Source organism: Monodelphis domestica, chromosome 1 (genome assembly GCF_027887165.1).
Source record: "Monodelphis domestica isolate mMonDom1 chromosome 1, mMonDom1.pri, whole genome shotgun sequence".
Taxonomy (NCBI): domain Eukaryota; kingdom Metazoa; phylum Chordata; class Mammalia; order Didelphimorphia; family Didelphidae; genus Monodelphis; species Monodelphis domestica.
In genome coordinates, this window is record NC_077227.1 from 586,132,869 (window position 1) to 586,276,640 (window position 143,772).

The 143,772-nt window shown below is 40.2% G+C and overlaps 5 protein-coding genes and 1 long non-coding RNA gene across 23 annotated transcripts in view; 3 read left to right on the forward strand and 3 right to left on the reverse strand.

Moving 5' to 3' along the window:
• The first annotated feature begins 2,937 nt into the window (after positions 1-2,937).
• On the forward strand, positions 2,938-22,602 carry GINS4 (GINS complex subunit 4). 3 transcript variants are annotated; one of them, XM_007476391.3, is made up of 8 exons: positions 2,941-3,069; positions 5,436-5,541; positions 9,768-9,854; positions 10,408-10,521; positions 11,152-11,249; positions 14,249-14,337; positions 20,532-20,622; positions 20,726-22,602. In XM_007476391.3, exons 2-8 carry the CDS (start codon positions 5,446-5,448, stop codon positions 20,820-20,822), a joined length of 672 nt encoding a protein of 223 aa, XP_007476453.1. In that variant the 5' UTR covers positions 2,941-3,069; positions 5,436-5,445; the 3' UTR covers positions 20,823-22,602. The 3 variants fall into 3 exon arrangements, with proteins under 3 accessions (XP_007476455.1, XP_007476453.1, XP_007476454.1); XM_007476392.2 differs by lacking the exon at positions 2,941-3,069 and adding an exon at positions 3,076-3,447; XM_007476393.3 differs by lacking the exon at positions 10,408-10,521 and having other exon boundaries at positions 2,938-3,069.
• LOC103105267 (uncharacterized) lies at positions 11,244-44,678 on the reverse strand. 2 transcript variants are annotated; one of them, XR_008915559.1, is made up of 4 exons: positions 44,542-44,633; positions 40,358-40,398; positions 18,498-18,850; positions 11,244-13,058 (listed from the first exon to the last, which is right to left on the reverse strand). It is a non-coding gene; the product is annotated as an uncharacterized LOC103105267 (long non-coding RNA). The 2 variants fall into 2 exon arrangements; XR_001628749.2 differs by lacking the exon at positions 40,358-40,398 and having other exon boundaries at positions 44,542-44,678.
• On the forward strand, positions 37,008-39,887 carry LOC130456539 (protein phosphatase 1 regulatory subunit 3C-like). Its single transcript, XM_056813575.1, has 2 exons — positions 37,008-37,777; positions 38,080-39,887. The coding sequence occupies exons 1-2, from the start codon at positions 37,693-37,695 to the stop codon at positions 38,823-38,825; spliced, it is 831 nt and encodes a 276-aa protein (XP_056669553.1). The 5' UTR covers positions 37,008-37,692; the 3' UTR covers positions 38,826-39,887.
• GPAT4 (glycerol-3-phosphate acyltransferase 4) lies at positions 44,673-86,547 on the forward strand. 4 transcript variants are annotated; one of them, XM_001381877.5, is made up of 13 exons: positions 44,673-44,810; positions 65,769-66,760; positions 74,144-74,210; positions 74,384-74,681; positions 75,426-75,500; positions 76,410-76,499; positions 77,181-77,274; positions 77,913-78,028; positions 78,688-78,743; positions 80,143-80,228; positions 82,276-82,404; positions 82,498-82,577; positions 85,494-86,547. In XM_001381877.5, exons 2-13 carry the CDS (start codon positions 66,596-66,598, stop codon positions 85,600-85,602), a joined length of 1,365 nt encoding a protein of 454 aa, XP_001381914.1. In that variant the 5' UTR covers positions 44,673-44,810; positions 65,769-66,595; the 3' UTR covers positions 85,603-86,547. The 4 variants fall into 4 exon arrangements, with proteins under 4 accessions (XP_001381914.1, XP_007476452.1, XP_056669552.1 ...); XM_056813573.1 differs by lacking the exon at positions 44,673-44,810 and adding an exon at positions 44,858-44,876; XM_007476390.3 differs by lacking the exon at positions 76,410-76,499.
• Positions 86,548-122,946: 36,399 nt separating this feature from the next.
• NKX6-3 (NK6 homeobox 3) lies at positions 122,947-130,282 on the reverse strand. The gene is made up of 3 exons (XM_001381879.5): positions 129,482-130,282; positions 127,433-127,602; positions 122,947-124,777 (listed from the first exon to the last, which is right to left on the reverse strand). Exons 1-3 carry the CDS (start codon positions 129,858-129,860, stop codon positions 124,538-124,540), a joined length of 789 nt encoding a protein of 262 aa, XP_001381916.2. The 5' UTR covers positions 129,861-130,282; the 3' UTR covers positions 122,947-124,537.
• Positions 130,283-133,003: 2,721 nt separating this feature from the next.
• ANK1 (ankyrin 1) overlaps positions 133,004-143,772 on the reverse strand; it is a 349,200-nt gene continuing 338,431 nt past the window's right edge. For all 12 annotated transcript variants that reach the window (XM_056813585.1, XM_056813579.1, XM_056813576.1 and 9 more), the window contains one exon: positions 133,004-136,441. Coding sequence is in view for 3 of the 12 variants with exons in the window: in XM_056813579.1 (XP_056669557.1) it covers positions 136,415-136,441 (27 nt within the window). In the remaining 9 variants the exon portion in view is untranslated. The remainder of the gene's footprint in view (positions 136,442-143,772) is intronic.

Below are 143,772 nucleotides of genomic sequence, written 5' to 3' on the forward strand. Positions count from 1 at the left end.
GCAGAGCTACTGGAGTGGTTTGCCATTCCTTCCAGCTCATTTTACAGATAAGGAAACTGAAGCAAACGAAGCTAGGTAACTTGCCCAGGGTCACACAGCTAGTAAGTGTCTGGGGCCAGATTTGAACTCAAGAAGACAAAGCTTTCTGATTCCAGGCCTAGCACTCTATCCATTGTGCCACTTAACTGCCAATCACAGACTAACCTCCCTCCTAGAGTGGAACCATTTGCTCCCCACTACTCTGAAGAAGAAATCCACACATGAGAAAGGTCAAGATTGGTAACTGCTCTAAATGGCATGAGAGATTTGGGGAAAAGTCAGAAGCCTACCTCAGAGGCTTAGTTACTTTGAGAAAAGAAAGTCACTTTTCCTCTTGGGCAGTGACGGCAAACCTTTTAGAGACCTTATGCAGTGATGCCCCCATCCAGACTGTGTGCCATGCCTCCCCTCCCCCGCTCCCCACTGCCTTACCCCAGATAGGGGAGGGAGAAAGAGAGGGCAGTGGCCTGAGTGCTCCACTCAGTGGAGGGTGTAAGCTCAGAGGGGCAGGAAGGCACAGTGGAGGAGGGATGCATGCCTACAAAGAGACTCTGTGTGCCATCTTTGGCACCCATGCCATAGGTTTGCCATCACAGCTCTAGGGCTTCAGTTGTTTCATTATACAAATGAGAAGAAGAAGAAGAATATTTACATGCCCATTTCACAATCTTATGAAAAAAGTTCTTGTCAAATCTTAAAGAATTATAGAAACAAGAGTTATAGTCCCCAACAAAATAGAAAACACTACTAATGCAGAACAGTCACTACTTTTATGTCTGTGAATATATTAATGAAGTTAGCTGGGTGAGGGATTTTTTTTTAATTGATCTTTGAAGTCTTGAAACTCCACTAAAGTACAGCTCTGAAAGGTCCTATTGAAATATAAAAGACAAAGCAGGTGGTAATGGACCATATCATCTAAATACCAGGCTATCTAGGATAAGAGAAAGGGAATAAACTTTTACCTATGTACCAGGCACTGTGCTAAGCACCCTGTAGGGTAGGTGGTATTATCCCCATTTTATAATTGAGAAAATTGAAGCAAATAGGTTAAGTGACTTGTCTCCAGTGTCAAGCAGCTGGGAAGTGTCTGAGGTCACATTTGAACTCAGATCTTCCTGTCTCCAGATCCAGTATTCAATACACTACCTAGCTACATTGCTAGTTAATAAAAGGCTCATCATCAGAATAGTCCTTTCCTAGATCCTTTCCCTCATGCTCCCTTCTGTACAGCTTTCCTCGCTTCATTTCTCCAGTGTCCCTCCCCTAGTTTTTCTTACCCTTCCATTATGCCCTTTGGAAGACCGGTTTTATTATTAAGAAAAAGCCCTTCCTAGTTAGCACTGCCCCTTTCCAAATATATATATATAGTAGTAGTCTCTCAGTAACTGAGGATGACTATTGTCTTTGTGTGTTTTTGTGCACAAAGACACTTGTGCATGAAGGAGATTTAAGTTGAAAAGTCAATGCACAGAGACGGTCCCACTCTCGGCGTTGGAAGCCTGGGTCCAGTGGCACGAAAAGTTGTTACACCTGGAGACTTCCTCAGCTGCATTGGATGGCCGTGTTGTCTTTTGTGCTCCAACATGCCCTGAGCACTCCACAGTGCTTTGCTGCATCGCCATCTCAGCCGTTGAACCGTCTTATTGGTTTCTTCCGCCTGTTCTGCCGAAGCAGTCTTCACATGCTGGGTGAGCAAAGCCCTGGTTCACCAGGGGTCGAGGACCCGATGGCTACCCTCACAAGGTTTAGCCAGCTTGTCTCTCTCTCTCTCTCTATATATATATACATATACATATATATACACATATATATGTCTGTATGCATGTGTGTGCATATGCATACATATATAAATACATACACATATTAATATATTTATACATCTAGTTTTTAATCATAATTGCAATATGGCATCATGGCTGCCAGTCAGTGCCAGGATAAGTTTACTAGTCTTGGTTTCTTTTTAACAATATTACTTAAAATTTTAATCTTTGTGAACATTGATTGAGATGGACACTGGTGCAATAGTCTGGCCATTGATTCCAAAATATTTTGTTGCAAAGATGTTATGCATTTGTGATATGTCTCAAGGGAATAGGTTTTGAACAATGTGGTATATTAATTTTTCCCTTTAGTTGTAATAAAAGTTAATGATATCGAATTAAGCAACAACAAATAAGCGTTCCCTCCTCCCCTCTGTGTATGCTCCTTGAAGGCAGTAATTGTTTCTTTTTTGTCTTCCAATCCCTAGCTCGCCTGGCACAAAGTAGGGTTTAATGTTTGTTGAATTCTACTGGATTGCATTGCATTGTATTGCCGAAGCTTGCCAGAGAGGTTAGCTCTTTGACGGTCTCCGGTTATAGTCTTGAGCAGAGGCCCCTGCGGGGCATCCCTCTTCCCTAACCCTCATTCCCGACTCCCCCCCACCCTCCCCACTGAGAACTAGGACCCTGGGTAACTTCTACACACTGTCCATCCCAAGAGGTTGGCTTGCAGATTGTTAAATACGGACTGCGAATTTAAAAAAAAAAAGGATGGGAGGAGGTTTGTAAATCTCAATTAAAATGCTATGAAAGTGACAAGAAGCCGTTTTTCTGAAGGAAAATGACCTGCAATAAAACGGTATATCACTACGAATTCCAAAGGATTCCTGGGCTAACAGGACACGTTTCCATGGACAAAGCCAGGACTTCTCCTTTCCGCTTGCGGTGCCGGGGCGCCCCCTCCAGGCCAGACGAGGCTGTGCCACCCCAGACCCCACCTCCGATGCGCGCCCCTTGCAGGCTAAAGGGATGAAGGAGCGTGGTGGGCGAGGCTAACGTCAATTATCGGTGCCGAGCGCGCTCGAACGAGCCCGTAAAAGCTCCCTCCCTCCCAGAGCCGAAGAACGCCGAGTGGGGCGGCCCGAAGGCTGCGTTCGAACTGTGACTGGCCTACGCTCTGCTTTCACGTTGGCGTAATGACGTAAGCGTCTGGGAGGGAAAGTTCGGAGGAAAAGGCGGGAACCGGAGCTGTCGGAAGAAAAAGCAGGTAATGGAAGAACTTCTGCGCCCTTTTCCCTTCCTTCTGCTCCCCTCAATCCCAGATGGACTCCCATGCCCACCACTTCTTTGTTCTCTATCTTGGCCCCGGTATCTGAACCCAACCCTGGAATGAAACCCAGAGCTGGGATGGGGCGGGGTCCAGCCGGGTAAAGAGAGAACTGATCAGGGATTCTCCCCCCACCCCGAAATCAGCGGCTTGTTTCACCCCAGGCCGACCCCTGAGGTTAGGGAACCTAATCCAGGTGCTTCTGCGCTGCGATGCCCACCGGAAAGTAGCAGCTGACCCTTTCAGAGCACTTTCAAACTTTGCAAAGCGTTTTACCTGTAGGGTCTCTTGGAACCTCCCTGCGCGCGACCCCGTGAGGTAGGTGACACGCAGCTCCATTTTTCTGATGTAGATCCAGGCTTGGAAAGGTGAAGTGGAAGTGTCGTTCCGATGATGGGCACTACTAATGAGGGTCCGAGCTGGATTTACGAGTCAGAGGCCGCACTTACACACAGCTTCAAAGGCCCCAAACTCTGAACCGGTGCTTGCCACCCACCAATGCACTAATCTTGCCAATATGAATCAGGAAAGAGACCGTCTGGGGCGCGGGGGTGGGGGTGGGGAGAGGGGGGAAGCAGGAACCGGGAGTGAGCTGGGGTTCCTGGATTCCTAGGTCCGTGGATACATTTCAGGGTTTGAAATCTGACACCTTTAAGTTGGACGGGCAAAAATTATCTCCTTATTTCCATAGAGTTGATTTCATTGTAACCCTTAGGCAATTTATTTTAGACATTTAAAAACATAATTTTGAAAAGGGACCCATAGACTTCACCAGATTTGCCAGAGGAGTTGGAAACTCAAAAAAGGTGGAAAAGCTCAGGCAGTCTAGTGGAAGGAGCAGGGCAGATACCTTGAATGTGGATTAAAGGGCCTAACACTGCCTATGTCCCCTGTATCCTTCTAGTGGGAAGGATATATAGAGTCAGAAGATCAAAGTTCCACCCTATACTACCACCGCCAGGGCCACCACTTTGCTGTTCAACTTAATAGCTCTGTGTTCTTAAGGAAGTAGATTGAACTCCCCGAGTCTGAATTTCCATTTACAAGAGGCTTTATGATACTGGAACTACTTGCTTCATATTTATTATGAAGATCAAGTGAAATTGTTTATGTAAAAAATTCTGTCAATACAAAAGATCAAAATATCAGCTGAGTGATACACTGGGAATGGTGCTGGATACCTTTAGAGAAATGCAAATTAAAGGAGCTGAGACAAAGCTACTTTTAAAAAAATAGAAAGTAAACCTGTTGTAGTTCTGAGTTGTTTGGGAAGCACTTTGGAATCTCTCCCCATAAATTACCAAACTCTACATATACCCAGGCAGCTAAGATGGAACAGCATTGGACTTGGAATCAGGAAGAAGTGAGCTCAGTTCAACCTCAGACTCTTAGTAACTGTATGACCTAGGGTAAATTACTTAGCGAATGTTGGCCTCAGTTAGCACTTACCTTCCCAGGGTTATTGTGAGATTCAAATGAAATAATAATTATGAAGGGCCTGACACGCAGTAAGTGCTATGTAAATGTTAGCTATCATTTCTCTTTGATCAAGTAATACTACTAGGTCTATACCCCAAATTTGTTTATGGATAAACAAATTATGATATATAAGTGTAATGCAATATTACCTGACAGAATAATGAAATCGTTTCAGAGGAAAATGGGAAGACCTCTCAGCTCTGATCTATAGTGAAATGAGCAGCACTAGGAAAGCTATTTTATATAATAGCAACAATTACTATAAAGAAAAACGACTTTGAAAGACTTTAGAATGCTGATATACCATTAATCTAGTGGACTGAAAATGAAAAAATACCACTCATCTCATGCCAGACAGGTGTTAGACTTAAAATGCAGAATGAAACCCATATTTGGGCTGGAGTAATGTGATTTGTTGTACTGGACTGTACATATTTACTGAGAGGTTTTTTTAATTACTCAGAGCTCCTGTAGTGGTAGGGAAAGATAAAAAATGATTATTAGGAGGAAGAAGCCAGCTCAGGACCTGAGTTGAATTTTTTCTATTAGTTACTATCTGTGTGACCTTAGGAAAGTTTTGCCTCTAAACTGCAGTGTGCTTGTCCATAAAGTGAGGGGACTGGATGAAAGTATCTCTGAAGTCTTTTTTAATCTCCAGGCTTAGTCATGCTAGTCATTTCACCTCCATGAAGTTTGATTTCTTCATCTGGGATAAAACCTCAAGGAACTGTGTAGAAAGTGCTTTATAAACTATAAACTGATAAATATATGATCCATTGTTCTTATTATGACATGGTGACAGGCACACTGTGTTCTTTGGGTTTCAGAGTTCAGAAAATGACAGAGGAAACTGATTTCACCCAGCAAGACTCTGATGGAGGTAGTGAGGAAGTAGTACTAACTCCTGCAGAGCTCATTGGAAAATTGGAGCAGGTAAGCATCCCAAAGAGAACCCTGCACTTGAGCTTATTTGTGGAAAAGATAACAGAAACAGAATCAAGGCTAATTTCCAGAGAACAGGGAACAATCTAACTCCCTTGTATAAGAGGAAGCAATAAACACCTAGGAATACTTTTATCTAACAAAATCTTTCAGTTGTCCACTGAAGAAGTTTTACCTTCCCACCCACCCCCACCCCTCCCCTTTGATGGTAATAGCAAAGAATGCCTTTGGATATAGTTGATGAAACAGTTAAAGGAAGCATATTTGTGCTAAGTGCAGAGACACTGTCATAGAGTCCTTACAAGCCTTCACACCTTAGCTTTTAATGGTCTGGTTTGCAGGTTTGTGGGCCAAATTTATTCAGCTCACCTGAGTTCTTTGGTTTGGTTTTGTTTTAACCCTTACTTTCTGTCTTTTTATCAATGCCAAGATAAGGCAGCAAGGGCCTTACCATCCAAGTTAAGTGACTTGCCCAGGGTCGCATAGTTAGGAAGTTACTGAGATCATATTTGAATACAGGATCTCCAATTCTAGGCCTTGAGCTCCCTCTGCTCTGCCCCTTCTCCAGAGTTTTTTCACAAAAACTTTTACCTCATTCTCTAGCATACATAAACTAATAGACCCAGAAGGTCTGATTATTTTGTTACTGTTTATCTGATTGTCATCAAGTATCAAACTACCAGGCTTGTATTAATTAGTAATTGTAAAGAACTTAATCTGTATCTCTTTTAACATTTATTATGGCTCCCTGAAGAGAAATAGGCATAGGAAAACAATGCTGAAATGTTTTTTGTTTTTTTCTTTAAGAAAAATTGGTAGTTATCCTCTTTGTCTCCTTTGTTCCCTTTCATGTTTTTTGGTAAGTTTTTTTCCCTGCTCTTTGTCTTGAAACTATTCTATATCTCTTCCCCTTTTAAAAAATTCCATCCTTCTACCTTCTTTATCACACATCCCTTTCCTGAACTCGCTTTCCCTCTTCACTAATCTTTTTCTCAGAGTTAACCTAATCATAATTAACATCACTGCTTCTATATTTTTATCTTTTATGATAACATTTGATTCTTAGTTTTACTTTTATCTTTGGTTCTATCCTCTCTCCTAAGTTCTATATCTGTATTTTCATCTATTTAGTGAGCACTGGATCCTTAAAGTCAGTATGTCCAATTAGTCTTGTCGTCTTCCCCCCACATGTAAAATGTACAGTTTCTACTATCCTCCTGAGTTCTATTAATATCACTACCTGTCATCTGAAATTTTTGATACCTTTTCATTTAACATCTACATTAAATTAGCCAGGGGGACCTGTTATTCCACCTGTAAAATGTCTAGCATCTTGCTGTTATCGTCCTTCAGATCCTCATTCCATCTTGTATTTCAAAGCAATAAGGTACAATGAAAAGAGCACTTGCACTAGAATCAGGGGACAGAGTTCAGATCACTTTTTTTTTTTTAAACCTTACCTTCTGCCTTGGAATCAATACTGTGAATTGGTTCCAAGGCAGAAGAGTGGTAAGGGCTAGGAAATGCAGGTTAAATGACTTGCCCAGGGTCACACAGCTGGGAAGTGTCTGAGGCCAGAAGATTTGAACCTAGGACCTCCTGTCTCTAGGCCTGGCTCTCAATCCACTGAGCTACTCAACTGCCTCAGCAGATCACCTCTTACATCTACTGAATACTTGTGACCTTGGACAAGTCACTCAATCTTGTGTATAAGTAGTAGACTGGATTGCCTCCAAGACAACTTCCATTTATAGATCTATGATCCTGTGAACTCATATCCTCATTTCTAGTCCTTTCTTCTACTCCATAATCTTAATTTGTGCAAAGTGGGGGAAAATAATATTGAACTGTGGTATCTTTTATGAAATAGTTTTTCTCCTTTGGCACCCCGCCCTACTCCCAAAGCTGAGGCTACTATCAGTTTCTCCCCTGAGCTGTAGATTGGGTTCTCCCTTCTTTTGTTTAGATTTCAAAAGGATGAAAAGATTAAGGGCAGGGAAAATCCTGACCCACTGGAGAGATTAGAAGCCTGCAAGCTGTAGCAGCCATGTTGGACTCCACTTAGCTGAATGTGTTGGCTCCTTCAGGGTTAAAGCAAAGACATTCCCCTCTTGTTATAAAGTAATGAGGGAGGAGTTGGGGGCTCTAAGTCCACCTCCTTGATGGTATTAGTTAATCAGATGTCTTGGGATGTGGAGAGGATGTTGAGTGGTGAAGGCACCAAGAAATATAGAGAGAGGACTTGGGCCTCTTTTTCTCTCTTGGATGCTCACTAGAATTGTGAAGGGAGTCACAACAACAGTTAGGTGGTCAGTAAATCATTTTAAAATTGAGAAATATTGCCTCCTTCGAATTTAGATATAATTTAAATATCGTAATGATATTTAATCACATTCCCTTGACCTAAAACCACCCGTGACTTTCCATTGCCTACAGAATTCCTTAGCTTGGTATTCTGTCCTTTCTATAATCTGACTCCTTTCCAATCTGTCTTATCATTATTTACCATCACAGTCAGTCTTTACCACCCATGATACTTTATCACCTCTATGCCTATTTCTTAAGCCCTATTTCTTAAGATTAATAATATCCTTCTGTTTCCCTTACCCCATTTCTCTAGTTGAAATCCTTCAATCCTATGCCATCTCTTCTTTATACTTTCTCTAATCCCTAACCCCAACCACCTAACAGATGTGGTCCTCTTATAATATTTTATACTCATCATATAATTGCATATTACATTGGAAGAGACTTGTGTTTTATTTGGCTTTGTTTCTCCCTACATGTCTAGCATATTGTCTTGATATTCAGATCTCTGATTTTATCAGTGTGAATACTACCTCCAGTAAATCAGATTGTAACTTTTACCCTCTTGAATTGTGCAAAATATTAGTTCATTGTTGCCTTGTAACAAGCCTCACTCACCCACACATTGGGCCCATCATTAAAATCTATGAAGCTTGGTCTAAGACTTTCCAGAACTTGTGCTTAATAGCATAGTTTTCTGGTATCTAGAGTCATTTCTAGACATGATGAAGCAAAAAAGGGGGATTTTAGTTGGGGTTGCAAATAGTAAAGCCTTTGGTAAATGTTTGTTGAATTGAGTAGAGAGGAGAAAAAACTAGAACCAAGTTTTCAAATTTAACAAAAAGCACTTTTATGTTATCTTTGAATGTATCTTCCTAGACTATAAGCAATATTTGTTCAAATTTCATCTTTTTCTTTAACTTGACAAATCTGTAGTGCTAATATAGACTACCATAAGCAATTAATAATTTGGCAAATGTTTATATCATTCATGATGTTTGTTAATGATATTGATTGGAAGACTAAGAATTCAATTAGGAAAAAGGGAAGAAATTGAGTCTATTCTTCATATAGCCCATAAATAAAATTTTAATCATTACTTGTAGAAAAATCTATAGTCATCATCAACTGTGGATGATCAAGTATGTAAATGTAGACCAACAAGACCAATAGACCTTAACCAAGAATTAAGACATCTTGTCTTAATGAATGAGCATAATTAGGAGATGAAGACCAATTTCCACTGTGGTCCCTGTCACATTCTTAGACCTTTAACAAATTATTTATCCTTTCATTATATTTTCTTACTAGTAAAACAATGGTAATAATAGTCATTTCCTATTTATATCATCAGGATATTTAGGAAGATAAATGAAATGGTGTTTCTAAAATTCTTTGTTCTCTATGAATGAAAAGATATGTAAATGTACAAACTGTTATTTTATCTATTATTACAAGAGTAGTGCCACTGCCCTTTGATGGGAAATGCCCGTTTATGGGGGAAATGTCACTGATGCATAAATACCTGGAGACAGAAGTTGTGTTGCTACTACTATTGAATATCAAGTAGGCATTACTGTCAGAGTAAAAAGTATCACTCTGATGTATTTTTTGAAGTAAGTTGTCCCTTTTTGTGTGTGTTCAGAATATAAGGTCTGTGAACACTGCTTTCCAGCCAAAACCAGGAAAAAAAACAGAAAAATCCGTCTAAGCATTCTTTAAACATAGCTTTGGCTTCATAATATAGCCAATACCTTCAATTGCTAAGAAATAATCGTTTTCTTACATAAGAACTCTATGGTTTTCATGGTATAGGGGCTGACACAGTCTATGTTGCTTTTACACCTCTGAATGTCACAGTGGATTTCTCATATGAATGCTCATATTATGTATTATGCTTTCTTCCACAGGCCTGGCTAAATGAAAAATTTTCCCCTGAGCTACTGGAGAATAAGTGTGAAATTGTGGAGTGTGTCATAGAGCAGCTGGACCATATGGTAAGGCTTACACTTTCAGTATGTAAAAATGGAAAGGGAGCAAGATAGATTTCCTTAGTTTAGGTGACCTGGACTGTGGGGTTGCTTTCAGAATATCATTAGCAAAAGGGCAGAACACTAGCTATATCCAAACTAATGTTTCGGTCCTTCCTGAATTTCCTGTGTCATCATCTTTAAGATTGTTTAGGAATTACAGTGGCTAACCATTGTTAATGATTAGAAGTGTGACTCATTTCTTTCTGATGATGTTTGGGTTTCAGATTTTTTTTTTAAACCTTTACCTTCTGTCATAGTATCAAATCTCAGACAGAAGAGTAGCAAGGACTAGGCAATCAAGGTTAAGTGACTTGCCCAGGGTCACATAGCTAAGAACTATGGTCAGATTTGAACAAATAAATTTAATCTCAAAAGAAATGCTAACTTTGGGGTATTTGCGGTTTTCTGATTCTCTGCCTGAAGAAAGCTTCCTATGTGTTAGGATGCTAGGGTAGGCAAAAATTTTCTTTACATATAGTAGTCAGAATGTTTTAATTAAGTATTTGTTCTTCAATAGGAAAAGAATCTCAGGAGAGCAAAGAAGGGTGATTTGAAGGTTAGTGTCCACCATATGGAGGTAGAAAGAATCCGCTACGTCCTCAGCAGCTACTTGAGATGTCGACTGATGAAGGTTAGACATTAAGATGTCTTCATTAGGGCAATTTTGTTTATAGAAAAGGTCCCTAAGAAGAGCTTTGTAATCTGTGAAAGTCCTCAGAAGCAAAAAAATGCTAATGGAAAAAATCAGGTTCTCTAGGAAGTAAGGAATCATATGCAAGGATTATTATGAAGAAAATGGAATATAAGGTGATAGTTATTTGCAATAAAGGAAGGAGGAATTGGTTGAACATAAATAGTAATACTGAGCAGAGAAAAAAAGGGTTTGAAATATTGAATGGGATTTACTATTAAATAGAGATAAAATAAACCTTGAGAGAAATATACTTTTTGACTAGAGAACCAGACATTCAGATAGAGAAATATCTGATACTATAGTTACTTTTCTAAACCCTTTGGTCCTTTATATTGATGCCAATAAAAATAAATAAAACACCATGAGAAGATTGTGATATTAGCAGTTATCCCTCTTGGTCACCAAAAAAAGATTTTAGTTGTTATAAGCATGTATATAGTTTATTGAAGATTAATGTTGGGCATTTTATTACCAGCAAATATGATAAATGTAGGTGTATCTATCTTTAGGAAAAGGTGATTTGATAATGGAAGCTTGGTGAATAATCGTTTTTCTTTTCCATGGCAGATTGAGAAGTTTTTCCCACATGTCCTTGAAAAGGAAAAGACACGTTCTAAAGGAGAACCTTCCATTCTCTCCCCAGAAGAGTTTGCCTTTGCCAAAGAGTGAGTGACCAGTAAGTCATATTGTCTCAAAGTTGCAAGGAATTATGGAAGTCATCTAGTCCACCTAGTATAGATCCTGACAAAAACATAACAGACAGATGTTCTTCCAGATTCCACTTGAAGATAGATGCTCATTAATAGGAAAAAACATAGTTATCAAGCTACTAGTAGACTCATTACTTTCCCAAATCAACCCATTCTATTTTTGGAAGTTTTTTCTTGTTAAATTGAAATCTGTCGCCCTTTAACTTTTACCCATTTGGTTCTAGTCATTCACTCTGTAAATTGAGCAAAACAATTCCTCTTTCACATGACAACTTTTCAGATATTTGAATATAATCATTGTGTCCCCATCTAAGTCATTTCTTCTCCAGGTTAAGAATCTTCATGCTTCAGATGATGCTTGAATAGTATGAGTTGAGTCAAAAACTCAGAGTTCTCATATTATCCTACTTCTCTTCCCTATTTTCTACTTCTTCAGTAGAGCTATTATCTTACAATACTCTATTGGTATAAAATCTCAAGGTTACCACTATAGCCAAAGAGATTAAGATTCATTTCTTTTCCCTTTGACAACTCTTCAAGTAATTGAAGACAGTTCTTAACCTAAGGCTTCTCCAGGCTAACAGTACTCACTTAAAGAACTAACAGCAGAATTTAGCTTTGTAGAAGAAGCTGATGGTTCGTAGACAAAGTACCAGATCAGATCTGGTCTCAGATACTTTAGTAGCTGTGTGACTCTGGAAAAGTCACTTAACTTTTGTTAGTCTGTCTCCTCATCTGTTAAGTGGGGATAATAATAGTACCTTTATCCTATGTTTGTGAGGATCAGATGAGATACTATTTGTAAAAAGCATTTAGCAGGGACAGTTGGGTGGTTCAGTGGATAGAATATCATACTGTGTTTAGAGACAAGGTCCTGGGTTCAAATGTGGCCTCAGACACCACCTAGCTATGTGACCCTGGGCAAGTCACTTAACCCCAATTGCTCAGCCCTTATTATTCTTCTGCATTGGAAGCTATATTTCGTATTAGGATTAGATACTTTGTATCAAGAATTAGGACAGAAAGTAAGGGGTTTTTAAACATTAAAAGTTTTACAAGCATTTAGCACAGGGCCTGATACATAGTAGGATTTATAGAAATGTATATTCCCTTCTCCCTGCCTTATTTAAAAACTGAATCCTAAAGGCTTTACCCAACACTTTTCTATCACTGTTACTACAGAAACAGGAAGTTGCACAGGATGGAGTATCATTTTGTATTAGTGATGTTTCATGAGTTGCTGTGGCTAAAGAATTTATTGCCCCATGTCCCTGCTAGTGATGAGCCTTCACATACGTAGCTAATCTTGTCCTTGGGCAGTAAACATAATTGTATTGCCAGTTCTTCACATGAAACGTTTTCATTTGAGCAGAACCTGTCAAAGCTTTATTGAGAACTCAGTGGCCCGATACCTTTTTTTTTTTTTTTGAGACTGTCTCTTCCGAGCTTCACAGTCCCATTATTGGTTTGGCATGGACCTTCTTTGTTTCCACCTTGAGTTGGTTTTCCCCTCCTTAGGCAGTCTGGATGTCTCTTGCTCCCAGGAGCTCCCATATTGGTGCCAGATTTAGTACAGACCCCCAACTGGCTCAGTCCTATTGCAGTTCAAAACACCCAAGTTCAGGTAGTCCATCAGGAGCAGGAATTACACTCATGCACCATGTCAAATTCTTAAACACATCATGAAGGATTGGGGTAGTATTTTGTGCTCTGTCCCTTCTAAAATTTGGTGCCCAGGATTATGCACTGTATTCCAAATGTGATCTGAAAAAACAAGATTAAGCCAAGTTATCACCTCCCTTGTTCTAGAAACCTGAATAATTCGTATATCTCATGAACTTTACTCCTCACAACCTTGTGAAATAATTACTTTCATTAAAGTCCCTAAAATCAAGCAAGTCATCCTTTCAGGCCTACATTTGAACTCAAGACAGAAGATCTTGCATATATTAAGTGAGTTCTCTGTGGTAGACACTGTAATGAGTCTTAGAGGCAAAGATATGCAAAAACACATTCTCTGTCCTCAGGGAATTCACATTTTAATGGTGGCAACATGCTGAGATATGTGTGTGTGTGTGTGTGTGTGTATTTAAAGGGTAACTATTGTGTAACTAGCACTGATTTGTAGTGATTAGAATTTGCTAAATCCTCATAATACATTTCTTTAATGCTAGATTTAATAGAAAATTAATTCCAGCTCATAATTCTGTAGCTTAAAATAGTCATTTTCCGTTGTTTATAATACCTCCTATTCTCTATATTTTCTTATAAGTGACAAGAGTTTAGCAATTCTCTATAAATTATTTTTATATCCTAGGACCATGTTGGCAAACCTATGGCATGTATGCCAGAGGGAGTTGTTCCCCTCCCTCTCTCCATTCACCTGAGGACATTTCTCACATTACTCACCCCTCTATCCAGCAGCCGAATGGGAGGTTTCCTCCATCTGTCTGGGGTAAGAGGGTGGCTTACATGCCAGATGAGGGTGTAGTTTGGGCACTCAGTCTCTAAAAGGTTCACCATCACTGTTCTAGGTTATATTCCAGTTTAGCTTGGCCACATGATTTGAATTTATTAAAGGTAGGTGCTCTTATCATCTGTCTTAAGTTTCATTATTAACCTTTTTTTATTCTGTCCCTCCTGTTCTGAGGATCTTTCTCCTTATTACCAAAAATAAGCAAAATAGGTATTCAGTTCTGCCATATTTATCATCATACCAACCCTTAGAAGAAATAATCCATTTCCTTTCATTCTTGTTCAATTATATTCTGTCTCACTTACCTGCCCTTTCAACTGTGAGGCTAAATGTGTCAGAAGATAACCTGGATTATAAGTCAAGGTTTTGTGAAACTCTGAAAACCTATTAAGTACCAGGAAATACATTGCTTATGCATTTAGTAAATACTAGTTCTTTCCTACTACCTACATAATGAATCAGAATTTGTATATTTCAGATACATGGCTAACATAGAAACCTATCTGAAAACTGTGGCCTTAAGGCACATGCCTCCTAACCTGCAAAAGGTGGATCTTCTAAGGTCAGGTAAGTAAAACCTCGCTTTCTAAAAATAAATAGTGAAATAGTTGCTTCTCAACATCTTACAGTTTGTTTTTTTAACATCAGAAAAAATTCAAAAAAAATCAAGGAAATTATTAGAAACTTGTCAATAAAATTAAAATGAAATGGAGGAAGTGACAAAAATATATATAAAATGCTCTGATTAACAAAACAAGAAGTAGAGAATTTAAATAACCTAATTACAGAAAAAGAAACTGAGTAAGTCACAAATAAACTCCTAAATAAGAAGTCCTCTCCCCATTCCCTCCTGTTTCCCTGTTAAGTTTAATATATTCATACATCAAACTAACTATGTGTTCTCCCTTCTTTGGCAATTTCTGATGGAACTGTGGTTCAGGTGGTGCCTCCTTCCCCATCCTTCATTGTTTGTATAGTCTACTTGTACACCCTGTTTATGAGATAATAAACTTACCCACCCTTCCCCCATTCAGTTCCTTTCTTTCCTCCATTTCTTTTCTCTTTTTAAGATCAAAACATTTAAAAAAAAATATTCCTGAGTCTTTTGTCTTACCTCCTTTTATGTATCCTGATAACATTAGGGTTTTGAAGAAACCATCTCCCCATATTAAAATGAAAATATCAGTATCTGACATATATTTACCCTTTACTGTATCTTTTAACCCCTTTTACTTTAGAATTTCTAATCAGCTCTGGTCTTTTTCATGAGGAATTCCTGAAAATACTCTTATTTCATTAAAGATCTTTTTTTTTCCTACTTTTTCTGGGAAAGTTATTCTTGCTTTAAAGGTCTTTTCTCTTGCCTTTCAAAATGTCATATTCTGAGTTCTCCTTTCCTTTATAGTGGTGACTCTCATATCTTGTATGATTGTCACTTTGGCTTCTCTGTCCTTGAACTCTTTCTGGCTACTTTAAACTGAGAAGCTGAATTTTGTTTATGATATTCCTGGGAATATTCATTTTTGAGATCCTTTTAGGAGGTGACTAATGTATACTTTTTTAGTTTCACTTAGCTTTCTGTTTCTAATAGATTATAATGGACGCTGATTTATTGAAATATTATATCCAGAATCTTTTTTTTTTCTCATAGTTTTTAGGGAGTACATCTTGATCCATTTTCTAAGTCAATTTAGTATACAGGGTAGGGGAAGGAACAGACATTTATTAAGCAATGAAGATGTACCAAGCACTATGTTAAACATCTTACAAATATTTGATGCTCAAAATAACCTTGAGAAGTAGGTGCTATTATTATCCTCATTATACAGTTGAAGAAACTGAGGAAGACAGATTAAGCAACTAAATGTCTAAGGCTACTTTTAAGCTATAGTCTTCCTACTTATAGGTCATGTAAAGATTAAAATTTATGAATATGGGGAGACTGAGGCAGGTAGAAATTAGTTTCTCTCTGCAAGGAGTATTATATTTTTTTTAGAGGTTTATTAAAGGTTAAAGATTAAAGAAAATACAGTATAAGAAAAAACACGTGCCTAGGCCAGATAACCTCACATCACAGAAGAGATGCATCTGCTCCAAATGGAAGTCCAAAAGAGAGAGAGCCCAAAAACCTTTGCCACCAGCTTAAATCCTTCCTCGATCTCGGCCCACCCCAGAATTCCCGTGAAGATTACAAAGCATTTTGGGGAAGTGGAGCAAAGGCTTGTGGGGATTGTAGTCCTGTATTTGAGTCTGTTTTTTACATTCCTCCGTTTGATTGTTTGCAAAAAAATTAATTTTTTTCCAAAGGATCATGAAAGCATAATCAATTTAAAGATTACAATAATTTGAGGATAAGAGAAAGAAAAGAATAAAACCAATAATTACTGGACGCATTGACAGACAGCCAGTTAGGGGGCAGTCCCCTTTGGCATGAAAGTATGCATGCAAATAAATGTTCATTAACCACACCCAAAGTTCATTTTTGTGCAGCTTGTGGTCTGGAGGCTTCTTCATGATGGCTTCTCCAACAGTTCAGTTTCTGGATTCAGGGAAGTAGCATCTTTTTTACCTAAAATTCTTCTCAAAAGGAATTTAAACTTTGCAATTTAAATAATAATATTTTTTTTACATTCCCCCCGTTAAGAGGGTGATTAAAAAACCGGGATCACTTAGGGATGCATGGCTGAGGTATATGAATCAATTGGCAAGAGATATTAAAAGACATCAGGAAAATCGAAAAAAGAAAAAAAAATTTCTGGATGAAAATATAGACTATCAAAGTCTTATGTGTAAAAATTCCAAGTAAAAGAAAAATAAATCTATAACAGGTCCTTGAATCAGGGCCCAATTAAAATGATCTAAGCAATGATGCATTTACCCCGTCAGTAGCCAGGACTACAGAAAGGTACCACACTATGAGAGGCAGAAAAGAAAGGGACCAGAGTATATAAGCCAAGGTTCCGGGAGCCAAGTTTGAGGTACTTGGTAGAATGTGGAACAAGGAAGACCTGCTTTTAACACATGTTAAACCGCAGGCAACCTCAAACCCCAAACATGTTCAAGTCCTCTTTGTCTAGGCTCAAAGTGACATCAATTTCACCAGGATTGGTTGGTCTCTTTGACCTTATGCTCTGTTGGCACTGTGCAGTGGCTCTTTTGTGTATATCTTGTTCTGGAATCAGACAGAATCATTAAGCAAAGTCCCATAAGTTATTACATAATTAGTGGCATCGTTTTTATAGTCACAAGCTTTTTGAGCATGCTCTGACAAATGTATTTCAAACTTGTAGTACTAAAAAATCAAAACCTTAATACTGGTGACATGTGCTTTAAATATAAAAAGGAGAGAAAAATAAAAAAAACTGAAAAAGTATATTGCACATGCAAGAAAAATATAATAATAAAAGAGCTTTAAAAAATTCAAAAATATAGCTTATAATCATTGACACTGTCAGCTAAGAAAATATAAAATGCAAGGCTTTCTCACAAAAAATGAGATCCATTTCCTCTTAATATCTGGCCATGATCACTGTGAGTAGAAGGCAAATGAATTGAACAAGCTTAACAATTTTTCATTTTTAAAAATACAGTAGTACAAATATATAGTTATCAAAATCCCCAAAATTCTCAATAGCCCAATTAATTGCAATAGCAAACAAACACACTTTTATATTTCACATAAGTTGCTGTATGACATTTTTAAAACCTATGAATTTATGGACATTTGTCACAATTTTTACAAACATAGCAATCTTTCAACCTTGGTATTTAAACATATTTTTTTAAACAAAGTAAAACTCATCTTGGGTTAAGAACATAATCAAGAAATCTAGATATCATTCTGGTGCAAGTAAAGTAGTGAGCTGAAGAGTATAAATAAAGGGGTGCTCCTTTTTTGGAGGCTTTTAGGGATACAAATGCCCTGAGATTAACTGCCCAACTTCCATTCACATATTTAGAAATGCGGGAAGGTTGAGGGTTATAAAACGTATTTCACTTCAGCTACTATTGGCCTTACCTCGTGGTAGGGGCAGGCAAAAATAACCAGATTGTTAAAAAAAAAAAATTAAAAAATCATATTTAAAATACCCTTAAAATCAAATCATTTGAGGTATTTAGCACATTAAATTTTTCAAGGTTCAATCAACCTTCAGTTCAAGCAGAATAATATTGAATCCAGTAATATATGAACTTAAAATCACAAAGTTAAACCATAACAAAAAATGCAATAGAATACAGAGATTTTTATAAACCATTGGAGTCTGAAATGCTTTAGAATATATAACCTTTAGTCTTTAAAGTTCCTTAGGTGTGTTTATCCATTTAAATGTCTATTGTCCGAAGGCAGAGTGGTAAGGGCTAGGCAATGGGTTTCAAGGGACCCATCCAGGGCCCCATAGCTGGGAAGTATCTGAGGCCAGATTTTAACCCAGGACCATGCTCTCAGTGCCCTGAGCCACCCATTTGCAAATTCAAAGTTGAATCTTTGGGCTGAATCTTTCTTCTGGCACGCAGGTGAAATCAATGAAATTACCAGAACAGTCAAAAGGTATCCTTTTAAACAGCCCATTGCTTAAAAGTCTGTTTGAAAAGTCTGTTTCTTCTCCTTTCCCTTTTTCTCTCTCCCCTGCTCTGATACCTCCTCCTGCCCCAGTCCATGTGGAGCCCAGGCCACCCACGTGGAGTCAATACACCCCCCCCACCACCACCCCCATTTTGTTACCCACCAAGGCTCTGGGTTTGTTGGGCAGGCAGGTCACCAGATGCAATCTTGGTTGAATCAGGTGGGCCAGGTGAACAAGAGAAAAACCGCTGGGTTGAGCAGGGCAGGGGCCAGAGCCGGAGTGCAGACAAACAGGGCCAGGAGCTCGGGCACCAGGTGAGAGGCCAGGAGCAGAAGCAGGAGAAGCAGGCAGGCAGAACTTAGCAGCCAGGGGCCAGGTGGGCGGCAAATGCAACAGGTCTGGATGGGGACTGAACCGCCCGCAGGCAAAATGGCTGGAACTGAACAAGCAGCAGCTTTGCAAGGGTAAAAAACAAAAACTTGGCCAGAGAGATGTGGCTCAAATTAAAAGCTGACCTAAAGATCAGAAAGAAATCAGAAGATTGAGAGTTTTTTTTTTCCCATTAAGTCACCAAACTGTAAAGATTAAAATTTATGAATATGGGGAGACTGAGGCAGGTAGAAATTAGTTTCTCTCTGCAAGGAGTATTATATATATTTTTAGAGGTTTATTAAAGGTTAAAGATTAAAGAAAATACAGTATAAGAAAAAACACGTGCCTAGGCCAGATAACCTCACATCACAGAAGAGATGCATCTGCTCCAAATGGAAGTCCAAAAGAGAGAGAGCCCCAAAAACCTTTGCCACCAGCTTAAATCCTTCCTCGATCTTGGCCCACCCAGAATTCCCGTGAGATTACAAAGCATTTTGGGGAAGTGGAGCAAAGGCTTGTGGGGATTGTAGTTCTGTATTCGAGTCTATTTTTTACATTCAGGTGCTTTAGCTACTACACTATTTTGCTGCGCAGCTCCCCATCTCCTAGCTGGAAGGCTCCACAGGTTCAAAGGGACAGTTTTATGTCCCCATTTGACTCTTTGCCTCATTATTTAGTAGATGCATGCCAGCCTGAATCTATGGGCTAAGTCATTATCCTTGCCCCAGGTTACAGTGTCAAGAGCTGTAGGTCCAACCTAGGTATTTATTATCTTTTAAAAAACCCTCAGTAATCCTAATTTTTCCCACTTTCCCAAATAGCATCTCATTAAGATTTGAATAGGCAGACAGGATTGGAATGGAACAGAGTGGGCATTCTAGGCAGAGGAATGATGCAGAGGCAAGAATGCATATGACATAGAGGAGGGGCTTTTTCTAGGCTCCATTTGCATTATTCCTCTGGGTCTTTAGGCTTGATTGGTAATTCTCATGGTTAATTATGAGACATGGTAATTCTCACCTCATCTGTTTAGTCATGTTTTTAAAAGTATGAACAATTCTATACTTTTTTTTTGCATAATTCTCAATTTTTGAAGTCATTGGACTGATTCACAATTGTATTAGCTCTTTTCTCAAATCTGTCAAAATTGATTCTTTTTGTATTTTGCCATATGTGAAGTGCTATCTCATAAGTGTTTTAATTTGCATTTCTATGATTATTAGTGATATTGAGCATAATTCTGGGCTAGTCCTGATTCAGGCTCTTTAATGTTCTGGTTTAAATGAATATATTTAACTTAATCTACTCTTAAAAGAATCTCCATTGTTTCATGGAGATTTTTCATCACCAAATTTTTGCAAAGTTGCTTCTTATATATATTTTCTTGAATTCTTTGTTTAGCCCTCTTATCTATGCCAGATCATGCTTTATATTTTTTTGTGATTCTAAACCATTTTAAAGATTCTTTTGTAATGTCCATCCTCTCTTTTAGAGGTATAGTTCTTAGAGTCTTACTTCCTTCTGGATAATTTTCCTACTTATATCTTATACCATTTTATTTGTTTTGCTTATCCATTACTTTAATTTTTCAATTATTTTTCTTGTAAATTATATCCTGTGAGAGTATCTTTTGCTTTCTCTAATTTGGCATTGTTTTAAGGGTAGTCCATGGGACCTAGAACCTCTACCCAGTACATCTTTAGTGCTTAGTAAATACTTGTTGAATGTGTGTGTGTGAGTTGTACATGGAACATAGGAAGGCTATTTTTTCATGTTGCTTCCCCTTTTCACTTCACCATTAATAATTCATTATTTTTCTGGCAGTTCCCAAACCTGATTTAGATTCATATGTGTTTCTGAGGGTGAAGGAAAGACAAGAAAACATTTTGGTAGAGCCAGAGACAGATGAACAAAGGTAGGTGACTTAGTTATCAAAGTAGCAAAAAGTAGTCTTCTTAAGAAAAATAGCCATGCTATCTTCTTCCTTCAAAATTGCATTGTTTTTTTTTTCCTCTCAGAGAATATGTGATTGACTTGGAAGAGGGCTCTCAGCACTTGATCAGATACAAAACCATTGCACCTCTAGTGGCCTCTGGAGCTGTACAACTGATTTAAACTGAAAAGAACTGGTGGAAAAGCTATGGGGTCATTGAAGAGACAGCTGGAATATCTTGGAGAACTCTCATCTGTCTTTGCCAGTGATAGTTATGGCACATTTGTGCAGATATCTCAAACTCTTCTCACTAGGACTGCTGGACTAGATGGGATTTAAAAGGAAGGCAAAAATTCAAAAATTGTACATCTCATCTTCTGCAATCTTATGCATTTGTCAGCAGGTGGAGCCATCACTCTCTTCATTCTGAATTTGAGACAACAGTTCTTTCCTGTGGACTCTTAGGAACTGTTGACCAAATGTGTATAATTACACCTGTACAAAGGAACTCTTACCTATAGTTAGGGAGAATAAGTATATTAGGGGACTAGTAGGATTTTTTTCCCCTTGTCTTACTTTCTGGCCTAGAATGAGATGACTTGATGCATGCAGGCAATGAGGTGCTAATTTTAGAATAGATGAGCATTATGGGACCAAGTCCTTTCTTCTGTTAAGCTACTTTTATAATCTACAATAATGTAATCACAATCAAAAATATTTCCAACATGCTCAACTAAGAGCCTTAGCAAAACTAATAAGAGTATGAGATGCTAAATTTCTATAAAATAAGTCTCTAGGAAATCCTTAGCTCTGATTCTTCAAAGGCATATTTATTTTGTTGTATGACTATACCCCTCAGTCTTGAGCAACTTTGGCTGTGCTCTAATTTAGAGAGACTGGCTACCTTCTTATCGATGCTTCGCTGTCATGGTGATATCCATTTACTTATGTCATCAACTAGCAGCTTTTTAAGCCAGTTCTGCTCTGTCATTTATTCCTTTGGGAAATAGCTCAAGATGAACCTAATGTTGGTTGGGAAGGCATGGAGAGTGCCTCATCATCTACTCCACATAAATATACATTCCTGACATTTAAAAAAGATATTTATTAACTAACGCCTGAAGTTCTTATAGAAGTTATATTTTCCAAAGTGCTATGACCTTTATTTTGTTTTTCATAACCACCTTCTGTGACAGCTTGGACAGGCATCCCCATTATTAGAGATGAGTTAACAAAACAGAGAGGTTGGCGTGGTGTTACAGCTAGCTGGTAATAGACTTGAGTCTGTAACCTATGGCTCTTAACTCTTACTGGTTGTAGGCCCTGCTAACTAGCCAAGTCTGGACTTTTCCATTTAAATGTCACCATTTTCTATCACTTTCATGCCAGACTGCACGTAGCTGTGTTTTCGGCTAAAGCTAGTTTTATGATTGCTACATTTCCTGGACTAGTTTTGAAGATGATGATTTAGAAGCATAAATTAAAAATAAAAAGGAACTGCATTTCAAAATGAAGATGGCTTGGAAATGATGTGGCATAGCTTAGCTGATGCTGAAATGAGAGATTTTTTCAGTCACTGAGTTATTGCCCTTGAGGGTGTGGTAAATTCATTGCATCATTTTTTCTGAACAGTTGTTGACCATAAATTTCTTCCTGGAAAGAGGGTATATGATATGATTCAGAACCGGAAACCTTGGCTATCTTATGTACACAGTATGTCACAAGAAGGGGAGGGGTTTTCCTTTCCATCCTTCTGAAGTGTTTTCAACGAGGTCATTTTGTTCATTTCCTATGTATTGCGTATAACTTTGTAGTAGAATTCAGACTGCTTTTTACCTACCACTGTTGGCTGCCAACCATAACAATAATGAATCTTTGTACAATTCTGTGATATATGAAAATGTAATAATGACATCATGAGGAATATTTTGAAAAAGAACTATACCAAGACTTTCATATTCACATGAGTGTTCTTCCGCATTGTTACCATGAAGGGCTTTCTATTTTAATGTTGCTGTCATTGGTCAAAACATTTTTGGAACATCATTACCAGTTTGTAGACTACAGTTAGCATCCCATTTATAGCCATTTCACTTAGGCTTTAGAGCTAAAAGGAACCTTTATGATCCTCTAGTTGAATTCATTTTACTGAGTCCAAATAAATTAAATGACTTGGTCAAAGTAATGGTAGTTGAAGTAGCAGAGCCAGAACTGAAACTCAAGTTTTCAGACTTCAAATCCAGTGTTCTTTATAATATGCACACTTCATCATATAATTTACGAGAAATCTGTATTTTCCCACTAAATTATCTCCACCTAGCATTTCCCTTTACAAAGTTATCAGTGATCTCTTAATTGCCAAATCTATTGACTTTTTTCAATCTTCATTCTTGACCTCTTGACAACATTTGACACTCATTCACTTTCTAGATAATTCTGTGAGTTTTTGTGCCAGTGCTTTCTGGTTCTCCCCTCTGTCTAACCACTCTTCAGTTTCCTCTGTTGGATCTTTAATGCCATGCCCACTATCCATAGGTGTCTCCAAAGCTTCTGTCCTGGGTCCTTATGAACTTTAATGAGAAAAAAAATTACCTTTATTTTCACCTGTCTCTAACTGAAATTTAGTATTTCCTTCATTTATTTAAAACTATTCTAGGAAATGGTCCATGACATGCAAAAATGGCAAGAACCTAGCTTTATAGAATCTCACTGTGATCTCATCAGTTCCCATGGGCTCAATTATCATTTCTGTACAGATGATTGGCAGCTCTATATAGCTATGATCTTTGCTAAGCAATAGTCAAGTATCTCTGAATGCCTCTTGGATATGTTGAACTGGATATCTCATATACACTTTAGAAATGTCCAAAGCAGAACTTCTCTTTTCCTCCAAAGCCTCCCCCCACTTCTGAACTTCCCTATTGCTGTCAAAAGCATCACCTTCCACTGACCCAGGCCCATGACCTCAGGGTTATCCTTGACTCCTCACTGACTCCACTTATCCAATCCATTGCCAAATCCTAAGAGTTTCTACTTTTACAATATCTTACATTCATCCCCCTTTGTTCCACAAAGCCATCATGCTAGTCCAGGCTTTCATCACATCAGGCCTGGACTAAGTCTAGGGCTGGCCATGCCACTTACCCTGCTCCTTGATTTCCAATGGCCCCCTATTGCCACCCAGGATCAAATTTAAAGTCCCCTGGCATTGAGAGTTCCTCATAATCTACTCTTTCCTACCTTTCCATTCTTTGTACAATTTATTCCACAACACCTTTCATTTTGTTACACTGATTTACTCAGAATTCCTCAAAGTGACAATCCTCTCCATTCTCTGTACCTTAGCACTGACAGTTCCTGGCACTTGGAAAGTGCTACTTCCTCACCTCCGTCTCTTAGTTTCCCTGGTTTCCTTTAAGAAAAATCTGAACCTTTTCTCCTTTACCCTGAAGATATTACTGTCTTCCCCTTCATCTACCCTACATAGATTGTGTTAAGTATCATTTACATGCTGTTTCCCCCATTGGAATGTATGCCCCTCAAAGACAGATGTGTTATTTTTGCCTTTTTATGCCTAGTAGTAGTAGTAGTAGTAGTAGTAGTAGTAGTAGTAGTAGTAGTAGTAGTCTCTCGGTAACCAAGAATGACGATTGTCTTTGTGCGTTTTCATCTATGGATAGATGAGTGTGCACAAAGACACTTGTGCATGAAGCAAATTTAAGTGGAAGTCAATGCACAAAGACAGTCCCACTCTCTCGGCGTTGGAAGTCTGGGTCCATTGGCACGAAAAATCGTTACACCTGGAGACTTCCTCAGCTGCATTGGATGGCCGTGTTGTCTTTTGTGCTCCAACATGCCCTGAGCACTCCACAGTGCTTTGCTGCGTCGCCATCTCAGCTGTTAAACCTTCTTATTGGTTTCTTCCGCCTGTTCCGCCGAAGCAGTCTTCACATGCTGGGTGAGCAAAGCCTTAGTTCACCAGGGGTCGATGTCCCGATGGCTACCTTCACAAGGTTTAGCCGGCTTGTTGAAGCCGTTGCCCAGGGTGTGGCCACTGCCGCGTGCTAGCAGCTACTGGGAGCCACAAGTGAGAGCTGGGTGTCAGGTGAGGGTCAGAGGCTGGAGAGCTGCCCTAGGAGGGCACGACAAGCCCTCCATACCAGAGATACTACCCCTCCCTGAGCACCCCATACTAGTGACACAATAAATGCTTTGTTTTAGTAATCAGTCAAAAACTATGTAGCTTTAGTTGAAACCAAGCTAACTGACTTAGTCACTGAGAAGATAAGATTTTACTGTCCCTGAAGTTATTCAGTAGAGAACTGAAGCCATTGTCAAGAGTTCCAAAAATGTCATCATTCACAGAATCACAAAAGCTAAAAGGTCATGCAAGTTGACCCCAAAGCTGGGTAGGAATTCTTATTCCAACATTCGCCACGACAGTAGTGAACCACCATGAAGGAGTGTCCTCCATGTGGATATACAGCCTCTCCTTGAAGATGTCCAGTGACTGCCTTGCAAAACTGGCTGTTCCACTCTCAGTTACGTTGGTTAGCAAAACATTTCTTATTGAGCTGAAATCTGCTTCTGCAAAAGCCATCATTTGTCCCTACCATTGTACTGTCTAATGCCTCAGAGAACACAGATGTCCATTTGTCTTGCGTATGGCAAGCTTTTCAGTATTTGAGGATACCTCTCATTGCTACCTTCCTTGTCCAGTTGAGGCAAACACTTGGTAAACCAACACCATCTCTCACCATTTGAGACCTATGTCTTTAGATGTTCCCCCAGAGAGTAATGGGAGAAGGTTTTCTTAGATCTGCCATATCTTTTGCAGAAGAATGAAATCTGAAGCTCTCCTATATTCTGTTAAATAAAAGTGATCTGGAGGCTCAATCACCACCCAATTTAGAAGCATTAGTTAGAATTAGCAAAGCCTGGATGGCTATGACAGTTGCCACTTTCTAGATATTGCCTAATGAGAAAAACACCAGCTTTGTGGTGGGTATGGAAGCTAAGATAAAATGGGCTTCCTACCCTGGTTTAAAAACCCTTGTGGCTCCCCTTCCTTGGCCATATCTTGCTGGCTCTGCCACCTGGACACCCACCTTAACGGGGAAACCTTCCGGTGCTCACGTAATCGTGACTCCTCTGCCCACCACCAGGGTGTAAAAGATCCAAACTCCCAAAATAATTATGTCACATCCTAGCTTACATCCTACTGGGGGAAACCTAAGACACATGTTTTATTCTTCAAGAGATTAGAAGGTATGGGCTTCCCAGCAATGTCTGCCATGGGAACTAAGGACAAGCTTTACTCACTGAAGAAAAGCTTCTTGGTTATAAGGTGCCTAGCAAAAACCTGTCCCACAATCAGGGTAGCTAGATGGCATGGTGGATAGAGCACCAGGCCAGGAGTTAAGAGGACCTGGGTTCAAATCTGGACTCAGACACTTGCCAGCTATATGACTCTGGGTAAGTCACTTAACCCCATTTGACTAGCCCTTCCCCTTCTGCCCTTCTAAAGGGTTGTTACTAAGACAAAATAAGTAATCTTTCAGTCAATAAATATTAAGTACCCACTATATGTTAGGCATATAAAAAATGGCAAAATGATTTTTTAAAATGGTGTCCTTGTTCCAGGGGCTCAAAGTCTGACGAGATAGAGACAACATACAAACAACTAGGTGTGTAAAACAAACCATATACAAGATAAATTGGAGATAATCAATTAAGAGAAGGCATCAACATATATTGCAGAAGGTGGCCTATTAGCTGAAATGAGAACAATCGAATTGAAAGAGACCTTAGAGATACAATCCTTTCCTGAATCATAAAGATTCACAAAGACCACACAAATAGTGGCACGGTTCTGCCCTAGACCAGAAGTCCTGATTCATACTCCATTTCTATTTCCATTATACCACAGTACTCTTCAACAATAGCCAATTGTTTTAGTGCATGCCCTTTGTAGTAGGACTTAGATACAAGTTGTATTGTGTCCTATAGTATCCTATATCCTTCAATACATTATTCTTAGGTGTAGATTTAATCATAATAATAAAAAATAAGACATCTCTTACTTAATATGAGAAAAGAGTACATGTAACTATGGTATTATTCATTAATTTTGACAAATCGTGGACTAACAAAGTTCTCACAGATTGGAACAGGGCAGATCTGCCCATCTTTTAGAAATGATATATGATCACTCTTGACCTTTGAAAATATAGACAAGTCATTTTAACATCAGATACTGGAAAGTTATCAGGGGAAAAAATCATCAATCAATTTGCAATTACCTCAAAGAGCTAAAGGTAGTGGGTAGTAATCACCATGTCTTTGAGTTGAGCAAATTGTTCCAGACCAATTTAACTTCTGTGATGACATTTTAGGAAACATCTATTACTTTTCTTCTAAGTGGCCTATTTTAATTTCACTAAAGCTTTTTATTCTGTCCCACATTCACATAGACAACCATGTAGTTTTGTCATTATTAATGTTGGTTATATACACATAAAAAAAGACCTGAAAATAATTGCTAACCACAAATTGAATGGCGATTGCTAGTATATTTTATTTTTTAAAAAAGATGGTAGCATAATATATTAAAAATAAGCATAGCATCCAGGGGTCAGAAATGATCTTCCTTCTGTGTAATATAAACCTTTACTAGAATATTCTGTCAAGTTTGGGTTATCATGTTTGAAAAAGTAGAAACTAGCCTAAGCTAGATGGCACAGTGGATAGAGAGCGAGACCTGGAGTTGGGAGGACCTGACTTTAAATCTGACCTTAGATACTTCTAGCTGTGTGACCCTGGGCAAGTCACTTAATTCCTATTGCCTAGCCCCATGTTGGTAAACCTATGGCATGCATACCAGAGTGTGCCAGAGGGGCTGCTCCCTTCCCCCTCTCACACGTGCCTTAAGATATTTTTCATATCACTTGCACCTCTGCCCAACAGCCCAATGGCAGCACTTCCTCTCTCCCCTGTCTGGGGTAAGGTGAGAGAGAGACTCACATGTGGGGTGAGGGGCTCATATGTGGTGTAAGGGTGCAGTTTGGGCCCTCAATCTCTAAAAGGTTCACCATCACTGGGCTTCTATTTTAAGATAGACCATAAGGGTTTAAAAAAAAGAGAGAGAGAGAGAGAGAGGAGAAAAAGCTCCCTCAAACTGAAGATAGTTCAGAGAATGGTCACAAAGGTCACATAGAGTAGGGAGGCATTTATATGTCTTTTGAATGAATGACTAAAAGGATGAAAAATAGATCCTATTCTATCATTAAAGTAGGTTAACCTCGGATCATGGATTTATAGTTGAAAAGACTCTTACAGATCTTCTAATCCAACCCTCTTACTTTGTAGAAAAGGAACTGAGTTCCAGAAATTAACTGACTTGCCCAGGGCAGTAAAGAGAAGGCTGAGGGAAGATGATCACTAACCTCATATGTAAAATTGTCAAAATGTGATTTGTTCTCTCTGTGCACTTAGTAATGAATGGACAAATAGCTACATCTTTAATACTGTATTTAATTGTGGGCACCACATTCTAGAAATGACTTTGAAAAACTAGAGTGCATCCAGTATGACCATAGAATTTAGTGCCAGATGCCTTCTCTATACAGATAGGGACTGGAGACCATGCTATACAAGGACAAATTGAGGAATTAAAGCTATTTAACCAAGAAAAGAGAAGACAGAGGGGAGAAATGATGTTGCATTCAAGTATTTTTGAAGGACTATCATGAAAAACAAATTAGAACTGTTCTGCATGTCCCATATAGTAGAACTACAAAAAAATGGGGAAAAGTTGCAGGGAAAAAGATTTTGTTTCTTTGGGTGAAAAAGCTTCCTACTGAGTGGATCTGTTTAAAAGGAATGAGCTAGCTGTGTGACCCTGGACAACACTTACAGTGTTTAACCTCAAATGCCTAGCTTTACCACTCTTCTTCCTTGGAATCAATGGTTAGTGTCAATTCTAAGACAGAAAGTAAGCTGTTGTTTGTTTGTTTGTTTGTTTGTTTGTTTTTAATAAAAAAAATAAAAGAAATGAGCTGCTTTTCACCATCACTAGACATATTCAAGTATGAGATAATTATACTTGTCTGAGATGACATAGAGGCAGATTCCTATTCAGATACTGGTTGGACTAGGTGACCTCTGAAATCCCTTCCAAATTTTATTCAAATCAAGAAAGCAAAAAGAAGAATTATCTTAACTATCAATGTAATGGGAAAATGGAAAGGACTCTTGAGGAAAAATTATTAAGAGTCTCCATTTCTAATGCTCTTCAAAAAAAATGACAGGTAGTTATCTTTCCTGGATGGCTTTCCATCACACTCCAGTCAAATGTTATTATTTGATCTTTAATGCAAAAAAAATCACTTTCCTGAAGGCAAGGGGCTGGATCATAACTTTATAATTCTTTGACATGCTGACATTTGGGGGGATTAGATGGATGGGTTGTAGCAGAGTCTCCTTGCACAGACAGGCACTGTCTTACAAATGCCTCTTCTAAGATAGAAAATAGAAATTTGTCATGACCTTTGGGTCTCCATATTGTATTTCATATAAAATGTGAGGTTCAATTGCCTTTATACCATATTTTATAACACATTCTAAATGTATACATGACCTTAATATTAAAGATCATACTATAAAACATTTAGAAGAAAATAGCATATATACTTCTCACAGCTATATGTGGGAGATGTATTCTTAACCAAATAAAAGGTAGAAGAAATTACAAGAGATAAAATAAATTTTATTACATGAAACTGAAAAGCCTCTGAACAAACAAAATTAATGTACCTAGATAAGAAGAGATGCAGTTGAATAGGAAAAAAAAATCTATAAAATTTCTCCAATAAAGTTTTAGTGTTTAAGATATATAAATAATTAATATGTGTTTATATATAATATATAGTGGAAAATTAACATTGAATTGACATTTTTATATTAAATCTTCCTTAAATCTTGGGTTTTGAAGGTTAGCCAGCCTCCAAGCTAAAGTGATATGCTCTCAGGCCTCTAGGCATCTCCCTGGGCTAGCTTTTATTGGAGGCAGGGTAAAGATCTGCTTCTTATTTATCTCGAAACAAAAACTATTGGGTGATGAATTCAGAAAGCTCTAATGTTTTGGACTGCAGTGACCCAGCAAGGATGAAGGAGCTTTTTGGCAACCTTAACACTGGCCTCTCCCTGTGATGAAGTAATGAGAGAGAGGAGTTAGGATCTCTAAGTCTATCTCCTCAGGGGCTATTTACCAATCAAAGATATCTTGGGATGTTGAAGGGAGAGACTGAGTGGTGTGGCCACAGGGGCATATATAGCTTCCTGGTCTCTCTTTTGGCTTCTTGGGGGTCTTTTGCCATGCTCAGTCTTTTTTGCTGCACTCTCTTTTGTCCCTCTCTTTGGTCCCTGCTCACTCTCATGACCTGTTAGAATTGGATTATATTGAGCAGTCTATTAACAAATTAACTTAATTTTTTAAAAACCCTTACCTTATCTTAGAATCAATACTGTGTATTGACTCCAAGGTAGAAGAGTGATAAGGGCTAGGCAATGGGGGTTAAGTGACTTGCCCAGGGTCACACAGCTAGGAAGTGTCTGAGGTCAGATTTGAACCTAGGACCTCCCATCTCTAGGCTTGGCTCTCAATCCACTGAGATACCCAGATGCCTTTAAATTAACTTAAAATTATGAAATATTACCTCTCAAGAATTTCAATTGTTACAATATAAACATAAATAATAAAAGCAATTCCTCAATAGATAAGTGGTCAAAGGTTATGGGACAATTAGGTAGTGCAGTGGATAGAGTGCCTGGGGTCAGGAAGACTTATCTTAATGAGTTCAAATCTGACCCCAGACAAGACTAACTGTGTGAACCTGGGCAAGTCACTGAACACTGTTTACTTCAGTTTCCTAATCTATAAAATAAGCTGGAAAAAGAAATGACAAACCAATCTAGTATATCTACCAAGAAAATCCCAAGAGGGGTTATAAAAGATACAACTGAAGAAATTACTATACAACAAAGGTTGTAAACAAACAATTCTCTAAAGAAGAATTGCAAACTATTAACAACCATTTGAAAGAATGCTCCAAATCACTAGTAATTAGGGAAATGAACATTAGAAAATTCAAATTGAGAACTCTGAGGTTTTACTTCGTATTTTACAAATTGGCAAAGATGACAAAAAATGGGAATAATCTATTTTGGAGGCTTTGTGTAAAGATTGGTACACTAATCCATTGTTGGTGGAACTATGAATCAGTGCAACCATTTTGAAAAGCAATTTGGAATTATGCAAATAAAGTAACTAAAATGTCTAAATCATTTGATTTTGTTGCTACGTTTGTACCCCAAGGAGGCCAATGATAAAAGAAAGTCTCTATATACACCAAAATATTTATAGCCTCACTTTTTGTAATAGCAAAGACTTAGAAACAATGCTGATGCCTGTCAACTAGGGAATGATTAAATAAATCATATTATATCAATGTAATGGAATATTACTGTGAACATTATAAATATGATGACTATAGAGATGCATGGATAGAACTGTATGAACTTAGCCAAGAAGATTTACATAATGACTATAACAACATAAGTAGAAAAAAAACACAGAAGCAAAATTAAAAGTAAATGTTGGGAAGATAATGACTTTTAAAGACACCAAGATATAATAAAACAAAATCAAAAGAATGAAAAAATAGAAGAGAATGTGAAATATATCATTACAAAAACAACTGACCTGGAATACAGGAGAGACAATATAGGAATTGTTGGACTACCTGAAAATTATGATTAAAAAAAAGTTTAGACATTATACTTTAAGAAATTATTAATGAGAATTGCCCTGAAGTTCTAGAACTAGAGGATAAAATAGAAATGGAAAGAATCCACTGATTACCATCTTAAAGAGATCCCAAGATGAAAACTCATAAGAATTGTATAGCTAAGTTTTGAAGCTCCCAAGTAAAGAAGAAAATACTATAAGCAGCTAGAAACAATTTGAATTTAAATGAGCTACAGTCAGGATCACACTTCTACATTAAGCAACTTCTACATTAAGAGGCTTGTCACAAGGCCATGGAACAGGAAATTTTGAAAAGCATAGGAGCTAAGTTTACAACCAAAATAGCCTACCCAGCAAAGCTGAGTCTAAGTCCTGCAAGGAAAAAAAAATCAATATTTAATGAATTAAAGAACTTTCAGATATTCTTGAGGAAAAAAAAAACAGAATTGAATAGAAAATTTGAAGATGGGAGATCCTGAATTCAAAGTTGGTCTCAGATCCTTCCTATCTGTATGACCCTGGACAAATCACTTAACCCCAATTTCCTAGCCCTTACCACTCTTCTGCCTTGGAACTAATACTTAGTATTGATTCCAAGATTGAAGGTAGGAGTTTTAAAAAAAGAGAAAAAGAACATTAACATAAAAGATCAATTATTAGGGACCTAATAAAGTCAAACTGTTTACTTCTTATATGGGAAAACATATGTAACCCTTAAAAATGATACCTTTAAGGCAATTTGGAACTATTTCCAAAGGGCATTAAAAGACTGCCTACCCTTTGATCCAGCCATAGCACTGCTGGGCTTGTACCCCAAAGAAATAATATGGAAAAAGACTTGTACAAAAATATTTATAGCCACACTCTTTGTGGTGGAAAAAAAATAGAAAATGAGGGGATGCCCTTTGATTGGGGAATGGCTGAACAAATTTTGGTATCTGTTGGTGATGGAATACTATTGTGCTACAAGGAATAATGGACTGGAGGGATTTCATGTGAACTGGAATGACCTCCAGGAAATGATGCAGAGTGAAAGGAGCAGAACCAGGAGAACATTATACACAGAGACAGATACACTGTGGATCAATTGAATGTAATGGACTTCTCTACTAGCAGCAACGCAATGATCCAAGACAATTCTGAGGGACTTATGAGAAAGAATGCTATCTATATCCAGAGAAAGAACTGTGGGAATAGAAGAAAAACAACTGCTTGATCACGTGGTTCAATGGGGATATGATTGGGAATGTAGACTCTAAATGATCACCCTAGTGCAAATACTCATAATATGGAAATAGGTCTTGATCAATGACACATATATAACTCAGTGGAATTGCTCATTGGCTACAGGAGGGGGGAGAAAAAGGGAGGGAAAGAACATAATTTATATAACTATGGAAAACTATTCTAAATCAATTAATTAAATAAATAGACTTATAAATAAAAAGAAAAATGATGCCTTTACTTGGGTAGTTCAAAAGAGCATATCTAGACAGAAAGCTAAGAATTGAGTTGAATACAATGGAATAAGACTAACAAAATTGGAAGAAAAAAACAAAACTGGATAAGGAAAAAGTAAAATAGAACAATTATACAAAAAAGGCATGAATGGAAGAACTATAACAGTAAAGCAGATGATGGAGTGGAGGGCTGGTAGTGTTAGAATTTCATTCTCAGATCTGAGTAAAAGGAAATAATGTATATGTAGAAGAGTAAAGGTCTTCTTAACTTACAATGAAATAAGAGTGGGACAAAATAAGGAAGGGTTTCTTAGAGGAATAGATCAATATTATAGGAATAGATCAAGAAAAAAGAGAACAAGGGGTTAAAATAAGAGAGGGACTCTTAGAAGGGTGGTGATATTAAGAACTAGGAGCATAAAGGGAGGGGAGAAGAGAGAGACTATTAGATGGGCAAACTGATTTAGAACTAAAAGGGTAAGTGGAGAGAATAAGGGAGAATGAAAAGGGAGAGGGTAAAAAGAGAGGGAGAGAAGGATAAAGAGTGAAGATATAAGGTAGAGGGAAACATACAACTAGTAATTATAACTTTGAATGTGAATGAGATGAATTCATCCATAAAATGAAAACAGCAGAATAGATCAAAAAATAAAACTGGACAATATGTTGCTTATAAGAAACACATTTAAAAATAAGAGACACGCAGAGTAAAAATTAAGGGAGAAAGTAGAATCTATTATACTTCAGATGTTGCAAAAAAGCATGGAAAGCAATTATGATCTCAAAGTTAAAACTAAAATAGATTTAATTAAAAGAAATTACATTATGTTAAAAGGTAACATAGATAATGAAGTAACATCAGTACTAAACCTATACAAACCAAATGTTAGAGCATCCAGATTTTTTTTAAGTTAAATGAATTTCGGGTGATAAAAGCAAAACTATAATAGTGGAAGACAGCCTTCCTCTCTCAGAACTAGATCAATCTAACCAAAAAATAAATACTAAGCCAAGGAGATAAATAGAATCCTAGATAACCTAGATATGATAGGTATCTTGTAAGAACTGAATAGGAATAGAAAAGAATATATCTATTCTCAGTGTTACATGGCACATTTACAAAAATGTGTCATATATATTCAGGAATAAAACTTTATAGTTAAATGCAGACAAGCAGAAATATTAAATATATACTTTTCAGCTCATAATACAATCAGCATTATATTTAATATATAGGGTGATGGAAACACAAATTGAAAATTAATCAGAGACTAAATAATCTAATCTTAAAAAAAACAAACCCTTATCTTCCATCTTAGAATTGAGTAGGGTGGAGATTTCCAAGACCTGGTTCTGTCATTCCAAGTATCTCCATTGTATCAATTCTAAAATCAATCATGACTCAAAGAAATTCCTGTTCTATGCTTAAGCATAGGTCAAAGCCCTTTCCATTGTTCAGCAAAAGGTTTCTGTCCTAAAGTAATCTTAAGAAGGGAGGAGGAGGAACCTCCCATGCCAATGGGGTTCACATTCCAATAGAGTTCCCACTCTCAATAGGAAATTTTCCAAGTATGAAATATCCCAATGGTGAAATTTCCAACATTTATAAGTCTAAGAAATTTTAAGGTTTACAGAATCAATACTGTGTATTGGTTCTAAGACAGAAGAGCAGTAAGAGCCAAGTAGTTGTGGTTAAATGACTTGCCCAGAATCACACAGCCAGGAAGTATCTGAAGCCAGATTGAACCCAGGACCTTCAGTCTCTGTGCCTGGCTCTCAAACCACTGAGCCCCCCTAGCTGTCCCCTAAGAAACATAATATTAAGGAACGAATGAGTTAAAGAACTAGCCATAAAAACAATAAATAACTTTACTTACTGTGACAAGGAAATCACTTTAAAAGACTGATATATATTAATTTAAGGTCATATTTTCAAATAATTAAATCTTTGATCCTTTGCTACAGCCCTTTCTAAATCCTGTTAGCCTGAGTAGGGTAGAGATTGAAATAATTAAATTTTGATCTAGGCTGCAGCCCTTACTCAATCCTGTTAGGACTGAATAGGGTGGAGATTGATTCCAAGTATCTCCATTGTATCAATTCTAAAATCAATCATGACTCAAAGAAATTCCTGTTCTATGCTTAAGCATAGGTCAAAGTCCTTTCCATTGTTCAGCAAAAGGTTTCTGTCCTAAAGTAATCTTAAGAAGGTAGGAGGGGGAAACTCTCATGCCAATGGGGTTCACATTCCAATAGCCAAGACCCACTATCAATAGGGAATTTTTCAAGTATGAAATTTCCCAATGGTGAAATTTCCAACATTTATAAGTCCAAGAAATTTTGAGGTTTACAATACATCAGTAAAATAAAGAACAGATTAACAAACTGGATATGCAATTAAAAAACTAGAAAAAGAACAAATTTAAAATCCCCAATTAAACATTAAATTAGAAATCCTAAAAATTAAAGATGAGATTAATACATTTGAATGTAAGAACATTATCAAATTAATAAATCAGTGTAGAGGTTAGTTTTATGAAAAAATGAATAAAATAGATAAACCATTAGTTAATATAGTTTAAAAGAGAGAAAAGAAAACCAAATCACTAGCATCAAATAAGGGTAAATATACCACTAATGAAGATGAAAGCAAAACAATTATTAGGAATTATTTTACTCAATGATATGCCAACAAATTTAACAATTTAAGTGAAGTAGTAGAATACTTACAAAAATATAAACTGCTTAGACTAACAGAAGATGAAATAGAATGTCTAAATAGACCTATATTAGAAAAAGAAATTGAACAAGCCATAAATGATCTTCCTAAGGAAAAAACAAAACATCAGGACCAGATAAGATTTACAAGTGAATTCTACCAAACATTTAAAGATCAACTAAATCTAATATTAAACAAATTATTTGGAGTATTAGGAAAAGCAGTTTTTCCAAACTCCTTTTATGAAACAAGTATGGTACTGATACCTAAACCAGGAAGAGCAAAAATAGAAGAAAGAAAAGTATAGGCTAATTTCATTAATAAATATGGATGCAAAAATCCTAAATAAAATAGTAGTCAGAAGAAATGAATGCCTTGCCTTTTGTGAGGGCAAGGTGGAGTTGGTGAGAGGCAAGAGCTTCAGTTCTGACAGTCCTTGTGTTTGAGGTAACTTTTGATCACTTTTTAATTTCTGAAGGACAATGAATACATATAGCAAATAGCAAAAAAGTCTATTTATTCAAATTGTAACAAAATAGAAATCAGAAAAAAATATACATAGGAAAATCTATACCAGACAATAGAGAATGAAGGAGTTCTCCCATTGGGGAATAAGATAACTCACTTCAGTTAAAACAGAGCATCCTGGGTCTCAGCCAAAGAGAAATTCCCCAAAGTTTAGAGTTGCAAGCTGGGAATAGAAACATGTTGGAAACTGCCCTCTCCTCTCCTGTCTTCCTAAGGAGCCTTTTCTTTGAGCCTATGAAATGGAGTTAGACTTCCATCTTTTATCTACCCCAAAGTCAACTGGATGCTAGTCTTGAAGACAAATCACTTGAAGAGTCCCCAAAGGGGGGGCTGGCTGAATTATGGAACATTTGACTTTCACAGACTCCAACCCTACCCCTTACAAAAGGCAGAGCATTCTTCATCAGGTTACATTCAGGTTAAGTGACTTGTCCAGGATTATACAGCTAAGAAGTGTCTGAGATCAAATGTACATTCAGGTCTTTCTGACTCCTATCCCAGCTCTACACTATCTAAAAGAAACTATGTTGAGCAATGTGAGCTACTGGAAAGATTTATTTTATTTTTTTATATTTGAAAGAAATTGGCTCCTAAAATCAACTAATTTCCTAGCTTAGCAGTTCCATGATCACCAAGTAACCTTATGCTCTCACAGTCATATAGATTTCCAGCTTCTTTGATGCTGGACAAGCAGATGCTCTGGTTAGAGAACTTTCGTATTTAGAAAATAAACAGATAACACCAACCACCCTGCTACCCTTTTAATAAATTAATAAATCAGCATTCTTGTTGGTTTGATTATTGTGAATCAATTATGGGTTCTGATCTCCATTGAGCAAAGAGATTAAATCAAGGTCTAAACCCTTTAAGACATTCCATTGTATCAGAAAAAGCACTGGAGTGTGTGGATCAGAAGACTGAAGTTCTAATTCCATTCATGGCATATAACTCTGTGATCTTAGGCAAGTCACTGTGCCTGAATGGAGCTCAATTTTCTCTTCAATAATTAAAGTTCGGTTAAGAGTTCCTTTCAGTTTTTACATGCAGTGAACTCTAAACTTTATGAATTCATATCAAACAGCAACTTTGAAGTTCATTCTAAACTGACACATCACAATATACAATGGTCCTGACTTGTAGAAATAACCAAAAGCCAGAACTCGTTAAATAAAGCATCTTACATTTTTTGTGACACTTTTAAGTAACCATCTTCGTTGTTCTTGCCTTATAGTCCTCGGACTCTTGCTCATTAGACGCCCTGGGGCAGTCAGAATACCAGAAGGATCTGGAAAAGAAAACCTTAAGGGGAAATAACCAGCAGACAAACCTGGAAACTAGACTGCAGGGTCAAAGTTAGAGACAGCCTAGGGCTATCAGTAGCCCCGGAGTACGGAGAAGAAACTAGATTCACTTTTCTCTTTTAAGTGATTGGCTAATTACAACAGTGGAGGTTTTTGATTGGCTGACTCTAAAATAGAGTCGTTACTGACTGGATCACGATTACTAAACTCTGGGGACAAGCAGGTCCCAGAGGTTTTATGCCTAGGTATTTGGCCAGGGCTCTCCTTTTTCCTAAGAGGGCATCGATCTTCTTGATTATCCCTGAATCTGCGACTGTGCTAAGTGAGTCCTTGCTGCACTGTTTTCCCTCCTCAGGCTTGCGTAAGAGCTCCAAGTTTGTTTTTTGAGAGTCCATATCCCTAGGTCTCATTCGCGCCTTCTGTCTCGGTTTTTGTTTTTTTTTCCTTTTTTTTTCTCTGAGCTTCTTTCCGCAGGTCCCACCCCAAAGGATGGGAAGATTTGGGTGCAATTTCTCGGAGGGATAGGGAAGGAGAGACTGATCATAAAGTTGAGGGCATCAACCCCTTTACCCCATATCCACAGCTCCTCTAACTTCTTGCCTTCCCACCCCACCTTCCTTTCAGTCTTTTACAGGTTTCTGTCCCCTGGATCTTCTTCCCTTCCAGCGATGCCGAGGATAGATCTCACCAGGCGTCTCTCCGTGGGTCACAATTCACTCCTACACCGGTTCCTGAGGTCCTCTGGAGGGGAACCTCGACCTCAGCTACCCCTTCGCCCCTGCTTGGTTCGGCAGCCCGAGCGCCAGCTCCCGAAGAAACGGGTGGTATTCGCTGACACGAAGGGGCTGGCCCTGATCACCATCCACAACTTTTCATGCGGTACTATAACTCCTAAGGAGGAACTGCCGTTCCGGAACAGAATTCTACAGCTGGCTCCAGCCTGTGTCCCGCCGGGGTCCAGCTATGCCCTTGCTTTCTCTCAGCCCTTAGATGACTACGGCCGTTTCTGCAGATGCCTGCAGGCTCAGAAAGTGTGTCTGGAGCAGTGTGCAGTACAGGGGCGCTTCTTACAAGGTACAATTGGAGTGCACAATTTTGGATATGAGAAGGTTGTGCAAATGCGCATCACTTTCAATGCCTGGACTTCTTACCTCGACGTGCCCTGTGTTTATGTGCCTCAAATTTTCAGAGGTGAAATAGATATCTTCAGTTTCCAGGTGGCATTGCCCCAGGGTCCTCCAGGCCCAGCTGGCACCATCCAGTTCTGCTTCTCTTTTCAGTGTGTTCAGCAGATTTATTGGGACAATAACCAGGGTTATAACTACCACTTGCAGCCCTCTGACTCCCTACTTGTCTGTCATGTTGAGTGAGTGTAGTTCTGAGTCTGCCATTTGAGCCTCCACAAATGGGCCACCTATTTTCTTTGCAGCCCATCTAAGAGTTTTTCCCCTGACTTGAAAAACCTGTACTCCTCCAGGGTTTGAAGGTTTTCCAGTTGTTTCAACCTTTTCTGCTGCTAGTTACAATAAGATCCATAAACACCTGAACTAAGTTATTAGGACATAAAATTCAAGTGCTTTTCAGTCTTCTCCCAGGAAAGTGGAATCACCTTCTGCCTTTTGTAGGGGGGTATGGTTATTGTTTCAAGAGAAGATGCTTTCTTTAGGAAGACACTGGGAGTACTACCCTTTTGCAGAATTCTAGGGTTGCCTTTAAAGTGAGATGGAAACTTTCACTGTTTTAATTACCTACATAACTCTAGTAGAGGCACTTAGGTTGCTCAGTGGATGGAACATTAGATTTGGAGTCAGGAAGGCCTGTGTTCAAATCCTGCCTTAGCCACTTACTAGCTATGTGACTGGGCAAGCCATGTAACCTCTGTTTGTCTTAATCCACTGTAGAAGAAAATGGTAAACTACTCCACTATCTTTGCCAAGAAAACCCCATAGATGCTACTCTGGGTTATAATCTATAGGGCCAAGAAAGTCAGATGCCAGTGAACAACAATGTACTCTGTTAAAAGGCACCTACATGGAGAAGGGTGCTCTCTAGTGTTCATATTAGTGATATGGAAAGGCAAAGCATGCTGAGTGTCCTCTATTCATTGTGCTATTACATTTATGGTAATTTGAGATATTCTTGCCTCTAAATATTCCTTAATGGAAGTTTTTTTAAAATTCAGCTGTTGTGAAAGGGTAATTCAAATCTGCCTCTTACCTTCAATTTCTATTTTATTTTTATTAAAATCTTATTTAAAATGGGATAATATTTATTTTAATGGTTTATTCTATATTTTAACATAATTTATCTATATCTGTAATTCATGGAATATTGTAATATTCTAGCAAAATATCTTGGGCTATTTGAACTCTGGAAAAACCTTCCCAAGTTTAGCTGATGATGTAAGAACTTTAATAAAAGTTATTTTCTTATACCTTGTCTGATTACTTGACTTTTCCAACAATTGCTTGTAGAATTTAAATGCTTCATGAATACAGTTATTTGCTGTTTCTGAGAGTGGAAGTTATAATAATGAGCAAGCTGCTATGGTTTTAGTTCTCTGACTAAAATGCCCCATCAGTTTAGCTTCCAGTGTGCAACAAGCAACATGTCCTATCATTATTAGCAAAGCAAAGACAGAAATCAGCTGAACATAAATGGTCTCAGGAGCAGTGTAAAACACAAGCCATTCTGATATGAATTATTCCTAGGAAAATGATTCTTACTCTTCATTTCCCCAACTCTACCTATACCTTTTCAATTCTGACTCTGCTGAGAGAAACTGGGGCAAATTTTCTGGGGTCCAACTATAAGTCTGAAGTAATATTTCATTGTTAGTAATGGAAATAGGGGCAGTGGATAGAGTGCCAAGCCTGGAGTTGGGAGGGCCTTAGATACTTACTAGATTTGTGATCCTGGGCCAAGTCAATTAACCCTGTTTGCCTTTAAGAGAAAAAAAATAATAAATTTGGAAACAAGTAGGTGGCTCAGTGGATGGGGATCCAGGCCTAGAGATGGGAGGTCCTGGGTTCAAATATGAATATTTCCTAGCTGTGTGGTCCTAGTTAAGTCACTTAACCTCAATTTGTCTAAAAAATTTTTTCAGTCTTCAAATATCTTCATTGGATGCCCATCCATTGCCTTCAATAACTATTTCAAATCATTAAACATTTACTTTAGCGAAAATACTGCCTGTTATTTTCTAGTACAAAAAAAAATACACCCTAAAAATGTTTTCAAGAATGTAGAGAAAGCCCTTACTAATCATCTGCCTTGGAACTAATACTTAATATCACTTCTGAGACAGAAGGTAAGATTGCTTTTTTTGTTGTTGGTTTTTTTTAAAGTAATAGAAATAAAACTAACCATTCTATCATAAACTGGTAGCAGATTTTGACAGTAAATTTGTATGACTCTCCATATTTCCTCAAAGTACTTCTTCAATAGGAATTATATCTCTTCTGGCTAAAGTACTAGACTGTCCATAAATTAGTTACTCATATATTGAAACCAGTGTGTACATAGAAAAAAAGATGTTCTTTTTTTCCTATTGGTTTTATTTTTAAAATTAAATATTCTTTTTTCAGTTAACAAGTATTTTTTTCTTTTTCACCTCCTTTCCACTGGGGGGGGGGAAGGGGGCTTTAAACAAGTATGCATTGTTAAGCAAAACAAATATCCCAATTGGTCATATCCAAAAATATGTCTTATTATGCAATTTTAGTCTATCACCTCTCCCTGCCAGAAGGTACATTTGAAATTTTTAGAGAAGACAATAGAATGTATCTTGTTCTGCCTTAGAAAAAATTCTTGCACAATATATTAAAGAAAATTTCACATTTATCACCCTCATTTCTGTGCATTACCTACAAAAAAAAATCATCAGGAAGATACTGAAAGGCCCAGTAGATGGCAGAGGTGAGAAAAGCTCAGCAGGGTTAATGGCAGAAATTTGATTGTGATACCAGAGGCAAGGAGTAAGGTCCAACAGAAAAGAACAATGTAATTACAAATTACATTATTTGTACAAATATACAAAAATAGAAATGTAATTACAATGTAATCCCAAAATATATGGGCATTTCTGTAGTGTCAGAAGTATAAATTGTCCTTCTATGAATGGCACCAACATTGGAGGCTGTTTTATATAATTCCCACATATACATTCTAATAACAGGTGTCTCTTGGATATATAATACTTTCCTCATGTTTCTGGAAGCATTTTTTTAAACCCTTACCTTCAGTCTTAGAATTAGAATTAATACTAAGTATTGGTTCCAAGGCAGAAGAGTGGTAAGAGCTAGGCAATGGAGTATGGTGACTTGCCCAGGGTCACACAGCTTGAACTATCTAAGGTCATATTTGAACCCAGGCCCTCCCATCTCTAGGTTGACTCTTAATCCCCAGAGCCACCTGGCTGTCCCTCCTGAAGTACTCAAGTAAGGTTAGCTATTTGTTGAATATCGCTACACTTTGGGATGATGGGGGGAAATTATTACAGTTTTTAAACAAGGGAATTCTTCTTTAAGAATATTTAGGAAATATTTAGGAAAAGATGATTCTTTAAAGAAGATTAAACTGAGATCAGTTTAAGGGAAGAGATTTGAGGCAAAGAGGCTAGCTATCAAGCTGTTATGGTAGTAATAATAGTCTAAACATGATATCAGTATGAGCTAAAATGATGACACCTGAAAAAGGAAGTTGTAAAAGGAACTTGAAAGAGTTTGATGATGATATTGAGAGGAAAAGAGAAGTAAAAAATGATTAAGATTCAGAGGCAAGTTTTTTTGAAGGAAGTGTTGGTCAAAGAAATAAAGAAGTTGGGAAGATCCAATTATGTGTGATTGGGGAAAGGTGAATTTTAAGTGTAAGACATGGTGAGTTTAAGGTGAAAATGGGTTATTCCAAGTAGGTAATAAAAATCTATTTGACCATATCACTTCCTTGTTTGAAAACCTTCAGTTGTTCATCAGTACCTCTAAAATGGGGTTCTTCGTTTTTCTGTGTCACAGATCCCTTTTGGCAATCTGATGAAAACTACATGACACCTCAGAATGTTCTTAAATAACACAAAGTCCATAAGGTGTCATAGGAAACCAAATATACTGAAATACAGTGTATGTATACATACTCTTGCTCTAACACAAAATAAAAACTCCTTGGCCTAGAAACTAAGGCCTTCATAAATCTGACTCCATCTTCCTTTTCCTGCCTCAACATTATTTCTCTTAATAAAAGTCCTTTGCTGTATAGCCTAGAGCCATGATGAAAGGTGTGGTAATTTTTCCCAGCACTGAAATTTAGAGCACAATAATATTCAGAATCCCTTCAATTTGAAGTGGAAAGAGACCTAATCTGAAGTTAAGCCCAAATCTGAAGAATTTCCTCTACAGTACCAAAAAGTCATTCATTCTTTACTTGAAGACATTCAGTGAATTTACTACTTCTTTTTTTTTATTAGTCAGTTAAAGAGCATTTGTTACTATATTCAAGCAGGTATTAAGCCCTGGGTGTACAAAGAAGAAAAAAACAGCAGTCCTTGCCCTCAAGAAACTTACAGTCTAATGTAGGAGACAAATATATACAAATGAGTTATTTTGCTCAGGTTAGTAGGAAATAAAGAAGGAAGGCACTAGAATTAAGGGGAATTGGGAAAGACTTTCTGAAAAAAGTACAATTTTAGCTGGAGCCTGAAGGAAGTTCAGGAAGCTAGCAGGTTGAGATGAAGAGGGAGATCATTCTCTATGTGATAGACAGTGATAATACTTATCTGAGAGCTGAGAGATTGTCTTTCTACATGAACAGCCAGGATGTCACTTGATAGAAGAGTATATAAGAGGATGGGGTGGGGGTGGGAAGACAGATGGTGTAAGAGGACTAGAAAGGTAGAAGGGGTGAGGTCACGAAGGACTTTGAATGACAAAGAATTTTATATTTCATCCCAAAAGTGATAGTCACTAGAGTTTACTGAATAGGGGTGAAAGCCACACTTGAGATTTGGGAAAATCATTTTGGTAGCTGAATAAAGGATGGCCTGGAGGGGGAAGAAACTTGTGCAGGCTGACCAACCAGTAGGCTAATGCTATAGTTCAGACCTAAGAAAGTTCAATCTCTGAGCCAGAGTGGTGATAATATAAGAGGAGACATAGGAGTTTATTGAGACCTGTTGCAAATGTGAAATCTACAGCCCTTGGCAACAGATTGGATATGGAGATAGTGAGTTGATACCTGGGATGCCTGTGGGAGGACTGAGAGGAAAGCAGAACTCTGGACAGTAAAAGTTTGAAAAGGAGGTGAATTTGATTGGAAAGATGAGTTCAGTTTGGACCTGCTGAGTTTTAAGATGTCTGGACATCCACAGGCAGTGAATGATGTGACGACCATGAAAGTCAGCGGAGAGGTTAGGGCTGGATAAATGGACCGAGTCATCAGTAATAGAGATAACTGAATCTATGGAAGCTGACTAGGTTGCCAAGTTTTGAAACAGTATCAATGGAAGTGGCCTGGGGAAGACTATTCATTTTCTCTATATATAGCAGGATAAGTAGAGAATGATTAAGAGGGCTTGGGGAAGGCTTCCTGTAGAAGGCAGGATTTGGATTGAGACTATTTTCTAGAGAAAACTGCAGTCCGAGAAGCCAAGGTGACTCAGGTCCGGCTTCCTCATATGGCCCAGGGTCTGTCTCCTTATGAGCTGGGAAGGGCATGACTTAGGGGAAGAGTGATGGCAGAAAGGGAGAGACCCAAACTAATGAGAAGGGGGTTGGGGAGACCAGTGCTCTCCCAATCCCCCACCCCAAAAAGCCCCTCCCCTAATCCTCGGGGTTGGGTGCTGTGTGGAATGGAATTAAACAGGACTGAAAGAGCGGACGGTGGTGCCAGCCTCAGCAACGACTCCAACTGCTCCCAGAGATGAGGCCAGGGCAGCCAGATCCTGCCAGGGGAGGCCCATCCTCGCGCCCAACCTTCCAACCGTCGCTGCAGCCCTGGGCTTTGACAGGAGCCATCGCGTGCCTCTCCGTTAACCAATCGATCACCGCTCTTTAACCGGTAGTTATCCGGCTAGGAGGCGACTCCGACTGTTACCTCACGTTCCTGGAAGACTGCTTGAAAGGCGCGCCCGTCCGCCAGCAACGTTGGTGGCGTGGGTACCGCCTTCCTTCACTCAGCGCGCGCCCCAAGCTGTAAAGAAAAGGGCTCGGGGGGCGGGGCGTTACGTCAAAGTCGCGTAGACAAAGGGCGGGCAGGCGCTTGCGCACTCGCCCGCCACCTCGTCTCCAGCCGGCGGTGGGGGAGGGACTGTGAACGGAGGGATCCTGAGGACCAAAACCCAGACCCCCTGTGCCACACAGCTGGTGAGTACCACCTGGTCTGACTCTTTCCTCCTAATATCGGTAGCCGCCAAAGGAACGGAGAGCGAGGTTAGGAAGAGGGAGGGTCACGGGTCTGGTGTGGGTTAAGACCCTGAGCTGGGTTCTCGGGGGCCTCCCCAGCCGGCCGGGGAGCTCGGGAGACACCATCATGTTTACCCTGGGGTTCCCGGCATGGAACATTCCGACCACCCCTTCTCTTCTTGGAATGCAACATTCCTCTCCCCTTGCCGGAGCTGTTCGAGCTGCCCGAGCTAGGGCTCCTCCATCCACGATGGGGAGGCGTGCTCTTCCAAGGCGTCCAATGGGGAAAGGATTTCCCTTCCCCCCCGCCCACCTCTCTCTTCCCACCCTTCCTCCTCGCGATGGACTCTCCTGCTGTCTCCTCCCCATCTCTCGGAAATCCTATGCTGTATTGTTCCATTCTACGTGTCCTCGCCCTTCCTCCCCGCCTATATTTTCTTTATATTCTCCGGTTGTTCTCTGAGAGGGGGAGGAGAAAAGGAAAGGAAAGAAAGTGTTCCTTCCCCTCATTTTCTTTGCTCTAGACCCTCGAAACACTATTCCCCGATTTCCACTTTGGCATCTTCCCGACCAGTCCAAGACTGCAAATCCTCCGGCCTGGGGGTCTTCTTTGAGTGTGTCCTCAAATTTTATGGCCTACAGGGTTTCTGCTCTTGGAGATAGATTTTTGCTGTTTGCAAAGAGTACAGTTTTGCCATTTGGTGGTTATAGAGGTCATATACAGTTTGGGAACTTACTATCAGATGCCTCACACTGCTTAATTTCTTTGTCTTATATGTCTTGCATTTGGCTGTATGTCATAGAGTTCCTTTTCCAGACTTGGCATAGTCATGTTTCAACTGAAGCGGTTTTTTTAAACTGATCGTTTAGACCAATTAAACATATATATGTATATGTGTGTATACACAGACATATATACACATACATACTTCTATGTGCTGGATATCTTATAGTTGATTGCATATCCTAAAGTTCCTTTTCCTGGCTCATAGTTATGTTTCACTTAAAGAATAGTGTACATCTATGGTATATGTATGTGTCTATCTAGATATATAGATATTCAAATATTTCCATATATTCTCTATGCTGCCTGTCTTATAGTTGACTGAATATCATTTAGTTCCTTTTTCTTATTTGGCACAGCATGTGTTTTCCTTCACTGTTAAATTTGCCAAATTTTGGAAATCCTAAGAGTAGATACTTTTGCTTAATCAGTTTCATAAGGCATATGAAGCCCTGTTTAATCTGCCAATATAAACTTAGTAACAGTGAGTCTTGTTATAGTACTAGTCCAGTGTTTTCATCTGGACAATGACCTATTTCTGATTTTCCAATTCAAGGTGAGCCCTTTCTTGTGAAAAGTGTTATGGTGAGAAGGAGAGAGAGAAAACCTAATCCTATCCTTGTATAAAGCTATGATGTAACTTTATCTGACTTGAATACAATTAACAGATATGATCCTTTTAACCTTAGGTCATGGAATTGGAGAAACCCAGAGGGAAACAGCCAAATCAGTGATGGAGGGCAAACTAAAAAGATAAGGGAGGCTTTTCATTCTGGAAAGACATGTATAGAGAGAGGATCAGAGTCTAAAATTATGGAAGGTGTGTAGAATAGCCTTTTATCTCTGGAGGCTAGCCTTGAAGTCTTTAACCTTCCACATACTAGCTTTGTGACTCTGGGGGAGTCATTTAATCTCTCAGTGCCCCAGACAACTCACTTAGGAGTATACGTTGGAAAGAAGGTGCCCACCTACACAGCAGAATTTCCTCACTCAAAATCCTATGTTTATGAAATAAAAAATTTGGTTTAAAAAAAGCAAACAACTTAAGGAAGTATATACATAAGATAAAATTCGTCAAAAATCCCATAATGCTAGAACTAGAGGGTATTCCTGAACATTTTGAAGAATAGTATCTAGAAAGAAAAATGTCTAGCATAAATAAGTATGCCTTATATTGCTGATAATAAAGATCTAGAACTCATGGAGAATTGTCTGGGGTAACTGGTTATTCAGTCATATGATTAGTATCAATCAGCAAATATTTATTAATTATCCACTATTTTATGGGGGAAACACAGGTAGATACAATCTACAAGGTTGATAATAGCAGGGAGCCTGGGGAAGAGCTAGCCACTTTGGGGATCAGGAAAGGATTTATATAGGAGTTGTGAGCTGATTTTAGAAAGAAATCAGGGATTCTAAGAAGCAAAGGTGAGGAGGGAGTGCATTCAGTGAACCTATGGAAAAGCCCAGCAACATGAGGTGAAATGGCATGTGTAAGGCACACAGCAGGGGGGCCAGTTTGCCTGGAACACACACAAAGGTGGGAAGAGTGTGTGATGAGTCTGGAAAGGTAGGCTGGAGCCAGCTAGTGAACATTCTTTAAATACCAAACAGGAGTTTGTATTTGATTGAAGGGGCAATAAGGAACCTTTGGAGTTTCTTGAGTGGAAGAGTGACAGGATAAGAGGCTTGAGGTTTAGGAATGTCTCTGGCAAGTATGGGGTGTGGATTAGAGAAGGGAGAGATTTAGAGCAGGAAGTCCAATTGGAAAGCTATTGTTAGAGCTCTGTAGAGGTGAGGAAGATCTGTGATAAATGAGGGTGGTCATATGAGTGGAGAGAAGAGGATGGATACTGGACATGTGGAAGTAGAGTTGCAAAGACTTGGCAGCTGATTGGACATATGATGTCAAGGGGATTGAGAAGTCAAGAATAACTTCAGGGTTGTAGATTACAAACCTGCATGAGTAAGGATGGTGCTACCCTTGATTGTCAATCAAAAGCATTTATTAAACACTTACTATATGCTGGATCACTGTGCCAAGAACTGAGAATACAAAGAAAGGCAAAAAAAAATAGTCCTTACCATCAAGGAGTATACATTCTTATTTGAAGGGATGAGGGGTCGGAGTAGAGGGGACAAGGATGGCAACATGTAAATAATTAGCTACATTCAAGATAAGTACAGAGTAGATAGATTTTTGAGTAATAATGTGGAGGGAAAGTACCAGAAGCTGGGAAAGAAGGTACAGGAAAGGCCTCCTTCAGAAGGTGGGATTTGAGCTAACTCTGGAATGAAGCCTGGGAAACTGAAGAAGTAGAGGTGAGGGGGCAGAGCCTTCCATGTAAGAGAGACAATGCTATGTATGAGAAACTGCTGCAAATAGGCCAATGTAGGAAGGGGCCAAGTAATGATAAATTTAAAGTACTAGAGGATTTTGTATTTGATTCTGGAGAGAGTAAAGGGAGCCACTGGCTCAGGGGCCATTGAAACCTGTGCTTTAGAAAAATTACCTTGGCTACTGAATTGATTGATTATGTAAACCTCAAAATTTCTTAGACTTATAAATGTTGAAAATTTCACCATTGGGAAATTTCATACTTGAAAAATTTCCTATTGATAGTGGGTCTTGACTATTGGAATGTGAATCCCATTGGCATGGGGGGTTCCTTCTCCTTCCCTTCTTAAGATTACTTTAGGACAGAAACCCTTTGCTGAACAATGGAAAGGACTTTGACCTATGCTTAAGCATAGAACAGGAATTTCTTTGAGTCATGATTGATTTTAGAATTGATACAATGGAGATACTTGGAATCAATCTCCACCCTATTCAGTCCTAACAGGATTGAGTAAGGGCTGCAGCCTAGATCAAAATTTAATTATTCCAATCTCTACCCTACTCAGGTTAACAGGATTTAGAAAGGGCTGTAGCAAAGGGTTTCTGTCCTAAAGTAATCTTAAGAAGGGAAGGAGAAGGAACCCCCCCATGCCAATGGGATTCACATTCCAATAGTCAAGACCCACTATCAATAGGAAATTTTTCAAGTATGAAATTTCCCAATGGTGAAATTTCCAACATTTATAAGTCTAAGAAATTTTGAGGTTTACAATTAGAATGAGAATAGATTAGGAGTAGAAGACTTAGCTATTTCAGTACTTCAGACAAGGGACGATGAGGGCCTGAATTAGAGCCATGACTGAATAGAGAGGAGATGTATAAGAGAAAGGCTATGGAAGGAGATACAACATTTAGCAATGGACTATGTAGAATGAGGAAATGAGCAATTAAGAATTACACTGAAGTTATAGGTCTACATGACCTGGAGGATGTCAGTGCCTTAAATAGTAATATGGAATTTCAGAAGAGATAATTTGGAGAAAAAATGAATGAGTTCCATTTTAGACATGTTGAGTTTGAGAAGTCCAAGAGGTAATTAATTGATGATACTTCTTGTAAGTCAGCAGAGACTAGGGCTCATCTGTCATTTGCATTAGAAATCATTGAATCTTTGGAAGTAGTCAAGATCACCAAATGATAGTATAGAACAAAAAAAAGAGAGAGAATTTAGTGCAAAACCTCGAAGGACACACACAGTTAGAGGGCAGTTACATGGATCAAAAACCATCAAGAGTAAGAAAGATTGAGTCAGATGGGTAGAACAAGAACCAGGAGAAGAAAGTATTCTAAAAGAGAAGGCAGTTGACAATGTCATGTTACAGAGGGATCAAGAAGGATGAAGACTGAGCAAAGGCCATTTCATTTGGCAATTTAGAGGTTATATGCTAACTTTCAAGAGAACAATTTCAGTTAAATGACAATAAAGTTGGACTCCTGATTGCATAGGGTTTAGAAAAGAATGAGAGGAAGATAAGTGAAGGCCCAGTATGTAGATGGCTTTCTCAAGGACTTTTAGCTGAAAAGGGGAAGAGAAATGTAGAATAGTAGCTAGTGGGGAGGTGAAATCAAGGGAGGGTTTTTTATGAATGGAGGAGACATGGGTATGTTTTTCAGACGCTGGGGAAGGATCCTGTAGTTAAAGAGATTTGGATAATAGTGGGAATAATTTACTAGAAAAAATCAGGAGGAGATAAGATCAGGGGTGCATTTAGGTAACTTGACTTTGGCAAATAGAAAGTTTACCTTTCCAGCTGCAACTGGAATGAATGAAGAGATGGTGGAAGAAGATGTCTGAATTAGAGGAAATGAACTGGAGGAGAGAAGGGAAAGCTCTTCGTGAATAATCTAATTTGTGGTGATGTTCTAGGTCCTCAGATTGAAGGAATTAGGAAAGGATACTATAGGAAGTTTGAAGAAACACAAGACTTAAATAGTCTCTTTGGGAGGGTAATATAGGGAATTCTTTAGGAGTAGATTATTTGACAGAAATAGGGAAATCTAGAAGGGGGCAAAGTTCTTCTTCAGACATGTTGAATTTGAGATGACCTTGGAAAAGCCAGCTGGAAATGTCTAAAAGTTTTTGGCGATTTGAGACAGAAAAAAGAGACAAACACTGGATATATTAATTCAGTAAACATTCAGGGCATGCTGTGTCCAATACAGTATCATAAGCACTGGGGATACAAATAAGAAAGACAAGCTCTGCCCTTAAGGAGTTTACAATTTAAGGAGAGAATGTAGAGAGAGAAAAGGGTCTAGGACAGAGTTTGGGTATATAGCAGCAAGTTAAGAAGTAGAAAGTTAAGGAGGAGGACATGGATGATATCTCTTGTAAAGGAGGAACAGACAGGTGGGAGGAGAAGAAGTAAGGGAGAACTTGTGTTTTGAAGAAAAGACATTAATAAAACTATATACTATATATAATATAGTGGTAGTCTTTCGGTGACCGATATAATATAACAATAATATAAATACTAAATAATAATTCTTATTAATGCTAATTAATACTAGTAACTTTATTTAGGCACTAATCTGCCAGAAAGTTTAATTTAATATTAATCTTTTAATATTAATCTATTGAAACTATTTCTAGTTTAGAGATGTCCACACTGGCATAGCCTTCCTGGCCTCTATGCCTTCCAGCTTCACTTTTTGCCTCAAGACAATTTCAAATAACATTTATAGGAATCTTGAACAAAGAAAAGGTACTTAAAAATATAGTCTGAGTTAACATTCCAAGATTGGGGGATAAGAAAATTACTCTTACTTTGCTCCTAAACTGGCCACTCCTCTGAAGGAATCCATAGAGTCCTTCCTGAAGATAACTATATTAGGAATCTAAATTGAATTAAACATTTTGTGGGAGTACCTCTAGTTGAGTAGAAGGATATTTCTTGACATAGACCCTGGTCCGTCCATTTCAGAGGATATTGTAAATCCACCTAGTGAAAGGCCTTTTTGTTCTCAACCTTTCACCCACCTTTCCTAGGTGCTAACCAGAAGTCTAGAAAAAGCTTTAAAGGAAAATATTATTTTTTAATATTTTTAAAGAAACTAAAAAGGAAAGTTTTGAGAAATGTTTCCACTTGTGTCATTGGATATTTCATAATCAAAATTTGAATACAGATTTTCTTGATTCTCACCCAAGCACATTTTCTACTAAGATCAAAATTATAAATTGGATGAAGAGGTTACATTAATGATTATTGGATGGTTACAGTAATGTTTATTAGAGACTTAGTATATAAAGGGCCAACTTTGGAAATCAGGAAGACTTACGTTGAAGTCCTGCTTTGCTTTGCCATATTCTTGCTGTGTAACATAGGCTCAATTAACTTTGTAGTTCCCCCAGGGTAGTTCTCCAAGACTATACAAATAAATGTGATCTTTGTCAATGGAGGCAGTTCCATTAGGATTATTCCCTTCTTTGATTAAATCATAAGTGCTAACCAAAAAGGAATTATTGATCATAGGATTATAGGTTTAGAATTGGAAAGGACCTTAAAAGCCATTAAGTAACAACTCTCATTTCACAGAGGAAAAAACTGAAACAGACATTTAAGTGACCTGCCTAGAATCACATAGTTAATAAGAATTTAAGTTGAGATTTGAACTCAGGAGATTCCTGATTCCCAAATCCAATGCCCTACTCATCACACCACACACCACCTCTTATAATAATTGTTTTAATGATCCAATATTGATTAATGTATACAAATCTTACCTAATTTATCATTTCAATCTGATCCTTAATGTATGTTTCTAATCAAATCCTTAGTGATATTTCTGTATTAATCTTTTAACATGATTTTAATTGAAAATTAGGTCATTAATGATTTAATAAAAATCATGATTAATTCTTGCATTGAAAATCATGCACAAATGATATGAGTGGCCTGTGTTTTTGAAGTCTTTTCCAACAATGTACCAACTCTAATATCTCTTAACCTAGAAAGACTTTTAGATATTGTAGCAGTGAACTGTCTTTCACATAAACTGGCAGCTAGTGAGGCAGTGGTGCAATGGATAGAGCACTGGGCCTGGAGTTAGGAAGACCTGAGTTCAAAATGCAGCCTTAGAAACTTAGCTGTGTGAGTCTGGGCAAATCACTTAACCTCTTTCTGCCTCAGTTTCTTCAAATGTAAAGTGGGCATAATAATATCAGTACCTACCTCAAAGGGTAGCTGGGAGGATCAAATGAGATCATATTAATGAAAAGTTTTAGAACAATATCTGGTACATAGTAGGTACTACATAAATTTATGGGAATACAAAGATTGGATTATTCCTACCCTCAAGGGGCTTACTTTTTCTGCTAAGGAAATTCATCATGTCTGTGTTTGAGTAAGTACATGGCTATTTGAAGCATCATCCTCGACTTTTCACTCTTACTCCTCATATTCCTGTTGAAGTCACCACTATCTCTTCTCAGTCCCCTAGACTTGTAAGCCTTTATATCATCCTCAACTCCTTACTATTTCTCAAAATACTCATACTTCTGATAATCATTCTGTTACCAGGGCCTGTTGATTTCACTTTTGCAACTTCTGTTGAATATATCCCCTTCTTTCATGATACTGCCATGACCCTCATGCAGGCCTTTATTTTCTGGTCCTGGTTCTAGGTACTGTCACTGTAACCCAGCTGAACATAAGTCCCTTTCCACTCCAGTTCATCTTCCATTCAGCCCCTAAAATGATTTGCCTAAAATACAAGTCTAATCATGTACCTTTCTACTGTGAATTTTAAAACTACTCCACCCTACTCAGACCATACTTTAGAAGATCTGATTTAGCTATCTCCTGATTAGTAACAATGAAGATACTTGGTTTAACAGAATCAAGTCTTGGGAACTATACATTTCTCCACCCTATTTATTTTAACAAGATCAGGAATGTCTGCACCATACTCAAGGATTAAGTATTTGAGAAAATGGCCTTCAACAGACATGTGCAGAAACAGCGGACAGACCCCTGGGCTGTTCTAAGTCAAGCTAAGCTATCATTGGTACAGATGAGACGCAGGAAAGTGATGTAAAACCATCTATATAGGGCAAGTCACTTGCTCTCTTTGGCCTCTTTTTCCCCGGAGAGGCGGCTCTGGCTGGCAGCGTGCTAAGCATTCCGACATTTTGGAGTGGTGGCAGCTATTTGTCTGGGTTTTGGCGGTGAGTTTGCCCTTGAGCTAATTGTGGTTTAGGCATCTTGGCTGAGCTGTCTTGGAGTTCAGGCTGATTCCTTCCTCATTCACACTTCAAAACCTTACTTTCTAGATCCCCTAATCTTCCCACCTGGTTCCTATACCCTTTCCTTCTCCCTTCTTAATTTCTTTCCACCATATTAATTAAATCACCATAAAATTTCAGACTGACTTGGAGTATTTTCATTTTATTATTTGGGATATCCATGGCGACCAATAATTAATATAATTTAGGTCACAATGCTAAAATTTATCCTTTACACTACTTAATAGATTTTTTGGTACTCTCTTATCTCTAGCATCAAATACCAGAAAAAATATTCCTGTTTGGCATTCATAATCAGTCTCTCAGCACACACAACTTTCTAGTCTTCTTAGTACCTTATATCCCCCACTCTTTGATCCAGTGACATCAACCTTTTGACTATTCCTTGAACAAGACACTACCTCCTTCTGCTTTGGCCATTTTCACTGACTGTCTCCCTGCTGAGAATGTTCTCCTTCCTCATTTCTGCTTCCAAGTCCTAGCCAAAAACCCAATTTTTTATGGGAAGCTTTTTCCAAACCATTTTAGTTCTAACACCTTCCTTCTTGATTATTTCCTAAAGCTGAAACTGGAAGGAATTTTAGAGATCATCTAACCAACCTCCAAGTGGAGGTTGTGGGTAAAGTGCCAGACACTAGCTGTGTGACCATGGACAAGTCACTTAACCCCAACTGTTAAGGAGCCCTTCCTGCTCCTCTGCCTTGAAACCAATACAAAGTATTGATTCCAAGATGGAAGGTAAGGGTTTGGGGGAAAAAAAGACATCCAGATGTCTATAGATAGGTACATGTGGAATTAGATTTCAAGAGAGATTAATAATGTATGTCTAAGTGTTACTGGTAAAAATTAGGGTTGTTGAATGAATATATTATACCAGTGGTCACCAGGGATTAAAATTCAATCCCAATAAAATACTCAAGTCAGTTTGGGATTTTTATGGTGGTTTAATTACAATAGTAGGAAGAAATTAAGAAGAGGAGAGAGAGGAAAGGCAAGCCAGATAGGAGTTCAGAGGCCTAGACCAAGAGGCCTTCTCAATCTAGTCTAGCTTGGCTTCTAGCCACAAGGCCTCCTCCAAGATGAGGGACCTCCTAGGAGGATAGTGCTTTAGGAGGTAAAGGAAAAGAGGAATCAGCCTAAACTACTCACCAAGCGTGCTAAGAACACCGCCATGAGCTCCCAATGTTGAAAAAGCCCAACATCTCCGAGAGGGCCCAGAAAGAGGAAGTGACATGAAATATCTAGGCAGTTCTTTACATCACTTCCTGCATCTCACATTTACCGATCGTAGCTTAAACTTGGCTTAAGACAGCCCAAGGGGTCTGTCAATTTTTTTTTTAATTTGTCACTTGCTAGCACATGTCGATCATAGGCTGTCCTCAACACTTAATCCTTAAATAGGGGTGTATATATTCCTGGTTGCTAGAATTCTAAGACTAAGCAGGGTGGAGAAAATCTAAAATTCACACTAGTATATATCCATATATTGATGAAATCATAGTATTTTAAAGTTGACATATGAAGTTATTTATTAATGGAAAGTAGTATATTTTGAGATAATATCCCTGTCCTCTTCATGTTGGCATTAATGAGGACAAAATATCCTTTGCATCACACCCTGCATCACATACAGAATATTCTTGAAGCCTATGGGTTGATTGCTTAAGGAGCAATCGACAATTACAGTGACCAAATTACTTATGCCTTAGTTTCCTTAACTATGAAATGGGAACAGTTCCTGTATCATTTTACTTCATATGACTGCTTTTAATGGGAAATTTTGTATTTATATTAGGTTTAAAGAGCCTTGTCAAAGTCATCTACTTACATAAACCTTGATGGAGTAGAACAACTTATCTTGAATCACCAGAAGTTGGTGAACTTGTGATATTAGCATATTAGTTATCTAGAACATTGTTTTTCAGCATGTGTTTTCCATGCCTCCAGTGGGCTGTGGCATGACCTCGAAGGAGATTGTGGTATAACTCCAAGGGGTAAACACTCAGAGGTTAATAACCTTCCCTGTGGTTAGCCATTGGTGAGGCTTGTTTCCAAAACAACTGAACTTCCCCTTGATCTATTATCACCCTACCTCTACCTTTTTGCTGCTGCTTGCCTCCTGTGACTTTGAAAGCTCCCCTTTTCTGTTCTGGGTGTTGGCCCCTCAAGGTGGTAATAATCCAGCTGCTACCAATGGGGGCACCCATAGCAGGAGCAGTGCAAGCAAAAGTTTCCCCCAGCATACTCACCCCTTAGAATCTTATATCATCTTGTGACTAGTAATTATTTATCCTTGGTGAACTCTATACTCCCCTTATCCTTTTAATTTTTAGCATTGGATTAGCAAGATGAGTTGCAATGTGTATCACAGTTCTTATCATCTTTTCCCCCCAACCCTGCAACAGAGCTGAGGAAAGTACATGAAACACAGTAATTGCATAGGGGTAATAGAAACAGTGGAGTGACACAGCTGCCAAATTGATATTCTTAATATTTAATGGCTTCCTTATTCAAGAAGCTACATTGTCTCCTTATTAGGTAGGATCAGGTAGTTCTTCTTTTGAAATTTCTAGTTTGTGTGTAAATTTTATAATGCATAAAATTATCATCACAGTAATGCATATGTCTAATTTATAAATAATACATATGTTAGAAAGTTACATTCTCAATTTTTTTTACTGAAAGGAGTGTGTTATAAACAAAATTTGGAGACCACAAGACTAGTTTATGGAGATAGCACTCATAGAGTTACTTCTGAGAAGGAAAATAATGTCCCCTTTAAGTTCCTAATTTCTCAGTAATGAGGGGTTGTCTTTGACACAACTGATGATGTTCTTTTGAATACTTCCGGTAGGAATATAGCCTAACATGCTGACTTGTTTCTGTTCTGAATTTTAACTACTTTTCATAGACTCTCCTAGGAAGCAGTGCTTTCCCTTAAATTTCTGTTGTGTTCCAGTTACTGAAGCTGAAGAATATTTTTTTATCTTGGTTGCACTTGAACAGTATTGCATCTTTTAGTGCTTCAAGTAGAGTTACAGTATGGTATTTCCTTGGTAATTTGTCTTGTAGCCATGCAATATTAATTTTATGGGATATATAATATAGTCTGCAATATAATCTGTGGGTACAATAAGATCCGCTCCTTAAAATATTTTTTCTCTTATCCTATGCTAGAAAGATGGTAAAAGAGAAAGATTGTGTATTTAAATTTTCTTAGGACGTAGTTGTATATAAAATGACTTACAATTTAGATGACTAGAAAGAGGAATACAGTCATGTTTACTTTGCTGAAAGGGGAAAACAGAATTTTCTTTTGCCTCCTCAATTGTCATATTTTCCTGGCACTGAATTTGTAGTTATGGTATATAACTGTTCTGTCTTTTTAGATCTTCTTTGGGCAGGATTAGCATTTTTGTGACTTTTTGAACATAGAGCAAAAAGAAAAGCATTTCCTTTTATGTAGATTGATCTTGTAGATCCTGCTTGGATGATTTATCAGTTTCTAGTTCTTAAACAAGCTCATTTAATCATTTGTGTAGACTTGTTTGAATAATCTCTCAATTTTTTTTATTGATAAATTTCGTTTTAACAGATAATTGCAGTGTACTTGACATAAAGCAACAAAGTAATTGTGTTCTATATTATTCAGTTTTATGTGTGTGAAGAAAACAATTATAGCAGCATTGTCTAGTGTTTTAATATGATTATTTAAGGTTATCTTTTTATGCAGTTGTATTCTTTTGATTCTGCTTTGTTTATTCATGGCATCACTACTTTCCTTTATGTTTATATTACCACAAATTTCAGCCTTTTACATTTAGTGGGAAGCATGGTTAGTTTCCTTTTAATTTTTTTCCCAGTTCAAATAGTTTTGCTATGAATTTCATACAAGTAGGTCTTTTATAAAGTATCTTGCAAAATTCCAAATTTTTCTATCATCTGTAAATTATTATGCCTCTCTGCCAACATAGAATCCATCCATTTTTGTCAATTGGATGAGTGTGAAATGATACTTTAGAATTTATTTAATTTGTATTTCTATGAGAAAAGAGTAGATTGTAGGCAGTTGGGTAGTTTAGTGGATGGAGAGCCAGGCCTAAAATTGGGAGGTCCTATGTATGTTCAAATCTGGTCTCAGATATTTTGTAGCTATGTGACCCTGGGGAAGTCATTTAACTCCCATTGCCTAGCCCTTACCACTCTTCTGCCTTGGAACCACTACTGGGTATTGATTCTAAGGTGAAAGATAAGGTTTATTAGAGAGAGAGAGATGGAGAGAGAGAGAGATGGAGAGAGAGAGAGAGAGATGGAGAGAGAGATGGAGAGAGAGAGAGAGATGGAGAGATGATCTTGGATCCAGGAAGACCAAGTTTGAGTTCTCTCTCTGACACCTACCTAACTGGGTGAACCTGGTTAAGGTCAGATTTCTCTAAGACTATTAGGTTGCAAAAAAGATGCCTGCTCACCTCAGGAGAAGGAATTTTCTTATCTCAGCATTCCCTATGTACTTGAAATCATAGGTCCATTCAAAATTCTATGATTATTTGTTCAGAGTCCCTTTTAGATTGCAGTTTATACTTTGTATCTCTTCTATTGAGAACTGTTTATTCTTTGAAATGTGGTCGAAAACATGTCTGATTTTTTAACTGTGTATCTTATAGATTGGCTTTTCTAGTAAAAGTCCAATTTAGCCATGGAAAAAGTTTTGGATTATGTTGCTGTCATCTTTTTGCTAGAATTGCAGTACTTCTATATCATTGTTCATTATTAATATTGAACTACTCTTTGATTTATATCAGATTTTGATAGAATATCCTTTTCTACTATTTTTTTGAAAATAGTTTAGGCCATATCATTATTATTTATTCATTAAGTGCTTCATACAGGCCATTTGTTTTATACCTGAAAAAGTGTTACTATTTTTTAAAGCTTGTGTATTTATGGCTTTCTTTATTTTTCTGAGATTGTGTTTTTTTCCAATTTTGTTAATTTGATCATTTTTTTTAAGTAAGTAGTATAGTTTAGGCATAGTCATGACTGCTCTACCATCTAACTAGAATTAATTTTTTTTTCATTTAGACATATCAAATGTTTCTGTATATAGATCAAAGATCTCTTAGTGCTGGAATAGATCTTAGAATCCATCTCTTTCCAGCTGCTCACTTTACAGATTAGGTACCATAGACCTGAGACGATAAATAACTTGGTCACACAGATAAGTGGAAGACATAGGATTTGAAATCCAGTCCTTTGATTCCAAATCCAGCAAAACCCCAGATTTGAATTTGAATTGTCAAGAAGCAGCTTTTAAGTTGGACTTCAGGTTTTCAGTTAATCTATAGTCACATCAAATTAACATTTGGTAAATTATATAATGAAATTGCTTGAATGAAGGCAGAATAATATGGTGGAAAGGGACTTCCAATTCTTGGAACTGAGTTCTGATCCTAGCTTTGCCAGTTGTCTGGCCTTGGATAGTCAGTCAATCAACAAACACTTGGTAAATACCTATGTGCCAGACACTGTGCTTAACTCTCAACAAGGCACTTAAACTTCTCTATTCCCCAATAATTATATCTGCAAAATGAGGATGTTGTTGCACTACTTGACCTGTAAATTTTCCTTATTTTAAATTTTTGGTTCTATATCACTAATTCTACTTTTAGATTTTGGTGTCAGATTTGTGATTCTTTTATTTATTTTGGTGTGTACATAACATGGTACTACATAATTTATTCCCCATTTCATCACCAGAAAATGCTTTGGAAACTGAAAAGTGCAATATAAATGAGTTATTTTCTACTGGCTAGAATGTTTTTAAGAAAAGCTTTGAAATTCTGAACTGATTTCAAATCTTTTCCTAAGTAGTTGATCCCTCCAGTTGTATCCTAGCTTTTCCTTCCTTAATTAATTTTTACCTAGAATTACTAGGTCTCCCTGTCCTTTGTCTTTGTACCTCTTTTCTATTCAAACCTTTCTATGATGAATGTTTAATCCCTTCTGGAACAATTAATGTATTTCCTAATAAACTCATTATCTCTCTCAAATAATTTTCTTAGCTTCTACATCATTTTCCTCTGAAACAATATTAATTTAAACTTGACCTTTACTGCCATGTTTTTCCGGACTATGGGAGGCCTTTTAATCTTATACTAGGTTGTTTTGGGAAATAGATTGTGAGAGATCAAAATTTGAATGAAATTATATTCTAAACAAAATTAGCCCCGAGGGCTTCTAAATGTTTATTTAGGCCCTAAGTCAAAATAGCCAGATAATAAGCAAGTGGATCACACTTTCTCAAGGCCACAAAATAGGTAAGAGGTAGTTAGTTGTGAGTCAGTGAAAAGAATCTTGGACCTAGTCCAGTTATCAGGAAACCTGACTTATTAGCTCTCTGGGGTTGGCAACAACTAACACTGTGACCCTGAACAAGTCAGTTTCTCTTTAGGCTTAGTTATCTTTAAAATGAAAATGTAGAGCCTGCCACTTAGTAGGTACCATATAAATGTTTATATCTATGTGACCATATGGTTAAGCCACCTACTAATGTATATCCCTGATTCTCAGTTTTCCTCATCTATAAAATAAGGTAGTTAGACTAGTTAACCTTTGTATATTAGGTGTGGAAACAAGATGGTGGAATAGGTACAAGTACAACAGGTTTCTCCCCCCTCCACCATATTTCTCCAAACAGATCTAGAAAATATACCAAACTGAATACTAATCAGGAAATCCAAGGGAAAAAAATCAGTGAGTCACATTTCCAGCCCTAGTTGGCAAGGGAGACAGATAGAAAGGACTATGAATACTAGGGATTGTTCTGGCCAGGGCAAGAGGCATCAGTGCTCAAGAAGTATGCCTAAGGGCACAATGAAGTTCTGGACATGAATAGAACACCTCCTGAAAGTTGTGGAAATGGGTCAACTAGCAGTTTTGTTGACTCCTTCCCATTTTTGGGTCATAGACTGAGTAAGGCACCTGTTCCCAATGGTGACATTCTGAGGTGAGGAGCAGTTATAGGTCCTACCCTATATACCAGGGGTCTCCAAACTACAGCCTGTGAACCACATGTGGCCATGTATCTATCCCCCCATAGCACTTCTGGAAGGGGCCCCTCTTTCATTGGTCATCAGTGAGAGGAGCACTACTTATGGTGACAATCCTTTGGGCGGTGACACCACGCAAAGGACTATGTGGCTGCACAATGGAAGATGTCAGCATGGTGGGGGAGGGGATTCCACACTGTGTGTACTGCTGCCCAGTTAGGGTTAGGTTTTTATAGTCTGACCCTCCAGTGGTCTGAGGGACAGTGGACTGACCCCCTGTGTAAAAAGTTTGGGGACTTCTGCTATATACTGAGCAAGGAGGAAGGTCAGAAGCAAAAGTAGTAGTGTGGTATAGACCCATAGATGAAGTGGAATTTTAGGTGTAACTTCTGTGCAATCTGAACCCTGTAGAGAAATAACCAGGGCAAGGATATTCAAGCAAAGAGAAACCTACAGTTCTGTCACTTTGAACCACCAGTTTTCTAGGTGGCTGAATAGTAGCTTAGTCAAGCTTCTGTTATTCAAGCCTGTACCAAGATGAGGAGTTTGTAAAGTTTGGACCGGGGTACAGAAATCAGACTTTACCCTAGGTCAGCAACACTGGGAGTAGTGAAAGCTTGAAAGGTCCCCAGATTGAGCTGTTTCTGAAAGCCAGGAAAACACTCTAAGAAAGCAGAAACAGTACCAGACCAGACTTTTCTCTGGAAGTATAAAAGTGCACAGAGCCTGATCCTAAATCAAGTCTAAAGTCAGAAAGTAGGCTGAAGTAATGAGCAAATTAAAAAAAAAAAAACAATCCTGTAAAAAGCTGTTATGATGACAAGGATGCTCAAGAAAAATAGAAAAAGAAGAGAGTTGATTAAAAATATCTACAAGCAGATCCCCAAAGAAGAACACAATTTGGGCACAAATTCAGTTAGAGTTCCTGAAAGAGATGAAGCAGAGACTTAAAAAAATTTTTTTTTAATGTTTTTTAAATAAAATGGGAGTGCTAGAAGAAAACAGTGGGAAAAGAATTGAGACTATGGAACAAGAGATACAAAACTTTACCCAAGCTACAACCTCTATGAAATAAATTAAAATGGATCAGAGAGAAGAAGCCAGTCTACATGAGACAAGAAGAAATATTTGAAAAGAAGTTATTTCATAGCAAAAACAACTAACAGGAGGACAAATTTAGGAGAAAATATTTTTAAATCATTAGAATTCCTGAAAGCCATGACCAAAAAAAATAAAGAACCATAGATCTTTTAGAATCGGAGGACAAACTAGAAAAGAATCCATATGTCAACTCTTGATAAAAATCCCAAAATGAAAATTCCCAGAATGTTGTAGATAAAATTCAGAGTTGTTAGATCAAAGAATTCAAATAATAAGGAGTTGCAGTATAAAGCACTTATAATATGGACAGAAGACAAAGAATATAGACTTATAGCCAAGAATAATTTACCCAGCAAAAGTCAGATATACTACAGGAAAATAAAAAATGAAATAGAAGACTTGCAAGCATTCTAATGGAAAGACCTGAATTGTATAGCAACTTTGATGTTCAAACACAGGAGTTAAGGAAGAAAAGGAAACAAAACAATAAAAGGTTAAACAAGGATACACTGCTTACATTCCAAAGTGGAGAGATTATATATGTGTATGTATATATATATATATATATATATATATATATATATATATATATATATATATTCCTCTATACCCTATTATGAATCAGGGTCACAAAGGGAGGCAGATGAACTACAAGAAAGCCTGGGAGTGGTTCTACTATAATGTAAATGATCTTAGAAAAACAACAGAAGGGATGAGGAATACTCTTAAGACAGCAATGGTGAACCTATGCCATTCATGTCAAAGATGGCATGCATAGACCTCTCTGTGGGCACACGCCACCCTCCAGTTAGTTACTAGAAAGGCAGAGGGTCTTGGGTGGAGCTGCTCCGTTCCCCTTCTCCACTGCACCTCCTAGCCTCTCTGCCCAGTGACCCAATCAAAGCAAAGCTCTCCCCTCAATGGAACACCTGGACCACTCCCTTCCCTTTCTCCTTCCCCTGCCTGGGGTAAGGCAGTGAGTCTGGGCAGGGCAGGGCTCGCAGTCTCTCTTTTTTTTTTTTTGGTCAATTTCAAACATTATTCCTTGGTTACAAAAATCATATTCTATTTCTCCCTTCCCTCCCCCCCTTCCCATAGCTGACACACAATTCCACTGGATATTACTTGTGTCCTTGATCAGAACCTATTTCCATGTTGTTGATGTTTGCACTAGAATGTTCATTTAGGATCTATAATCCCCTATCATATCCCTCTCTACCCATGTAATCAAGCAGTGTTTTTTTTTTTTTTGGTGTTTTTACTCCCACAGTTTTTCCTCTGAATATGGATAGTGTTCTTTCTCATAGATCCCTCCAAGTTGTTCAGGATCACTGCATTGCCACTAATGGAGAAGTCCATTACATTCGATTGTACCACAGTGTATCAGTCTCTGTGTACAATGTTCTACTGGTTCTGCTCCTTTCGCTCTGTATCACTTCCTGGAGGTTGTTCCAGTTCCCATGGAATTCCTCTACTTTATTATTCCTTTGAGCACAGTAGTATTCCATCACCAACATGTACCACAATTTGTTCAGCCATTCCCCAATTGAAGGATATCCCCTCATTTTCCAATTTTTTGCCACCACAAAAATTACAGCTATGAATATTCTTGTACATATCTTTTGCCTTATCTCTTTGGGGTACAAACCCAGCAGTGTTATGGCTGGATCAAAGGGAAGACAGTCTTTTAGCACCCTTTAGGCATAGTTCCAAATTGCCCTCCAGAATGATTGGATCAATTCACAACTCCATCAGCAATGAATTAATGTCCCAACTTTGACACGCAGTCTTTAAAAGGTTCACCATCACTGCTCTAGGGGTAAGGGAAGGAAAAGGAAGATGAGAGAGAAATTATCTCATAGTACCAGATGCCCAAGTATAAGCTTCATACAAACAAAAAGGTTGAAGAATGGATGGAGGCATCTGATATATGAACCTCATTCTCATCTGAACTAGTCGAAGGAGTGAAGAATATACACAGAGTTTGGTACAGAATCACATTTGCCTCAGCAGGGAACTGGGAAGAAAAAGAGAGAAGGGAAAAAGGAGAATTAGAGGAAGAGTAGATTTGAGGGAAGGATTTGTCCTAAATAAAACAATAGCCTTGTAAAAATATAACTCTCTTGGAGGTGGAAAAGAATTAGAATCTGAAGGGATTGTCCATATGTTGTGGAATTGGATGAGAAATAAAATGTGTGATAGGTGCTAAATAAGAAATGATGAAAGGGTTTGTTTCAGGAAAATCTGGGGAAATTGTGTGAACTTGGGCAGATTGAAGAGAACACAGGACTAAGACAATTCGTACAATGACAATATTGTAAAGACAAACAACTTTGAAAGACTTAGTTACTCCACTCATCATGACAAAACACAATTGAGAACTAATGATGAAAACATGCTGCTCATCTCTTGATAGAGAGGTGGTGACTCAATGTAGAATGATGTAGATATATAAATAGAGTTATCTTGATATAGAGATACTTCTTTTAGACATGATCAACACAGAAATTTGTTTTGCTTGACCATACATGTTTTCAGTGAGTTTTATTTTTCTTTCATTCTCATGTGAGGGTGGGTAAGGTTAAAAGGAGCAACTGAAAGTGGAGGAGAGTGTATTTTTGCTGATGAAAAAAAAAATTAAAAACACCAAGAGAGTGAAGTGTTGCTTTCCAGGAGGAAAAGAAAACAACAGAGTTTTCAGGTTTGGGGAAACCCATAAGGGTAGATAAAATCATGGTCTTCTCAAGGGGCACAAATCACTTTGGTCTACAGCTGGCCGACACCATGAGTCCAAGTGGCCAAAGTTCTGGTCATATGGGTGCCACACTCATATTTTGGAATAGGAGCTCGAGTATGGTGAGATTTTGATAGAATGAGTGAATGAACATTTCTGCTGCTTTTGTTTAGTTAATGACTTATCATAGAACTAAATATCTTAGATTTGGTAGTTACTTGAAGAAAAAATCCCTTTCTTAATGGAATGAATAATTGATTTAGATGGGAATTATTCTTGGTAAGGAAGACTGCTGACAAAGTCAGAAGGGAGAAGAAAATGTCCTGGTATTTCTGCAAGTTTTCAGGACTTAACTATCAGAATTTGCCTTGAATGATCTATTTGGGTGCTAGTTAATTCTGGTTTTTTTAATGAGTGTGTTTCCAGTAGAATAAGATATGTCAGTCAGGAACTTAATTTATGTGATTGACATTTTTCCTTCTTTTTAAAAGACCACATTAGAATGATACTGGTATTAGTTGGTTTATTGGTCCTTTTTTTTTATTCTAAAGTCTGGGACACATAAACAAAATCTGGGTTGGATATTTAAAGAAAAGAGGATTCACCAGCTTCAGGAAAGTGAAAGCAGAGACTATTTAGATTAATAGCTTGGCAGATTTGTTTTCTTTGGGGTGATTTGGGCATGGTTAGGCCTGTTCAATTACTTCAAGGGCTCTGGACTGAATGAGATTCAGTCAATAAGGGAGTAAGTGACTCAAGACCAAGAATGGAGGAGAGAATCAATGTAGTCCCAGTCCCCTTGTGATTCCTAACTGTTGTGAGCTTTCTTGTGTTTTTGACTCTTCTTTGCCTACCACTTCAGCATTCCCCATTTCATCACATGCACACACCCAGTCCACCATACCTAGTGTGGGTACTGCTGTAAATGCTGTTAATTTGACTTAGCTAGATCTATAGTGGCTGCTGGAGGAGCAGTGAGTCAAACAGCTTTTGGACTCGCCAAATCTGACACACTGAAACCTAGTTAATTTTCTGAAGCTCTGATAAGATGCAACTAGAAATCTAGCATTATATACATTTATGTTAGATTCTTCAAAACTGTAATATGCAGACACTGAAATGTGCTTAGAATAAATAATACATATATTGTTTCAGGCTCTGCTTTGTCCGGGAAAATATTGTAATTTCACCCTAACATAAGAGTATGTTTTTTCAAGATGAAAGTCTTGTTTTTATTGAGGATATGGAAGATCAGAAACAGAAGTTATTTGTGTCAGTGTAGTATACTAATTCAAGCTTGGTGATTACTTATTGCCCTTTTGGATACAGTTATTTGTTTCTTATGTTAGGTTTTTTTTATTTTAACTATGAATTCTGTTTGGATATTTGAATTGATGAAATTAAAAGCTAGTGCTTTAGATTTGGAAATTTATTTAAAACATCTGTCATTTTTGTTATGCCAGATCCTCAAACTTTGGTGAACAAAGTTACTGAATCTGCTGTTACTCATGGTGAACCCACCTTTCTTGACCTCTTTTTTTTTTTAAAGCAAATTGATGTTTCTTGATTTGTTAGACTGACTTTTGTTTCCATTTTCTCTTCTAGCTCTGGCAGCATGTGAGCAGCTTTTTACCAGGAACCCAGAGTCACCAAAGGGGCACCTAGAAGGAAGATTATTCAGTGAAGCCCAATGCCAGAAGGATCTATAATTTCAACATGAGAAGTTTTTTGCCAGTATCTGTGGCTCACTGGGAAGGACTAGATCTGTAGGAGGGTCCTGGAAGCAAAGTGCCCCAGGAACCTCTTTTGAGGAAGAATGGAGCCAGACATGAACTCATGAACTCACCCTTGTGAAGACATTCTTTTAATCCTGTTTAGGGATTTTACGTAAAAAATTATTAATTTCCTCATTTTTAATGTGAACATCTTCTATATGAAGTGCTCATAGCCTGCTCTGGAACTAGCTGAATGTTTTTGGCACAAAGTTGACCATTTTCTGGTGCCATTCAAGCAATGACATAACAGCTTGGTGTGCATTACCAAGACAGATTCATCTGCCAAGTACATTTGGATGAGAGGACTTCCAAAACCAGTCTAAGGACAGCAGAAGCAGAGATCCCTCTGCTCACTCTCCTGGAACTGAATCTGGACTCTTGGATGCTTTTGTCTAATATTTGTCCTTTCTTATTCATCTCCAAAGTAGATCTGCCTTGGTGGTCTAGAGTCTTCAGTCTACTGTTTGTGGACCATTGCTGATTTCCCTTCCATACCGGATGATGAAAGGATGTGAATTTTGGAATGGAGTTGGTTGAATTTGGGGAACTTCATTCCTTTCATAGACTATTGCTGTTGGAGAGGACCGTTTGAAAGTTTCAGGGCCTAAAGGGTTTCTCTTTGGGTGAAGGGCATTGGCCTTGTCTGGATCCACCATCATGTTCCTGCTGCTACCCTTTAATAGCCTGATTGTCAACTTGCTTGGCATTTCTCTGACAGTCCTTTTCACTCTCCTTCTTGTTTTCATCATTGTCCCAGCCATTTTTGGTGTCTCCTTTGGTATCCGAAAACTCTACATGAAGACTTTATTAAAAATCTTTGCGGTGAGTTGTGCTATATTAACAAATGGTTGACACGTGGTGAAGGGAGGAGGAATACAACTAACAGTTCATTGACAGCTGATTTGTTTTTTCTTGATTTATGGAGAAAGCTATAGGGAAAGGAAATGGTGGTGTTCAAAGCAGAACAGAACAGAATTACCATATTTATAGTAGTCGGTGAAAATCTTCAGGAATCTGTTCTGTTGAATCTAAGGTTCTTGCTAAGGTTTGATTTCTCATATAAAATGGGCTCTGTTCCATTATATTAGATCTATAAAGAATGGAGCTAAGAATCCTATTAGTTTAATTTTAAAAGCTCAGGGCAAGACATTTAACCATGTGATATATTTATTTCTCCAAATCTTTGTTTCTTATTAAAAATAAGATCACAGAGCTACCACTGATCTTTCCTTCCTCAAATGAGAATAAAGTCTTTCTTCTCTCCCAACATATGTATGTCTTAAGACATTTGCCAAATTATAATCTTATAAAACACTGCCATTTCATGGTATGGCAAGGTTTTTATAAGGAAAATAAAATTTTTTACATATCAAAATACTTGATATTAGCAATTACTCATTATGAAAATAAGCTTACTTTACTTGGTTTTGTTCAAACTTTCTCTAGTTTTTGCTTTATCCCTAGAATTTTTAATAGCAAACCAATTAGGTATGAGAGTTGAGACATAGTAGGTAATTAAAGATAGCACTGAAGTTTGAATCTGGGTGACTAGGAAGATAGTAGTGCTCTTAACACAAACAAGGGAAGTTTAGAAGAAGGGCAGGTTGAGGGGAAGATAATTCCATTTTGAACATGGTATGTGTGGTATGTTTGTGGGATATTCAGGAGAAGCCCTATTTAGCAGATACGTTGGGCATCCAGTCATGAATATTTTTGGCCATATCACCTCACAGGTTTTCTCTAAGATATTTCTCTTCTAAGGAGAAGGTGATACCTGGATCTGGTAGGGAGGAATACCCACACTGACATTCTAAAGGAGGAGTTCTTAACATGGGGCTTTAAACTGGTTTGTTTGTTTGTTTGTTTGTTTTTTTATAGAAAAGAAAATGGAAGGGGCAGATGGGTGGCTCATTGGATTGAGAGCCATACCTAGAGATGGGAAGTCCTGGGTTCAAATATGACCTCAGATACTTCATGACTGTGTGACCCTGGGCAAGTCACTTGATCCCCATTGCCTAGCCCTTATCACTCTTCTGCCTTAGAACCAATGCCAATGTATAGTATTGATTCTAAGACCTTTTGTCTTAGAATCAATATTGTGGATTGGTTCTAAGGCAGAAGAACACTAAGAGTTAGGCAGTGGGGGTTAAATGACTTGCCCAGTGTCACACAATTAAGTGCTTATGTCCAGATTTGAACCCAGGGCCTCCTGTCTCTGGGCTTGGGTCTTAATCCTCAGAGCCACCTAGCTTCCCCCAAAAGATGGAATTTTAGTTGAGTCTTAAAAGAAGCCAAGGAGAGGTCAGTAGTTGGGTGGAGGTGGGGAGAAATGCTAGACATAGGACAGCCAGAGAAAATGTTGGTAGTCTAGAGATTTGTTTGTCTTATCCATGAAATACCCAGGAAACTAGTTTCACTGAATTAAAGAGTATTTCTTGGGGAATGAAGTGTAAGAAGCCTGGAAAGATTATGGTTTATGGAGGTGCTAGGTTAAGAAGGACTTTGGATGCCAGATATCCTACAGGCACTAGCAGGATCATGGGGAGTCACTGGAGATAGAATTAGAAGAGTTATAATTAGACCTATGCTTCAAGAAAATCACTTTATAGAATAGGGAAAGAATTGAGGAAAACCCACCAGCAGGCTTTTATAGTAGTCCAGGCATGAGATGATGAGAGCCTATACCAGAGTGAGAGTGTAAAAGGAGAGAAGGTAGTCGTCTGTACAAAAGAAAGTGACTCCTAGATTGGAAGCCTGAGGAACTAGAAGGATGATGTTACCCTTTATAATAATAGGGAAGATAGGAAGAGTGGAAGATTTAGTGGGAAAGATAATGTATTCCTTTTGAGGTATATTGAGATGTCTACTGCATGTTCAGTTCAAGATATTTGAAAGTTATTTGGAGATGTGAGATTAGAGGGTCAGCAGAGAGGTTGGGGCAGGATAGGTAGATTTGAGAATTTATCAGCTTAGGAGATAATAATTGATAGAGATGATAATTGGGAGCTGATGATTTTCATCCTTTCAATAGCCATGAGAAGTAGGTGCTATTAACTCATTCTGCAGTCAAGGAAATTGAGGCAGACAGAAGTTAAGTGATTTACCTAGTTAGTGTCTGCAGCTGAATTTAAACTTTGCTTTTCCTGGCTTAAGTCTAAGCGGTTTATGGACTATTCCACCTTAGTTACCTGTTATTGGAAGTTTCTAACCAGAGGCATGGGAATTTGTCAATGGCATTGATTTATGAATTTTTTTGTACTCACAAAGGCATTCTCTTTCCTGTGGTTCTTAAACCATTAATATGAGAATACCATTCAGAATACTACCTTACTTTTTTGTCATAGTACTTTACAATTTAATCTCCCGTAACAACTGGCATTCCATGCCCCATGTGCCACAAACTTTGCGCCTCAGTCTTTGGACTTCAAAGCCATATGAGGGTACACCGTAGATGAAAACGCACAAAGACAATTGTCATTCTTGGTCACCGAGAGACTACTACTAACTTTACAATTTTCAAAGTGATTTCTTATATTCTCTATGATTTGATTCTCAAAAAACCACATGAAAATAGGTAGGGAAGATATTACTCCATTTTTCCAATAGGAAGACATTGAAAATTTGAGAAAATGAATTGCCCTGGGTCACACAGGTTTTAAGTTGTAAAGAAAGGAAGTTGGTCAAAAGAAGATGTAGACACATAGTTCTAAGTAAGTTTAGCCTAGGAGGCAATTGCCATGCAGTGATTCCATGAGCACAATAGAAAAAAAAGAAATGTTTTATTTTCAGTTTATCTTGTAGGAATTTGTATTTTCTTTTTCCTGAAGTTGAAAATCCTTAAAGTGTTCTTAGAGTTTTGTCCAGGGACTACTTAATGGACAGTGTAGTTCACTTTTGATTTCTATTTTGTGCCAAAATGATATATATAAATTAACTGTTAATAGCTTTTGCCCTTGTAAAATCTGAACATATCAGAAATCCCTCCTGAGATCTTTCTACACTAATCTCTTCTCTTTTGTGCAAAAAACAATCTCTAGAATTAATTGGAATAATTAATGTTATTTTTTGAGACAAGTGAGATAGGGTGATTCTTAATTTTTAAGTCCAAGAAATCTATGATTAATTTGTGACACTGGGTAGTGTCTTATTGGAAAAGACACTGATATCAAGAGGTATCAACCTATTGACTTTCTTGTGCCTGGCATATTAAGTTTTTTAACCACTTTTGAGAGAGGTGTGGAATATATAAAGAAATGGATCTGTAGTCATTAAGACTTGTTTTTTAGTCCTTGTTCTTAGGATTACTAGAGCTGTTTTATCCTAGGCAGGTCATTTAACCTCCCTGATCTTTGGTTTACCCATTTCTGAATAATAATAATAGTTGGACTACTTGCCTTTACAAGATTATGAGGAAAGCAATTTAGAAACTATAAAGCACTGTGTATCTGTAAGTTGTTGGAGGCAAAAAGACTAAGAGACTTTATAGATTACCCCAATTACTTTTGAGAAGTGAATGTAGTCTTTTGAAATCTAGTTCAGGAAGTATTATTATTATAATGGGCTACATTTTTTAAATGTTGCTTTTTGTTTATTGTAATTTAGACTAAAATCTGTAATGAAAAATGGTGGTATTGGTTTTTTAAATGCATACTATTAGACTGGTCTGTTGATCTACAGTAAGCTGAGTTTGGTGTAGCAGATACAGTTGCCTTATTTTTACAAATAAGAGACTTAAACTGAATGGTTTCTTATAGACCCTTTCTGTTTATAATTTCAGGTAGGCCTAGATCTTCTGGGAAACTACCAGACTACACTTTTAGAACCAATGACCCTCAGGCATTGTTGGTGAACCTTTTAGAGATCGTGTGCCAAAACTGTACCTTCAAGCTACTTTGAGCCCCCTACATTACTCTAGACAGCAGAGGGAGGAAGAGCTTGCACTGGGCTGCTGGTAGAGAGGCAGGGCATGTGAAAATTGTCCTGAAGCAGTGGAGAAAGGGAACAGAGCAGCCAGCCGCCTCCTCCCCCTGCACGTGGTGGGAACACATGCTTTGCCCACACTGCCCTAGGGAATGGTAATTAAAAGTAGGAAGTTGAAGCAGTATCTATATATCACCTACTATCTCAAGACCCAAGATTTCAGAATGACCTAGATGTAGCTGTCAATCACTTGGTATTATTAGGTACCTTTGCTGATTAAAAAATGGTCAATCAAACATTTATAATTAATCATTACAAGGCCAGGTTCTGTGCTAGATGACAGAGATACAATGACAAAAAAAGAAGCTATGCCTAAAAGGAGCTTATATATGTTAGAGATATATCTAAGTATTTAGAAATATTTGTGGGAGAGCACACTTAAGCTGAGCTTTGAAGAAAATGAGGGATTTTAACATTTATAGATTGAGGAAACTACATTCCAGATATTGGTGGACATTATGTAAAAGACGTACAGTGAAGATAGAATGGCATTTGTAATGAATATAGAAAGTTGGCCAATTTGACTGTACTAAAGAGTGATGGAGGAAGGGGCAAGGGAATAAGTTAAACAAAGCATGCAAGGTAGGTTGGAGCTAGGTTGTGAAAGGCTTTAAAAGCCAAATAGAAGATTTTTTTTTATTGTATTGTAGAGGATAATAGAGTCACTAGAGTTTATTGAACAGAGGAATATCATAGTCCTATGGTTTAGCAATATCACTTTGATAGAGGAAATGGAAGCAGCTTTTCTAGATGGTCTCTGGAGAAACCCTTGGCTTTAAACTTTGGGGCCAGGTGTTACTGGCTAAACTGATCAGTTTTCAGTACCCCAAAGCAATATAACCATGTTTAAGAAAGTCTTGTTGTTCAGTTATTTATGACTCTTTGTCACACCATTTGTTTTTTTTTTTTTTGTTTTTTTGCAAAGATACTAGAGTGGTTTGCCATTTCCTCTCCAGTTCATTCATTTTACAAATGAGAAACGGAAGCAGTAAGGTTTAAGTAACTTATCCAGGGTCATATAGCTAGTAAGTGTCTTAAGGAAGGATTTGAAATAAGGATGATGAGGCTTCCATACTCCAGGCCTGGCATTCTATCCACTACACAACCTAGTTGCCCAAGAAGTACAGCTAGAAAGATTCCACTTAACATATATTTATGAGGAGCCTACTGTATGCAGTGTGTGGGGGATGGGGTGGGAGGGCACCAGGAACACAAGGAAGATAAACTTCTAAGACAAAGTACCTGCCTTTTAGCTAACTTAGAGTTCCATGGACGGGCTTTAAAGTGGATAAGATTGGTACAAAGACAACACTTTATTACATCCATTGAGTGAGTGAGTGTTCCATCCTCATGGTATAAAACTGTTATGTGTACCCCTTATCTAGGTGCAAATAGAAACCCCTCCACGCCTTCTTAATTTCTTAATATATATTGACCACATAGCATCTGGATTTGTTGAAAAGTTCATTTTGATTCATTTTTTATTGTTATCTACCTGAGGGAATTTCAGAAAGACACCCATTTCTCATGTGAAGATTAAATGAGATAACATTTTATAATACTGTAAAAATGAAGAGAATACTGTAGCAAAAGTTGCCTCCTTGTAAAATTTTTGCAGCATCTGAATTCTAAGGGCAGCAGAGACAAATCTGTTTAGATAGAGAGAGCTTTGGAACTGGAAGGCTTAGGTTTGTTTGTGACTTATACATACTTTCACTGGTGCCTTAGGCATCTTTAAAGCTCCAAGTTGCCCAGTACATGTTTGCAGATCTGCATTAGGAAAAAGATTAGTTCTCCATACCAATGAAAATGGCATAATCATGACAATTTTTTTAAATGTACTTGTCTCTTCCTTGTAGGAGAAGGAAGTAGACAGTGTGAAGTGATGCTGAATAGTAGAAAATAGTTTCTCCATTTAGGGGAACAAAGAAGATTTTTATATTCTGAAAAAGGAGCACCTAGGAGCCTGCTTTAGGATGTTGACTTTTTTTGGATAAAATGATTAGTGAAAGAAAATCTCATTTGATATTGGAAGATTTGAGTTCTTAGAAAATTTGGGCCCAGACTCCAAAATAAATCCTAATAGTTGCTGAGTTACCAGGGCCTTTCCTCTGGACATTAGGGTCCCAGGGCCTCCTAGTTCAGAAAAGGAACTTTGTTATTGTAAAAAGCAAATTCATAATAATTATAACTAGCATTAAGTTATACTTTTTAATGTTTACAGATTTCTTTATGTACATTTTTGTATTTTATTTTTATAGTAATCTTTTAAAGGTATAAGGACTATTACAAATGAGGAAACTGATAATGAGGGATATTAGTAACTTGCTTGAAGTCATTCCACCAGTAAATTTCCGTTTCCCCCCAACTAGTATATTTCTGAGAAAGTATTAGAACCCAGGCCTTCTCACTTTACAAACAGAGGAGGGCAGCCTAATAATTCTTAACCATTCCTGCTTTCATTTGTTCCAGGCTAAAATGAAGATGACATTATGTCCAAATTGGAGTTAATACTATCCACTCCTGAGGAGGTGGGGTGGGGTTAAGAAGGAGGGGATGCTCATGACCAGATCATCAACATCTTTCTACTGAGTTTTTTATTCTTGCCCAAGAATTATAGCTGTAGATTTAGCTTCTGGGCTCTACTGAAGACAAGTTACTATCGTAGATAGGTTGGTCAGAAGCTTGGAGTAAAAACGGTAGTACTAAGAGATTTTTTTTTATGTGCTTGCCTCCCATGTGATTCCTTGGTGTTGTACAAAGTCCCAAGTGGGGTTGAAGCTTATTAATCTATAATGGTATTCATCCCAACTTTTTAGACCATAGTCCATTGTCATTTTAGTATTTAAATTTTGGTCTTATAGTAGGAATTAATAAAAGGAGTGCTATTTGGATGAAAGCTATGAATCTTCTTTTAGGATATGTGAGATGCCTTGATTACCATCTAGCTTTGGGGGTCTTAGAAGTAAGACTTGCACATACCATTTTTTTTAACCTTTACCTTCTGTCTTATTTGGAATTGATACTTGATTCCAAGGTAGAAGAATGGTAAGGGCTAGGCACTTGGGCTTAAAAGACTTGCCCAGGGTCATACAAAGTATCTGAGGCCAGATATGAACCCAGGACCTCTTGGTTATTCACTGAGTCACCTACCTTCCCCTTGCACATATATTTTAATAGAATAGAATGAGTGTTATTCTTTCCTAATTTGTTATTTTCTTTCAGTGGGCCACTATAAGAATGGAGAAAGCCAAGGAGAAAAACTATCAACTTTACAAGCCGAACACCAATGGTAAGAACTACCTCAGGGCTCTTAAGGTGCTTGAACTTACCCTAATAGGTCCCCTTGAACTTGCAGCTTTTAACTCCACATCTACTCCTCACCCTAGTGGGCATTGTGAGTACTTTCGTTATACTTTATCCTAGTATGTATGCTGCTTGACAGGAAGGGTCTCTTTGTTTCAGGAATAATTGCAAAAGATCCCACTTCACTAGAAGAAGAGATCAAAGAAATACGTAAAAGTGGGAGCAGTAAGGCCCTGGATACTCCAGAGTTTGAGCTTTCTGACATTTTCTACTTCTGCCGAAAAGGAATGGAGACCATTATGGATGATGAAGTAACAAAGAGGTTCTCAGCGGAGGAGTTGGAGTCCTGGAACTTGCTGAGCAGAACCAATTATAACTTCCAATATATCAGCCTTCGACTCACTATCTTGTGGGGGTTGGGGGTGCTGATTCGCTATTGCTTCCTTCTGCCACTCAGGTGAGGGCAGGAACTTGTAGAGGAAAAAAGCTTAAAACTAGTCCTGCCCAGTCCCAGTGAATAAACATGACTTATATATGAGCCTTTTTCCAGAACGGGAGAGAAAAAGGGAGCATTTGGTCTATACTAGTTATTCCTAAGAATTTATCTTACTTAGAAGATCTGTTTGACTATGCTTAACATCTCCTAGAATCTCAGCATACTATGATCTTCTCCAAGATGATTGAATTTCTTATAGCCAAAGTGCTTGTTTAGGGGGAATAAACATTGGAGGCTTGTTTCCGGACATGGCTTTCATTGCCTTTTCCTTGCAACTTATGTCTCTAATGCAGATATTTTTTATTTGCCATATATACCATGTATTATCCTGAATAGATCTTGAGCCCAAAGGGTTATTAGAGAATATTCCCAGGCTCTGACTTCCATCACTGAAAGCAGATGAATTGTTTTCCTGCCTGGGTTTAAAGCCAGGAAAGGTCAGGCAGGTGCCCAAGGGAGGGAAAACAGTTGATAAGTTTGCCCTTGGCAATAATGTCCCCTGAGACTCGATCCATGATACCTGGACTAGTGCCTAGATGTCCTCTAACCCTAACAAGTAGTTGAAATTTTTTATTCCAGGCTTTGGGTGATCAGATCTTGATCTGGTGGTGGTTTTCATGAAATCCACTATTTTTCCCATGTACCAAATTAATTATTTCCAAATGCCAGTGGTTTGCTGTCCTCTAACCTGTTTTCCTCTTTCAGGATAGCTCTTGCCGTCACGGGGGTCAGCCTTTTGGTGGTAGGCACAACCATATTGGGATATTTGCCAGATGGAAGGTGAGTGGATTTCTTAGGTCTTTGTCTCAAGGGAATGGGGTCCTTGGGTAAGGCAGCATAGTTACCGACACCTTAGGCTCTTTCTTTTGACAAATTCAAGTCTTTGAAGATTTACTGCTAAACTGACAAGTTAAAGATTAGTATCATTTAAAATAATTTCCTTTTTTAACTTATAAGCCCAGATCTATATAATATTCTTTATTTCCTTTGTATGAAATGTACTCCCTCCATTTCAAAGGCATATGGTGAGGGAATGTAGTTGTCTAAGAAAAAGCAGAATGTGAAACAGATTTTTAACTGTCTAGTTTTGATTGTCTACCACAGTGATAGATTATGATAGCAAAGGAACTTAGTCTTTGAAGGAAAGTGGGCTTCTTTTGGGAAAGTTTAGAGTTCTGGGAAGTCCCAGGGCTAGCAGACCTCTTTTTCTTCTGGCCAGGCTGGTGAGAGGGTTTGACTCTCTGGTTCTTGCCCTGCTTTGGAGAGTCTCCTGGCAAACATGTGGCTCTTTGGGGCAGGGATTGACTGGGGAGGAAGAGGATCTAGGAGACAGCATGGCTCACCGAGACAGCAAACACTGGGGCTGTGAGTTCTAATACACATTAACTTACTGTGTGACTTTAAGTCACATCATCTCTTTCTTTGCCTCAGTTTTCCCATTTATAAAATGGAACTACTAATACAATAACACCAAGATCTTTCACAGGGTATTTAGGAGTAACTAATAAAGAATCATGTATATATAATATGTATTATATATACATATATATATAACATATATATGTATATATATATATTTTTAAAACCACTTCCCAGACATAAAGACCAGTAAGTAGTAATAGTTGACTAGCTGGAGACATTGTCTATTCCCACTCCCTCTTATATATGCCTTTGTCTTGGTTGCTGCAGGTTTAAGGAATTCACCAGTAAACATATACACTTGATGTGTTATCGGATCTGTGTCCGTGCCCTAACGGCTATCATTACTTACCACGACAGGTGAGACAGTTACAGAATTTAGGGATGAAAATAGATTAGTGATCAGAAACAGGTACCACTTTTTTTGTGACTAGCAAAAGGACATTTTTCTGAGCCTTTTTAGAACCACTCTAGCTCTTATGAGGTGGGGGGATTAGGACCAAGTTCCTTATTTTCCATCTAGTTGAACAAACTACTATGAGGATGCTCCTGTTGTCTCTCTGTAATGGGTATATGGGGCTGCAGATACAAAGATGAGCAAGATGGTTCCAGTCATTTATGAAGCATGTGCTCTGTGCTATACTGTAGGGATACAAATATGATGAGTGAAATAATCCCCACTTGCAAAGCATTTACATATTCAACTCAGTGGGATAAATATAAAGAATAAATTAAAATAAGCATAAAGCAAGGAATGGCAGTTTGACAGGAAAGTCACCAGAAGTTGAAGGAATCACAAGAGGCTTCGTGGAAAAGACAATACTTGAGCTGCATCTTGAAGAAAGAAAGAGATTCTCTGAGGCACAAATGAGAGAGTATGATCCAACTATGGTTCCACTGTAGTTCCAGCCCTCAAGATCAGGGGAAATAAGGAATGCAAATAACCAAGAAGAATGTAAAAAGTGCAGAGCAGTGCTACCAACACCAAGTGTTATGAGAGTGCTGTTTTGTATAGTTATAATTTTCTATCATTTCAACCAGGGAAAACCGACCCCGGAATGGTGGCATCTGTGTAGCTAATCATACCTCTCCCATTGATGTTATCATTCTGGCCAGTGACGGCTACTATGCCATGGTAAGAAGTCCTCTCTCCATTGCTTTTTTATGGCTTGATTACTTAATACAGGCTAAAGCTGGGGAAGTGCTTAGATCCTAGGTAGTTTTTTTCAGTGTCTTTTCAAAAGCACACGCACACATATGCCAATTTGGTGGATTACCTCCTTCCAAGATGCTTTCTTTGTCCCTAGGGCTTTAGCGGCCACTTTGCAACCTTGTTGGTGACATTCTGAGCAGAAACTGCCCCAGGTTGCTGAAAGTGTGGTTAGAGGTTTCACTTCAGACCTCCAGGTAGATGTTGGAAAGGGGAGTGGGAAACCTGAAAGGGATCTGGATTCAAGGGCAGATGGGATTATACTGTCCAGGGTGGGGGGATGGGTTTCACTCAAGATATACAAGTCATTCTATTTCTTTGGGATTCAGCTGCATTGGTAGCTATTAGCTATCCCTCACTGGTACCACTGATTGAAAGAAGACATTTAATGTTCATGGGGCAAGGACAAACCTGATGTGCAATAAAATGTAAAGAGGGTGAGTGGTTGGGACACTGACATCTTCAGAACCAGGACTTTCTTAGTATTAAAGAGCCATATCCTGGGACTCCAGCATTTGTGTGAGGATAACTTCACTAATAAATCTTCCTTGGTCTGAGATTAGGTGGGCCAGATTCATGGGGGACTGATGGGTGTGATTCAGAGAGCTATGGTGAAGGCCTGCCCTCATGTGTGGTTCGAACGGTCTGAAGTGAAAGATCGCCAGCTGGTGGCTGAAAGGTAAATATTGTTATAGTTAATAAGTCTCCTGGGAAGAGGGCCCCAACATAATTCAGTAAACTAAGTATCTACCATGTACAAAATTTTGACTGTATTGGTTAAGATTTGATATTAGTGAAGATACAGTGTGGATGGGACTTATCTCTCTTAGGAAGGTCAGTCCTACCTTTCACAAAATGTTACTTGATGCCATTATCAAGTAGTACTTAATGGGACCAAGTAGATTATAGATCTGACTTTTTTAAAAATATTTTTTCTTGATATCTTATTACATTGTCTGTTTCCTTCAGAATCTCTCCATTTTGAGTCTTATAGCACCAGTTGTTTACCAGTAAAATCTGTATTGTATATCCACTATATGGGGCACTTTGTTCACTGACCAGCCTTCTGTTTCGAGTTTTCCCTTGGTTTGTACAAAATATTAGTACAGCATTTAATAGGTATATGAATAAAGTATGTAGTTTGTATCTTTCTTGCCCTTGTCAGTGTTGTCCATCCTTGACTGTGGCCTCACAAATCATGAACAACGTGTTTATTATAGCATCTAAAACTGTGTCAAATACCTATAATAGGTCTGTAATACATAGGTCCAATAATATCTTGATAATGATAGAAATAGTCTTTCCTAAACTTTAGTTTTCTTCTTTATTTATCTGAAGACTGAGTGCGCATGTACAGGATAAGAACAAGCTACCTATCCTCATTTTCCCAGAAGGTGAGTTAAAGGGGTAATGGAGGGGGGGAATGGAGTGATAAAACAAATTATTTTTGTGTGGAGGGGCCATAGGGAAAAATTCACATATTATGATACCTTAGGTTGAAAGTCACTTTTCCTTGTTAACCTTGGCAGTAGTATACAATAGGGCAGGGCCCCTGTATCCACAGGGGTTATATTCCATTGTGATCTGTGAATGGCCGAAACCCAGGTTATAAGCTGACACTTGCTGATTATAAAAAGTGGTTTCCTTTTATATCCATACATATAATGAATTGTAATTGATTATTTAAACAGTAAGACATTACTAACATTAAATACAGCAATAAAGTATCTATTAATCAGTACTATACAGTAGTCCGTGCTTATCTCTAGGGGATACTTCCAAGATCACCCCCCTCCACCACCCTGCCCCTACCGTAGATACCTGAAACCTGTGGACAGTTCTTGCCTTAACTTTTAACACCTACATTAACTTTACTATATAGTATTATGCTCTCTCTCCTGGATCCTGCCCCTTGGCTGGGTGTTCCGTGGGCTCCCACCTCCTCCACCAAAATAAAACCTCCAAGTGAAAGCAGAAGACCCAATGCACAAGGAAAGACTGCCACCATGGGTAGTTCTCTTCTGCAGGTACAGAGAGGAGACCTTGACTCGGCTCTATTTATTGGCCACCCACCTGCCCACAGACATGTTAGTCTTCTATCGGTTTGCACATGTCCTTGAACCATGTGATGGTCCTTCTCCCTCATCCAGTGGCAGTCCCCCTTCCTGCCTCCCTTCTTCTGCTAGAATGACTGTGGGTAATTGAAACCTTGGAAAGCAAAACTTAGGATAAGGGGAAACTACTGTAGATGGTGTCCCTTCTTGATTTTTATTGTCCTTTCCTATCCAGGGTGTTTAATAGGGCCTGAATATCATAGAATTTTAATCATTTAACCCAACCCACTTATTGCTACAGGATTCATTTTGCAGTATTCTTGACAAATGATCATTCTAGTCTACAGCATTTCTAGTTGAACTGTTATAAACCTTCCTGTGAACTTTATAAGCCTTCTGAGTCTCTCTGACCTTTGAATTGCTCGTGTTGGCATGTGCCGTTTGAGAGAAATAATTTCCCTGTGAAAGGACTGTCAGGAGTAGGACAGGGTATATCTATGTCAGATTCCCTTTAATCTGTTAATTTTGAGAGGGTGGTAAGAGTATGTGTGTGGGATTTATTTTCAGGAGTTTTTCTCATTTGAAGAGCTCTTTAAAGAAGAGCAAGAGGTAAGTAAAACCTTTCCAGAAAAGTGGTTCTAATTGTGTGTATCTCTTCTAGACCCATAATTTCTAGAGTACAATTTATATATGTGAGGTTAAGAAGAAAGAAAATGACATTTTTCTTTTTTTCTTTTAGGAACCTGCATCAATAACACATCAGTGATGATGTTCAAGAAAGGCAGTTTTGAAGTTGGAGCCACAGTTTATCCTGTTGCTATCAAGGTACAAAACCTGCCACCTATAAGAGAACCTAGTTATTTACCTTTGAGAAGGTACATACATAGTAGTAGAAGATGGAATTAGATAACAAGGGTCACTATTGACTGGGCCAATCATTTTCCAGTAGTGTAGCTTGTTAGATTGAACTGAACTATTGTGCCTAGAGTATTAGAGAAAGAGAAAGCTTAATTTTCTATAGTACCTACAGAAGAAAGAAATTCTTCAACTTAAGGCTAAGCTGTATAATTTTTCCTTCTCCAGACCTGGAAAAATGGTAAATGTTTAGCATTAAAAAAAGCTTTTTTAAATTTAAAGTAAATTTTCATTTGCACTTACTACTGTATCTCTTTCCCCAGACCACTTCCCAAAGACCCATTCCTTCTAATAAAGAATTTAAAGGGGACAAGGGGCGGGGGAAGCAAAATTCAGCAAAAATAATCTATATATTGAAGAGTAAAAGAAAAAGGTGATGTTTATGCACCCAAGAAGATGTTTCTTCATAGCTCTTCTCAGGGGTCAAGCTTTGGTCATTACAGTTTCTCAACATTTCTTTTTGACTTTTTGTTATTGCTTCATTCCATTCACATTTTTGTAGTCTTTTAGTGTGTATATTATTTTCCTGGTTCTGCTTATTTCTTTTTTTAATCATATGTCTTTCCATACTTTACCATTTTGGATATTTTTGGTGGTTTCTTACAGCACTGTAATATTTGGTTTAGTTATTACCCAGTTGATAGACATATATTTTGTTTCCATTTCTCTGATGCCACAAAAAGTGCTACTATAAACATTTTGGTGTATATGAGACCGTTCTTGTTATTAACTATTCTGTAGTATATACCAAGAAATGGAATCTCTGGGCTTTGCAAAGGATGTGGATATTTCAGTAGTCATTTTATTTGCATAATTTCAATTTTTTTTTAATAGTTAGACCATGTTATGATGATTACCCCCAGGTTTGATCCTGGTGAAATAATAGGAAGCTCCTGGAATTTATTGAATAAGGAAGTGACATGGCTATTGCAATAGTGCAAGCATTAGGTGATGAGAGTCCGAACCAGACACTCAGACCAGGGTGGTGGTAGAGGCCAGAAGAGAGAAGTAGATAATAGGATGCATCAGCAGAATCAACAGGCCTTGGCAACAGATTGTATATTGAGAGAGAGAGAAAATAAGGAATTACTGATGAATCCCTACATTGGGAGGCTGGGAGTGATATCCTTGACAATAATAGAGAAGTTAGGAAGAGAGGAGGGTTTGGGGGAAAGATACTAAGTTCAGTTTTGGAGATTTTGAGTTTAAGATTCTTTTAAGATAGCCAGATCAAGATATTCAATATCCATTCAGAGATTATAGACCAGGTCAGGAGAGAGGTTAGGACTGGATAAATAGATCTAAGAATCATCAGCAGAGAGGTGATAATTGAATCCATGGGAGTTGATAAGATCATTAAGCGAAATGGAGTAGGAAAAGGGAAGACAGGACAGAGTTGGCTGACACAACCATGATTAGATGCTACTGGATGAAGATCCAGCAAAGGAGACTAAGAAAGATTGGTCAGATTAGTAGGAAGAGAACAAAGGGAGAGTGATGTCCCAAAAACCTAGAGGGAAGAGAGTGTCAAAGAGGAGAGAGATCAAAAAGAAAAAGGATTGAGAAGGAAATTGATAGTAGTAGGGAAGAGATTTGCTAAAAAAAAAAAAATCCTTGTGAGATACAAACTGACTTCTCACGAGTGATTTTCTAAGGACAGTTAGATAGCAACAGTGGATAGAGCAAGAGTTCTAGAGTCAGAAGGTCCTGGGTTCAGATGTGACCTCAGATACTTCCTAGCTGTGTGACTCTGGGCAAGTTACTTAACCCCAATTGCTTAGCTCTCACTGTTCTTCCGTATTAGAAATGATAAGGGTTTTTAAAAAAATGTTTAAGTGATCTTCCAATTAAAGTTATATTGAACTAGGATCTCCATCATAATATTAAAAAGGCACCTGAGTACATTGATGCCTAAACAATCGACAGGTATCAGTGATTTCATGACACTGTCTTTCAGTATGACCCTCAATTTGGAGATGCCTTCTGGAACAGCAGCAAATATGGGATGGTGAACTATCTTCTAAGAATGATGACCAGCTGGGCAATTGTCTGCAGTGTTTGGTATCTTCCCCCTATGACCAAGGAGGTAAACACCTAAATAGAGAGGGTTTGTTCTTATTTGCCTTCTTGTAACCATAAATCAGGTTTTGATGGATAGTAATTACTTTTTTTCTCATAGATAAATGAAGATGCAATCCACTTTGCAAATCGGGTAAAGGCAGCCATTGCCAGGCAGGGAGGACTTGTGGACCTGTTATGGTGAGTAAAGAAGACTTCCTTTATCACTTTTATGAGAGCATAGGCTCCTAAAATGTGATCACTGAACCTAATTATGGAAGATGGGGATGTTTCCCATCAGCTAAATGAATTAAGTTGAGTAGTTTGACTCCTGTGCATTCCTAAGGCCAAAAAAACTTACCATCCTGTGTATAGGTCTTTTTGGCTTCCATATAGCAGTCTATGCATAGACTATGGTCCAACTCTATTAGCCTTCTTGTTGTTGCTCATTTAGGAGGTTCCATCTCTAGGCTTTTGCTTTGATTTTCCTATCCTTAAAATGTTCTCCTTCCTAACCTCCACCCTTTAGAAGCCCCGACTTTCTCTGTCTCTGTCTCTTCCCCCGTAAGGGATAGAAATGTAAGAGGTTAGTATAAAAGGTTGGACTGGATTATTTAGGAGTAGGGTCACCAGGAATTTAGTCAAATTCCAAAGACATTTATTTTAACAATTTATTTATAAAATATGGAAAGAGTGAAAGTAAGAAAATCAGAGAGAGGATAGGGTAAGATATCTAGCCTACACACTAAGTATTTTGCTATTGCTCCTGGCTCGATCCAGGCAGGTCCAATTAGCCCTTAGCAGGAGGGGCCTCAGCCTTGGACTGAGAACCTGAGGATGTAGGAAGACTCTCTCAAAAGGGTAGGTCTCTCCTGAGGCTAATCCCTTCAGAAAATGCAAGAAAGGAGTCAGCCTTTTTTTTCCCTCACCCCACGTGGTAGTTCTACAAGGAAAAGTCCAAGAGCAGTCTGAGGTCTCAAGCTGGAGCTCCTTCAAGGTCAAGTTGAACATGAAAGACTGAAAAGCCCCTTCACAGGAAGTTCTTGGCATTTTTAAAGACCATTTCTTTTTGTCACTTCCTGTGACTTCCTTCCATCTTATGTGGACCAATTACAGCTAAAGCTTTGCTTAGGACTGCCCAGGGGGCAGTCAGTCGATTCTGATTCATTACCCACAGTTGCACACATGAATCACAGACCTCCCTCACTCAAGTGGGGTATATACATGCTTCTAGTGATTAAATCTAAAAACGGGCAAGGGAGAGCTAATTTAATCTTCACACTACCCTTCTCTCACTCTCTTCCTCTTCCTCTTCTCTTCCCCTCCTCCTTTTCCCTCCCTGTCTCGGTTTCTCTGTGTCTGTCTGTCATTTTTTTAAAACTCTTACCTGATGCTAACTAAGTATTCATTTTGTTTCAGTAGAGCAGTGAGGGCTAAGCAATTGGGGTACCCTTCTCACTCTCTCTTCCTCTTCCTCTTCTCCCCTCCTCCTCCTTTTCCCTCCCTGTCTCAGTTTCTCTTTGTGTCTCTGTCATTTTTTTTAAACTCTTACCTGATGCTAATTAAGTATTCATTCTGTTGCAGTAGAGCAGTGAGGGCTAAGCAATTGGATTAAATAACTTGCTCAGGATCATACAACTAGGAAGTGTCTGAGCCCAGGACTTCCTTTCTCCAGGTCTGACACTCTATCTACTAAGCCACCTAGCTGCTCCTCTGCATATATCTTATATATACTGATTTTTAGATATGTTTTCTCCTCCTTTAGGTTTTTTTTTTAACATTATTTTATTTGGTCGTTTTCATACATTATTCACTGGAAACAAAGATCGTTTTCTTTTCCTCCCCTCCTCCCCCCCCCCCCCCCCCCGCCTTTCCCTCTCCCATAGCCGACGCATGATTCCACTGGTTATCACATGTGTTCTTGAACCCATTTCCCTGTTGGAATTTGCATTAGAGTGTTCATTTAGAGTCTCTCCTCAATCTTATCTCCCCCAACCCTGTAGTCAAGCAGTTGCTTTTCAGCGGTGTTTTTACTCCCACAGTTTATCCTCTGCTTGTGGGTAGTATTTTTTTTTAGATTCCTGCAGATTGTTCAGGGACATTGCATTGACCCTAATGGAGAAGTCCATCACCTTCGATTGTACCACAATGTATCAGTCTCTGTGTACAATGTTCTCCTGGTTCTGCTCCTTTCGCTCTGCATCACTTCTTGGAGGTTGTTCCAGTCTCCATGGAACTCCTCCACTTTATTATTCCTTTTAGCACAATAGTATTCCATCACCAACATATACCACAATTTGTTCAGCCATTCCCCAATTGAAGGGCATCCCCTCATTTTCCAATTTTTGGCCACCACAAAGAGCGCAGCTATGAATATTCTTGTACAAGTCTTTTTGTCCATTATCTCTTTGGGGTACAAGCCCAGCAGTGCTATGGCTGGATCAAAGGGCAGCCTCCTTTAGGTTTTAAACTCCTATTTTAGTTTTTTCTTTGTATCAGTATTTAGCACATTGCATGGCACATAAGTGTTTTTAGCAATGCTTATTAGTTGATTGCTCTAAGGAACCCAGCCACTAAGTGACCTTCAGTGTTCAAAATCAGGTATCCTGACTCCCAATCCAATGCTCTTCCTAAGGAGTTTTGATGTCTTGTAATGGGAAATTGTCATGGGTTTTTAAGGAGGATTCTTGAGCAGGTAGAATTGTGAATTTGTTGCTCTTTTCAATTATTTAAACAAATATTTCAGCGTCCAGATTAGTAGTTTAAGAAGTCACTTAATTTTGACATGTGAATCCAACTCCTTATTTGTAAAAGGAGGTTGTCATAACTTGTATTTTTGGAATGAGTATGAATGAATGGGAATGTAAAAGAATTTTTAGTTCCTTCAAAGCATTATTATAGGTGCTTAGAAGCTGAAAAATACAGAGCTGCTACTATAAACCTGAGGCAAGAATGAGTTCCCACACTGAGATGGATGGATGCACTAGTTTCCCAGATTACCTTTAATGAGAATCAGACTGATTCTGACTGGCCTTTTTTTCACTTGATTCTGATTTTTGCATATGATTCTTAATTCAGCTCCTTCTAATTCTTATATCCACTCCCCTTTATTCTCAGGGATGGAGGCCTAAAGAGGGAAAAAGTGAAGGATGCTTTCAAAAAGGAGCAACAGAAACTGTACAGCAAGATAATTGTTAGGAACGATGAAGACCGGAGCTGTTACTGAGTCCTCTCCTCAGCCTTGCTGGAGCCACTACTCCCCACACTTGATCTATGAGCCAGCTGGAGTCCCTGCTGCCACCACTGCTGCATCCTCCTAGGCTCTGGAGCTCATTAGAACTGCTCCTCAATTCTTGGACTTGAGCTTCTTCAGAGCCACACCTGGATCCTTCAGACCATGGTGTCGCTTAGCCCTTTGGATGCCTGGAGTGAATGCCACTAGGTTTTGCTGCCCAGGAAGAAATGCCTTCTTGTTCTTGTTCTGTTACAGTTAAATCCATTGGAGGAATAGCATTAAAGTGGACTTTATACCTGTGCACCTTGTACGGAGCTGTGTATTTAGAAGGAATTGGCTACATTCCTTTGTTAGGGAGAAGTCTATTACCAATAGTCATGTGCCAGGGTCACTTTACTGGGTTCTGTCCTGCTCTTCAAAGGATGACTTGAAACAAAATATTGTTTCACCATTAAAAAAACAAACAAACCAGTTCCTAACCCTTATATCTCTGCAGAAATTCATAGTAAAGGTAATGGTGGTCTGCAGGGTTGGCTTTTGTTTTTTTTTGTTTTTTCCTGGCACCCCAATTAAATTTTTAGTTTCCTTGATAAATTGACAAGATTTCACCAAATGAGACTGGAGAGGCAGCATAGACCATCAGTCTATGGTAGGAGGCAGGGATCATTTTAAGTTTATAAACTAGTTCTGATCCTGGACTCCTCCATAGTTGTCAACCTGTGCCTCAGTTTCCCCATATGTAACTTGGGGGTGATGATACCTACCTCACAGGGGTGTTGTGAGGATTAAAGTGCTAATGTGAGATATATGACAGATGCTCAGTGTTAGAAGTCAAGGCCCATTGACTGGCAGGATGTGGTCTAAGCTCAGAGCTGCTGCCCAGGGCTTTGGATTTGTTTTTGTGAGTAAATAAAATTGTCTTGGCTGGTGAATGAATTGATGGGTTTTCCCTCTTGTCTTTGCTCTGGGTTACAGTCTTGAATGGATTATAAACATGCTTCTTCCTCTGCCTTTTTTGAAAAAACAATTATTTAGAGAGTAACATTAGAGCCTATAGGGATCTTGATTGTCTCATAGATTATGAATGGGTTTTTGCCAAGAAAAAGGCAAACTGGAGCTACCTTTGTTCATAAAAGTATGAGACTGCCTACACTTTCCCACTTTGTCCCAGAACATCATGAACAAGGGTGGGAACCACTCATATTTGAGAAATAAATTCTATGACATGGGACAGTGTAGAATTTAGGTAGATTCGGGAGTGCTAAAACTAGCTGGTAAACTTGGGCTTTTTTTTTTTTAACATTTTGAGGACTGTTTCTCAATCTAATTGGTTTCCTTTTATAAATCCTCTATTTTATGCCTTAAAAAATATTATTCTGAAAAGGTCTTCATCAGTTTGCTAGAGGGGTTCAAGACACATGAAAAGGTTAAGAATCCCTAAGGTCGGGAGCAGAAGGTGGCAAGAACTAATCAGAAAGCTGGATTGGTTAGATTGGCATCAGAAACCAGGATTGAACCTGGTAGAGTTCAGATTTGGGATAAAAGGGAAACCAAGAAGTAAAGGAAAGCTAGTAGCTTCAGCAAGGGAGGACTAAGAATTGTGGCAGGATTTAAGAGGGGAGAGGAATCTCTTTCACACAATGGGCATCATGTTCTTTAAACTTCCTTTTCAGGCTTAGAGGAGTCATTTTCTGGTTTTCTTAAGTTTTCTCAATTACAGTGAGGCAAGATCCAAAGTCAGTCTGTTCCTTCCATACTGGAGCTGGCTAGGGTCATCCCTTCCTCAAATCCGTATCACTTTCAGGTCATGAACTGGTCCCATGACCTCTGTTCCACCTGAATGTAGTGTCATCCAGAGCTGTCCAGAGGCAGTGATAAGCATGTAATCTCTGGGTTGGGCTTTTTGGAGATAATAGGAACATGGCTCCTTAAGCAGACACTGCCGCATCAGTCTTCATTTTATACCAGGGGGAGCTCTGCTTATTTGGCCCTGTTACTAAGACCTTCAATAGCCTTCCAGATATTCCCAGAGAAATTTCTATTCCACTACCGATCTGGTAATAATTTCCTTTGCCCCATTTCTGCTCTCTTCCTTTATAACAGCAACTTCTTTTGGACCCTGTATTAGGAAATGTTCTAGAAGGAAGGGGTCCATCCTCAGTCTATAAATGTGACTGAAATTTTTCAGTTCTTTGGGAAACCCCTATTTAAGTTGATCCCATAATAAAGGCTACGGTTCTGTCCTCTTCAAAGAATGACTGAAGCAAAATATTGTTTCAGCATTAAAAATTAATCCCTAGCTCTTATATCTGCAGAAATTTATAGTAAAGGTAAAAGATAATTTTTTTGGTTTTTAAAAAATTAAATTTCTGAAGTAACCCCGTATGTGTTTTTTGGTTTGTTTTAGCATATGCTGGTTTTCAGTTGCAGGTTTTTTTTGTTTGCTCTTATTTTCTAATAAAGAACAATAGTAAGCCTATGGCTGTTGACACACCAGGAAACTCACAATTTAGAGGTCATTTATATATAGTTTGTACTGGAGACATCAGTAATTTCAAATCCCTCCTTGTTCGTGGACACTGAGGGGCGATTCTTTGTATGAGTCCAAGGTAGTGTGGCCTTGTTTTGCAGCATAACAATATAGAATGATTTTCTCATGAATTGGAGGGAAGTTCTCAATTATACCAAAAGAACAGAGAAAGGATACTTGGCTCAGAAAGAGGTGGTGCAGTTGGAGAAAGAGCAGGTGGGTTGGAAAAAGCCAACATGTCTGTATGGTACCATAATGCGCTTGTACAAATTCAAATTTCCCAGCTCCCTTACTGGCTTCTGAAGGCCCCGGGATTATCTGGCTTGTTTCTGTGGGACCCAACAGTGTGCTTATTAATATAATTTGGTTCAAAGAATGACTATACAGTTGAAAAGTGGCCTCGTCCTTGCCCTGGAGGAATTCACCATCTACTAAGTACATGTGACATACCCACAAATAAATACTAATGTTTAGTGATAGGAGTGAAGAATCTGGACAAAATCTGTAAGTTGATAGGGAAGCACTTAAACATCTGGCTAGTTTGGGTGGAGAGCAAAAACAATTTCTTGAAGGAACATCTACTATAGTGTGTAATGCTACAGTTAAAAAAAAAAATGCCATTCCTGTGAACCCTGCATCTGAAGCCAAGCTTGGAAGTGTGGCGCATTCACAGCACTGCTTCTTGGCTCTTGAACCTGGATGCCCACCGCATGTGTAGGAAGATAGTGCTCCACTAGGGGATTTCTTTTCCCCCTGGGGAAAAAGGGAAATGTCTATTGTTTGGCTTAAATGTCTAAATATCATCATGAATTCTAAGATGGTTATGAGGTCCTTGGACTACAGTTTCCCACAGTGGATCCTGAAAAGTTGAGGGGGTGGTTTCCATTTTTTTAGCCAACCTACTTGATTAAAAACACATAAAATTCATTAGAGATCTATGCCCATTTTAAAAAATTGCGCCTGCAGAGGTGCCATCAACTAGCCTTAGGTTCATGGCTCCTGCCCTCTGGCTTCATCCAGGTAGCATTTCTGCCCACAAATGAAAAAGAAAACAAACCGATGGGTAGTGGAAGAGCAGCCTACGGAGCTGTAGGTATGGAGCCAGGGGAGGGTTGCGGGATCTACCTCTTCAAGTCTAGCAAGAACCGCTGCCAACAATGGGCACCAACCTTGGTATCTTTAGAGTCTGCCAGGCTGTTCTGAGGACTGACCCCCAAACCACGGCCACTTAGAACCCGAAGAATAGCCCTGCCCGGCTATCTCCTGGAAGAGTCTAGTCGTGCTCAGGCAGCATCTGTCTGCTGTCCCTTCCGAGTGGTCAGACTTGATTTCTCCACTCAGTGTCATCCCAAATGGCTTCAGATGTCAATGCTGGAAGGGCAGCTGGACGCACACTGACTCTTGGACAGGTTAAGAGCTGACCATCCAACCATCCATCTTCTGTTGCACTAACACCCCCCTCCCACCCTACCCCCCCTTCCCATGAGTCAATATGTCTCTCTCCGATGGGAAAGTTAATAAATTTTGCTCTAGATTAAAAGTATCGATCATTTCATTTGTAAACGATAAATAAAAAGGGAGAACTTTTCATTGCACCAGGGGTAGCGTCTGGTGAATTTTGCTGGTGAAATTGCGCTGGCTAGGGGGGTGGGCTTCTCATATGCATTCTGGCTGGCTGGCTGCATTGATTTCCTATTAGTCTCTCTGCACCACCCAGTAACACATCATTTCAGTACCTGCTATTAATGGCCTTTTGATAAATAATCACTTGTAAGTCAATAAATTTTTATTAAACAGTGTGGCTCTTTGATTTATTAAAATCCGACCGTGTTTGTCTGGGAGAAAAGGGATGCTGAATTGAAGTGGGGCTTTCCATACATCTTCCTGACGCCGAGCAGTCACCGCACACTCTGGAGAAAAACAATTGCATTTTAACAGAAACAAAACAGCCGAGTTTGGAACTTGGGCCCAGGGAAACTTTATCTCCGTCAGCCCGAGTCACACTCTGTAGGGAACTGCTGTGGGCCTGGGGGCGGTGGCACAGTCAGAACTTAGTTTTTGTTTCAGAAAGTGGGGAAGGGTTTGGGCTGGACATTCTCTTTGCACTTGCCCTCTGGGATGCCATTGATCTCTCTGTCCAGATGAAGCCCCGCCGGGTCTGATTCAAGTTGAAAGGTGGAGCCCCAAGCAGGGGATCTTGGCAAACTGGCCTCTGGGAGTGAGGAGGAAAGTTGGCCCATGGGGCCTCCGCTCCCTTCTTGGCGTTGGAGGGATGCCTAGCCAAAGATCACAGCATTCCAGCAAGTTCCAAAGGACTGCCCCGACGCTAGTTCTCGGGGACTTGGCTACAGTGAATGTTGCTTGGACTAATGGACCAGTGGCAGGGCTTTGGAGGTCTTTTGTGTGTCATTTGGGGATCCCATTTGTATTTGGGAGTAGAGAAGAGAGCCGTTCTTGTAGTATCGGAAACGCTTCTCCTTCCCATACAGATCAATGCCTGTTCTGCAAAGTTGTTTTAGAGAGTTGCCTGAGGGACAAATAGATGACTTGTCTGTGGTTTCAGAGGCAGTATTTGAACCAAGGTCTTCCTGCCTCTGGACCGCTCTTGACTCCTCCAAACTGCCACTCTCTACTCCAACCAATGCATTCCTGGCTCATGATCTCCTGGATCCTGAAGGCAGGCTGCTGGAGTTTCAGCTAGCTCCCATGGCAGACAAGTGCTTCAAAACGTCAACGATCCAAAGAGCTGTCAAGTGTTTGCACTTCCTCCACCAATGTCCTTCCTTGCCTTAAAGAGCTGCTCTCTCTAGCCAGGGAGCTTGGGGACCAGTCAACCACTTCAACCAAAAAAATGGAAGGCGTTCCACCCTGTTACCAGTATGCCGTGTCTATGTATTCCATGCTGTATTAAACATGAGCGGGGCCAGCGAAGGCTCTGTCTGCCAGGAGGAATCCTGGACTGATTTTATCTTTGAACCCGGCTCCGGGCTGCCGTACGACTTCTTAGATCGGAATCCCCGCCACTTAGCCAAAAGCGACAATAGCGAAGCGTACCGGGAGGACCTAGATGTCCTTTTGCAGAAATGCTTTGTTGGAAAGCATCCCATCTGTTCTAGGTGAGTGTTGGAGCCCAACCTCTCCCGCTGACCGAAGTAGGAAGGAAGCTTGGGCTCCGAAAAAAGGCAAGAAGCAAGAGAAGGCGCAGAAGCAAGGGCTGTGTTTGCTCCTGGACCTCCATTTCCTCATCTGTAAAAGCAACGGTCCGACTACCGCCAACACCCCTTTCAGCTCATGGATCATTCTGGGACCCTTAGAGAGGCCACCGCGTAGGGAGGGCTGTTGCTCGCTTCACACGGAGGCAAATGGCCAAAGGCGCTTCACCTGTTGGGGTTTTGGGTGGTGAAAATGCGGCTGATTTCAGTCGTAGCCCAAGGATCTGATGGGAGTGTTTGGAGGTGTTTCCTCTCCTGTCACCAGCCAGCTGGTGGCATTCTTACTCCCTGTTGATGGAACAGTAGAGCAAAAAGCCAACTGGTGGAGGGATTCGCTATAACATCATGACTTTTCATAGAGAGATGGCAGAGTCTTTCTTCAGAATCTAAGCATTCGCCCAAGTTCTTTTGTCCCGAGATTTGGACGTGTTCATTTCATTTCATTTCATTTATTTTAAACTAAGAATGCCAGTGGGGCATCCAAAGTATTTGCTGTGCCAGGCTTCCCCTGCTGACTAGAGAGGGAAGAATAAACCTTTCTGGAAGCAGACTGGTATTCTTAGACATGGGGGTGATACAGACGCTTTTTCTCCTCCCAAGGAATGCCCTGGTATTTATTTATTTTTAAAATTCTCATCTTCGGTCTTAGAATCAATATTGTGTATTGGTTCCACGGCAGAAGAGCCGTAAGGGCTAGGCAGGGGGGGTCAAGTGACTTGCCCAGGGTCACACAGCTAAGAAGCATCTAAGACCAAATTTGAACCTAGGACCTCCAGTCTCTAGGCCTGGTTCTCAATCCACTGAGCTACCCAGCTGCCCCCTCTCCTGATATAATTTAAATGTACCTAGATTACACCGGATTTGGGCATCTAAAGGATTGGAACAATGATAGAAGCTTGACTGATTTCCTGGCATTTCAGATTCTCCCAAGCTATAAAAAAGTATTTTTAGGCAGCCCTTTCACCTTACTTTTTGCTTTGATTTTTTTCTTCTTCTTGAGCATATAGACTCCCTCAAAGTAAAGAATCAGAGAAGGGGCTCTTGAAACTGGGGCCGGAAGTTACTCCCAAGACATGCACCAATGCAGGAGAAGCCTGGGGAGATGCCAAGCCTCCTCCTCAAGGTCCCCAAGCTTCGGTTAGCAGCACTGGGGTTAGGGAAGTGCAAGCAGCCCTCGGATTGATCCACCAGCTATGATTTGTCATTTCTCCAAGGCAGGCGCTGTTTTCTCTTGCTTCAGGAGGCCCCTTCGACACCTGCTTTATTTTTCTTCCTGCGCTGACGTGACGGGAGACAGGTGTTAAACTACTTAATCACTTTAAAATTGTTTTAATTTTCTGTTTTTTATTGATCTCTCCAGCACCAATTAATCAGCTCACTGGACCAGGCAGTTAGTACATTAAAAATTGTCAGAGAGGCCGTGCATCTTGCAAAATGTCTAAAAAATATTCGGCTAGCAAATTTCGTTTTTCTTTAGCATGCAACAGTCCGTGGCCCATGGACCACCCCCTCACAAAGAGTCTCTGTCTCTGGGGCTGGTGTGTCAGGGGACATGAGATGGTAGGGGTAGGGGCAGAGGAGAAGCTGTGGATTTCAAGGGTTGTGGCTGATGGAGCTGCCTTCTTAAGGAAGGGTCAGCTAGGAACTAGCATCCCTTTAAGCCAGCAGAAAGGACATTGTTGTGAAATTACTGTTTTTGACACATCTCCCTGCCTTCTTCCTCGCTTCTTGCGTCCTTGAGTTTTCCAGAATCTTGGGAAACTTCAGTGGAGAGGAAGTTTTAGAGCATTATATGATAGTCAGAAGTTCTGGCCTCTTGATTCTGTTCCCCAACTTGTGTTTGGGCAGGCATGAACCAAACCCATGGCTGTTTTTTTTTTCTTTCCCAGATGCAGAATTTGGGGTTCCTGACAGTGTGGTTCAGGGAAAAGAGTATAGGATTAGGATTAAAATCCTGCCTCTGACATTTAATACCTGTGGAGCACTGGGCAAGTTGTTTAGTCTCTTGGCACCTCAGTTCCCTCATCTGTAGAATGAAGGAGGGTTGGTCTTAGGTGACCTTTGACAGCCTTGGTAGCTCAAGATCTATGGTTCGAGGATCCATCTTGTCCAGAGGCTCAAGTAAACTTAGTACAAACTCTCTCTACAAGCAAACTCTTCTGCAATTCTGGTCCCTATGGTGTTGCTTTGTCATTTTAGTCCCTGACTGCAGTGTCCCCTTGGTTTGTCTTTTACCACCACCCTAGGACAGTATTTCTGAACTGCTGTCATATTTCTGCTGTGCCTACAAACCAGGATTTGGGGGTTCTTCTTGTGGGATGGGGAATAAACAAACTAACACATAGAAGGGTTCCATTTTTCCTTTCAGCCTGATTTCTTACCCTTTCTGATGAGGAAGCACGTTTATAGAAGAAGCAACACATATTTTTCTACAGCCACAGTTAGCCACATTCCAGACTACCTGCACATGTGGATGACTTTCCCCTCCATCGGTCCCCATGGGGCTCCCCTGTCCTCTTCCTGCCTCCTGCTCCCCATAACCCAATGGAGGGGAGCTAATCTGATTTTTCTTCAACAATTTCTTACTTTCATTTTTTGTTTTTTCATGAGTCACCCCTCCACTCCTCACCTTCACACAGATAATCAGACTGGACCTAGTTAAGTCATTTTTTAGATTTCGGGGTCACACGGCTTCTGAACTCTAAGGGAGACTGGAGGGGAGAGCCCAATCTGGCAGAAATGTTAAAATATTCTGAAATTGCTGGGGCCCCGTGAGTCAGCTGCAGAGGACGCGTGTGTTAGATGGGGAGGTCTCATTATCTGTCATCCAGGGAGCCCACCCGCTAATCAGCTCCAGCATCCGCTGATATCCCCATGGCTGGACGGCCCTGTGGCCAGCTTCTACTCTGTGTGTCTAGCCCCCCACCTCCCGCCCGGAGGACCCACCTGCTCTGTATTAATTGGTATATGATTGGGCCAGAGCACATAATCTGCTATTGATTTTCTCTTTGGACGCCACTGCCTTGTTTGCTCACATCTGCCTTGTGTTTAATTGGTGCTCTGCTTTGGTAACGCAGAGATCTTATCGGCCTGTTTGCTTCCTTTTCCTGGGCCACACAGGCATGTGCACACCCATGAGATTGTTCAGCACGTGTTCTCCTGCTCGCCCCCACACCCTTCCTGCACTCCCGATCCTTCCACAGGGGGCATTCCCCAGGATGGAAGATGCCTCGGGAGCTCTCTGACCCCAGGCTCCTCCCTTTCCATTGCCCCTTCTCTGGTCCCTGCAGATGCCCCCTGGTGCCAACTCTTGCTGTCAATCAATCCATCCGGCGACTTGTATTTCTAAAAGCCAGACTATGTATGAACCGCAGTGCCAACTACTGGGAATAGAGAGAAAAGAGCAAAAAGGCTTCCTTCCCTCAAGGAGCCGACATTCTAACGGGAGAGCCATGCCTAGAGAAGGGACAGAAAGAGATGCAAGGTGACGTGTTGTTGGAGAGGAAGACACTAGCAGCTGGAGTTCAGCAGTTTTCGCAGCACAGGGTTTTCTTGGGAAATGGACTAGTGGGTTTTGCTGTTTCTTTCTCCAGCTCATTTTAGAGATGTGGCAAACAGGTAACTTTAAGTGACTTGCTCAGAATCACACAACTAGTGTCAGAGGTTGGATTTGAACTCAGGTCTTTCTGACTCCACTACCCCACCTGAGTGTCCCCCATGAGCAGTTTAGAGGACCTTTTTCATAGGCTAGTATTTGAATTGAGTCTTGAAGGAAGCCAGGGATTCTAGGAGGTGGAAAAGGAGAATATCCTGGACGTGAGGGTGAGCGGGTGAAAATGCAGAGAACAAAGATGGAGCAGTTGTACATGAGAAACAGCAAGAGAGCTCTGGTGGCTGCACTGCTGAGTACAGGGAAGGGAGGGAGGCGTAAGGAGCCTGGCAAGATAAGGAGAGGGTGGGTGGTGAAGGGCATTAAATGCTAAATAGAGGACGTCCTAGATGATCTCAGAGGGAACAGGGAGCCAGTGGCAGCTACACAAATAAGATGCAGGAAATGTTTAATGATAGACCATGCAGGGAATATATGATCAAAAGTTGACAAGCATTTCTTTTTTTTTAACCCTTACCTTCCGTCTTAGAAACAATACTGTGTATTGGTTCTGAGGCAGAAGACCAGTAAGGGCTAGGCAATGGGGGTTAGGTGACTTGTCCAGGGTCACACAGCTAGGAAGTATTTGAATAAACAAATATTTCTCTCTCTCTCTCTCTCTCTCTCTCTCTCTCTCTCTCTCTCTCTCTCTCTCTCTCTCTCTCTCTCTCTCTCTCTCTCTCTCTCTCTCTCTCTCTCTCTCCCTCCCTTACCTTCTTAGAATCAATACTGTATATTGATTCCAAGGCAGAAGAGTGGTAAAGGCTGGGCAATGAGGTTTAAGGATTTGCTCAGGGTCACACATCTAAGAAGTATCTGAGACCAGATTTGAACCTACGACCTTCCATCTCTAGACCTGGCTGTCAATCCACTGAGCCCCCTAGATGCCCCTGAACAAATATTTTTCAAGCACCTTCTATGTATGCTTTATGTTAAGGGTGGTATCACAGCTTTATAACTAGAAGGGATCTTACAAGGCAGCTAGTCCAATCCTCTCATTTCATCTATGAGGAAACTGAAGCTCATTAGAACTGAAATGATTTACCTAAAGATGATAGTTAAAAGAGGTAGGATTTTGAATCCAGATCTTTTTACTACAAATCTAATGTTCTTTCCACTATGTTCCTGTCCTCATGTGTGTGTTCAAAAGAAAAAAGGATTCTCTTACAAATATCCTTACTTCAAATGTAGACATATTCTTTTAAAAAATAATTTTCATATAACATTCATTTAAAATTTTTTTGAGTTTTGAATTCTCTATTTTAGTCTTTCCCTGACCCAGTGAGAAGCAAGCAATATGATACTGATTATACATGTAAAATCACACAAAATATATTTCCAGATTAGCCATGCTGCAAAAAGAAAGGCAGGAAAAATAAAGAAAATGAAAATAAGCATATATATATTTCATTTTATACTTAGAGTTTATCAGTTCTCTGTAGAGGTAGATAGTATTTTCCATCATGAATACTTTGGCATTACAGGGACACTTAGCCTTTCTCCCCCACACCCCGTAATAATTTATTGTATTTTTTCCCCAATTAAGTGTTGAAACAAATTTTTAACATTTGTTTTCTGACTCTTTGTAATCCAAATTCTCTCCTCTTACCATTGCCCAAGGTGGTGAATAATCTGATATAGTTTACACATATGCTATCATGTAATACATCCATCCTTCTTTGGGAGACATGTACTCTTAAAACATCTTTGTGTTCCCTTTGCTCTCAGCAAGGGTCTTTGTTCCCTCTATGCACTTTGGGGCTGCCCCCTCTCCCTAAGTTTCTTTTCCCAGATCCCTCACAGCTCCTTAATGGAGCACTTTTGAAATCCTTTTTTTCTTCTTCCTCGGCCATGAGTATCCAGTTCTTGGCCCATCTGAGTCTTCTTCCCATCTTCTAGAGGTTGACCTTGTTGACTTATGCCTTCATTTCTTTTTCTCCCATACGTGGTATTTGACCAACCAGCCTGCCATATACAATATAGTAAAAGGAGGGTGTGAGAGATGGAGGTAAACAGTAGTCTCCTATTGACACAGCATTAATTCTCTTGCCTAGACAGGTGAATATGCATTTACTCACTTTTCTAAGATAAATGATATTTGTTTGCTTGCTAATGTGTTCCAAAAGAAGGACCTAATGAGGGACTTTTGAACTAATGGCTTATGGGTTGGTCAGAGAGGAGGGGACAAAAAATGCTATAAGAGGGAGGAGAAACGGAGCCCCCAAATCTGTTCCTGGCCATTTTTCAAGTTGATGCTTCTATTATATTGTCTAGCACCTTTTTCTCAGGAAAACATGTGGAAGCTGGAGATATTTTTGGTTACTTGTAAGCTCCTTGAGTTCAAGGACCATTTTGTTTAGCCTGTTTCCTTGGCATCTAACACACTAGCTTGCTCACAGGATGGAGCTTGGTAAATACCTATTGAATTTGAAGAGTGTGTGAACAGATTTTTCCCTTACTCCCAGTGGTCAGCATTGATTCTGAGACTTTCTTGGCTGACTTGACAGAATCCACTCGGAAAGGCTAATTCCCTTTCTGCCTTCCCTTAGTTGAGATGGAGCAGAAGTCCTCCCCACCTCCCACTCCCTGTCTTGTTCTATCCCCAATGATTTGTCTCCTATCTTCCTCCTCTGGCTGTTGGCCTAAGCGGGATCAAAACTTTTCATGACTGTTATTGTTGCTATAATTATTTCTTATTATTTGATCAGAGGCAAATATGGGTTATTTAAGGACAAAGGCTACAAGGCCAAGGAAGTGAATGTAGCCAGGGGAGATTACTACTCGGTGTTGAGGCAACGGGTGATTGACAAGTTCTTATGTTTGTTAGATTATCAAGGACTGTAAATAGCACAGCATCCCATGACTATAGCTTTCCCAGGGCCAGAATCATAACTGGGAATCATGACACCTGGGGATAAGGTCGTGACAAGGTAGATGAATGGACCAATGATAGGAGGAGACCTCAGGGGAGAGAAGGCTGTGGCTCAGCCTAGAAGAGACTCTTGTAATGTAGGAGAGCTTTCAGGAATATTGAATTATACCTTTATTGTGCCATGTCTGACTTTTGTGTGAGCCATCCATGGTCGCATAAGCCCTACTAGGGGAGGTTAGTCTGTCCCTGGGATAGCCCATGCTGGCGAACCTATGGCATGTGTGCCAGAACTTGCCAGAAGGGGCTGCTCCCTGCCCCTCTCTACATGCACCCAAGTACATTTCTCCCATCACCCACCTTTCTGCCCAGCAGTCCAATGGGAACACTCCCTCCCTCCCCTGTCTAGGCTAAGGGGGCGACTCACATGCAACATGAAGGTTTCAGTCTTACCACTCAGTCTCTAAGGTCTCTAAAAGGTTTGCCATCACTGGCCTAGGCAATAATCTCTAATGCTCCTCCTTTACCAGCTCCCTGTGGAAGCTCCTGCTTCCAACAAAAAGTGAAGGTTGGGGGGAGGCAGCAGATAGGGGCAATAGAAGAAAGTGAGGCACTGGTCAACTCTCTAGAGACCCCCAGGATTCAGTAAGGCTATGGGACAGAAGAATTGGGTTGGGGGACACAAACATGAGAAGAGATGTGTGATGTGTGCACTGTCAGGATTAGTGGCTCAGGGCAGAGCTGAGAAGTCACAATGTGGATGAGGGGGCTACAATGGAGAGTTATGGGAGAAATGTGAAGTGTGGGGATGGCAGGTGAGAGAATAGAGCAAACTTTCTCAAAGTTTCCTTGAAAGATCCCAATGACCTCAGCCAAAGCCCCAACTGCCCTCCTCTAGTTATAGAGGTTTCTGAGAGTGTGGTAGGCATTGCTAACAGTGTTTGTGCCAAGATATATAATTAGTGGAATTTCATAAATTCCCAACATTAGAGAAGAGAGGTAATTTATGTTACTAGCACCACCAGAACTATCCCCAAGTCAAGATATTCATGATTTTAGCTAGTTAATTCAGTCTTAAGGAAGCAAAACCAGGGGCCAAGGCAATAGGGGAAAGGATCTTGGCAAATTCCAACCCAGATCTGGTTACTTTCACTTCGCTTGTTTTCATAATAGTTATTGAAATTGAGGGAGCACTGAGAGCTGAGGGTCATCTTTTCCCTAAACCATTCCAGAGAAAGGAGTCCCAGAAAACAGAACTTCATACAACCAATGGTTATGAAGTCTCATGACGTAGCATCACCCGTGTATGGTAAATGCTGACATTCACAAAGCAAATGAATGCACCTACAGTTTTTTTTTTTCTACAAGATAGACCTGGGCTCCTTTCTCCCTGGGCTATTTCCCTGGGTTATTTTCTGGCCTATCTACCTAGCAGTGTGGAGAATTGGGAAGACCTATAGATATGGACTCAGAAGACCTGGTTTTAAATAGAGGGTTCTGCCTTTTTAGCTGTGTGATCTTAGGCAGGTTATTTCACTGTGGGACTAACAATGTGATCCTAAGCAAATCACTCTCTCCACATCTCAGTTTCTTCATCTGTAAAATGAGGGAGGGTTAGATTGTATGTCCTCTAAGATTCTTTCCAACTCAAAACCTGGATCCTATGATGTTTTCTCCTCTGGAAAATAAAGAGTTTGACTAAACATATTCAAAGGTTCTTTTCTAGCTCTGCAATCCCATCATCCAAGGAGCTAGACATCTAACAGAAAAAAACCCCAAACAATCAGGACTACCCCAGTCAAAGGAAGATGCCTGGTCATACTCTAGCCCTTTTAGAGAGCATAACCTTGTCAAGGGGAAAGAAAAAGAAAACTCCCAGCAGCCTATAAAACATTTTTATCAGCCCTTCCTTCCCAGACCTACCACTGTCATAGGAATAATGCATCTGACAGCATCTGAAGAATGCAGCCAGCTTTCAGCTAGTCCATTAGGTGGAAGGCTGACATCCTTTGCTTCTCAGACTCCTCCTCCCTCCTGTTACCTCTTCTGCTCATTAGGATCTCTTTCAGTCAGAGGAAGTAAAACCCTCACTGGACACTTCTGTTCCTTGTCAGAATCCCTGGAGAGTGGCTAGGGTGGGACAGGGAGGGGGAAGCAATTAAACAAAATGAGGGGCTTTTCTTTTGGAGGGGGTGTTGCTTTGTGTTTTAAAATGTTATAGATTTCATTTATCTATTCATCCAGCCCTTTATCAGTGTAGGAAACAGAGATACCTAACAATTATACAACTTAGTCCAGCACTTTTTATTTGGCTTCATTTTGCCCTCACCACTAGCCTAGGAATTGGGCAAGCCATGGCATCTCTATAGTATATAGAGATTAGTGGAATCAGCTCTACCACCCTGGGCTCCCTATTTCAGATGTTCTTTCCAGCAGATCAATCACTCAATGAGTCAATATTTAAAAAGCACCTACTATGTGTCAGGAATTGTGCTAAGCCTTGGGAATACAAAAAGAGACAAAAGATCGAATGTGGGAGACAACAGATGGACAAATATATACAAAGTCAGCTATATATGGGATAAATAGTAAACAAATAGTAAATAGGGTAGTCACTAGTATTAAGAGGGACTGTAGAAAGTGGGATTTTAGTTGGGAAGCCAGGGAAGTCAGAAATCAGAGTGAAGGGGGAAAGAGCATTCCAGGCAGGAAGGACAGCCAGAGAAAATGCTTGGAGGCAAGAGATGGGAAGTCTTGTTCATGGAATAGACAAGGGACCAGTGCCACTTGTTCAAAGAGTATGTGTCAGGGAGTAAGGTGTAAGGAGATTGGTAGGAAGCAATTACCCTATGAAGGGTTTTGAATGTCAAACAGAGCACCCTGTATTTGAATTGAAAACTTTTATTTAATTAATTAATTTAGAATATTTTCCATGGTTACATGATTCATGTTCTTTCCCACCCCCCTCCCGTAGCCAACGAGAAATTCCACTGGGTTTTACATGTTTGGTGTGGGATTTGAATCAAGGATCGAGTGACTACCTTGGTCTACCACTGTGCCACACTGTTTTTCCATCACTGTGACACCATATGACTCAATCTATTTGTGACATTTGGTTCAGCCACTCTCCAAGTTTCTAGCCAATTTCTTATTACTAAGTATGCTATTATAAACATCCGGGACTTTTCTTATCAGCATTAATCTCCTTAGGGTAACCTACCAATGAGACCACAGAGTCAACAGGACTCAGCAACTGAGCAAATTGTTTCTCACAATTCCTGTTCACCATTCCACAGCGAATGAGCATGTCTGTCTTCCCATATCCTTTTCAGTGTTGATTTCTTTCATCTTATCTAATCTTTGCTAATTTGCTATGTGTGAGAGAATAACTCAGAAGGAGTTTAATTTCTCCGATTAGTAGTACTGAATACATTTTTAGAATGTTTCCCTCTTAATGATCCTGTGAGTCAGGTAGAGAAAGCCCCATCCATCATCTTCAGTTAAAGATGAAGGGTCTGAGGTTCAGAAAAATCAGATGACCTGCCTATGGCTACACAGTAGATAAGGGCTAGAGCTGAGACTTGAATTCAGGTCTTCTAAGTTCAAGTTCTGTGTTTTTTCCCTTTTGATGGCAATGATAGGGGGCAGCTGGGTGGCTCAGTGGATGGAGAGCCAGGCTTAGAGATGGCATGTCCTTGGCTCAAATCTGGCCTCAGACACTTCCTTGCTGCGTGACCCTGGGCAAGTCACTGAATCCTCACTGCCTAGTCTTTACTGCTCCTCTCCCTTAGAACCAATATGTAGTACTGATTCCAAGATGGAAGGTAAGGGCTTAAAGAAAGGCAATGATAATGGGCACCTTCATTTATTCTCTGATCCTAACTTTCTCTAGAGAGTTGTTAAGATCAGTTCTTAGGCATGTGTCGTCATCTCTCTTTAATTAGAATTGTTGTTGTTGTTCAGGCATTTCAGTCATTCATGCCTGACTCCTTGTATGCCATATGGAGCTTTCTTGGCAAAGATCCTGAAGTGGTTTGTCATTTCCTTCTCCAACTCATTTTTCCCATAAGGAAATCAAGGCAAAGTAGGTGAAGTGACTTACCCAGGATCATATAGCTAGTGTCTTTTTTTTTTTTAAACCCTTACCTTCTATCTTAAAATCAATACTATATTGGTTCCAAGGCAGAAGAGTGGTAAGGGCTAGGCAATGGTGGTTAAGTGACTTGCCCAGCAGGTCACACAGCTGGGAAGTGTCTGAGGTCAGATTTGAACCTAGGACCTCCCGACTCTAGGCCTGACTCTCCATCTACTGAGCTGCCCCTTAGTAAGTGTCTTAAGGCCAGGCTTGAACTCAGAATGGCCCAGAATCCATCTCATGTACCCTTCAGAATAGCTAGCATTTACATAGTACAGTGGGACCCTTTTAATCCACTTTCCACAGCTTCAATTATCTGTGGTCAACCAGAAGCCCTAGAAATCCATCTGCAGCAGCTTTCTTCCCCCTCCTGCCCTTCTCTTCTATTTCCATTTGCACTTTTTAAGAAGAGTTTTTATATATTATACATTTTAAAGTATTTATATACAAGTATATAGAATGTTTATGTATCATATATGAAGTATTTCTATATTATATTTATATGTAAAGTATACATAGTATTTTTGTATAATATATAAATTATTTATATATAACATATTAAAGTACTTATATAGTATATTTACATATAGGAATATATAATGTTTATGTATAATATATAATATATTTATATATTATATATTTTGCAGTATTATATATTATATTTATACATAAGTATATATAGTGTTTATGTATAATATATGGAGTACTTAGTATGTTTTAAAGTATTTATATATTGTATTTATATTAAAGTATATATGTAGTATTTATATATTATATTATTCATATATAACATGAATTATTTATATCATATATTTACAGAATATTAATTTATATTTAAATATTTATATATAAAATATTTGTTATATATTATATATTTATCTATAAAGTATATCTATATATAAATATACATTTTATGTTTTTAATACAGAGAAGAAGCAGATAGGTATTACAGTGGTTAGAAGGCTGGACTTGGAGTTAGGAGGACTAAAATTTAAATCCAGCCTCAGACACTTATTAGCTGTTTGACCCTGGACAAGTCATTTAACCTCTGCCAAAGTTTCTTCATCTATAAAATGGGGATTACAATAGCACTTACCTCTCAGAATCATTATAAGGATCAAATGGGATTGTGTTTGTAAAGTACTTTTCAAACCTTAAAACACCGTATAAAATACTAGCTATTAATAGTATTAGTAAAAAGTAAGAGAACCTGGAGTGGTGGATAGAAGAGATCCATCTTCAAAGTCTTGCCTCTGATACAAACTAGTTGTGTGCAAGTCACTTAATGTCTCTGGGCAGTTTTCTAAAATAGTAAATTGAAGATTAGTCTCTGATTTGTATTGGGAGAGAGAGAAAAATCGCTGATCCTGACCAAAAATAATTAGAATAAATTCTGAACCATGTAGCTCTGTTGGCATGGAGATGTCATGGAAAGAACCCTGAACCAGGTTCAGGATGCCTTGGAGCTGGTCTGGGCACTGACACTGACTGGTCATATGATACTGGACATCCACGTTGACAAGTTGTTAGATCTCTCTGTGCCTCAGTTTCTTCATTTGAAAAAGAGAAATGAAAATAGCCCAGGATTGTTGGGAAAATCAAATGAGATCAAAGGGACTACATAAATGTCAACTATTCTTATTCTATTTTTGTTTTAACTTTTAAAGTTTTATTGATGCATTATAAATAATATTTTTCCTATTATATGTAAAAACCATTTTGACATTCATTGTTTCAAAGTTTGAGTTCCAAAATCCCTCTTTCTCTTCTAATCCCTCTTCCTTATTTTTTTTAACATTAGCTTTGTAGACCACTCCTGCTTCATGCTTTGTGACAAAGCAAAACAGTGAACAAAAACGAATAATACACTGTAACCTCCTCTGAAATTGCAGGTGCAACATGTTGCCTCTGTAGCACCCTCCTCTCTCTTTTTTTAAACCCTTCCCTTCTGTCTTGTAAGACAGAAGAGCTGCAAAGGTTGGGCAATGGAGGTTAAGTGATTTGCCCAAGGTCACACAGCTAGGAAGTATCTGAGGTCACATTTGAATCCAGGTCCTCCCAACTCCAGGTTTGGTACTCTATTCCCTGTGCTACCTAATTGTTCCTTCTTCTTTCTATTAAAAAAAACCCCAACAAACAACAACAAAAAAGAAGGCAATCTATTTTCTCTTCCGCCCACTCGCCAAACTAATGAAAGGAAAAACAATATCTTTGAATAAATCTGCAGAGCCAAGCAAACTCCTCCTTGATGACTGTCTACAAAAATAAACATCTCATTCTGCACTCTGAATCCATCATCTTTCTGGAATGAGAATAATATTAATGCATAACAAGGTAATGTTGGCAAACTCATGTGACAAGGTGGAGATTTTGGCCCTTCTCTGACTTCCTGGGGAAGCTCCAGACAGTTGCTAAGGCGCTGGGAGGTTCCTTCACCTGCCCTTGATTCACAGCTAGAAAATGCCAGAGGCAGGCAGGGTTGAAATCTAGGGCTCCCTGGACTCTCACCACCAGGCAGTACTACCTCTCCTCTTGCTGTATAGGAAAGCACTTTGTAAACTGTATCTCTGTGTGCGCATTGCCGGCATTTTGGTGTTTCATGCTTCGTTTGGAATCAACAAATGAAAACTGTTTCTTTAAACGGCCTCCAAATTGGACATTTTCATTCGCTGCTTTGGCCTCTTCTCACTCCAATTTCATTGCTTTTTAGGAAAGTCCCATGAGCTCTCCAGCGGCTGTGTTCATTTCTGTCTTTGAATCTGCAGTGGCCTGAAGAAATGCCCTGCCCAAAGGAAACCCTTAACAAATGCTTCTCCAATTGAACTGAATTCCGGCCTCCTGGGGGGCCCAAAGCCCCATTCTCGGGGCTATCTATCTCCAAAGTGAGTCAGTGATCCTTGGCCTCCTGCTGCTCCCTTCACAAAGGTCAGGAAACCTGAGTACGGGCGAGTGAGTCAGCCGGCAGCGAATGTACGCAATAGTCAGTCCTTCACTTATCAGCTTGGTGTGCTGTGGGTATGACTGCCATGGAAAGGGCCAAACCTTTAACATTTAAACATTTGAAAACTGGCAATGGTTTTCGTGGCTATGGGAAGTCAGAATGGGCAGGAATGTCCTCTCTGAAACGTTCCAGACTGGTTAGCTATCATTTGTTAGAAACCTCCAATGAACTATGCATATTTGCCCCAACACTTCCCTCTTTTCTCCTCTCCTCTCCTCTCCTCTCTTCTCCTCTCCTCTCCATTATCCTCTCCTCTCCTCTCCTCTCCTCTCCTCTCCTCTCCTCTCCTCTCCTCTCCTCTCCTCTCCTCTCCTCTCCTCTCCATTATCCTCTTCTCTCCATTCTCCTCTCCTCTCCTCTCCTCTCCTCTCCTCTCCTCTCCTCTCCTCTCCTCTCCTCTCCTCTCCTCTCCTCTCCTCTCCTCTCCTCTCCTCTCCTCTCCTCTCCTCTCCTCTCCTCTCCTCTCCATTATCCTCTCCTCTCCTCTCCTCTCCTCTCCTCTCCTCTCCTCTCCTCTCCTCTCCTCTCCTCTCCTCTCCTCTCCTCTCCTCTCCTCTCCTCTCCTCTCCTCTCCTCTCCTCTCCTCTCCTCTCCTCTCCTTTATCCTCTCCTCTCCTCTATCCTCTCCTCTCCTCTCCTCTTTTCCTCTTTCTCTCTTCTCCCCTCCTCTCCCTTTTCCTCTCCTGTCTTCTTCTCTCTCCTCTCCTCTCCTCTCCATTCTCCTCTCCTCTCCTCTCCTCTCCTCTCCTCTCCTCTCCTCTCCTCTCCTCTCCTCTCCTCTCCTCTCCTTTCTCCTCTCCTCTCCTCTCCTCTCCTCTCCTTTCTCCTCTCCTCTCCTTTCTCCTCTCCTCTCCTCTCCTCTCCTCTCCTCTCCTCTCCTCTCCTCTCCTCTCCTCTCCTCTCCTCTCCTCTCCTCTCCTCTCCTTTCTCCTCTCCTCTCCTCTCCTCTCCTCTCCTCTCCTCTCCTCTCCTCTCCTCTCCTCTCTATTATCCTCTCCTCTCCTCTCCTCTCCTCTCCTCTCCTCTCCTCTCCTCTCCTCTCCTCTCCTCTCCTCTCCTCTCCTCTCCTGTCCTCTCTATTATCCTCTCCTCTCCTCTCCTCTCCTCTCCTCTCCTCTCCTCTCCTCTCCTCTCCTCTCCTCTCCTCTCCTTTCTCCTCTCCTCTCCTCTCCTCTCCTCTCCTCTCCTCTCCTCTCCTCTCCTCTCCTCTCCTCTCCTCTTCTCTCCTCTCCTCTCCTCTCCTCTCCTCTCCTCTCTTCTCCTCTCCTCTCCTCTCCTCTCCTCTCCTCTCCTTTATCCTCTCCTCTCTCCTCTCCTCTCCTCTCCTCTCCTCTCCTTTATCCTCTCCTCTCCTCTCCTCTCCTCTCCATTATCCTCTCCTCTCCTCTCCTCTCCTCTCCTCTCCTCTCCTCTCCTCTCCTCTCCTCTCCTCTCCTCTCCTCTCCTCTCCTCTCCTCTATCCTCTCCTCTCCTCTCCTCTCCTCTCCTCTCCTCTCCTCTCCTCTCCTCTCCTCTCCTCTCCTCTCCTCTCCTCTCCTCTCCTCTCCTCTCCTCTCCTCTCCTCTCCTTTATCCTCTCCTCTCCTCTATCCTCTCCTCTCCTCTCCTCTTTTCCTCTTTCTCTCTTCTCCCCTCCTCTCCCTTTTCCTCTCCTGTCTTCTTCTCTCTCCTCTCCTCTCCTTCCTTTTTTTCTCTGTCTCTGTCTTTTTGCCTCTCTGACTCTTACTCCTTTCTCTCCTCTCTTCATCTCCATTCTTCTCTCCTCTTCTTTTTTTCTCTTATCCATTCCTCTCATTTTCTTTCCTACTGCCCTCTCCTCTCCTCCATCTTCTCTATTCCCTCTCCTCCCCATCTCTCCTTTCTTCTTGTCTCCTCTCCATTCTTCTCTTCTCTCCTTTATTTTCCTCTCCATTCCTCTTCTCTCCTTTCTCTTTTTACTTTTATTTTTGATTGAGGGGAAGAAAGGGAGGAGGAGAAAATAATTCTTATAGTTCTAAGACTGGAATTCAACTTAATAAACATGTTTAAAGCACTTGCTATGTGCCAGACACTATAGTAAGTGCTTGGAAGAGATCTTACCAGTCATCTAGTCCAACCCTCTCATTTTATTGATGAAGAAACCCTAAGTCCTAACCCTAGGACTTTCTAGATTAGATAACTTGCCTAAGGTCAAACAGATAGTAAACAGATGAAGTGGGATTCGAACTCAGGTCCTCTGACTCCAAATCCAGCATTTTCCTCTACCCTGGCACTGTCTCCACTAGCCTGTTTTCTTCTTTTCCCTCTTCCCCCTTCCCCAAAAGCAATTCCTTACTTTTTCTCTCAGGCTATAAACATCCCCATGTCCTTGTATGACATGGTTCCAGACTTCTCACCAGGACTGTCATTCTCTGTCTAGACCCTTAAAGCCTGTTAGTTTCCATTTCCCAAGGTTTAGCCAGTTGGAATTTGGTAGGACTGGTGAGTCTATTTCTCTGGGGTTTAACCTTAGTTTATTGTTATTCACTGGCTTTTCAGTCATGTCTGACTCTTTGTGACCCCATTTGAGGTTTTCATGGCAAAGATACTGGAGTTGTTTGCCATTTCCTGCTCCAACTCATTTTATAGATGAGGAAACTGAGGCCAATGGGGTTAAGTGACTTCCCCAGGGTCAAACAGCTAGTAAGTGTCTGAAGTTGGATTTGACCTCAGATCTTCCTAACCACAGGCATAGCTGTGCCACCTAGCTGCCCACAACAACAAACAATGACCTCAAGAAGTCAGATGGTCTAGTGGTTGGTGTCCTGAACATGGTAGTGGTTCAGATTCTGATTCTAACAGGACTTCCTGGCTAAGTCATGCAATCTCTCTGAGATCCAATTTTCTAATCTATTAAGTGGGGATTATTATGGTTATGATAAGGGAAGTGACAGTGCCCTTGTCCTCCATAGATTGCTTCTGGAGTATTATATTCCAGTCTGGGAGCCATAGTGTAGAAGAGGAGTCTAGAGAGAGTGCTTTATTGGAAAGGGAAAAAAAAATTATCAAGATTTAATGATAAGGAGTAGATATGTAGCACAGTAGATAGAGCATTAGGCCTGGAGTTGGGAGGTCCTGGGTTCAAATTTGGCCTCAGATACTTCTTAGCTGTGTGACCCTGGGAAAGTCACTTAACCCTCATTGCCTAGCCCTTACCACTCTTCTGCCTTGGAACCAATACTTAGTATCAATTCTAAAATAGAAGGCAAAGGTTGTTGGTTTTTTAAAAAAAGATTTAATGATATCCCTAGAGGAAAGCAAAAAAGTAAAAAACGATTGAAGACGAATGGTCTATGTCCCTCAGGGGAGATATTTATGAGTTTCTTCTAGTGAGGCAACTTGGTGGCACAGTGGGTAAAGTACCAGGAATAGGCCTGGAATTAGGAAGATATGAGTTCAGATTTGACCTCAGACACTTACTAGTTTTGTGACCCTGGGCAAGTCACTTAACCCTCATCTGGAAAATGGGCTGGAGAAGAAAGTGGCAAGGTCCAGATAGGTGGCACAGTAAATAGAGTGCTAGGCCTGGATTTAGGAGGCCCTAATTTCAAATGTAACCTCAGATACTTCCTAGCTGTGTGACCCTGACCAAGTCACTTGACCCTTTGCCTACCTCTTGTCCTTTTTGTCTTAAATTTGTTACTAGGACAGAAAGTAAGTGGTGGCTTTTTTTTTTTTAAGTTGAAAGAAATAATGGCAAACCACTTGGCCCCAGACCCTTACTGGCTGTATGACCTGGCCAGGTCATTTAACTCTATTTGCCTCAGTTTCCTCATTTGTAAAAATGAGCTCAAAAAGAAAATGACAAGCCACACCACTATCTCTGTGAAAATAAAACCCCAAATGGGATCATTAAGAGTTGGAAATGACTGAATAGCAACAATAAAAATGGTTTTGGTAGCACCTGTCCCATGGAACTGTCATGAAAATTAGATGAGATAACTTACAGAAAGCACTTGGCCAACTTTAAAGTATATGCAAATGCTAGTGAGGTTGGCAACAACTCAGAGACTTTGCCCCATTTGAGTGTTTGTTTCCTTTTCTGAATGGACCCAAAGTCTGGGTAGAAGATTCTTCAGTCACAAAGGAGTCAAATCTGTGTTGTTGTTGCTATTATGCAGAGCACCTAGACTAGGGCTGGTGTGGGATGGATTCTGGTTAGGGGTCTGTTCCCCTGCAGCATAGGCAGAGTATCACCAAAGGAGCGACTTCCAAATACCCCCATGAGGGACCTGGGCCATTTACTTTCAAAGCCACTTTTCACTTTCTTGCTTTCAGTTAGGGATATCATAAAATCTTAATGACCCCCCCCCCTTTCTAATGTAATACCCCTTCTGAGCTACTCTCCGGTAATATTGCTCTAAGACCTGAACATGATACTCCAGAAGTGATCTATTGAGGACGGGAACACTGTCACCTCCCTTATTCTGAGTCCCAGATCTCTAATCAGGCAACCAAAGACTGCATTAGGCTTTTGAGTCATTGTCTTCCCACCATTGATTCATACTGTAAACCTCAAAATTCCTTAGACTTATAAATGTTGGAAATTTCACCATTGGGATATTTCATACTTGGAAAATTTCTTACTGATAGTCTATTGGAATGGGAACTCCATTGGCATGGGAGGTTCTTTCTCTTCCCTTCTTAAGATTACTTTAGGACAGAAACCCTTTGCTGAACAATGGAAAGGACTTTGACCTATGCTTAAGCATAGAACAGGAATTTCTTTGAGTCTTGATTGATTTAGAATTGATACAATGGAGATACTTGGAATAAATCTCCACCCTATTCAGTCCTAATAGGATTGAGTAAGGGCTGCAGCCTAGATCAAAATTTAATTATTCCAATCTCTACCATACTCAAGTTAACAGGATTTAGAAAGGGCTGTAGCAAAGGAGTATAGATTTAATCATTTGAAAATATGACCTTCAACAGACATGTGCAAAGCCAGAGACCTCTGGGCGGTCCTGGGTTAAGCGAGAGCCTCCATTGACAGGGAAATTGATGAAGAGTGATTGGTAGATGTGAGGACTGAGGGGAGGCAACTTGGATGGTGTCCTTAAAGATAGGAGGGTCTGGAGACTGAAGGGGGTTGAGTTTTTTTTGAGCGGTGTGGTTCCTGGGCTCTGAGGAAGCTTGCTCTGAAGGAAGCTGAAGGTGGGGGCCTCTGAGACTGTTTCTCCATTTTTGACACGTGAGTAATAGGGACTGATCTCTTTTCTTTGCCCCAGCTATCTAAGGGCGTGGGCCTTTTGGCCCAGCCTAAACAGAAGGGGTATTTAAGCCCTATTCCCTTCTCTCCCCTTTCTCTCTCTCTCTATATCTCTAATTCCTTTCTTGCTCCTATTGTAATTAAACTCCAAAAAAAGCTGACGGCTGACTTGAGTTTTTCATTTAGGAATTACATAGCTGATTCCTTGGCGACCTTAAATTAATATATATCAGTCTTTTAAAATGATTCCCTTGTAACATTGTGGCTGACCACACGGGAGTCTAAAGAATCCTCTCAATAAAACTTTTTCCTTGCCTTTTTACTATACTGTTTCACCACTTAGTCCTTTTTTTTAAAAAAAAAAAAAACTTGGCTTAAAGACACAGCTGCTAGAACACGTGAGTATAAAAAACTTTTTCTCTTTTCTCCTTAAGTTAAATTGGAATCAGCAGTTTTTTCTTTTTCTTCCCTTTAATCTTAAGGGACAGCTGGGTAGCTCAGCGGATTGAGAGCCAGCCCTAGAGGCAGAAGGTCCTGGGTTCAAATCGGACCTCAGATACTTCCCAGCTGTGTGACTCTGATAGACAGAAAACAGCTGTTTTTAAATCTCAGCAACAGGACTCTAAAGTCCTGGCTGGAAGAACTGTTTCTAAATATCCTTTCCCTTAAGGAACAACTTCCTGGATTAGGAAAAAAAAAACCCTGTGGAAAGTTTGTTGCTTTGCCCTGCTCCCCACGTGTTTTGTGAAATTACAAAATATACATATAAAAATGAGTACTACATTCTTTGACAATTATATGGCAGCTGAAGAAGTAGGGGCATTGAGGAATGAAGGATACCTCCAAATTTTTATATTAATAGGTACTGTCATTTTTGTACTCCTCAATACTATATTTAGAGATGAAAAAATAAAAAATATTGAGGATAAAATAAAACAAAATGAGGATAAAATAAAACAAAATGAGGATAAAATAAAACAAAATGAGGATAAAATAAAACAAAATGAGGATAAAATAGAAAATATTGAGGATAAAATAGAAAATGTTGAGGATAAAATAGAAAAAAATGAGGATAAAATAGAAAATATTGAGGATAAAATAGAAAAAAATTGAGGATACAATAGAAAAAATTGAGGATACAATAGAAAAAATTGAGGATAAAATAGGAAATATTGAGAATAAAATAGAAAAACTTGAGGATAAAATAGGAAATATTGAGAATAAAATAGGAAATATTGAGGATAAAATGGGAGATATGGAAGATAAAATAGGAAAAATTGAGGAAAAAATGCAAGCCCAATTAGAAGATCTAAAATGTTTCTTACAGGATCAATGGGCAAACACCCACTCTACCAGAAACAGACCTGTTTCTGAACCTTTGAATGAGGAAATTTCCTTCCCTGAAATAGAGATGGAAAACACCTTCCCTATAGCCCAGTTAACAGACTGCTTCTCTCGTGCAGTGCAAATCTTGTCTGAATTTAATCCCCAAAACCCTTCCCCTGCAATCCCAGCTTCTCATGTTCCTTCTCCTACAGAAAACCAAATTCCAATGCAAGGGAGATCTTGTCCTCCTAGAGAAACCTGTCCTTGTCAAACTGACCCACAGGTGCAAAATTCAACTAGAGGCCTGTTTCCTCTAAGAGAAGTACCTGAAATAGGACGAAATGGGGATGTGGTGACTTTAAGACATAGGATACCGTTTACTCCCCAAGAAATAAATGAATTTACACGAAATATCCCCACATATGAACAAGATCCTTTTCTAGTAACAAAAAAGATGGGAGACATATTTTTTCAATATAATCCGTCTTACAAGGACGTTGAGAGGCTTTTTTAAGTGAACGTGAAAAAAATAAAATAATTGCTCATGTCAACAAAACCCGGGGGCGTAATGCAGCACATTGGCCATCTCAGGATCCCGAATGGGACTATAATAATCCTGAGGACTATCTACAACTATACCGTTGTAGAGAGGCCATCCTCACGGCCATGAAGGAATGTGCGGACAGTACAGATAAGTGGATGGAACTGGAAAAAATTAAGCAAAAGGAAAACGAAACACCCTCCAGATTTATGGACAGAATTATCGAGTTTGGGGACAGATACTTAGATTGGGACTTAAATAAAGAGAATAGTTTAAGACAAGTTAGAAGAATCTTTGTAAACAATTCTTGCAAAGTAATTAAAAATTATTTTAAAACACAATGCCCAAGATGGTCAGATATGGACCTTGAAGAATTGCGAAAAACAGCTATATATGTTTTTAAGGGAAACGAAGAAAAGGAGAAAGAGAATAATGATGACATGGAGGAAATGAAGAAAAAAATGAGATGTGTAATAGATAGGATAACTAAATTAGAAAGTGGGCATGATAATGAACCAACGACAATTGCCCCTCTCCAGAAATCCAATTATCAATCCATTACTTGCCACTTCTGTGAGAAGAAGGGCCACAAAATGATGGAATGTAGAACCTTTCTTAAGATGTTTGGAAGGAATACACAGTTTAATAATGGTTTTAGAAATAATAACTATAGAAATTATGATAATGGTTATAGAAACCAGAATTCTAGAAATTATAATAATGACTATGGAAATAACTATAATGAATATAGAAATAAGAACTTTAGAAACCAGAATTATAGAAATAGGAATTGGGAATTTAATGACAATGCTCAAATTGAAGAAAATTTTAATGATAATACTCAACAATATATGAGAAATGGCGCTCGTCCAAAAATTACTCGAGGTACTAATGACCCTCAGAGAGGTGCCCTTCAGGGGGGTGCCCAAGGAATATCCCAAACACAATGATGGTGCCCGGGGGGGGCTGGGGCACAGGAATCAGAGGATACAACCTTTGATTTCCCAGACCCTGATGTCCTACTACCCGTTGTCCCTATCCACTGCCCTCCCCATACTAATGAACCCCATGTTACCTTAAAAGTGGGTAACACCTATTATGATTGTCTATTAGACACCGGAGCTTCCTGGTCTGTATTAAAGAGAACACCTGATTTACAATGTTATTCTATTGGCTCAGAGAATGTAATGGGAGTATCAGGAATAACCCAAAGAGTTAAAAGACTTCCTCCTAGAATGGTGTCTGTAGGACCCCTAGAGGTACAACACTCCTTCCTTTTGATGCCTGACTCCCCTTTAAATTTGCTGGGGAGGGACCTTCTATGCAAACTCAGAGCCACAATAACCTGCTCCCCAGATGGCTCATTATCATTAGAAGTACCAGAGGAATCTTTAAATTTACTCCCTGTACTTCTCTCGGAAAACCAGGAGGCAAAAGAACCTTCCATTTTTGAAATACCTAAAGATATACCGGAGTCTCTTTGGGCCACATCTTCTTCTGATGTAGGCTTACTTAAATCTGCTGTTCCTGTGCAGATAAAAACTAAATCTAGCCCACCTCCTTCTATCCCTCAGTATCCCCTCTCAAAGGAGGCAATTGAGGGTATTACACCAGTTATTAACTCATTAATAGAACAGGGAATAATAATCCCTTGCAAATCTGAATACAACACGCCCATCCTGCCAATTAAAAAACCAAAAAAAGGGCCCGATGGCAAGCACATCTATAGATTTGTACAGGATCTAAGGGCAGTGAATAATCACGTTATAAAGAGACACTCCGTAGTTTCTAACATACATACTATTATTTCATCTATTCCTAGCACAGCTACATACTTTACAGTAGTAGACTTGTGTTCAGCTTTCTTTTCCATACCAATACATGAAAACTCCAGGCATATTTTTGCTTTCACCTGGAAGGGCTCACAATATACCTGGTGTCGGCTGCCACAGGGTTATGTCGAAAGTCCGAGCTTATTTGAGCAAATTTTGAGCCAAGACACAGACAATATAACATTTAAAAATAGCAAATTAATCAAATATGTAGATGATCTACTCTTGGCTTCAACAGATGCAGAAACATGTCAAGAAGATAGCAAACACCTTCTTTTGGAATTGCACAAAAGAGGACATAAAATCTCTAAGGATAAAGTTCAATGGTGTCTCCAAAAAGTAGAAGATTTGGGATTCATCTTGACTGCGGGTGCTCGTTATATTTCTCCAAAACGAATTGAGAACATTCAAAAATTGAGTGCTCCTACCACTAAGAAACAGCTGAGAGCAATTTTAGGAGCAACAGGGTTTTGTAGACAATGGATTCCTTGCTATGGGGAAATCACTAAACCCCTTATAGCATTAACAAAGGATTCAGTTCCTGAACCCCTCAAATTAGAGCCTGAACACTTGTCAGCTCTAACAGATCTGAAAAAGGCTATCATGTCTGCCCCTGCTCTAGGCATCCCAGATTACAACAAGCCATTTACTTTATATGTGCATGAGCGAAGAGGAGTAGCCTCTGGTGTGTTAACTCAGACTTTGGGACCTTCTCAGCGCCCAATTGCTTATTATTCTGCCCAACTAGACCCAGTAGCAGCAGGAGCACCACCATGCCTTAGAGGAGTAGCTGCTACAGCCTTACTAGTAACAAAAACCGTTGATTTAGTATTGGGATGTCCATTAACAATAATGTGCCCACATGAGATTGAAGCATTATTGGTAAAACATAGAACACAGGCATTCTCGGATCAGAGAATTACAAGGTATGAAATAACCTTATTAAATAGTGAAAATATTACCTTGAAACGCTGTTCAACTCTTAACCCTGCCACCTTGCTTCCAGATTTACCCACTTCAGGAGAACCACTACATAACTGTGAAACATTAGTGTCCATGGCAGAAAAGCCTCGAGATAATCTCTTGGACACTCCCTTAGACAATGCAGATCTGATTTTATTTACCGATGGTTCCTCTTTTATGAGGGATGGCATACGTTACACTGGAGCTGCCGTAGTCTCAGAATTTGCCACTGAATGGTCAGCTTCACTACCTTCTAACATTAGCGCTCAAGGAGCAGAACTCATAGCTCTAAAACAAGCTTGTATAATTGCCAAGGATAAAAAGGCAACAATTTATACAGATTCTAGATATGCTTTCGGCATTTGTCACTCAGTCGGGATGCTATGGCTCCAAAGAGGATTTTTAACCTCAGCTGGAAAATCCATAGCTAATGCAGAAATTATTAATGAAGTTCTTTCTGCTCTCAAACTGCCTAAAGCCCTAGCTGTAGTTCATTGCTCTGCCCATACAGGTGGCTCTGACCCTGTCTCTAGAGGAAATGACCGAGCAGATTCCGCTGCAAAACTAGCAGCCATAGAAGTACCTGGATTAATTTTAACATTAACAACCACTGATAATTTAAATTTATCACTCTCCTATAATGAAAAGGAAGTGGAAAAATGGAAACAAAAATTTAAAGCAAAACAAATTAATGGAGTATGGGTGTCATCTGAAGGAAAACCCCTGCTCCCTAGAAGTTTCTATAACCAAATTTGCCAATCTATTCATAAAAATGGTCATTTTGGCACCCAGGGCATTGTGGACTCTGTCAAGAGAGTATGGATAGCCCCTGGTATAACTACTATAGCCTCTAAAGTATGTTCAGCCTGCCCTATTTGCCAGGCATATAACCAACATGCATATCGTGGAAAAGCCTTTGGGGGACGTCCTCTGGCTTACACACCTTTTGAACATCTACAGATAGATTTCATAACAATGCCAAAGGCTGGACGTTATAAATTTTGTCTAGTAATTGTAGATCAACTAACCAGATGGCCGGAAGCATTTCCTACAACCCGAGCCACAGCAGATTTTGTTGCAAAGATACTTTTAAAAGAAATTATCCCTCGTTTTGGCCTACCAGCACGTATTGACTCCGATAGAGGGAGTCATTTTACCGATTCTGTCTTAAATCAAATATATTCTTGCTTGGGGATAACTCCAAAATTCCATGTTCCATATCACCCCCAGAGCTCAGGCCAAGTGGAGAGGATGAATAAAGAACTTAAGACTATGATTGGCAAATTATGCACTGAGACCCATTTAAAATGGCCTGAAATTCTCCCTCTGGCCCTATTTTATCTTAGAAGCAGGCCTAGAGGAGACTTACATATTTCACCATTTGAGATGCTTTTTGGACATCCGCCTATACAGGCTAAGCCTTTCTCCCCGGCTTATACATCGCTATTAGGGGGAGATATTACTATTGCTTCCTATATACAGGAGTTACAGCACAAACTACGTGAACTTCATGAATCCGGAGCTGCAGTACAAGCTGGTCCATTAGACTTTTCTCTGCATGACCTGAACCCAGGAGATAAAGTTTATATCAAGAATTTCAAGCGAACTGGAGCAACTGAACCTTCATGGGAAGGACCATTCCAAATATTATTAACTACTCCAACATCTATAAAGATTGGAGAAAGAGACTCTTGGATTCACTGCTCACATGTGAAGAAAGCATCTTCTGCTGAGACTGATTGACTCTATCCTATCATATGAATTGTGACTCTATCTTATCATAAGAATTGGAGATAATAATCCATAGACAAATGGATGCTGTTTTTTTTTTCAAGAATATATTGAATTACTGATTTTTTTCTTATTTTTTCTTATTTTTTTCTTTTATTTTTTTTTATCAGAATATTTGATTTTTTTTCATTTTTGTACTGAAGGTACACATAATTAATATTAATATTTTTTCCCTGCAGTAATACAAGTTAATATATATATACTCTTGCTATAATATCAATATATGCCTAAAAGCTTTAAACTATGGGAACCTGCCATTTATTGATAAAATATTATAGGACTGTGATTAATGTTTGTGTCTGATTCCAGGAAAAGGGATAAAAACAAGGAGCACAGACTAAACCTGAATAGTGCCAATAGAGCACACATGAAATATTAATGTGAGACTCGAGGTTGCGACGCTTAACTTATGTTTAAGTCGTAGGACTTCCTTGTATCTACACTCCTTTTGAAGTACTCAAACAAGTACAAAGCTTGACTGTCATGCTGGCTCCCTATATCTCTGAAAAAAAAATCAGACAAGGGAATGACATTTCCCCATCAAAATAGAATTCTAATTCTTTCCTTCTTATATTATGGCAACTTCCTGTAGTCTTGGCTACAAATGGCTAAGTGAAATATTACTGTATTCTGTCCTACATACTTGTGGGATAGAAATTACTTTAAACTGGACCTATACAAGGCCTATTTTGAATTTTTCTTATGTTTTTGATTATTTTTCTATTCTTTTGATAATTGACACATACACCCCCATAACTGAACATTGCATTCTGAGCTAAACTTGATATTTTTTTTTAAATACTTACTTCAGGGGGGATTGTATTTTAATTTAAAATCTAAGAATTTTTGAATTTTTTTTATTTGAGATTTTATTTTTATAAAAATCCAAGACTTTTGTTTAAGATTTTACTGTTATAAAAAATTTTCAAAGATTTTGATTTTGTTCGAGAAAAGATCTTCAAGAAAGAAGCTTGAAACTTTTATATCCAGAGAATGAACTGTTGCAGAAAGATGCCAAAAACCTACACTTCATCAAGAAGATCAAGAATGAACTTTGGATGTGATTGATTGGACTGAACTTTTGATTGAACATTTATTGTAACATTTATGCCAAAAGGGACTGCCCCTAATTTGGTTTTCTGTCAATGCGCCTAGCAAACATTGGTTTTGCTTTCTTTTCTTTTCTATTTCCTCTCTCACTATTCTAATTTCTCTTAGAAATTGAATATTGTGTATATCTTTAGTTAGAAGTGAATTTAGAACTACAAAATGATTATGTTAAATGATCAATGGGGAGACTAGTCTCCCAATGATCATCAGGGGGGATTGTAAACCTCAAATTTCCTTAGACTTATAAATGTTGGAAATTTCACCATTGGGATATTTCATACTTGGAAAATTTCTTACTGATAGTCTATTGGAATGGGAACTCCATTGGCATGGGAGGTTCCTTCTCTTCCCTTCTTAAGATTACTTTAGGACAGAAACCCTTTGCTGAACAATGGAAAGGACTTTGACCTATGCTTAAGCATAGAACAGGAATTTCTTTGAGTCTTGATTGATTTAGAATTGATACAATGGAGATACTTGGAATAAATCTCCACCCTATTCAGTCCTAATAGGATTGAGTAAGGGCTGCAGCCTAGATCAAAATTTAATTATTCCAATCTCTACCATACTCAAGTTAACAGGATTTAGAAAGGGCTGTAGCAAAGGAGTATAGATTTAATCATTTGAAAATATGACCTTCAACAGACATGTGCAAAAGCCAGAAACCTCTGGGCGGTCCTGGGTTAAGCGAGAGCCTCCATTGACAGGGAAATTGATGAAGAGTGATTGGTAGATGTGAGGACTGAGGGGAGGCAACTTGGATGGTGTCCTTAAAGATAGGAGGGTCTGGAGACTGAAGGGGGTTGAGTTTTTTTTGAGCGGTGTGGTTCCTGGGCTCTGAGGAAGCTTGCTCTGAAGGAAGCTGAAGGTGGGGGCCTCTGAGACTGTTTCTCCATTTTTGACACGTGAGTAATAGGGACTGATCTCTTTTCTTTGCCCCAGCTATCTAAGGGCTTGGGCCTTTTGGCCCAGCCTAAACAGAAGGGGTATTTAAGCCCTATTCCCTTCTCTCCCCTTTCTCTCTCTCTCTATATCTCTAATTCCTTTCTTACTCCTATTGTAATTAAACTCCAAAAAAAGCTGACGGCTGACTTGAGTTTTTCATTTAGGAATTACATAGCTGATTCCTTGGCGACCTTAAATTAATATATATCAGTCTTTTAAAGTGATTCCCTTGTAACAATACTGAGCTTTCGGGTCACAAAAACCCTTAGATCCTTTTTAAAATTTCTTCTTTAGTAAGAACATCAGCCTAGCTGTGTCTTCGACATCCTCTCAGATTTGAATTTTTAGAATGTCAGTATTTGATTTGACGGAGAGTGTATAACTAGGCAGCTAGGTGGTGCAGTAGATAGAGTTCCAAACTTGGAGTCAGGAAGTTTAAATTTGACTTCAGACACTTGAGTGTCTGGGCAAAATCACTTCACCTCTGTCTTCTTTGGTTTTCTCAATTTTAAAATGTGCATAATAATAGCATCACCTCCCAAAACTGTTGAGAATAAACTGAGATGTTTGTAAAGTGGCTCACAAGTTTAAAGTACTATATACATTCAAGCTTCTACTAGTATTACCACTATTACTATTGTTGTTGTTATAAGTGGATTCAAAAGAAGGCAATTAGTATGATTTGGGAACTATAAATCATGCCATTTGAGGATAGTTTGAAGGAACTTAGGATATTTAGCTTGAAGAAATAAAGCTTTAGTGGAAGCTACAATCACCATTTTCAAACATTTGAAGGACTATTATATTAAAGAGGGGTTGGACCTAGGTACATGTTGGCAAACCTATAACGCATGTGTTGGAAGAGATGCTCCCCTCCCTCTCCCCAGTATGCCTGAGAATATTTTTTCACTTCACCTGCCCCTCTGCCCAGAAGCCCAATGGGAGTGCTTCTTCCCTCTCCTGTCTTGAGTAAGATGGGGGATTCACATGCAGTGTAAGGGTTGCAGTTTGGGCATTCGGTCTCTAAAAGGTTTACCATCACTGCCATAGAGGGAAGAATTAGGACCAGTAGGTAGAAGAGGTGGATGGCATTTTGACTTGATAAAAAGAGAGCTATAGTCTAACAATTTTAGCTTGTCCAAAAACAGAATGTTTTGCCATCTGAGTTAGTGAGTTTTCCATCACTGGAGGTCTCTAAGAGGAAAATGGATGACCACTTATGTGTTGTAGGAGAGCATATTCTCAGTTGTGGAGAGGTCTAGATAACAATCTCTTAAGTCCCTCATAACTCTGAGATTCCAACAATGACAACAATAGCAAATCACATGTACATGGCAGTTGGAGGCTTCCAAACCATTTCCTCACAACTCCTTGAGATAGATACTACAAGTAATATCCTTCAGTTCAGTTCAGCAGTTAGTAAGTACATTCCAGGTATATATCCATTGAGGATGTGAAGTTAAAAATGCAAGATTCTTCTTTAAGGATTTTACATTCTACTTGGGGGACAGATAAATAAACCCAAATTATATCCAAACCAGTACAATGTGCTTACAGAAAGGGTGAGATGCTAACACTTGGGAGGATCAGGAAAGGGCAGGTGGGAGGTAGCACTGAAGCTGTGCTAGAGATTCTAAGAGGTGGATGGAGGTAAGGTAGGAGTTTATTTCAGACATGGGGACTATAGAAGTAAGAGATGCAATGGATCAGAGAGCAACAGTTTAAGTAAAACAGAGATTGTATGAAGGAGAGTGATAGGAAACCAGACTAAAAAGGAAGGTAGAGCTAAGAGGGCAACTAGGTGGCACAATGGATAGAGTGCCAGACATGGAGTCAGGAAGACTCATAATCTTGAGTATCTTTGCCAAGAGAAACCCAAATGGGATCACAAAGAGTCAGACATGACTGAATGATAAGGATCCAGGGTGTGGAGGACATAACAATGGCAGGCTAAGGTTTTTATATTTTATCTTGGAGGTTCTAGGAAGCAATTAAAGATTTTTTACAAAACCTTTAGCTTAGAGAGACAGCTGGATAACTCAGTTGCCTAGCCCTTATCATTCTTCTGCCTTAGAACCATTAGGCAGTAAGTAAGAGTTAAAAAATAAAAAGCAAACCCTTAGCCTCTGTTTCAGAATCAATACTAAGTATGGGTTCCTAGGCAGAAGAACGGTAAGGACTAGGCAATTGGGTTAAGTGACTTGCTCAGGGCGACATAGCTAGAAAGTGTCTGAGTCCAAATTTGAACCCAGGACCTCCACTCTCTAGGTCTGGCTCTCAATCCACTGAGTGTCCTAGCTTTTTGAATGGGGGATGTGGGTAGGCAGGGATCTGCCAAAGCTTGGACTGTAGTGGCATAGCAGATATAGGAAGATGAGTAGGACTTTAGTGAAGGTAGGTAATATTATCCACATTTTCTAGATGAGGAAACTGAGATTTTTTTTTAAACCCTTACCTTCCGTCTTGCAGTCAATACTGTGTATTGGCTCCAAGGCAGAAGAGCAGTAAGGGCTAGGCAATGGGGGTCAAGTGACTTGCCCAGGATCACACAGGTGGGTAGTGTCTGAGGCCAGATTTGAACCTAGGACCTCCCATCTCTAGACATGGCTTTCAATCCACTGAGCCACCCAGGTGCCTCCTGTATCTGTTTATAGTTGTATTTCCCTTAGTGGAATATAAGTTCCAGGGACCGTTTTTTATTGTCGTTATTATCATCTTGGTACTTTGTCAAACACAATTTCCTGTGTGGAATAAGTAAGTGCAAAGTAAATGCTTGCTAGACTGGATTGGATTGGATTGGACATTTCTTTAATCTTTTTGCCCTGTGACTACATAAAAAGTCTCTTCTCAGAGCCTGTGAAACATCATCTTTCTATTTTTCTCTACCTCAGTGAAATGCAACTAGGTGGTGTAGTGGACAGAGAGCTAGACCCAGAGTAGGGAAAATCTAAGTTCCAATCTGGACTCAGACACTTAAAAGCTGTGTGATTCCAGGCAAGTCACTTACAACCTGTCTGCCTCAGTTTCCTCCACTGTGAAATAGCACCTACTTCCCATACTTATTATGAAAATTAAATGTTATTTATAAAGCACTTTGCAAAATTTTTCTCTCATATAGATTTGTATATTATATATTTATATGTATATTTTGTATGTGTATGTGTAGAGATAAATAACTAGCTAGCTCTTCTCATTCTGTATTTCACTTCCATTATATGGGTGAGTTGATCCCATTCACAATTACAATAATTAATTAGCTATTTCCCTCCATCCTGCTTCCCCTCTATTATATATATATATATATACATACATAGAAAAAAATATATATATACATATATATGCACATGGACAGAAAAAAATATATATACATGCATGTATATATATATATATTTTTTCCTGTCCATGTTTGCTCTAGTTCTTTATTATTCCACTCCCTAAGTGTGTGTGTGTGGGGGGGGGCAGGCAAATAAAGTGATGTGAAATTAGAAGGGACTTTATTGGCTATCTGGTCCCACTCCTTCATTTTAAAGGTAAGAAAACTGAGGCTGATAGGTTAGGCAGCTTGTCACTGAGCCAGCAAGCAGTTTGACTCCAAAGCTAATATCCTTTCTACCATTTCAGATTTTCTCTTTCACTCTTTGTCTAGAATCACTTGGTTTTGCTTGTTAGGGATTGTAGCTACTGTAGGATTTTAGAGCTAGAATAGTGAGATGGCATAAAGGGCATTAGATTTGGAGTTATAACCTGGATTCAATTCTCGCCTGCCACTAGCTGTGTGACCTTGAGCAAATCGTTTAACCTCTTGGGTCTTAATTTCCTTATTGGTAAAATGTGTGACTGGACTATTTGGTATCACCTGCTCCAATCAGTCCCAATCTACAAATTTTACAGATGAGGAAATTGGTGCCCAGGGAAGGAAAGTGATTTCTCCAAAGCTGCACAGATAGTGATATAAAAGTCTAGGACTGGAGTTTCGGTCTCCTACCTTCTAGCCTTGATTCTTTCCATTACACCATCTGTCTTTGCTCTAACTGACCATTCTTCCTGAGGGAGAAGAGCCTCAATAGCTAGCTCACTGCAGCAAGTTTTTCTTGAAGCCTTGACAAGTGAGAGGGAGATGTGAAATAAACAGAGCTAATTTCCTACCATGGAGAGGAATTAAGCCTTTCACAGAAACACATGACTCATGCCAAAGATGCTGGGACTTATTTTTATTCAGTTTTCTTCAGAGCCATGGGAAATCAGTAAGTGCAATGTCTCCTTTTTTAGGGCAGCTTCTGCCCCAGCCCTAATCTCCCTCACACCCCATGAGGCACCAGAGGCTGGTGCCTCTCTTCCCTAGCTCCTTTGCTCTGCTGTGGCATGAGATTATTAGATGAAATTGATACCTTGTTTTCAGTGGTCTCCCACTCTCTGGGTTCTAGATCTTGGGGCTATACTGAGTAAAGGAAGTGTCCTGAATCCATAGGCACCAGCCCTCTACTCGAAGCTATATTCCCCATTCTCCCCACCTAGGAGAACCTGAAGGAAGACAGAAGGTGCCAATGTGGGGCTGGGTCTCCCTTTCCTGCTCTATTCTTGTTCTTTCTGTGAATAGACTTGGATTTCCCAGCAGGAGGTGCCTCAACCATAGGAGAGCTCTGGTCTCTCCTAGCCTTCTTTCCTGGAGTATTTTGTAAGTCAGAGAGATCCATGGGGGGTGAACAAGTCCCAGTTGGGCATATGCTCAAGGTTTCTTCCAGGCACCCCTCCCATTCCACCCACCAGGGCCCTCACCCTAAATTCTCCCCCACTGCAGAAATGGGAAGTCTGATGGCTAGACAGACCCAGGCAGGAGACATGTGCCTTCTGGGGAAGAGGGAAAGAGGAAAGATTCCATGGGATGCAGTATAGGGTTCAACCATATCCCTTTGCAGCACTTTTGAGGCTTCTTTTCTCCTTTAATCCCAGTAGCAACTGCCTGGGTTGGGAGATTCTCTCTGGCAGGGGAGACAAAATAAACTGGGGCAAAACAGCGGTACAGACTAGAAGAAAGGCTTGTCTCCTCTTCAAGGGGGACTATGGAGGGCAAAGGTGAACATAGTATAGATGTTTGTTTCCCCATGATCATAGCCTATTCCGTTTCTGTTGACTGTAATAGGCAGCCACCCTTCCTTGCTTATAAAACAGAGAGGGAAAAGGCGTCACTCCTGTGGGACCTGTCCAACAAATCAAGGGGTTGTGGAAAGTTTCAATGGTTCATTTGGTTTGTTTTCATACTTCCTCCCTTTGCTAGATGGAGCTCCTGTCTTTCTTTCTTGCCCTTCTCCCCTCAGGGATCAAACTTCATTCACACTCACCCATTTCCATGAATCTTGACCTTTTCCCTTCAACAGAATGGAGGCTGGGGGTGGGATGGGGAAAAAGGAAGGAGAAAATGATGGAACCACAACTGGTCTAAAGCCAAGAAGGACCAGACTGTTTCCCCCAGCCCCCTCTTTTCACCAGCATTCAAGCTCTGCCTATTTCTCTGGCCTGGCCTAATGGAATATCAAGCTTGAATTTTCAGGTCCATCTCCAGCTGAAACAAGAGCGATGTATTTATAAATGAATGTATTTTGGGAAGACAGTTCATGGAGGTCCTTTGCAAGCACGTGTGGGCCTGAATAGGCGTGGGTGTGAAAGGGTAAGGGGTAGGTTGTTGGGTTTGGGTTTTTTGGGGGGGTTGTTGGGGAAGGGAGACCTCATCACACAGAATCATGGGGAAGATGGGCACTGGGTAGGGGATACTGTGAGCGTGGCTACAAAGTGGACTCATACGTTGTGAGCCCCCAGGCTGAGGACTGAGAATGCAGCCCGGTGCTTGCGCAGCAGCAGTCGGATCTTCTCATCGTCTGAGTCTGGGTCTAAGGGCTTGTTGTATTCATCATCCTCATTTTCCGAAGCTGTTCGGTCCCCACCTCCGCTGCCTACTCCGGTAGATCTCGTGGTGGAAGATGAGGGCTCCAGGGCACTCTTCTTCCGCCATTTGGTCCTTCGGTTCTGGAACCACACCTAAGATTGGAAATTGTATTATGGAGAGGGGGATGATGGGAGATACGGACTGAGGGAGACCTCCCTGCGACAGCCTGCCTTAAACCGAGGTCATTGACTCTCCTGGGAGGATTTTCTGAGAGTTGGAGCTCTTCCTGTTCCATAACTTCCTGGACAGACCATCACAGGTCGTCATCTAGTTCACCCACATCCACTTAGTCGTCTCAGAAATACACCTCCTAAGTGGTCAGACCTCCAGTGAAGGGGAACCCACTACCTACTGAGCAGTCTATTCTCTTTTTTGGAAAGCTCTAAATGTTACAAAGTTTTGCCTCCAAAGACTGAACTGGCTTCTCTGTAGATTCCACAGTCTCTGCCATGAGGCCAAGCGGCATAGATCCCATTCTCTTTCAACACCTTTCTCTCGTATCCCTTCCTCTTCCCGACACACCCCGATCTCTCCTCATCTTTAGACGCTTTTGTTGGATATTAGCTCCCTTTTTCTTCACAGGCATTTCTCAAGTTTTGGTCAGAAAAAACTATTTTTCTTCTTTAATTGAGATTCACTGGAAATGGACAGAAAGATTATCTAGTCTAACTTCCAAGGCCACCCACCCAGTATTGGCATTTAGTCAGTTGCTATTTATGCCTCTATATTTACATGTAGACTTATAACCAGTCAGGCAATAAGTTCTTTGGAGTAATGAGTGCTTCATTCATTGTATTTATATTTCCAGCACCTGGCACAGTCCTTGGCTAATAGTAGGAACTTACTAAAACTTGCTGACTGATTAATTGATTAGTGGGAAAGCAAGGTCTTCTGACTGCCACCTGCCTTACCCTCCTGTCCAGTTCTATCAGGTGCTCTGCTCACCAAGAAAGGGCTCTTATTTTTCTAGCAACTTAAAAATCTTTTTTCAATTAAAAAATGTTTGTTTTCTTCCAGCAACTTTTAAAGACTTGAAGCACAATTTCCTGGCTGCCTTTCAGCCAGGCAGAATTCAAAGCTTTCTCCTGTCATCATAACAAAACAAAGCTTCTTTGCAGGTATCTCACCTAGTTTAGCAAATTATGAGGATCTGGGGGCCAGAAGGCACAGGGACTGCTAGTCTAGCTTTTCCAGGCTCAGTTCAGGTCCAGTACTGTGAGTAGCTTAGCCCAGGTGCCTGGCACTTAGTAGGTGTTTAATAAATTCTAGCTGATTGAATAATATGGGATGAAGAGATTATACAGAGTGGGTGGCAAAATGTCAAACCAGTACTCATGTCTATGTGGCACTTCGATAAAAGGAGAAGAGGATGAATTGAAGTATAATGTTTTGTAAAAAATAATAGATTAACCATAACTAAGTAAAAACATTTTTTGGTTTCATATGCCCAAGAATATTCCCAACATTGTTATACTGAAAGCAGTAAGTACCTCATAATCAGAAACAGTAAAGCATATATAATGAGACAGTGGCAGTTATAGTGGAAAAAGCAAATGTATCCGACTCAAAAGGCTTTGGTTTGAATCCTGGCTCTGTCTCTATATTACCTGTCAGACCCTGTATAAATCCCTGAAATGCTCTTAGACTTGGTTTCCTCATCTATAATATGGGTCTAATAATACCTCTCCTACCTATTTCACAGGGTAGTTACAGGGATCAAATGAGACGGTGGCTATAAAAGCACTTTGTAAACTCTAAGGTGCCCTAGAAATGTCAGTCATGACTACATTATTGGTAAATGATGTCCATGAAAAATGAAAATTCACTTCATTGGTTTGCCTGTGGACTTTTCAGAGTGCCTTTGCAGACACTTCCTCATTTGACTCACAACTCTTTAAGGTCAATAGTACAAGTATTAATGGCTTATATTTTGTATGCTGTTTAGTGGTTTATAAAATGTTTCCCATAGGAGAACCATGGACATGTATAATCCAAGTGCTAGCAGTATATTCCCATCTATAAAATGAAGATAGCAATGGCACCAACCTCACTGAATTATTGTCAAGATCAAATGAGATAATGAGTGTCAAGTGATTTTCAAATATTAAGTGCCTTTTAAATAAATGTTAGCTATTGTTGTTATCTTTCTTTTATGGATTCATCCATAGGAGTGTGACAGGTGGGGCTAGACCTTCAGTTTTCAGACTCCTAAGGAAGGATGCCTTCTGCCACACTATGCAGGGCATCTTGATATTTCTGGCTTAGTTTGGGGCTTGAGCTGGGGCGGTAGTTTAAGTTAAAGAATAGTGTGGTATTTGCTGGATTTGTAAGTGTGGTGACCAGTTTTCTGTCTACTCCCCCTTTTCTTTACCTTAATTCTACAGCCAAGACTTTTTTCCTTCTTTAGGAGGCTGGGATGGGTTGGAAAGAGACCTGAATTTAGTATCCTAAAGTATAGATTTGAATGTCACATCTGCTATTGATAACCTGTTTGACCCCAAGTAAGCACTTCCATTCCCCAGATCTTATTTTCCTCATCTCTAGAAAAGGAGGGAGGAGAGACTAAATAATTTCTCCAGTCCCTTCCAGCTCTAAAATACCTTCTTAGAATTAAAAATCCAAGCTAGGAGTCAACAGGGCTGTCTAGCACCCGACTTCTCTATGTACATTGTATTTCCATCAAGACTCTTTGAAGTCAAATCCCAAGGCCTAGGGTGCTATGCTCAAGCAGGTGGGTCACGACTCACCTTCACTTGGGACTCTGTCATCCCCAGGGAGTAAGCCAAGCGTGCTCTCTCAGGCCCTGCCAAGTACTTGGTCTGCTCAAAGGTTTTCTCCAGGGCAAAGATCTGATGTCCAGTGAAAGTGGGCCTGGTATGCTTTTTTTTGTGGATGCTGTCACTCAAAGGGTCTGGGGCTGAGAGGAGGGAGGAAGAAGGCAAATAAGTGAATGTGAAATGCAGCCTCAGATGCCTCTTTTGGTATCAATTACTAACTCAAGCTCATCTCTAAATTACCCTTGAGATGCTCCATCTCCCAAAGGCTTTCATCCAAGGAAGACATCAACAGTCCTTGGATAATGCCCTCCTCCCAAGAGATCATGCAGCACAGTCCCCTCCTTTTCTAAAGCTCTGCACTTGGCAGAGGGGCCCTTCCCTTGGGCAGCATTTCTTGTCATATGCAGAGGACCAGACCAGTACTGAGAACTTCCTGATTGGGCTCCCCTCATGAAACCATGGAAGACTTGGGCATGGGGATGGGGAAATAACAAAACACCCTCAGGTCAACATCATCTCTGAGCGATAGAGCAGTGGATTCTTATGTCTCTGTTCTCCAAAAATAGAGCCCAGATCAGAAATGACCAACAAGAACTCATAGCCCAATCATAAACCCCTTGAAGATTCAAATCCTCAACTTGTTGATCAGGCCTGAACTGGGAAGTCTAAATCAGGAAGAGTTTGAGAGATTCTTTTGAATTTCTTTTGGAGGAAGCTTGCTGGGGTTCCCTGACCAGGCTGGTCCTGAACCCTGAATGGTTCTCACAGGGGTGATATAAGCAGGTATCCAATTTTCTGTCCAATTCCTTCTTTCTTTGCCCTAATTCTACAGTTGAGACCACTTTTGTACCTTCCTTCCAGGATGGTGGGACATTTTCAATTAAAGCTGGCCAGAAGTGAGTGGAGGGAGAAAGATTTGATAAAATACAGCAGGATCCTACCATGGTTCAGATGTGAGGATTAGGACCAGGCATAGGATTGCTCTCTAATAGGAGCAGAGAAAGCTCAGGGCTGTCTTTCGATTTGGGGACCTAGGCTTGACCTGAACCTAAGGAAGAACAGAGAGTTCTTTCCATGGGAGTTTTAGTGAATTTCTGGATCCACAATAGCTAAAGTATTTATGTGGATGATGGAAGGCAGACAGGAAATGGGAGGAGCTGAGAGATTATAACTGGATGACATTCCATCCTTCCTTTCCTTCCTCCCTGTAATCCGGATATAGGGCCACTGGTAACAGATTTACACTCACACACGCTCTCTCCTCTCTTCTCCTCAAAACCCTTCTAGATATCTTAGCCACAGGCTGGGATCTTGGGGCCCCATTGCTGTGATCCAACAAGAAACTGAGCCCAAGGAAAAGCTGCCCTCAGGTCAAAGGCATGCCCATGACTGGGCTCTGGTTCAGCTGCAGACTCGGGGCTGGGGATACCCCCTTTGTGTCAATATGTCAGCAGGTAGGGAGGAAACCATTTCCCGAAGTCAAAGAGATGGATAGTACTCAGGAGGTAGAGGCAAAAAATAATGGAAACTTAAGTAATAGAAAGACTTCCGGAGGGGAGAGGGCTGGTAGGAGTCTCTTTTGAGAGGGATCAGTACTAGCTACCTACTTGGGTCCAAAAATGGCCATCTGGATACAAGAGACCTGGATGGGGGAGGATGAAGAAAGGCTGGCCTGCAATAGAGCTGAAGTGATGAGTTCCTCGAGTAGAAGCTTTAAAGAGTCTTGCCAAGGGAGCATTCACCAGTCTCTGGGGCTCCCAGGGACAAGGCACTTAAAATGGTAGTTGAGTGAAGTCATGGTACAGAGGAGTTCAGAGGAGACCTGAGAAAAAGGCTGGGGAAGGGCCGTGCTAAGGAACCAAGGCTTTCCTGGTACAAAGTGGCTAAATGGCAGCCCACTTGAGTGTGTCTGTATTCCTCAAGTTTCCCTTTCCTTTAGGTCTTCCTCCCTCTCCCATCCAGGGGTCCCGTCCTATTCCTTGGAGAGGCCGGGTGGGGAAGGTAAACCGAAGTACTCACTGTTACTGCACTGTCGTCCTCTCCATTCCTGCCCAGGGTCCCCCCAGCAGTTCCTGCTCCTGGATGGATACTCATTCCCAGCCTTGGAAAAATTCCCCACTTGGGGACCGTAGTAGACCCCCTGGGAGCCGAGTCCACCAAAACCAGCCACATGGGGATAGCCTGAGAGGAGGCTGCTGTTTGGAGTTGCCACTGGCCTGCTGAGTATATCTGTAATCCCGTGGGGGGTCCCGGCAGCCAGCTGGGTGCCCAGCCCTGGGGGGCTGAGCTTGTAGAAGGAATTCTGCACCGAGTACTGGCACATAGGCGCCTTCATCTCCGAGAACTGGGCGAGCGGCGTGTTGTTCAGCAAGAAGGTCCCCTGCAGGTTAGATTCCATGATGTGCTGCCCCCTCTCCCCAGAGCCGGGGAGAGGAGAGGGTGGGGGTTCCCTTGGAGTCCGAAGGCCCGGCCCTACAGTCCCAGCTCCTGGGCTTCTGGCCGAGATCCCATCTGCAAAGTGTGCGCCGACGGCGGAGCCCACACTGGCCGTCAATCCGCCCCCACCCAAGCCAAACTGAGCATCCGGCCCCCACCCTCAGCCCTCAGCCACTGCGGCTCGTAGAGGGCGCTGGGCACCCACGTCAGCTGCTTGGAACCGAGTTTGTACCCGGAGTGGGTGAAAGGTCTGGCCAATATGGTTCTTGCTCAGTTCTCTATCTCCCGGCCGGAGCCAGACAGGAGTCCCGCTTCTGGCAGGTAGCTCTTCCCGGCTCTGCCTTGGAGCCAGGGGGTCCCTCCATGAGAAGTTTTAACTTCAGGAGAATCCACATTTCCCTGATAAAGATACGGCCTATTAGAATACAGGGCCAAGACTGGCTGAGCCGGAGGAACCGTGTTGCCATTGGCTAGAGCCCCAGACGGGCCTCATATTGGCTTCTCCTGGACAAATTGCACTTTGAAAGATTGACTGTAAAATCAGCGCGTGCAAGGGAGCGCATGTGTGTATGTGTGTGTGTGAGAGTTCATTAGCTCGGCAGGTCTTGAAGCTCACAGTTCATCTTCAGAGGCGGCCCCTCCCCCCTGCCATATTCCCAGTGGCTTTGAGAAGGGGACCCCGAGGGCCTCTTCCTGGGCTTCTGGGGCAAGACGGGCACAGGAAGCTGGAGGAGGTCACCAGGGCAAAAACCCTTCCTCCACCTGCTGCCCGAGACCCAGATCTCCATCCCGGCCCGAGCTTTCTGCCTGAATGGGAGGCCACCCGTGGCAGCGGCAGACCCTCTTCTGAGGCACGCGGGCGCTTTTCCAGTTACGGTGGCGCCCCAAGTTTTCCCAGCTTCTCCGGCTGCTGGGCAGCTCTGAATTCTCTTATTCTATCAAGTTGACCCTGAACACGGAAATGTAATTTGGGATGTCTATGTACTTTATAACCTCCCTAACATGAATACAAGAGGAAGAGGCAATGGACCCCAGGAGCCCCAATGCCTGGGTGTGGGAGGCAGATGACTGCAGGGACCAGAGGGAATTTATAGGCAATTGAAATCTGGGTGCTCCGGACACAGGTCAGAAAGTGATTTGGATCCATCTGGTTTCTCTTTGGTCTAAGGGTGACAGGCAAGTCCAGGTGTGTACCAAGAAACTCTTCATTCTGGCGTAGAATTTATTTTTTGAAACAATTCCTAATTAGCTAATTGGGCAATAGAAGCCCAGAGGGTTTGGTAACTTGCTCAAGATCATAACAATATTACCCACAGAGCTGGCATGTAGGATCTCCAAGTAGGAAGGGACGTCCAGGGCTATCTGATCAAACGTATACTAAGAATCTCTTTTACATATTTCTGGACGTGCATAGATCTGGAGAGCTGAAAACCTCCAGCGATAGAGAAGCCGCTGTCTCCTGAGGCTGCTCAACCCACTTTCAGACATTTGTAACTGTTAGGAGAAGGAATTTCCCATCTCCTAAACTGAGATCTGCCTCTTTATGTCTGTTGCTTAGTTCTTCTCTTGGGGGTCAAGGAGAGTAAATGTAGTCCCCAGAAAAATAAGATTCATTTCCTAACTCTTAGGCACTCTGCTGTACAATTACATACAGGTAGTTCTGCTTCCCAGATACATTTTCTGAAAAGTAGAAGTTAGCACCCAATTGATAGACAGGCACCAACCCTGGAATACAACCTGCACTGGTCTTAGAATCAAAATTCTAGTTCAGCTGGGTGACCTTTAGGCAATTGATCATGTCTGAGCCAAATGAAGACTCCTTACCAAAAAAATGAGGCTATTATTTCCTGCCCCACTCACTTTACATGGCTGTTGTGAGGAACAAATGAGATATAATAGATGTAAAAGGTCTTTGTAAATAGTATCAATGTAAGGTATTATTACTGTGAATGTCTGAAGGTAGACTATCCCAATATTTGCAAGTGTGCTTTTCAACATAATAATTTTGTCCATCCTGCCTTTCTGATTTCCTTCCTTCCTTCCTTCCTTCCTTCCTTCCTTCCTTCCTTCCTTCCTTCCTTCCTTCCTTCCTTCCTTCCTTCCTTCCTTCCTCTTTCTTTCTTTCTTTCTTTCTCTCTCTCTCTCTCTCTCTCTCTCTCTCTCTCTCTCTCTCTCTCTCTCTCTCTCTCTCTCTCTCTCTCTCTCTCTCTCTCTCTCTCTCTCTCTCTCTCTCTCTCTCTCTCTTTCTCTCTCTCTCCTTCCTTCCTTTCCTCCCATGGTTGAAGTGTTGCCTAGAGGCAGGGGGATGGGCTAGATGACCTCTTATGGACTCTATCGGTAGTTTGGCCTATGCAGGGGAATAGAAAATGTGAGTAGGTTGCCCTCTAATGGTTGTAGCTTATATAAAAGACCAGCTACAATTAATTTAATGGTTTGGGGGGATGAGGAATTGTCTCTTTGTGTGTGGAAATGAATACAGAGATCAAGAGAACCATATTGGAGAATGACAGGATGTCTAGTCAAGTTATCTAAGCACAGGGTTCTTAATTTGTTTTGTGTCATGAATCCCTCTGGCAGTCAGAGTGAAGCCTTTTCATAATCATGTTTAAATTAATAAAATAAAATACTTAGAATTACAAAGGAAATTAATATTAAAATTGCTATCAACAATGTTTTTCTAAAGTTCATGGAGCCCAGATGAAGAACTCCTTCTATATGCTGTCATCCTACCAGCCCCGTGGCTCCCTTTATCATTGGGTTGTTTCTGGTCAGTGCTACCTCCTTCCTCCTTTCTCCTTCTCCCAGGTCATGGTGTATATATATATATGCCACTCTTATTGAGATGGTATCCTGTTCTTAGCTCCATAGTCATTGGCCTGTCTCTTTCACAGCCTCTTCCCTCAGTTTCTGCCCAGAGAACTCTTTCACACTTTTCTTGGGGAGGACTACATAGCCTATTTTCAGAAATGTGAAATCCCTTTAAGTTTTTTCTATCTCTGTGAGCTCAGCTTTTTCCTCTTAGGCCTTTTTCAAACCAGTTTTTGTCCCCCCACCTTCTTCCACCCCTAACCCCCACTCCCCCGAAAGAGAGACTGAGCCATGCTCTATGTGTTCATTTCTTTATTAATTTTGACATCTGTTCAGCTGGTGTAGGGGAGAATGATTTATACATTTGGAAAGGGTGGGGAGGAACTTGGATAAAGAACTCTCTCCAGGTAACAGAGCATGTGGGAAGAGAGAGTCCAGAAAAAAAGGTTTGTTTTCATAACAATTTAAAAAAGAAAGAGGAGATAAAGGTTAATTTCAAAACTTCTAAAAAGCGTCTAGTGCGCAGACTGCAGCATTCTCTAGGTATCACATTGAGACCCCAAACTCTTCCTCTATGGCTCCTACTAGCAATTGGAGCACAAAGCAATGTCACCCGAGGGGGCCTGGAGCCAGTACAGGCTAAAGCAGCCATGCCAGACGGGGTATAAGATGCCAAAGCATGGACCAGTGCTTTTAAACCCACACAAGATTCTATGAAGATGCTATTGGTTTCAGCTGCATCAGCAATTCTAGGAAGATTATGGTACAGAAAAAGAGATACTATAGGTGTTCCTGGGTGCCGTACAGCTGCACATTCTCTGCTAGCTAGTGCCATTTGTCTCTGGGACAATTAACCCTGGAGCCTGTTTCCCCTTGTGTCCTCTCTGAATTAATCACTAGAGACTAACGCCCTTCTCTTTCTTTCCTCTGTCCCTCACAGCAGAAAGGGTAGGCCAGGCGAAGGAGCCAGACACAGCCCAGGCCCGTGGGTGGGTGCATCCCATCCCCTGTACCACCTGCTGGTGGCTCGGAGTCCCTGCTTGGGCCAAGGTCAGTCCCACTCCACAGGGATGGGGAAGGGGCAGTTAGCTTCTGGGTCTATCTGCTTTGATGCTAGGCAGTGTTTACTAAGAAAAGTACCAAAGAATTAGACATGGGAGAATGGAAAATTGCATCAAGAAAAAGGCAGGGTATCTTTCCTGTACCCCTTCCTTTTTCCCACTCTATAATAGTCCTGGCTGAGACTGCCCTGGGGAGACCCCACGAAGGGACTAGAGGGGCCAAACTGCCCCATAAAATGTACCCAGGTCCTCTAAAATATGCTGGCTGGGCACGAGGGGCAGGGAGTCCACACTGCAAGAGGCCAAAGAGGCAGAGGAATTGGACTTTCCTTGGACCACCCTGGAAAGGTCTGAAAATAACAGGTTTCATTCTTACTCCTCAAAAACAAAAATAGAATTAAAAAAAAATCCCCAAACAAACACTGGCCACTGAATCCTTTAAGGAGCTCAGAAAGCAGCAACTCTGGGGTCATTTGACTATTGGAAAGCGCTTTCTAAACCTCAAAACACTATAGAAATTTGAGCTGCTGTGATTATTGTTGTCTAGCCTGTAGGGCTCAAGGTCAGGTCAGAAGCTGAGCAAGGGGAAGGCCGGCCTGGCTTGGGAGGTTCCAGTCCCATTGGTGCTGGGATGCCGGCTGTGGCAGCCAGAGCCCAGTGCCGGTGGAGTTTGGGGGCCTGGGAAGGAGGGGAAGGAGACATGTTGGCTGCCTGGAATCATCAATCTTACTGGCAGCAGCACCTTCTTTTCTCAGGTCAGTGAATGTTTATAATTGGTCATTGGGGCTGGTCTTGGACCCCCGGGGTCTCTGCTATGAAGAGAGAAGGGGCGCTGTGCTACTCGGAAGGTTTTGATGCATCTCATAGAAATCTCAGAAGGGCTACAGGGGCAAGAAGATGCTTTGACATCCACATAAAAATGCTCTCGGCGTCTAGAAGAGCAGGTCAAAGAAACCCTCCCTGGCCCTGGATGCTGCCTGCACTGCCCTACTGGGAGGGAGACGACGACAACGGCGACGGGGAGGGCGTGGGGATTGTGCTGATTTCACCCTCTGGAGGAGGCTCGGCTGTTATTCCCTTTAGGCTCTTCACTGATGGGACCCAGGCACGGAACCCGTCTATTTCCTGGCTGTCCGAGGCCAAAGCTCAGCCGGATGCTGCCAAGGGGCTGGCCAAGGTCTTCCACCGCCGCTGCTCTGGGCTGCCGCCCCGGTTTCCTACTCTACGCTGCCTCTTCTGCTGCTCCACCTCAGCCGGGGGGGGCCTCCCCGCGCACTCACGTGACCGGCAAGGGCCCTGGCCCCGGGTCGGAGGCCAGCCCGCCCCATTTGGGACCCGCACCCTCTACCTGGAGCCCAGAGCCCAGTACCTGCTTCCACGCCTCCCTACTTAACCCTGCAAGGCATGCGGAAGTAAGAGCACCAAGTACTACTCTGGGAGACTTTTGGTGTTTTGCTGACTTCTAAGAACTTGCGGATACATTCACTAGACCTACTACTCTTCCACAGAGAGGACAGGCTGTGGCTCCCTGGCGGCCTGCAGCCTGAAGAAGCCCTCAGGAGCTGGGCTCTTAGTGCTTTGTACATACCCCTAAAGTGTTTCTATTGGTTTGCATAGTATTTATTATTATTATTATTATTATTTTTCATATACACAAGGCTGATTACTGTACAGTTTACACTTTGAACACAAACTATGAGATAAGTGCTTGAAGAAATAGAAAACCTCTTCTCTATAGAACATGCTGGTGCAGTCCTGGGGCAGCCACCTGTCTGGGTCACCTACTGAGAAAGAAAGCCCTATCAGGTGGGGAGCTGCCTCCCTTTGAACCCTGCGGCCAAACCCGGGGTTCCCTCCTCTAGAGCCCCCGACACTTAACCCCAAACTCACTAATCATCATTGTTTTCCATTGAGAGATGATAAAAACGGAAACTGGCAGAGAGAGACAACATGAAAAAATGATACAGTTTATCCACAGGAGATTACTCTACAATCTCAGACTTCACAGTAAAAATCTGTATGTATGTATGTATGTATGCATGTATGCATGTATGCATGTATATGTAGCATGGAAGAGGTGACCATGTGTTGATGGCTATCCTGGAGGGGAAGGAGAGAGATGCCAAGAGTGGGAAGTGATCACGCAGGGAGATGCTTATCAATGGAAGACGGAGGGGGAACAGGTAAAATCGAGATCGAAGGGACGAGGGCTCATGCTGATTTCATGGATGCTGTTTTGTTTTTTCTGGTTGATTTTAATTTTTTACAGGAAGTCCGTGTGGATTTCGTATTGATGAGGCTGGAGGGGGAAAAACAAACCCTGCCCCACAAATGGGCAAAATCAAAATGATTTTTAAAAACACCACCCCTGGCCACACCGAGCCCTTGTCCACTCTCTCCCTCTCTCCCTCTCTCTTTCTCTCTCTCAGCGCTCTTGCATCCTGGTTTCCATCAGAGGTCCATTGCCAGAGACAGGATTGAGGACTGTAGGTCATGCGTCTACAGCCAGTCGTTCATGCGAATAGGACAGTTAAAGGAAATCTCTTACAGAAATCATGCCGTTAGCCTATAGAAACATGTACAGCCGGCTGTGCTGCCCTCCACGAGCGGGGCTCTCCTCCAGTGTGCAGGGCAAATTGTGTGGAGTTCAGTGGTTGGGTGTTGAGGTGTGATCCTGAAGGAAAGAGAGAGGAAAGGTGTCTTCAGGGGCAAAGCCAGCCCTTGAATGATTGGGCCAAGTTCTCGGTTTTTGTGCTAAGTTTGGGAAACCAATTCCATCTCCGTCTCCCCCAACCCCAACCCTCTGTGGATGTTGGAATCTCTCTACTAGGGAAAGACAAAAGGGAAGGAAGTAGGTCACATTGTGTAGAGAAAAGTCACCCAGTGTAGAAAGGGAGGTAATACAGCAGTGTGGTGTTTAAGGTCTTCCTAACACTTTTATTCCTTTGCACAGGGAAGGAGGAGAGTGGCTCTATGAGCAGAAAGGGCAAGAGAGCAGCAAGAGCTCAAGGTCTTAAATGTGACAATGGAAGATCATCACCACATACACAGATACTGGATCCTTGCAAAGAAATGAAAGACCCAAATGGGGTCACAAAGAGTGAACTGAACAACGATTTCTCTGATAAGCTCCCCCTCTTAGACTCAGAAAACCAATTTAAAGTGTTTCAAATCCTGCCTCAGCCAGTTCTTAAGGCACCATATCTTCTCTATCCCCTGGCTTCCTGTAAGTCCCAATTAAAATCCCATTTTCCCAGAGGCAGCTAGGTAGCTCAGTGGATAGAGAGCCAGCCCTAGAGACCAAAGGTCCTGAGTTGAAATCTGGTTTTAGATACTTCCTAGCTGTGTGATCCTGGGCAAGTCATTTCAACCACATTGCCCAGCCCTTATTGCTTTTCTGCCTTGAAACCAATACAAAGTATTAATTCTAAGACAGAAGGGAAGGGTTTAAGAAAAAGAAAAGTAAAGAAACCTTTCCCAACTCCTCTTAAATTTTAATCCCTTCCCTCTGCCTATTTCCTGTTTAGCATGTATATAGTTTGTTTTCTCATAGTTGTAAATGTTGTCTCCCCCATTAGACTGGAAGCTTCTTGAAGACAGGGACTAGTTTTTGCCTCTTTTTGTATCCTTAGAACTTAGCAGAGTGCCTGGCATATATTTGTACTTAATAAAGGGTTCCTTTTCCCATACATCCATGGGGCTGGACCAATTCATATTATGAAGGTTGTCTAGTAAAACTAGAATATGATGGAGAAAAAAAAAACAACCCACTGAATTTGGAGTCAAATTGCTGAGTGTATAGCCTGATTCCAATATTTACTTTTGGTATGACCTTGAGCAAATATCCTCTTGCTCCAGGAGCTGAAGGAGAGAAGAAAACCTCCTTTCTTGGCTTCATTTACTTCATATACAAATGAGGGATTTTTAGGTGATCTAGATGACTGCTAATTATCATCCTGTGACTAGATGATCTTGGCAGACCCTTACAGCTACAAAACTATATGTTCTTAACTAATGGCAGCTAGGTGTTACAATGGATAGTGTTGGGTCTGGAGTGAGGCAGACTCATCTTCCTGAATTCAAATCAGGCCTCAGACACTTCCTAACTGTGTGACCCTGGGCAAGTCAGGTTTGCTTCAATTTCCTCATCAGTAAAATGAGCTGGAGAAGGAAATGGCAAACCACTTCAGTGTCTTTGCCAAGAAACCTCCCCAAAAGACTCATGAAGAGTCAGACATGACTGATAATAATAATGAATCCTTTGTCAGTGGAAAGAATCATGAGAAAAGGGACAAAGAAGGTGGTTTCAGCATCTTAGGTGAAAGCATGAATTATCACCACCAACATCTTGGAATCATTGAATTGAAAACTGAAGGGAAATTATCAGAATCATCTAGCCCTGTGTTGGTAAACCTATGGCATGTGTGCAGAAGGGGCTGCTCCCCTCCCCTTCTCCACATGCACCTGAGGATATTTTTCACATCTTCCCCTCCATTCAGCAGTCCTTCTTCCCTCCCCTGTCTGGGGCAAAGGGGTGGTACACATACAGCATAAAGGTGCAATTTAGGCACTCAGTCTCTAAAAGGTTCACCATCACTGCCCTAAGGTATTAGAGTGAACAGAGCACATAGAACTTGGGAAACAGGAATCCTCCCTTTGTCACTTTCTAGCTGTGTGGCCCTGAGCAAATCATTTCACCTCTCAAAGATATAATTTTCTTATCTGTAATAATAATAATATATACAATATGATGTTAATAATAGCACAATAGCTAATAATAATAGCATCTATTCTCAGGGTTGTTGGGAGGATTAAATGGAATAATATATGGAAAGCACTTTGCAAATATTAAAGCACTATATAAATGTAAGCTATTACTAGGATTTTGTTGTTGTTCAGTCATTTCAGTCCTGTTTGATTCTTCATGGCCCCATTTGGGGTTTTCCTTGACAAAGATACAAAAGTAATTTGCCATTTCCTTTTGCAGCTTATTTGACACATAAGGAAATTGAGGCAAACAGGTTCACTGACTTGCCCACAGTCACAAAGCCAGTAAGTGTCTGGGGCTGGATATGAACTCAGGAAGATGAGTCTTCCTAACTCCACTGTGCCACCTAGCTGCCCTCTTATTATGACTATCCAATCTCCTTCTCCTCCACCTCTCCCTGCTGAGGGTCATCATCTTCACCCTCATTCCTCCAGCAATCTGAGGAGCCATTCTTTCTTTGGTGAGGGCCAGCCTTCTGATGTTGTGAATTGGAATCTCCTCCCCACTCAGTAGAGGGTCTTCACGATTGGCTCTGGCTAAAATAACTCATCACCTGCTGGAATGCAGGCTCCTGAGGCACAATTTTCAAGGACCCCAGGATCACGTCCAAATCCTGGTGAGCTACTAGAGGGATCTTTATTGTGATCCTTACAGGTGCTCAAGGATAGGCTCCCCTCCCTGAATTCTCTGGTGGCTGAGCTTGGGGCAATTTGTCACCATGCCTCGAGGCTGCGGACTCTCAGGCAGGTCAGATCACCCCTGGTGGGTCTTAGTTCTCATGGAGGCTGGCAGAAGACGCCAAGCTGTCACACCAGCAGCTGGTGTGCAAAGTCTGCCATGGGGAGAGGCAACAAAATGATGACCTGTCATGATGGGCCTTTACCGTTCTAGCTGCTGCCCAGGGTGACACTCCTAAGAGCAACCCCTAGTGCTTTGCTCAGAATGGACAACTTGGACCTTTTCCATTGAGATGGGAGCTCTGGTGAGTGCTTAAGGTAACGAGGTTCAAGCCTAGGAACCCCTAGGCTGGGGGAATCTCTTTTATCACCAGAAGGAAGAGAGGAAACATTTACTAAGCACCTATTATATACTAGGTACTGTGCTAAGAACTTTATAAATATCTCATTTGATCTTCACAATAATCCTGAGAGGTAGGTTCTATTATTATCCCTGTTTTACAGTTGGGAAAATTGAGGCAGACAGAAGTTAAATGATTTGCCCAGGGTCACACAGCTTGGTAAGAATCTGAGGCAGGATTTGAACTTGAGTCTTTCTGACACCAGGCTGGGGGTTCCATCTGCTGCACCACTAAAGCTGCACAGTGGTATACTATAGTGTTTCTGCCTTCTTTAAGTTACATAGTTTAAGAAACATTGAGAAAAAAAAAATCAAATTCTCTTTTTTACTTCAAATAATGTGAATAGTTTATCCTCTACCACCTTACAGTTTGCAAAGCACTTTGTCATGCCAGCCTTATGAGGAAGAGTCAATAGGTAGAATTATCCTCTTCTCTGACAGATGAAGAAATGGGCCCGTAGAATTTAAGTGACTTACCAACCAGTAGCATCTGCCTAGTAGAGAGTGGGATAAGGCTAGGCCTTTCCAGGCTGACTTTTAATGATCTTTTCCCTATGCTACAAGACTTTTTATTTTTGTTTAAAACCTTTATCTTCTGTCTTGGTATCAATTCCAAGGCAGAAGAGTGGCGAGGGCTACGCAATTGGGGTTAAGTAACTTGCCCAGGGTCACAGAGCTAGGAAGTGCCTGGGACCAGAAGTGAATGAACCCGGGTCCTCCTGACTCCAAGCCTGGTTCTCTGTCCACTGAGTCACCTAGAGGCCTCCCCAATACCTTTGACATGCATGCCCTGGGAGAGAGGTAGGGATGAGGGACTCAAAGGAGAAAACAGCAAACAAGAAGGCGATTTGAATTTATTTTGTGTGTATTCTAAATTTGATAGGCAGTGTAGAGGACAGAGCTGACCCTGGAGTCAGGAAAACCTGACTTCAAATCCTGCCTCTGACGGATACAAGGGTTAAGTGCTGCCAGCTACTTTCTGAGACCATAAATTGCAAAACAGTTCCAGATGGGAGAATTTCCTCACTGGGCTTTCCCTAAAACAACAGGTTAAAAAAATAAAGAAACTACTTTGTGTTTATTTCTCTAGTTACACACTGTACAGTCTAGAAGAATGGAAGCTTCTTAAGGGCAGATATTGTTTTGTTTTGGGGGGAAATGAGGGGGTTCAGTGGATAGCATGCAGGGCTTGGAATCAGGATGACCTGAGTTCAGATTTGACCTCAAACCCTTTATTAAATGTGTGACCCTGATCAAGTCACTTAAACTCTATTTGCCCCAGTTCATTCATCTGTAAAATGGGGATCATTATAGCACCTATCTCCCAGGGTTATTGTGAGGATCAAATGGGATAATCATTGTAAATGCTTACTACAGTGCCTGGTCCATGGTAAATGCTATCTAAATGTTTGTTTTTGTTGTTGGGTCTCTGTTAGTAGAATTTAGCAGAGTATCTAGTATACTTTAGGTCTTTAATGTATGTTGAGTGGATGGATAGAAAAATGTAGGAATCCTTGTTCTCAGTCCTTGACACTTATAAGCTTATCTTTTGCTTTTGTCAGCTAAAACAGCTAGGTGGTGCAGTGGATAGAGCACTGGGCTTAGAAGCAGGAAGACACATCTTCCCGAGTTCAAATCTGGCCTTAGACACTTACTAGTTAGTTGGGGAAGTCACTTAGCTCTGATTTGCCTCAGTTCCCTCATCTGTAAAGTGAGAAGGAAAAGAAAATAGCAATCCCCAAATGAGGTCACAAAGAGTCAGACACAACCAAAGTAAAGGTGGCTGGGGGCTCTGTATTGAAATAGCCTTTGTGGTTGAGGTTATAGTAAAGTTCAGACATAAGTTGCTTGTGGGTAAACACACAAGTTCTCCTTTGAAGATAGTCCTGAAAAAATGCAATGTTAGGGATGAGGCAACTGATGGAGTAGGCTAGGATATGCCTTTTTGGGGATGGGCAATTCTACTTACAAAGTATCAACATGTCTGCTCTATCTTTCCTATTTAGGACCACAAACTCAGTTACCCTGAGGTCTAGACCTGCAGTGGTGAACCTATGGCACATGTGCCAGAGGGGTACTCAGCGCCTTTTCTTTGGGCATGCCCACCATTGCCCCAGCACAGAGTTCACCAGAAAGTCAGAGGGACATTTCTCATTTCACCAGCCCTTCTAAAAGGTTCATCATCACTGATCTGGGTAATAATAGTAATGAGGATACTTAAAAGTAAACAGCACTTTCAAATTGCAGAGGGCTTCACATACATTATCTTATTCAAGGCTTACATGACCTGGGAAAAGTAGGTAGGTACTAAGAGTACTATGATCCCCATTTTACAGAATCAGAAATTCAGCAAATCAACTTGGAATCAGAGATGTTAGTGTTTTGCCCATACTTATACAGCTAATAAGTATCAGGGAATAGATTTTTTTTAAACTTTTGCCTCCTGTCTTAGACTTGATTCTAAGTTCCAAGGCAGAAGAGTGGTAAAGGCTGGACAACTCAGGTTAAGTGTCTTGTTCATGGTCACATAGCTAGGAAGTATCTGAGGCCAGGTTAAGGGTTTGGATTTGAATCCAGCTTTTCTTGATTCTAGGTCCAGAAATCTATCTGCTACCCTGACTGAAGAAAAACACACTGACTGATAAAATGCTTTATGGTTGACAAAACATTTGCCACAAGGGATGTGGGACAAAGGATTATTTCTAAATGAGGAAAATTCGACTCCAAAGTAAATTATTTGGTCCTCATGCTTCCACACAGGTAATTAAGTGCCAGACGTGGAATCTGAGCCCTGGTCTTCTCCCTCCTTAGTAGAATAAATCCCCCAGCCTCTTCCCTTAAACACCACTCTGGTTCTCGATGAGCTGCATGTGGCTTATCCACTCTGCAGATTTTCCCCAACACCCAACATATGGAGCTAGGCTGCTTCTCCCTCTGCTTGCCAGCTGCCACAGGGGTGCCTGGGGAATTAAGCTGGATGTCGGTGGAGCATGAAGCCCAACAGCAATGGAAATGTACTCAGATTGCAAAGAAAGTGAGATTGATTCCAGTGATGCTTGCCAGGCTCAGAGGCATCTGCTGGTCCAGCCTGGGAGCTCAGTTAATCAAGAAGGGACCATATGCTAACCCAGCTCCCTGCTGCAAGCTCCTGTGGCAAGGCTGGGGTTAACACTGTGACCTGCTTAAGCTGCTGACTTGCCAGGGCTCTAAATTTATCCTATAAACTGGATCCACCAGTCATTTTTCTCCTTAAGTGTTTGGACTTGACAAGAAGAGCCCAGTCAGCATTTTGGCAACTTTCAGTGTCTACAATGCTTTATCCCATGGGGGTGGAGATGGGGAGGGGGGGTGTGGAAACAGGAGTCTGCCAGCCTCCAGCTGCACAATCTCATAACTTTTTTTTTAAACCTTTGCCGTTCATCTTAGAATCAATAACAGAAGAACAACAGAACAAAGGAAAAATAAGAGCTAGGCAATGGGGGTTAAGTGACTTGCCCAGGGTCACACAGCTGGGAAGTGTCTGAGGCCAGACTTGAACCTAGGACCTCCTATCTCTAGACTTGGCTCTCAGTCCACTGAGCTACCCAGCTGCCCTCAAACTTGTAACTTTTCCATACCCATTGCTGAATGAATTTGAAGTCTCCAGGTTAGCACTGAGGCCTGCCTCTCCCCGTTCTTCCTACACATACATTTCAAGGGAAACCCAGGAAGGTCTGTCCTGAGCCTTGGTACAAAAGCAAATTTCTTGGTCTGTTGGGCTAAGGTTGCTCAACTCTTAAATCCCATCAAGTTAGCTACTCCTGGGGTTCTAGTGCCCTTATAAATCAAGAACTCATTTGACCTTTTCTCCTTAATGGTAATAATCTAGATACAAAACTACATCAGAGACAGTATGATGTAGTACGCAGGGAATTAGTCTCCTCAGTCAGTAAGGCTTGAGTTCAAGGTAGTTAGGCAGCTTCTGTGGATACGGCATTAGACTTGGAGTCAGGAAGCCTTGAGTTCAAACCCAGCCTCAGACACTTAACTTTTTGTATAACTTTGGACAAGTCATTTATACCTCTCTCTGCCTCGGTTTCCTTATCTGTAAAATGGGAATAATAATACCTTCCTATCAATGTTATTGTGAAGACTGAATGGATATACTATTCATAAAAGTG

Bases quoted from the DNA above. Each gene is read 5' to 3' on its own strand.
- LOC130456539 (XM_056813575.1), top strand. From the start codon at position 37,693: ATGCCTAGGTATTTGGCCAGGGCTCTCCTTTTTCCTAAGAGGGCATCG. The intron at 37,778-38,079 runs GTGAGTCCTTGC...CCTTCCTTTCAG, and splicing joins TGAATCTGCGACTGTGCTAA to TCTTTTACAGGTTTCTGTCC.
- GINS4 (XM_007476391.3), top strand. From the start codon at position 5,446: ATGACAGAGGAAACTGATTTCACCCAGCAAGACTCTGATGGAGGTAGT. The intron at 14,338-20,531 runs GTAAGTAAAACC...TTTTTCTGGCAG, and splicing joins GGTGGATCTTCTAAGGTCAG to TTCCCAAACCTGATTTAGAT. The intron at 20,623-20,725 runs GTAGGTGACTTA...TTTTCCTCTCAG, and splicing joins CCAGAGACAGATGAACAAAG to AGAATATGTGATTGACTTGG.
- NKX6-3 (XM_001381879.5), bottom strand. From the start codon at position 129,860: ATGGAATCTAACCTGCAGGGGACCTTCTTGCTGAACAACACGCCGCTC. The intron at 127,603-129,481 runs GTGAGTACTTCG...CCCTCCTCTCAG, and splicing joins AGGACGACAGTGCAGTAACA to CCCCAGACCCTTTGAGTGAC. The intron at 124,778-127,432 runs GTGAGTCGTGAC...TTCCAATCTTAG, and splicing joins TGACAGAGTCCCAAGTGAAG to GTGTGGTTCCAGAACCGAAG.
- GPAT4 (XM_001381877.5), top strand. From the start codon at position 66,596: ATGTTCCTGCTGCTACCCTTTAATAGCCTGATTGTCAACTTGCTTGGC. The intron at 78,029-78,687 runs GTAAATATTGTT...ATTTATCTGAAG, and splicing joins CGCCAGCTGGTGGCTGAAAG to ACTGAGTGCGCATGTACAGG. The intron at 80,229-82,275 runs GTACAAAACCTG...ACTGTCTTTCAG, and splicing joins TTTATCCTGTTGCTATCAAG to TATGACCCTCAATTTGGAGA.